The sequence below is a fragment of the Falco biarmicus genome, chromosome 6 (assembly GCF_023638135.1).
Source record: "Falco biarmicus isolate bFalBia1 chromosome 6, bFalBia1.pri, whole genome shotgun sequence".
Taxonomy (NCBI): domain Eukaryota; kingdom Metazoa; phylum Chordata; class Aves; order Falconiformes; family Falconidae; genus Falco; species Falco biarmicus.
In genome coordinates this window covers 60,652,501-60,796,679 of record NC_079293.1, presented here as the reverse complement: position 1 = coordinate 60,796,679, position 144,179 = coordinate 60,652,501, and the positions used below count along the sequence as shown (strand labels likewise).

The following is a 144,179-nucleotide window of genomic DNA, read 5'->3' as shown; positions in this document are numbered from 1 at the left end:
TCCCATGGGTTTGGAACTGGATGGTCTTTAAAGTCCCTTTCAACCCAAACCATTCTGTGATTCTGTGGTTCTACCACTAAAAACTCCACTGTGGACATTATTCAAAGGCATAAAACTGTAACGAATGGACAAGCAAATACACTTGCATTATTTTTTTTTAAGTGCAGAACAGAGATGTTTACAAACATAAATGTAATCCTGCAGTTGATTATACTCAGGTTGGTTTCTGTCATCAAAAGGGATCTTGAGGTTAGGCTGTAGTGCTCTGTAAACTGGTAAAATGTGTCTTGGCTTCACTCAGTCTCAAGTACTGAGTCAGAGGGTCTGGTCTGTTTGGGCCTTGAAGAAGATGGATTTTTAGGACATAGTGCAATGCAGGACTGAAATAATGTTGACAAGTGAAGAAACACACCAAGAAGAGGAAAATTTATGCTTGACCCTTTTTTGAGTGGTTCTTAACAAGGTCCTGATCTGTGATTCTGTGATCCCACTAAATCTCCAGCTTCTTCCTTGTGCCCAGCTATGGCCAGTCAAGAACACTGCTCCCCTCTTTCTTTTACCTCACCCTGATTGTTTTCTTTGTTAGACTAGAATACATGAAAAGGCTACTGAGAAACTTCAGTCAATATGGAATGCAGTCAATTGCAGGTATCAGAAAGTATTCTACAGTACTCCGTGATCTAAACCATCTTCTAGCTAATTTAAATGAAATAAAAACTATTGATATAGACCTCTCGATTCTGTAAATGGTCTGAATATTGGTGTCTTAGAAATATCTGTCTCCTAAGGTGATATTACTAGTTTTTAATACAGACATTAATATTAGCGGATGCTTCTTCTCTTCTGTTGTTTGTTGTTCTACTTGCCTATAATTCAGGAGGTCAAGACACTAAATATTCCAGTAAATATATGTTAAAAATAATTTGATAATATAATTTGTTACTAATAAACATTGGGAAAAAAAGCCTACACAGCCAGATATTCTCTTTCCTTTTCTGGCTGCTTGTAAACAAAGCAATGGGAAAGCATACACTCTGGAGGAAGGCTACCCTTAGTCTAGTAAGGGCCATTTTTGTGGACTCCTCTGTAGCCAGAGGAGAAAGATAAGCCCCTTCAGATGTGATAAAGTTCAGCTGCTTTGGGCTTTTGTTCTGAATCTCTTCTGGAAGAGATGATAAAGTTCAGCAACAGAAAGAACTCCTGGAGCTTATAGAGTAATGCCTGTGATAATCACCCAGGAGCGGCGGAGAAGCACCAGTGGTTTCTTCCAGAGGTGTAGGAAAGATCTGGAGGTTTTGTTTTTGAATCAGACGGGGAAGCAGGCAAGTGAATGAGCTGGTGTATACTATTAAGAGTAAGATCAGTCTTGCCTGAGAGCAGTATGTGCTAGTAGTTCTGCATCCTTGTTCAAAAAGCATGAACAGTTAGTGAATACAGGCTTTTCTCTCTTACAATTCTCTCATAAGCACTGAGTAAAACTTTAGGACTTGTATGAGTTTCCAGCCACTGCATTAATGAAAAGTAACTAAATTGCACTCTGACAAGTTCCTGTCACAGAGCTGATTCAAAAGCTGTGTTGAGGTGCACTGAGCTGCAGTTCATTACCAGTATTCTTGGCTGCAGTGCTGACGGATGATCTTTTTCTTCCCCCAAGGATATATATCTAACCCTTATTGGGGATGAATCCTATACACCTGACCATCCTGTGCCTTGCACTGTTTCAAGCATTTTTTTTACCCTGTGAAGAGGTGATATAATATCCACAGTCTGGTCTGGCAGTGCCCACGCGCTCTGAAGTGTTCACGCTAGGTACTGAAATCCTGCGCAGTTAAGCTTTTTTAAAACTGATGTAAGAAAAGATGGAGTCAGACCCATGATATCTTGGATGTTTTCCTTTCCCCTTGAGCCCTGCTTGTTATATTACCCTCACAAAAAAATTTCTGTCTTATAAAAGCCATCTTCATGTAAAGCCTTTCCTGTGCAGTGACTCAGGCAAACAGGAGCGTTGTACATGGGGAAGCTCCTTCACAGAGTCGTAGAATCACAGAATCATTTAGGTTGGAAAAGACCCTTAAGTTCATCAAGCCCAACTGTTAACTCAGGATGGCCAAGGCCACCACTAAACCATGTCCTTAAGCACCACATCTACACATCTTTTAAATACCTCCAGGGATGGTGACTCCACTACTTCCCTGGGCAGCCTGTTCCAGTGTTTAACCACTATTTCCGTGAAGAAATCTTTCCTAATATCCAACCTAAATCTCCCCTGGTGCAACTTGAGGCCATTTCTTCTTGTCCTGTAGCTTGTGATCTGGGAGAAGAGACTGACCCCCACCTGCCTACAACCTTCTTTCACGTAGTTATAGAGAGCAATAAGATCCCCCCTGAGCCTTCTCTTCTCCAGGCTACACAACCCCAGTTCCCTCAGCCACTCCTCATAAGACTTGTTCTCTAGACCCTTCACCAGCTTCATTGCCCTTCTCTGGACATGCTCCAGCACCTCAATGTCTTTCATGAATCGAGGGGCCCAAAAGCAAACACAGTATTTGAGGTGCAGCCTCACTAGTGCCAAGTACAGGGGAACAATACTGCCCTAGTCCTGCTGGCCACACTGTTTCTGATACAAGCCAGGATGCTGTTGGTCTTCTTGGCTATCTGGACATGTTGCCTTATGGATCACTGTGAAGAACTGAGGTAATTTAATGCAATTAAAGAGGAAAAACTTCCCAGCTTACTCAAATATAACATTATTGTAGTTCTGCCATTAATGTGGGGGGAAATATTGATGTGTTGCAGCTGGCGTTAATGACAGTGTCTTTTCTTTCATAAATCAGTGGATTCATAAAGGACTCCCTCTGTCCCTGGGCTTCCTTTAAGGGTACCTTTAAACACACTCTTTTTGCTTGTTCAGGAAGCTGTCATTAAACAGCAATAACCTTTTATTACTGAATTTAGCTGGATTTGAATGGGTGACCTAGAGATTAAAATTTCAGACTCTGTTACTAATTAGCGGAGTCATTTGAATCCCTGATGGATTTATTATTTAGTACCTGGACTTCGATATTTTCTTCTTTCAAATCACAAAGGTGATTTTCACATGTCTTTTGTGATTTGAAAGCTACCATTTATTGCAGAGCAAATTTAGTATGCTTATTCATCACTGCCATAAGCACTAGGCTTCTTAGTCCTGATTCCTGCAAACCTTCAGTCACATTCTTTTTAGACACAGAGTTAAGTACATTCCTAAAGGATGCACTGAGGCAGGAATTTATCAGGCTAAGCTCTGCCTCCCAAGTTTTCCTTTGGGCAAATGCTGTATGCTGGTTTTCCATTGGGTGTGAAAAAGTAGAAAAGATAGTAGTAAAACATTACTTTGCTTATTTGTAATTGTAACCACTTTATAAAAAGCCTAATTTTCAGCTGAAGAAATTATTTTTCTAGCACAGGAGTTACTTAAACTACAGGAAACTGCTAGTTGTGAGAATATCTGACATTGTTTCTTTGGAAACCAGTGAACAACTAAAGAGGTTTGGACAGAAAAATGGATTTAAAAGGAAATAACCCCACCTATAGCATAATAAGTAAGCACAGGCTTCTGAATGTCAGTGGCCTAAATAATAATTAGAAAATACTATTTGGAAGTTAAAAGTAGCTTACTAGAATTATACAATTTCTTCTTCTATATATCAACAATGACTGAAAGAACCAAACAGCTAAATCTCTGAGGACTGAACTGTAATCCCATGTAAACATTTAATTGACAAAGTTCAGCACAATTGCACTCTTTAACAAAATATTTATTTTGTAGGGTAGTATTTATTTTTTAATATTATAATGAATGCAAAGTTTGCCAAGCAATGTGTTTAAAAACATCATTTAAAAACAAGACTTTTAAAACTCAGAAATCTTTAGGAATAAATGTGCCTTGTGTGACGTTTCTAGGTACCATATTAATGAAAAGTAACTTGATTTCATCCTGGCAGGTTCTAACCAGAAGACAGTCTTGCAGAGCTGATTCTGTAGCTGAGGTGATGCACCGGGTACAAAACCTAAGGGCAATTTCAATGTCAGTTTTTAAACTTGTAACTAGTTGGTCAATCTGTTTTTCTCTTGCATTACAGGTTTGTGGGAAGAAAACACTTTTTTAGAAAGGCCCTCAACGGGGGTTTGATTTTAAGACTCCAGCGGCTCAGTCTTCCATTTGTTTTAAATTATTGTTAGTCACAATATGATTCTGAATGAATTGTAAGGAAGCTTCTTGTTATCAAAGTATTCTAGTAAGACTTAGGTCACAGCTTTCAGTTAAGGGAAGCCATTTAAGGTAGATCTTTTACAGTTTACATATCTGCAATTACAGGGAACAGATTTTTCACTGTCAGGCTTAATGTAGCCCGAGCAGTAGCACAGTCTCACAGAGGTTAAAAAAAGCTTTACCTAATAAATTATTGTTCGTTTTTCGTTGCTATCCTAAATAACTGTGAAATACGTGGAAAAAGCAAGCCCATGTACCACCTGGGAGCTCTTCCCAGCTCACTGATAAATGTGTGAGCTGCAGCGACATGATACTTGTGCACACAATTCACCTCTCTTTTCTATGGTATAGTTTCCAAGGAAAACACAGCTCTAACATATCTGTGTTATTAGAGAAACAGGACTAGGGAGCACAGAATGAAGACCTCTGCCATGCTATATAGGTAGATCCAAGACAGATCATTGCATCATTAAGGTACATCATTTACATATCTAAATAAATGTCTGGGAGAAAATAAACTGACAGAAGCAGAAGCAGAAGATTTGAGCAACTTTTGTAACAGTGGGGCTTATATGGCCCAAGAGAATAGGGTTTGGGGTAGAAGTTAATGGTTGGACTTGATGGTATTGAGGGTCTTTTCCAACATAAATGATTCTGTTATTCTATGAAGTGCATGGGAAGGAGCAAGGTCTAAGTTTCAGGGATTTTATGTTCAGCTGTATTGTTTTCTTGTGTTTCTGCTTTCCAAGGAGTTCACAGAGGCAACTGTACCTTTGATGCAACACCAGCCAAGAAGTGGCACCACTACCAGAGCTATCACCTATATCTTTAACTCCATATGTATATAGAGATATATAGTTTAAATACAACCTGGCATTAAACAGAAGTCTTGCCTGAGCCAAGTAATTTTTTTTAGTATTTCAGAGTGGACTCCTGACACTTGTTCAGCTGTTCTGTGACAATGTAATTAAAAGCAGAGCATTGTTTAGGGCAAATGAGACTATCTTCATGAATAACTTAGATTCTACAAGAACTGACTTTGTATCAGCATATATAGAACAGCCAGAAAATAAAGTGATGCATACCTCATTTGCACAGTTTAAAATCAGTGGGCATTCATATTTTTTTTCTCACGTGTGTTCCTTAACCAGAAAAAAGGTGTTTGGGCAGATGGATAAAAAAGAGATATTTCAAAAGAAGCAGTGCACAAGGAAATAAGATGGCACCAGAAGTGAAATGAGAAGGCACTTGCTGATCCAGAAGCAGTGGAGTGGAATTGTTTTCTGCCTTTCACACAGGTAGAATCACACTGCATTGATATACGCCTAGAAAAGGAATGAGCAAAAGTGTTTCTCTGAAAGTCCCATGAGAGTTCATCTTTTTATTAGTTGACACCTTTTATCTGAGACTGCAATTCCAGTTCTAGCTACAGTTTTTTTCACTTAGATTTCATGGACTTTGTTCATTGTGTTGCCACTGTACAAACCCCTCCCAGTAGCAGCACAAATCCCCTCAAGTCAGAAAACAGTGATTTATGAAAACCCCCCATATTTTCTGTTTTCCTAACTTGTTTTAAGTGCATTTTTTTATTTTTATGAAAGTAAAATCTATTGCCAGATATATTTCTAAACCTTCCAATCTGCCATAAATATAAAGGTAAAAGTCCTAGAGATAATGGGAGAAGGCAGAATGACTTTGTATCTCTTTTGGAAGGAGTCAGAAATTGGAATATATAGCATTTATTAGCAAACTTGAGTAAGATTATATAACATTCTCTGGGTTTTTGATCAACATTTTAACCCAAACTTTGGAGCAATTGAAGAGAGATTTTAATCCAGAGCAGCTTTCCTTCATGTTAGGTTGACTGTGGTGCATGAAGGGACACGATCTGGAGGGCCTTGTAGGTGCTACGCTCATATCCAGTATGAACACATTCTGTACGGAGCACGGTCATGTTTCCTACTCCAGAGTCTCAAGGTTTTGATATAAGATAGTCTTTATAATTGAGACTACAAAGCAATTATGTTTTATTTTTTGTGGGTTGAAGGGGCACTATGCCTTTCTGCTGTAAAAAAGCACCACATGCTGTTAAGTTATATAGCATAACTCTACTTTCTACCAAATGCTTTATTGCCAGCAGCACCAGCAAGAAGAACAGAATGCCCGTTCCTAAACTGTTAAAGTGATATTTTTATTATAGCTACAGATCAGAAAATAAGGCAGAAGGCCACGTCTTAATTTCTGTCTGCCCACAGGTCAGCAAGAGCATGTTAGTGAATGGCTTTGTCAGCACGCTATGGCACAGCTACCCTATCGTGTCCCTTCCCCTCTGTCCCCACCTTATCACATATGTGATTGTGGGATAGAGAGTATGGGGCACCCCATGGTTCGCCTTGTGGAATCTCATGCCTGCAGGCAGGGCTGTGGGTCAGTCTGCATGCTCGAAGGCTGCAGGAGGAAATGGGAAGGTGTGACAGGAGCCGGTCCCCTTCACCCAAGTGAGCAGAGGCAGGCAAAGCGCATGTCTTCTGCTCCTGCAGCCGCCTCCTTGTCAAAAGGCTGGTGCAGAAGCTGGCTACAGATCACCTGATTTCTGTCACCAGGACAGCATTCCCCTTCTTCTCTCACCCTGACAGTGAAGCAGGAAAAGGGCTGTGAAGACAAGATCTTCTCTGTCTTTGTAAAGGGAATTTTCCTGCATCTTTAGCAGATAGCTGGGTTAGTGACAGAATAAAAATGACAATTTACAAGGATAGTAGAGGGAGACTAATGTTAAAAAGAAATTACAGAGATCACCTATAATTTTTACTGAGCAAAACACATAGTATTTTATCATTTTCCAGTAATGGATCAAACTAATCTCAGTTTCTTCTTGGGAGAGGGAGACTTAGATGAAATAGTATTTGAGTGGAGGTGCATTTAATAACATTTTATGGCATATTATTTTTTACAACAAGCATAAAGCTTGTTATTTTTGCCTCTCTACCATAAGAAAAATGACATCTGGTTTGAACACTGCAAGACTACAATTGTGGCATGGCATTTTTACCTTGGTTCGTCTGCATTTTCAAAGCAGGGGTGAGGTAAGGTAAGCAGAAAACTAGAGGTGAGCTGACAACATACCATTTGAGCACTTGGGAAGTCACAGCTGAAATTAGAGAGTAAAACCTCACCCAAATCTTTCATAATATACCTTGCCCTGCTGACAGGCTTAGCTCTCATTCTGTTCCCCCGTACAGATCACCTTCACCCAGCTGTACTCTGAGTCAGTCAGTCCAAGGAGAAGAGGTGGTGATTCAGGGCTACGGGTCCCTCTGAGATGTCATTCCTCTCTGGACTGAAAAGAGGATGGAGCACAGCTGCTCACCTCTGGGATCCACATGTGTGTTCCTGACCCTGCTGATGAGCATGTGGATGCGTGCCTGGGGCATTGCTCAGAAGCTGGGTCAGTGTGGATGTCAGGGCTGCTTTGGGTCCCCATTTTTTGCCATTGGCCTCCCATGCCCTCAATGTGCATGCCTGGTGTTTTCTGGTCTGTCCAGTCCTGTGATCAGGCAGCAGTCAGTGAGGTACGTTGCTGCACTCCGAGGATGTAACTGGTGCTTTCTGCAGACCTCTTCCCAGAGAGGTAGAGAGAACCGAGCCTGAGCCCTGGGCGAGGTGGCCCAGGACAGGCTGCTGGGAGCTACAGCATGGCTTTGAGCACAACACTGGGGTGAAGCCAGGAATCCTCCAAGCAAAGTGGGATGGAGAAGGCTGAGTAGGGATGTGTGCAGGCAGATTAGCTGCAGCTGGCAGTGAAAGCAGTAGCGGAAGCGTGATGACAGGGAGGCAGGAGTGCGGAAGCAACTAGGGTGAGGGCCAGCAGTGCTTACAAGCATTCCCTTGTTGTAACAGGCCTTGCACTATGGTGACCTTGATTGTGCAGTGCTCAGTGTAAGTTGGTTCAAGTCTGCCCTATACTGCTCCATGTTATGGCTGGATCACCGTTTGATGAGGACCTGGATGCATGAAAGCAGGGTGCGATGTGGGAAAACCTGCAGCTGGAAGGAGATGAGTGTATAGAGAGGAGAAAGCCAAAATCTCTGTGTTCCAATTGATCTCTGAAGTTGTCCCCAGACAACTTTAGGTTAAAGAACTGACAATTACCTGGCAGATAACCCTTGGAGGCCCCTAACTTGACAGAATTAGGAATTGTGTGTTCCAAGGATGATGTGTCCTTGAACAGGTTTTGGGAAGCATTACATACACAAGTGCCATCTCTAAGCATCATTCATGCATACCTGCTTGTTCAACTGTCAGAGCACTAAGACAAATATGTTGTGGTCAATGCAAGAGAACATGGGCACTCAATTTCCAGCTGAGTTCTTCCACATCTTTTTTAAAGCAGAGCATACCGTCGATTGAATGTAGTGGCATTGCATAGATGTGTGGGGTTTTTTTCGAATTCTCCCTTGAGACTCCAGTAACAGAAGCAACAAGTAGTTTACTGAACTCCTCACTAATGTTTCCAGATTTTCAACACTGAAAACTTTTTACAGATAGCATTAACTTTGTTTAAATAAAGCTGGCATTCTGTGATTTGATTAACCCAGTTCCCATATCTCTGTCACTCTTTATTCTTTTTAGGAAAAAGTTTATGCTGACCCTAGTGACTTATTAGCCACTTGTCAGAAATGTAATTTTTAAGTTACTTAAGGGGATGATTATTTAGACAGGTTGTATAAACATGCTTGAATTAGAGGCTTTCCCACACAAGAAAATACATACAGAACAATTTAGGCTGCACCTTTACAAATGTAATAGATATTACATTTTTAGCTAGATGCCCTGTGTGAACATTCAATGGTATTTGTAGGAAAGGGCAATAGAAAGTTGGAGCAAGCCATCAGGTTTCTGCTGCATGATATCTTAATTCACTAGATTTATAGAAAATTCTTAGCAACATGTGGCAAGGTTGTAGGCAGAAGTTTTTGTGGATCTCCATAGTATGCAGGTGAGAAAGAAGAAGTCAGTGGCCCTTCACCTGTGCTGGAAATCTCAGGGAAAATCACTACACCAGGTCTAGTCCTCTGGAACTCCCAGCAAGGAGTTTGTCTTTTAATAAGTGTTTCCTTCCTAGACCATTTCATAATAGTTCATGAATGTGTGGGACTTTCTTAAGGAGGTATTAACAGAAGCATTACAGGGTGTCAACTTTTTTGTGTATATGTATCAGTGGTTGCATTATTCTGGTCAGTCTGGAAGATTTTGGGGTCCTGATTCACAAAGCACCTACACTGATGTCCATCACCAGGAGAGTGCCTGGTAGTGGCTCCTTCATCTTCAAGTATGTTTCAGCACAAGTACTCTGCACACAGTGTTAGAGCCATCAGATGGGCCAGTAGATCCTTACAAGTAACAGATGTTGAGCCAAGACTTCCAGACACAATGATTTTATATCTCTATCATCAGCAAGCACAAGTTTCAACCCACCTGCTGTACAAAAATCATTGACAAGGGCATTAACGTGAACTTGTTTATGCTTCTTGCTCTCCCTTGAGTGCAACATCCTTTAGCAGACATTAAGATTTATCAGTTTCCATCTCTAATGCCAGTGGATGTGAATTACAGAACTGTAATTTAAAATAACAAACACATAGAATGAAGTCTAAAATAATGAAAAACCTAGAACAACTGTACGGGCAGGTGGTTTTATAGCCCAGCATTCAAAAGAGGCTATAATGCTATTCAGTCTTGAATTAAAAAAGGCAGGCATTCTTTGAACTCATCCAGCTATTGGGCAGTCCTCATTACAAACAATGTTTCCTTGTATCTTTGCCAAAATATTAATATCTTTCTTTAGAACAGTTGAAATTAAATGAACACAGAGATCTTACGAGTTTTAAAGAGAATAGTTTCCACAAAATCATACAACAAAAAATGATGTTAAGAGCGTGACTAGCTCTCTTATGTGTGGCAACTGAAAATAGATGTGACTGCATCATTTAGAGGTGTTAGACTAATTTTGCTTTAGACACACCTTTGTTCAACAGAATAATTGTAGAATGTTGTGTAGCATCTAATGAATTCCAAGAGAATTACCTTTTTCATTATCATTTCAAAAGTGTGACCAGCCAGCAGTGTTTCTCCTGTTCTTAACAGGATACCAGGAACTGGGAAGTAACAAGCAGTCAGGAATCATGCCCTGAATTTCCAATGAACCTTAGCCTTTCAGTTATGCAGAAAAAATTATTGCATTTTTTTACCCTTAATGAAGTGCGGGTAAGTCATAACACTAAAGAACATGTATCTTTTTCTGTATTGTTCTGCAAGATCTGAGCTCTTGATTCATAATACCATAGCCATCAGGCCTTTGGCTGAAGACTGAGGGAAACTGGTGATTAAAACGTACCTTCCCCAGGACAGATTGCCTTGCTTACATAATTGATTATTTGTCAGAATTAATTCCTGTTCTGTTTTTATGATAACACTGGGGTAGTGACAAAAGCGTAGTCTAGGTGTTACAGTGCTGAATCCTGTCTGGGGAGCTGTGGGGTTTTTTTTCTCAGATCTGCTCCAAATTCTCATATTGCCTTGTGCAAGTTATTTAATCAGTCTGTGCTTTGTGTCTTTGTTTAAGAAACCTGGGTGGTAAGCAGCCCTCGACCCCTAGTTCTTGTCCAGAAAAATGCCTTACAAATTTGGGTGTTCTAAAAGCTGTGGCCAAACAAAATGGTACAGCTGAAGGGACCCACTAAGCTCCTTTAATTCTACTATACTGGAAAACAGGAAAAGGCAAGTGATGAAAGACGTAATCAGATATATTTCTTTAAATGACAAGCAGAAATATTTTTGCACTCCTAGTATATTTCATTTCCTTTTCTGTGGGTGCTTTTCTCAACTTTTCTCAAATGACTCCGTATTGCTTTTTAATCAACCTTTACAAATTGTTCAGCATTTTTAGGCATTGTTCTAATGAAGCCTTTGAGAAGAAATCTGCAAGTAGAAGAAAAGATCTGACCTCTTCCTATTTACAGTACTATGTGTTCATTCCTGCTAGTGTATTTCTCAGGCAGAGCGTGTTTTCTTTTTCTTTTACCTTGAAAACTAAATTTAAAAGTCTTCGCAGACAGAAAATATGGATTTGTTGCCCATATGCACAGCAATCAAGGAACATAGCTTCTCTCCCCAGTAACAGTTTGCTCTCTTGCACAAATGTTGCACATTGCTACTGTTGGGCTCTTGCTGAGGTAGGTCATTGCATCATCGCGAGGGGCACTGCAGTGCCAAATGGTTGAATTCCTTCCATAGCTCTTAATCACGTTAAGGAATGTGGAAACACTTTTTCCTAAATACATTTTCCTCTCAGGATTTCTGTTCCACCGGATGTATTCTTACTGCCTTACGGCCTGAGCTGTAGTCCACGGGGAGCTAGATTTGGTGGGAGTTTTTCCATTGATTTAATTATTTACTGAGTTTCATTTCACATTAATGACTCATATTCACTTCAGCTCAGATCCTTAGGCTAAACGCTTCTAAAATATGGAAGTCCTTCTGTCAGGAGCACCTCATTTTCAGTGAGAGAGAACATTTCTGAGACAAGAAATATTGATGTGAACCTGAATCAAGGGACAACAAAGGTCTATACATTACTGCTTAGTCTGCATATTTTAGACCTTCCAGAAAAGACAAATGAACACAGATTTACATTTGCATTTAGCCACCTTTTTATTAATCTCTCCATCCTTCAGTAAATTAAGCACCAAAGCTTGCTTCTTATTTTTTTGCTATTTGAACCTTTCCTCCCCTATTTCTCCTCAGTCTCTGCAGGAAGCAAAAAATTTGCATCTGTGGCTCCAGGAAATATTTTGTGGGTTTCCTCGTACCTGCAGGTGGCTGCACTTGGCTGCATCTCCCAGCCCTACTGCTTCCAAGTTTCTCTGATAGAAAGATATAGTAGTAGCGTGGTTTGGAGAAAAATACCTGTTTAGGAGCTCACACTTCCCAGATATAACTCCCTGGATATTTTACCTCCCACGAAAATTTTTGAGAATTCTTTTTTTTCCTGGTTTATACTGAGAGGAATACAAGACCTTTTTGTGATAATTTTGTTTATTTATTTATTTGAAGTGAAGGCACTAGCAGTGAGTAGCAGCTGAGTATTTGGGGCATTCACACTGGATACTGAAAGCCCTAATGATCTACGTTAGCCCAGGGACAGGACCTTTTCTTACCCACATCTGATACAAATACAGAACTGCTCAGCCATTCTGGGGCAGAGCTTTCCTCTGTCTCTGAATTTGACAACAAAAAATCCAACTCCTCCCCTGCCCCATGGCAGGCATGGGGAGATCTTTCCCAATATGTTTCTACAATTATGCAGTTTTGATTAATCAAGACATTATGCTTTATTTTCCCTACATTCAGATCTCTGAATTTGGTTTCTGCCTCTAATAGTGGTTCATCCTGTGCCTATGGACTGTTGCTTGATACATTTCCGTCTCTGCTGCCCAACTGCCTATAAAACAGGAGTAAGACATCCTCAGTTTCCCTTGGATGCTTTATAATGATTTAATAGCTGCATTTTGATGTAAATGTAAATAGATGGAAGAATGCTAATTATTACTTAAAAGAAGAGTACAGCTATAAGTATGCAAACAGGTTTGGGCTAAATTTAATTCCATTTTAAATAAGCATGTATTTATTGCTTTTCGTGACTTTATTTTCTAATAGTGGAGTAAAGGTATTGAAACTACATTGTATGTCATACAGGTAGATAGATACATTCACATATGTGTATAGATTAATGTATGTGGTTTTGTGCATGTTAAACTTTTGATGGTTCCTTTCAGGGTTAAGGAGTTGGTTTGTTTGGATGTCCTTTTTTCATCAAAACCAACCAACCAATTCATTATTTTAGACTGGGAAAAATAAAAACTCACAATCATTTGTGTTTATTTCCTGGACAGCATACTATGAATCTGTTACCACAAAAGGTCTTAATATACCTGCAGTTTATAACTCTAGGTAATAAGTTTTTCTAGGTAATAAGTTGACTTTTCTCACTGTGTTTGTAATGCAGCTTAAAGATATTCATGTCATTTACTCATAATTACAAATCTACACGTGACTTTAAGGTGTGATTTTTAAGACAGGGTTGTACAAAAAGTAAGCCTAACAAAGTCTGTGTGAATTACAATGCATCTATATATGAGGTATTTCTCTATGGGGGGTTGTTGCATTTGGAGGCTTTGTGTTGTACTTTGCACTAAAAACAGAGAAAGTTAAGGCAGTTTCTGACTGTTGTGTGATCAAACATGTTGTGAAGCTTTTACCAGACGAATCATTAATATTTTGTTTTTACAGTTCTGTTTCCTGAGATAGAAAATGTTTTTGTTTCAGGAGTGTGTGCATCATCTGTGGTATTACACCTAACAAGGATGGTCAGATCCCCAGATGATATTGAGGAGAACCTTCCCTCTGATATTGCACCGTTGGAGTCAGCAAGAATTTTGCCTTTGAAGAAATGTAGGCATGGAGGTAGCAGTAAGCACAGACTGCACTCCACCGGTCCTCTGACTCTGCCTTCTGGGCAAAGCAAGAGCCTCTTAAACACATGGGATGTAGATTTACAACAGGTGAAGGGAACTGAGACGCCAGGATATTATCATGTTTTCCCCAGCTTTACTTACTGCATCAAGGGTGTCAGTCAAGCTGCTGCAGAGGTCTCAGGACAACTCACATATTGGGTATCCCATGTGTGCGTATATGTTTGTGTTGGCGATTCAAGCTGGCAGGCAGCTGAAGACACTCAAAGATCTGGTGCACAGAAACATACCACAGAGCATGTTGCCTTTATGCTGTGATTTTTCCTAAGACAGTGAGCTCAGAAGGAGATGCTAAAGCCACCATAGCTGTAGCTACTCATTGTGCAGTTTGGTGGCTCATCTCCTTCCCACAGTGCTTCTGAGCTGCCCATGAGCTGCATATTGATGAAAAAAAAATTAATCTGTGTTCCCACCCAGAAGCATAGTGCAAAGACAGTTCTGGTAATGCAATGAAATGCTTCCTCCTGTAGAGCCGGGTGGGTATCGGCAGACAGGGTTGACCGTACTGTTAGCCAGTTTGGACATACTGCTATGCGCTGTGTTTCTAACAAGTTGCTGCAGTGTGACTGGTCCCAGAGGTATCAAGAATTACAGCATTCAGTTCTGCTTGGCAAAATAAAGGTGGACAATGGTTTGGATTAAAAATTTCATTAAAATGATGTAATTAAACATGTTAAACTTTTTATCTCCTTTTGATAATCCGATAATTCGACGCCCTTTTCACACTGTTTTTTGCTGATACATCTCCCTTCACCATCCCCTTTTGGCCTCTCAAATGCTTAGACCAGGAGAAAGTGAGCAATAAATACAGCAAGACTCTCTAGTATTGTAAATATGTGAAACTCTTTCCATATTCTCATGGCAGCATCATACCCCATCATTCATAAAAAATTCCTGTGGTTAGTTCAGGTACTTAGGAGTTTACCTCATTCCCATTAAAAGTCAAAAGCACGTCTTTAACACCTCCAGTGATTTTAATGGAGGCAGCTTCAAAACTTAATAAAATACTGTATAATTTCAAAATTTGAGAGCATCTGGTTCTGATTATGAAAGGTTAATAACATTTTAAATTGGAACTACAAAATATTAATTGTGCTTCCTTCTTAAGTCAAATGCACTTTATGTCTGTTTCTATGGCAATGATAATTAATACACAGGGAATGGTAACAGGCCTAAACAGACTGGATCCTGCAGTGAGCTGAGCAACTCCTGGAAGGAATGCATTTTGCAGGGTCAGGTGTTGCAACTTTTGCCAATTAGGTGTAAAATCTGTTGTGCAGTACTCCATAATCTTATTAAAAGCAGCCAGATGTGACTCGACAGCAAGTGGCAGCACCAAATGTAAAACATCAATCCTGTGAGGTACAACAGTCTCAGTTCCTACTGGAGTTTGCACGGTTTGTGATTGTCAGCTTAGATACTCACCTGTATGACACCCAAATTGCTACTCAGGGCACCGCTAAGTGATCCATACAAAAGCCTTCCAATGCTGGTGGCAAAGAAGTGAAAATTTACAGGATAAGCAATGCAGTTAAAGTGCCATTCAGGAAGCCAGGGAGAAGTTGATTTTACTTCTGTTTTCAAACAACTGGTAAGTGAAGTGAAGATACTTCAGGGATTCATTCTTTACCACATTCCCTCCCTTCTCTTCCTCCTAGCCATGGCTAGAATTTCTATTCAATCAAGTATGAACTCATCTTTCAATAAAAAAAATATCAAAAAACCAAATAGGAAATATTATTTCATATTTGAGTGGACCCAGGAAGTCTGGGAGGACATACATAGAAACTCATGCCAAATATTTTTATACGCATTATATACACACCTGCTAGGAGCTTTTAGCCAGTGTTCAGAGGCCTGCACCTTAGAACTATTTTTACTTTAGTTCTCTGTTAAATTAAACTGGTTTCATTTTATGAAATGAAGTTTTCCAATATGTCAACAATAACTGTGTATATGCTATTGAAATTTAATTTATATATGCCATATTTTTGACAGATCAGTTATACATGTCTTTCAGACATAAGTGGACAAAGGGTTCAATTTAATCAAAACCAAAATTTGATTTATTTAAGAAAATACTGCATAGAAAATAATTCATCTGAGATTTTAATTCTTCTGTGGCTGAAGGGTTCCTCCCACTCACTGTGAGAGAAGACTTGCACTCCAGCCCTACCCTCCAAGCTAGTGTGAACATGACTTAGCTTTTTTAGCTCAATGAGACTCTTTATACAAGCCAGTAGATGGGACGGTGTAGAATATGTAGCGGGAAGTGCAATTTTATAAAACTATAATACTCTCCTGTGCTCCTGCTATGGAGTAGTAGTAGTAGGATGTGGCTTTGTTACTCACTAGGGCAGGCTAAGTTCATTCACCAAAAGAACTTAATAGAATCACTGGAAATATTAAGAAAGCACATTACCTATGAAAATAAAAAAAAGACTCATCTTGTATTTGTTATTTCAAATTTTGGTATAAAAATACAGATGTAAAGAACTGTGTAGGTTGGGAAGGATCTTTTTTTTCTTAAACAGACATTTGCCATCTTGGTGAAAAGCAGGACAGACATTTAAAAGCATTTAAGCAGGCTGTTTATCACAGGCAGTGAAACAAAAGCCTGCTGAATTCTAAATTACAAACCTGGTCAGGAATTTACTGTCATCATCATCATCATCATCATCATCATCATCAAATGGTTTGGGTTGGAAGGGACCTTAAAGACCCATCTAGTTCCACCCCCCCTGCCATGGGCAAGGACACCTACCTTTAGACCAGGTTGCTCACAGCCCCATCCAGCCTGGCCTTGGACACTCGTGGGGATGGGGCATCCACAGCTTCTCTGGGTAACCTGTCAGACTGTGCCTTTTTAACAATCCTGCAAGGGATAAAATATGCCCTTGTCACTGTCAGCGTTTCATAAAAAGACACAACATAGGCAGCTCTGTAAGGCTCTTGCACAGGAAAAAGAAAACACCCACCAGAGTTAAAATTGTTTTAGTTGGGAACCTGCAACACCTCTATTACCCAGTTGTACAGAATCACTCAGCACTGGTTTTGCAATTGCCTTGAACCTACAGTTTCCTGATGGAAAGATCCAGAACAGAAGCCTGTGCCTCCACGTGTTGTGGCAAGCCAGAGCTCAGGCACTGGTGGTGCTGGCAGTAATTGAGCAATGGCATTATTCTTCTCAGTGACAGGTAAAGGACATGGCCCAAATCAATATGCTTGTTTTTTCACAAGCCTCTAAACTCTATATGTAATTAAAGAGACTTTTCATACTTAACAGCATTTTTCTTGTGTGTTAGATAACACTTGTTAAAAAGTCATCAGCTTTTGATTACCAAGTTCATTAATAACTATTGGTGATACCAGGGCTCTTCCCTTGTTTGTCACAGCTGCAAATTGACTTTCTAATGACTGATTCAGTTGTAAATTTGCCTTTTCAAGAACAAACCCAGAAGTATCATACTTGTTGCTTCCCTCAAATTCTTTGATTTACATTTACTTTTTGATGTAAAGCAATGTTAAGCTAGTAAATTTAGTGGAAAGCTCTTTTCTGGAAGGTCATACTTTCAAATAGGTAGCATGCTGCCCGATGGAGCAGCTATTTTGTGCATCCAAATTTTGCTGATTTTCCCATCTGTTCCCCCTGCTGTGATAGGACACCTGGCAAAAGGACCAGATCCTGTTTTTTCCTGCATTTGCACACTTTGGCGTGCTAACCTTTGCATTACTACCGCTGTGTGTGATGGAAAGTACAAAATTGTACTGGGCTGACAGGCAGGAAATCTGTCTGCTCTGTGCTCTCACTTTTACTTGCAGACTAAGCCAGTGAGTTGCTAGGAGGCATCAGACTGTTGGACTCTGCTGCTCTTTCAGGACACAAGTGCAGGTTGAATTTGCTTATCTTTCGGATCTTCACACACAAAAAGCCCTTAATATGAATTTGACCTTGTACGAGGCTTTAGATGGACAGGTAATCTGAGATTTTAAGGCCAAAAGTAAACCAGTAGGTCACTGAATTTCACCTCTTATGAAAGTCAACGTGTGAATTTCTTCCAGTTCTTTAGCCAGGCTCAGATCTTTGATAAATGCACAACTTCCAGAAGACATCAAGGAATGGGGAGCACGATGTTTTCCTTTTGGGTTTTTTTGCCATTACTCATCACCTTAATGCTATTTATTTTTTTCTGGTGTAAAAATTGCTCCACAGTTTATGTACAGGAAAGACCACCTCTGCACTGAGAGACTGATTCAGTCACTATTCTTATGTGTGCCGAGTAAGTGCAATGTTCCCATGACCTGCCAGTGTAGACAGATATGGCTCAAAGAACTACTTTGATTTTCAGGTCTACTCCATCAGAGTTCTTATATTGCTTATGTTCTCTTAGATTGCAAATTACTTGTGATAGGCCTGTGTAGGCTTTGTTTAAGAAAAAACCAAAACAATAACAAACCAGGAATCCGGAACCCCTGTTCTGATACAAGCTGTTAAGGGTGTGTTTGCAGTGAGCGCCCAGGTTGGAAGGATGGGTTGGAGGGATTGCCATCTGAGGCATGACATGAAGAATAAAGTGTGATGAGGAACCACTGGTTGGTCTACATAAGCCAATGTATTGTAGATGCAAAGAGTGTATCCTCAAATTTGGCTATACTAGATGACAGTTTAATGACAGTACCGAGCTAGCTTCAATTGTTGTGCTGTCAGCAGGCATAAGGTTATATACTGGCAGAAGCCTATTTTGTGGGGGAGGGCCAAATCAGAAAAAAACCCAGAACATCCTCAAAGCAGCACTGTAGCCCGGAGGTGAGGGACAATAATACAGCTTGTATGTTCAGCCCATCTCCTGGGCATGAGTGTGGCTGGAGCTGAAACTTCCTGGAGGCATCCTTGCTCAGGATGAAAGCCAAGCCAGAAAGATCAGCCAGGCTTGCAGCTGAATCCAGCACAGTACTAAGCACTGTAGTCCTGACCCAATGAAACTGTCAGGACCAGCCTTAAATTTATGGACCTTGGTAGTCCATAAATTGAATGCCTGGGCATGGAGGGAGGTGGAACGGGGCTGTGAGCTTTGACTACCTCAGTGTTTTCTGTGGTTCTGTCAGTGTTCCCATCACTTCCACCTTGCACAGGGAGGGGGTGAGGGAACCTTTCCCTTAGGACATCAAGAGCAAGCCATTTTGGTGGAAAGCCCTGGGGAATAAGGTCTGTCTGTTAGTTTGCTCACCAAGAGAGCTGGGAGTTTGGTTTATGCAAGTGTAATTGGTAGTTCAGAAGAAACTTCTTTCTCTTTTTGTTGTCAAGACATAGTCTGACTTATTCACAAAGACCCTCTCCATTCAAAGGGCTGCATTCAAAGCCAGACAAACAACATTTGGACATTAATTGCATTGAATGATCAGGTAAGCTGTGATCTCAGTGTTGCTAAAGTATTTCTTTGGGGTTTGTGTTTAAATCAATTCTGTGGAGAACTCTTGCATACTTTATGTATCCCTGATTCATATATTTGATGATGAAGTCAGATATTAAGGGAGTTCCATGAAGATCTCTGCATGTAGGTAAGGTTTTGCTGTGTATAGGGAGGTGGAACTATATGAATCCCCTGAGGATATAAAGCTTGAGAGTAAGCTCTCAGTGCAACCCAGAGTGATTTGACAGGCATGAGGACTAAGCATTCAGTGCCGGGAAACAGAGGCACATTGGTGAATTTTCAATCAAGGGGCACCTTTGCGTAGGAAGCTTACCTGCTTTGTTGAGTCACATTAAAAGAATCACAGGAGTTCCTAATCACTGAGGTAATTGGCCCACAGAAAATGATAAATCAATATGAAAACCATGGCCTTTGCAGTGGGAGGAGCAAATGTTCCCTTTTACAGGCAGCAATTACTCTGTATGAAGAGAGTGCTGTGTTTCCACCTAACAATACAAAATAGGATGTGGAAAAGTTACATGACCCTGCTAATTTTCTCTTGCAAAACCACAAATGATTTCCCTAGTATCAAATGGTGAACATGTAAATAGTTCGTAATCAGAGAAGTGCTTTAATAATAACAGTCATTATAGACAGAATGAAATAAAATACCTCTGGCAGTGATAAATTAACCTGTTACAACCTTGCTTCCAGTGATGCCAGTGGCTTTTTGCAAGAGAGGTGGCAACAGACATCCATGAAAAGGATAAAACAGCACAGGCAGAATGTGGCAACTGAAGAGGAAAAGGTACAATGCCATTGAAAAGATTATCTACTACTATCACTTGCCCTCATGGGTGGAAATAAGAAAAACACTTGTACAAATGCATTTAGTTTTATCATTACAGGGAAAAATGTTACGCTCTAGGGTGCATATGTACTTGTACACAATCAATATGTGGACTGTTGTATGCACTTGTGTACAATTGCCTTCTAGAAAAAAATAAGAATTACTGGAATTGCCATACATATTGTTGAAATATTAACAGACTCCCATATAATCTCACTACTGAGGGTTTAGAGTGTGATTCATCTCCAAAGATACTTAACTGGATGACAACATGTGAATTTGGTGGATAAAATACCTGCACTTAGGTGTCTTAACTGGGAGACAAGTTATAGAACCACAGAACCATTTAGGCTGGAAAAGACCTTTGAGATCATCAAGTCCAACTGTGAACAAGCACTGCCAAGTCCATGACTAAACCATGTCCCTAAGCACCACATCTACACCTCCTTTAAATACCTCCAGGGATAGTGATTCCACCACATCCTTGGGCAGCCTGTTCCAGTGCTTGACAGCCCTTTTTGGTGAAGAAGTTTTTCCTAATATCCAATCTAAATATCCAATCTAAACCTCTCCTGGTGCAACCTGAGGCCATCTCCTCCTGTCCCATCACTTGTTACTTGGGAGAAGAGACTGACACCCACCTCTCTACAGTCTGCTTTCAGGTACTTGTAGAGAGCGACAAGGTCTTCCCTGAGTCTCCTCTTCTACAGACTAAACAGTCCCAGTTCCCTCAGACGCTCCTCATAAGACTTGTTCTCTAGACCCTTCATCAACTTCATTGCCCTTCTCTAGGCATGCTCCAGCACCTCAGTGTCTTTGTTGAAGTGAGTGGCACAAAACTGAGCAGAGTATTTGAGGTGAGACCTCACCAGTGCCCAGTACAGGGGGACAATCACCTCCCTAGTCCTGCTGGCCACACTGTTTTCGATACAAGCCAGGATGCTGTTGGTCTTCATGGCCACCTGGGCACACTGTGGGCTCACATTCAGCCGGCTGAATCAACCAGCACCCCAGGTCCTTTTCTTCTGGACAGCTTTCCAGCCACCCTTCCCCAAGGCTGTAGCGCTGCGTGGGGTTGTTGTGACCCAGGTGTAGACCCAGCACTCAGCCTTGTTGAACCTCATACAACTGGCCTTGGCCCATTGGTCCAGCCTGTCCAGATCCCTCTGCAGAGCCTTCCTGCCCTCAAGCAGATCCACACTCTGCCCACAAACTGATATTGTCTGCAACTTACTGAGGGTGCACTCGATTCCTTGGTCCAGATCATTGATAAAGGACTGGCCCCAATACTGAACCCCGGACAAGACACTTGTGACCAGCTGCCATCTGGAGGTAACGTCATTCATCACCACTCTTTGGGCTCAGCCATCCAGCCAGTTTTTACCTAGCGAAGCGTACACTCATCCAAGTCATAAGCAGCCATTTTCTCCAGGACAATGCTGTGTAAGATGGTGTCCAAGGCTTTCCTAAAAGTAGACAACATGAACAGCCTTTCTTTCATCCCCTAAGTGGGTCACCTTGTCATAGAAGATCAGGTTAGTCCTGCCTCTTCAGCTCTGAGAGAAAGCAATCAAAACTTGATCCTCGGTGTTACTAAGAAGCTTCAAGTAACAACAGTAATATTTTGGAAAGCAGCTGTAGTTGCATGGGTTTTTTTTAATAAACTGATGGAAATTGAGAGGGAGGATGATGGGGCAGCTTAAAAACATGGCAGCTAATAAAAAAAATTAACAATAATGAAATGGGGCTTTTGTTGCTAACTCCTCATTTCTTAAAGAGCATGAAAAAAAGTTATGTTGATGATGGGGAGAATTCGCTCTGTATTATAGCCTTAACTAATAAAATGCTACAATAATGCTGGGGAATGGAAGATTTTAGCTCCCATTTTATGAGTCATCTGAGCTTTCAAAGTAATGAGTGTATATTAACATCTACATTGCTTAAGACTGGATGGAAGTTTAGATAAGTGACCTTCATATCTTATGGTTTAATGCTGATGATTCTCAACTGTACACTCATAGTACCATCTGTAAGAAGATGTAAAGGTCTTTTTGTCTATATCCCTGCCTTGTTTTGGTGTTGAAGAAAATAATTTTCCCCTTTGACTTGTTATCTTTGTGTTCTTCTTGAGCAGTGTACATCTCTAGTTTCTTTCTGTGATTCAGAATTCTTGTTTGCATCACGTTATCCCAGATGCCAAAGTCTCCTCTTATAAATCTGCTATGACTGCCTCATTCCCCTCTGCCTTCCACGCTGCATACCAATTTACCTTTGTGTGACCAGAGTAAGAAAAATAGCAGGAAAAAAAGAGAAGAGATGCAAGGGCATTTCTGCTGGGATAGCTCATACACCTTACACTGGAGGGAAAGCAAAACACACTATCTCTTGCTGAAGTATGAAAAAAAAATCCTTTGGTTCCTGTAGGATGGCCTCACTTTGCCATTTGGAAGAAAGAAAACTCCCCTTCGACTGCCTCCAAGAATTTTCTGGGGGTAGTATATCCTCCGTGCATTCCTTTCTTTGAGGGGTGAAGCCTCGGGGCTTGTGACAGAACTCCCAGTGAATCCTGCTGCCTGGCCCAGCCTCTGCAAGTGCAGGGTCCCCAGCCTTGGCCACGCTCAGAGCTCAGGAGCGTGCCCTTGCCCTTCCCTGAAACAAGGTATCACCTGTGCAAGTGGCAGGGTCTTGCTCCTGATGAGTTTTTGAGTTAGGGTTTTTTATTTTTACTTATAACCCAGCTCTTGCTCAACAGGTCCCTTTCTTCTTTCCTGCTGCGAGCAAAGAGCAATGCACTATTTAATTTCTTCTACAAATTGCTAAAGGACATTACAGTCTCCCCTTTTCTGTGATTTTCTATATTGCAGCATACCTAGAATGGTATATCCCTTTGCACATATGCACATACGGTCATAATCTCTTCTGCCTGAACAGATGATTTTGCTCACCTTCTAAATGTCAAATTTACTCTTCTTGCTTCGAAACCTCCCAGTTTCACAGATCTAAGTCTCTCTTACCCTTGTGCTATTTTCCTCTTTCTCTCTACCTTTTTTTTTTCTCCTGTTCATAAGGGACTGTCAACATGTACAAGCTGAACAACATGAGCGTATAGTAAACCAAGCTATTCTGGAATAACTTCCTGCATGAACAGCCTTCCAGAGAGTATTACAGAAAAATTGTCCTTTTTCCAAAGCTACACAGTATGTCCTCTAATCTTGAAGAAAATTCTTGGGTTAGGTTCTCATTGATTTGTCTCCAATTTAATGACAGGGAAACCCAGAAATGTCTGTTGGATGACATGCTTATCCTGATGTAAAGCTTGTGCAGCACTGTAGAAAATGAGTTCCCTGTTTCTCTCTGTCAAAAGGATCATCCCAATTATTTCAGCTTTTTTCTACTCCTGGTCTGAATGTGTCGATTCCTATCTCTTCTCACTATCATTTAATTTTGTCATTGAAAACATAATAGCCTTCATAAATTTGGAGGTGTTTAATCCCTCATAAAAATAGCTGCATTGTAAATGTTACAACTGAGTGAAAACAATAACATTTTGTTATACTATCACAACTGCATCCTTAAATGTTCATAAATTGACTTGGAATTAGCATAATAATTCTATAAAAGAAATAAGAATTTATAAAATGAATGTGAAAAAGGTTTAAGTTTAGCATAAAGCAGGAAATAGATCCTAGGGCAGAACTGGAAATGCTTGGTGGCGTGTTAAACAGTAGGAGATAAAGTAATGACTAGAAAATCCAGGATGTGTTAATACAATGAATGACTGTTGGCTGAAATCTTAACAGTATGTGAAGGATTAATGGAACCCATCCTAGCATACTAAGGACATATTAAATGCACTACTTTTCCGTTAGGATGATTTGGATCCATTCAATACAAGCATTTGATTAAGGAGTATTTTCTTGTAAGCAGCAAAAGGCAGGCAGACTGAGGCACGCAGCATTCCTTCAGAAACCATTGTACTTTTCCTCCTCAGTGCTCATTCCGTGTGATCCGTGCTGTCCTGCTGGTCTCTCTCTGTGAAGTTCCTTTGGTACCATCCCTGAAGGGATGCATGTGAAAACACTGCAAAAGAGAACACCTACCTCTAGTAACTGGGAATGTGTGCTGGTTTCAGGGCCCATCGCTGCATTTCCGTCAGCTTTTATCTCACACAAATCAAGTGTTTTGCTCTAACATCTGCAAATATGAGAAGCTGGGGCTCCTCGGGGGCTGCTGCCCACCCTCCCAGTGAAACTGCCTGCATGTGGGCTGGCTGTGAGCATAGTTCCCAGGCAGCCCATCACGTCCCAACAAGCCAGGTGTCTGCTGCCAGTGCGTGCAGGGGAGTCCCCGGGGGAGCCCTTCTGCCAAAGCAGGACACTCCTGTGCTGGGAGTCAGTCCCTTGGGAACTGTGGGGGCAGGTTTGGGGGAACAATGGGACAGCCCAGGTGGGGAAACTGACTCCATCCTCAACCTGGAGAGGAAGACAGGCTTTTCCACTGTAAGGAACATTAGGTTTCTGAGACATGGAAAGTGGGAAAGAAGAAAAGAATCAAGAAGACAGAAGAGTGAGGATGAAGTGTGAAATAACAGGGCAGAGGAAGGAAGGGGAGAGGACTGGTAAGACAGAAATGAGGAAGGGAGGGAGGATAAGCATAAAGCAAAGGAGCATGGGAATGGAGGGTGTTCACTGCTCCCCATTTTCTAGCCAAAGGGATGGGGGTGGTCCCCTCTGTGAAGGGATCCCTCATCTCCCACCAGCTCCCTACCACGTGGCTTTTCTTCCCTCCCTGCCTATTTCCTAAACATAGTCTACTTTTTCACTGATAAAATCCACCATTTGCCTCATGTCTATTACCATTATCAGCAATACCTCTTTCGACTAAAGGTGACACTTAGCAGCCATCCACAGATAGAGGTCTCCTGCCATAAAAGTTGTCCTCTGACATCTGCCTGAGGCAGAAAGGCGGCCGAGGAAGGAAGGAGAAGAGCAATCAGAAGAGGGTGAGAAAAGCAGGAAGAGAATTAATGTAGTACAAGGAGATGAAAACACCAGGTGTTTTATTTTTTTGCCAAGCTAACTCAAGTCTTCAAGTGCAACGCTTTTGGAGAATTATCCTGCGAGTGTCTGGGTGCTTGACCAGCCATCCAGAAACTACCACCATGTGGAGGTAGGCCACCTGAGTCTGGTTCCTGCAGGTGCCCCCGCCAGCCCTGCTCCGAGCAACTGCCCTGCAAGGCAAAACGCGCCCCTCCTGGGGGGGGGACAGGTCTCCTTACACAGCTGTTTCCTCACTGATTTGCCTATAGAGCTGCTAGCAATGACATCCATTGTGAGGAAAAGATTTGGGTTTCCTTTTTATTACAAATGATAAAAAATAAATGAAGACACTGTTTTCAGACCAATTGCTGATGTTCATCTGCATTGCACTGCTCTGAAACAAAGAGCAGGTACACACAATGGGAAACGGGGGGGGGGGGGGGGGGGGGGGGGGGGGGGGGGAGTGTGTGTGCTTTGCCCAGGGAATCCCGTAAAGGAAACTCAGATTAAAGGTTTTTAAACATTTACCTTCTTTTTGTATTACTTTGTTGGTGTGTTAAGCCAAATGATTTTGCAGCTTAGATTTGGGTGCACACAGTGTTCAAGTTGGTTGCCACTGACGCCAGATTTAATCTAAGCATGAGCTGGAATTTTCTGAAAAAGCCAACTTTATGATACACTTAAATATGCTTTTTTTTTAGGCGTTGTGAATGTTGCCAAATAAGGGAATATTTTCCAAATGAGTTTGAGTAGAATAGGAGATATATTTATTGCAATGTTCTTTTTGTAATAAAATATAAATAGAAAGGATGCTTTTGAAATGGTTGTAGGACTCTGCTCTTATCTTGACAGCAAAGATTTGAATACATGTTTTTTCTTCACGGTGATGAAACATATATGAATCAATCACAGCCCATTAAGAGCAAAAGATATGCTTTATTTGCGATCAGAAAACTAAATTTGTTAGTTGGCTGCAGTTTGTATTATATTAGAGAATATTATTGAAAACTTGGAAAATTACAATTTCACAATTTTCAAAATTTTAGCAAAATTTTAGCAATATATCCCATCTTAAATTTTGTGGAAAAAGCCCCAGATCCAGCAGAGGTGGTTTAATGTTCCTGACACTTGACTTGCTACCTTCAGAAGTTTTGCAGATTTACAATAGGGGGAAGCTCTAGCTGTTGCTGGCTCCGACTGCTCAGCCTACTGCTTTTTAGAGCTTCTCACCCCTCCTGTTGGCTGGCTCAGCTGTTTGCTTGGCTCCCATAGCTTGTAGCCTGGCAATGTGAAATGGGTACCAGCTTACCTGAGTACGTGGTACACAGCCTGCACATGAGAGTCTTTGTCACCCTTGCAGTGGAGGCAGAGAGGGGGAGCAGAGAGCTGGCAGTGGGAACCATGGCTGTCCAAAGGCAGATGCCCCCATTTGTCAGTCAGAGCCCTGAATCCCAGTTAGCTGGCACAGCGATGGAACTGCCTCAGACAGCTCTAATCCAGATGAAAAATGGTATCAGGAGGGCTTTGTCCTTGAAATTTAGTCAGCACTAGATGATGGGAGCATATTGATTACTATCGTGAGGACAGAACAGCTACATGAAACGTAGGAAATGAAAGCGCGACAGGGTCTGGGGAGAAGGAATCTCCACAGCAGAAAGCAGGGTATGCTTGTCCTGATGAGTGCCTCTTAGTAGCATCCAGTAAGTCATTTCAGTACAGAGCAGGGTGGAAGGGGATGCCTGCTGCAGCCAAAGGGGTACTTGCTCTTCAAACCTGCCTCTGGGCTCCCCCGAGAGCTTCCCCGCAGTGGGAGCTCGGCTCCCCCCTCCCTCTGCGGGTTTGCACTTACTAGGCATGATTTAGTGTGGGCACAGAACTGAGTCAGATTTAATTTGCGAATTTACTGCCAAACCTGAACCAATTTTTAAGCCAGCTATACAGTACTGATTTAACAAGAAATGGAAACCATTCAAAACTCTGTGAATTTGGCAGAAATTAACAATTTTGGCTGAGTGTTACAGTGGGGGTTGAACTAATTCAAACCTAAAGCTCACAGTGAAATTCAGGAGGCTTGAATCTGTGCCAAGGCAAAGGTTTGCATAGATCTCTGCAAATTGGAAGTGTCAAGGTTTCAACAGCTCTCCTTGATAAGTGAGTAAGGAAAGATTTCCCTCTGAAGACTGCATCTCTCCTGGCATCCAGAATGAATGTGTCATGGCAACATACCACACCTGATAACATATCTTCGTTAAGCAGCTTTATTTGAATGGGTTGTTAATGACAGAAACAGTAGCAATTCCAAGTATTGATATTATATTGACAGGCTGTGAAATGGTTTGGTGATTCATTCTCCTAAATTAGCTGTTTTCTGCTGTGCACTGTGAACATTGTTCTGGCTGATAGCAAAACAAAACAAAAAAACTTAAGAAAAAAAAATAGAACTATCTTGGGGAAACTATATTTGGGGCAGATATTTGTGTAAGGACTGGAGCTGGTATTGTATTCCACGTGAATACGTTATGGCTAAAACTGGTTTTCTATGTGTGGTTTGTGCATTCATTTCTGTGCAAGTATTTGTTAGTTATGATTAGGTGCCAAATTAGTTGAATAAGTTGTTAGGTACAATGGTTATTTGCAATTTCTCACAGTGAATATTTATGATGTGAAAAAAATGTATCATATGGCATTGGACCTGGCCTTTATTCGGGTAACTGAAAATAAATAGAGGAGAAAAAAACCAACAAGAAACAAACAACAAAATTACAAGAAATGCAAAACAAATACTGTTCACACACTGATAGTCATGTCTACAGATAGCTGTAGGTATTTGTGTGTAAAGCAGCCACTTCCCAAACATTCAAGCCTACTGAGAATTATTTTCAGAGTTTGGTTGTTTGGTTTTTTTTTTTTGTGGAAATGCTACCATAGGTAGCACAAGTAATTTATAAAAACGGTTCAAATTATAAAGAGATGAACACAAATGCAAAATCTGAGTTGTCCAGGTGCTGCTTGCACTGAAGATTTAGAGTTCTGGGTTTTCACACCAATACTGAAAGGTCAACTTTTTTAAAAAATGAGATTTCAGAACCTAACTGTAGACTCCCATTTTTTTAAATTAATATTTCCACTTCATCTGCAAAGAACTCTATTCTGTAGCTACTAATGTGTACCACTGGAAAAATACTAGTGCATGGAAGAGAGGATATGAAAAGGAGAAGAATTTATCTTCAGTGAGATTAATGGAGTACAACTCAGTAGCATTTTTATTGTTCTGTAACCCCAGATTTTAACACCTGATCTATGCAGCAGTCACAAATGGCTAGTTGTCTTACCTTAAATCACAGTAATTTGGGATACGGTTTTAATATTTATTGCAGTCACGTAGTGTTTATTACAGTCCTATCTCTGCCTTTCTTACTATTTCTGGTGTGCTTGCCTCCAATATCCCAGCACAGCTGGTGAGCACTGCCAGCCACGGGGCACCATGGCAGGACAACGGGCAGTGCCATGTCCTCTAATTCTGACCCGGGCCTCACACCTGCACATTAGTCGCAGGTCTCACTTCACAGGTGTTAAAAAATCACAATTTAAATTATCTTAAAACTGAGTAATGGGCTCACCTTAGCACCTTTGTAAGAAAGTTTGTTAATCATTAGAGAGATAGTCAAAAAAGTGAAAAATCAGCATGCCAGAAGCTGTGCAATAAACCCTGTAAGACTAGATATTTAGAAAGATTAAGCTGTTCTTTCACTATAGCGATATATATATCTATAATGAGATGCAGATGCTTCTTACAAATGTGCCACAGATTAATTAGTTTTAGAATACTGCAGCTTGGCCACAGCACCTTAAAGGCTCTGAAGAATGTTACCCATGATAGGGAAGCAAGGGGTCCCTTCCTGCATGAGAGTCCCTCCTGTGCACAGGACCCTGAGAAAAGCAAATAAACTTGGCTCTTTGCATTGTTGTATTCTGGGGACACAATTTCTTTTTAACAACTTTTCACTCAAAAATTCTGATAGAATGTTACAGATGTGACCTTCACCTGTAACTTTTGAATCCAAATAAGTTAAGGAGAATCAAGTTGGCAGAATATGTATTTCTCAAAAAAGTGCAGCGTTTAAAGACCCTGGAGTAAATATTGTTTTCATTTCTCCCTCTCCTGCTTTATGTATAACTTTTTAAGTGGTTCCAATGTTTTAAACCAGATGTGCTGGGCCAGAATTATTCAACTGTTGCATAACTCAAAGAGAACATGTGCTGTGTGTGCCCGCATAAGTAAGTGCTATGCTGTGCCAACATTTTCTCTTTCCTGTTTGCATATTTTCTTCAATCCATCTCCCTCAGGAAAACAGAAGTACATGGGACTGTGCATGAAACACACAACAAAAAATACCCAAACCATGCATGATGCATTATGTATCTGGAAAACATGGTCGTGTAATATAAAGAATTTATCAGCATGAGTATAAGATGCCTGCATTACTGAAGAGAAACAAAAGCCAAAGCTAATTATATAGGTCATCTCAAAAAGTACCAAACAAACCTCACACAGAGACTGCCCTTTGTTATGTGATACACAAAAAAATATTGGGTTTTTTTTTTTTTTGATTAATTATTGAGCCTTTTTGTTTCTACTTTTACATAAAGGTTGATATTTAATTTATAATAATGTTATCTCTAGATGCAACCTGAAATTATTTTTAGATCCACATAGGCAATGACGTAGATCCAAACAAAACGTATGCCATAATGTGGGAGAAACAGAACATTGGAATTCAAAGCCAAAGGAGCCAAAAGAATTCACTGGAAGTGAGGTGGAAAGGCAATGCCTAGCAGATCCACTAGATTTTTGAATCATTAACTATTTGTACATCTCAGAAATATGTAACTGATCCAGAACTGAATGATTCTGCCCCAGCAGACATGTATTCTTCAAGGAAGAAGGAAATATTTAATTGTCAGATAATTTTAAAATTATGTTTTAGTGTAGCTATTTTAACATTCTTAGTGCTTTTGGTCTGAAACGAACAAAAAGAGTGCAGGTGGTATCACAGGCACAAAATGAAATTATCTTCTGTCTGTCAGTTCTATGAGTGCTTACATTATTGTTTGAACTCTTAATTTTTGCAGACAATTCTGAGTAACTACAAGCTCATTTTCTTTTTCCTTCAACTGTGATATTTATTGACCTACAAATCACTCCTATAAATTGTTTCTTTAGTTGTGCTATTGTGACAACACCTTTTGGTTACAATAATCTCACTAACAGCTGACAGTAACGTGTTCTGTCTACACATGAATCCGAGGCAAAAGTATGAATTGCATCAGAAGTGATGACATATCAAATCCTGGTAAAATCAATGGTGATAATTACATATACTTTTCTTCATAAATCTTTCTTAATACTTCTCTGGGGTGGATGAAGATGTGGACTACTTGCTCCACCCTTGACAAAAAGAATTACAATAAAAGAGATTCCAATGGCTGTGGGGGTCCAGTGGCTGCTCCAGAAATTTATGTAGAGGGACACCTCCTCAACTGTATTCGTGCAAAGGCACATAGCCAAGGAACCAAGCCAGAGGATCTTGAGCACCGTGTTCTGTCACAAACCTACAGTGTTGTTGGAATAGCTGAGATGTGGTGGGACAATTTGCACAATGGGAGGGCGGTCGTTAATGGATTGTATTTTGCCTCGAGGCTGGTACCAAATGAGGTACTACAGGGGTCTGTCCTGCGACTTGTCCCATGTAACACCTTTATCAGTGATCTGGAGACATGGTCTGCACTCTCATCAAGTCTGCAGGTGACAGCAGATGGGAAGATCCATGGATCTCAAAGGCAGGGCTGTCATTCACAGGGAGCAAGGCAGGCTGGAGGAACAGGCAACAGGAGCTTTGTGAAATTCAGTGGGGACCAATGCATGGTGAATAACCTCTGGAAATGGGTTGCCCTGTGAGGAGAGGCCGGCCTCAGGGAGAGACAGCTCTGGGGGGATTAACAGCAGCAGCCCTTCGGTACCTATGGGAGGTGACTGCGAAGAAGGAGCTGGGCAGACAAGGGGCATTGGCTGAAACAAGCTAGAGAGGTTCAGGTGGGATACGAGGAAAAGACTTTTCTCCATTCAGCCAGTGGGGAAACACCCCCATCCATCCTGAATTATCCCATGTTAATGGAATGAGTGCTGGCACAAGTTGCCCAGAGAGGTTGTGGAGCCTCTGTCCTTGGAGATATTAAAAAGCCATCTGGACATGGATCTGGGTAGCCTGCTCTAGGTAACCCTGCTTTAGCAGGGGGTTGGACTGGGTGGCCTCCAGAAGTTCCTTCCAGTCTCAACTGTTCTGTGATTCTCTGATCCTATGAACCTATCCAGGGATGTAATTTTAGGAAAAAAATGTAATATTAGGGAGGCTTTTATTTTGTGCATTCTAGATCTTCTAACATAGCCACGTCCTTGAGACTGTAAATTTGTCCACTTCCAAAAATTTCAAAATTTGATCCCAAGTAATTACATTGCAAGACTAGAGCTGGCATTTTCCACCTCTTATTATGTACATGATGCAACCACAGTCCTATCAGCTCTTGCTTTGTAATCACAAATAATATGTTGCTGACTGCACTCCTGGTGGATGACCTAAATAAGATTTCAGTGCTGTCCTGCCAGTTACTGTATGTACTTTCAGGACTAGACTCAGTAAATTCTCTGAACGTTGGAGCCAGGCAAGGCATGTTTGTATCTTAGGAGTTTTGGAGCTTTCAACACAGTGTTGCTGAAGGACCCACTCCTGAATTTCCACTAGCTGGACAGTCATTTGGTTAACCAAGAAACCTAGTCCAGGACACATATCACTGCACATACATACCAATATGCATGCATATGCACCATTTCTGATTAATTAGTGGTAATGTTATTTTACACTTTGTAAGCACTTCAGCAATCACTTATGTCTGATGTTTGAATACACTAGATCCTAGCAGCAGATCTTCCAACTGATTTCAGCTACCAGATCTGAAATCATGGCTAAAACTCTGTTTGGGTTTGAAACCATTCAGCTGTTTGCTCTTAAGTGTTCTTCCCTATTGATATTTCTGTGTTTCAGTGAATGCTTTTTTCACAAATTGAGAGCTCAATAAAATATAACACCCCATAAGAATACAGATTATATGAAGGCAAAATTTATTCCATGAGCCCAAAGGGATAATTTGCTCTTTGTCTCTTCCTTCTCTCTCAAAATATAGAGCTACCAATAAATGGTATGTAAAGGAGACTAGAGCAAACTGAAGAGTTAAATGTTTGCAATTTATGAACTCGAGCATGAAAGTACTGAAAATAGGCAGGGACTCAAGTTAGTTGGGAAAGAAGTCTCAACCTATTGCATTAAAACATGCCTCGCACTAGTCTAATGAGTTTTCTACCAAATGAGGCATGAAACATACTGGCAGAATATAAAGCCAGTAAAATACTCAAATTACTCTTTAATGTCATTATATGCTTTATCTTACTGGGGTCCTGGTATGGAACACATTAAATTTACACAATCTGCAAAACCAGAAAAAAATGCTTTTTTATGAAAGTGCCATTCAAATAAGTTGCTAATAAAAAGTGATTAAAATGTACTGAAATCCATAAGAATAATATACATCTACAGCATTCACAAGAACGCACAGAAAGAATTGTTCAGTAAAGATGTCAGTTCAGTGTTATATTCACAGCCCTTTTTTATTCAGACCTATAGAAAAAAACAACACAAAGTAGGAAGTACAGCATCACACAGAAAATATAATTTTATTAATTGTTCCAAATAATTAAGAACTGCAATATCATTAATTTAATGTTAACACATAAAAAAAAATATATGAAGAGATTTGATTCAAAAGTGAAATCTGATTATTTTAGAATGCCATGTTTTGCAAATATTGGGAAAGGGAGGGCTGCTTTCCTTAGTAAGGAACTGTGCTAAGTTGCAGGTGGTATTTTTGCATGACTAAAGGAGTTGGTGATTAAAATGAAAAAAAAAAAAAGGAAAAATGATCTTGAGTTGTTTGTTCAGAGTCCTATTTCTGTTTCTGTCCCTAAGGGACCTCTTTGCAACTGTAAGACAATTGGATGCTTTTGAAATTAATGGAATTTCTATTACATCTCATGAGGCTGGAATTTGCTTGCTCCAATCTCCTCAGACACAAGAGTAGATTGTCTGCTCAAGTATTCTCACTTTGACTACTCCTGAATTCCATTTTTCAGTGGTTTCATTACAACTACACCCAGAAGCTTTGTAGAATTGACTACAAGTCAGTATATTGCATCAATTACTGCAATGTGATGAATTAAATCTTCATTTATCCTAAATGCCAATAAGCAGCTCTGAATCTTTCCTGCATGGCCAAACATTGCTTTAAGCACAGGCAGAGCTCTGCCTGTGTTGTCTAGACTGGTTCACCCTTGCATCCTTTTGCTGTTGTCTTTAATTTCAAATTAAAATAAAATGTTATGTTTAACTGTTGTTAAAACAGTTGTGTTTCCTCTCAACGCACAGTTTAACAGATGAATGTCCATCAACCTCCTCAACATCCCTTTATCTGCCCAATGACATACATTGCCAAACATTGCCAAACTCCGCATTCGTTTTTAACATGTCCCAGTGTGTTTTCCTTTTAGATACCTTTGGAAAGAGTGCTGTTGAACTCTGTGGACAACTATAACATTCATTAAAAATTAATTTCCTACTTGCCTAGTATTTTCTAGATTTATGGCTTCTGAAGGCATTTTGATCCCTTCTTGTGCACGGGTAGATTTCCAGGTTTCACATCAGTATGTTAAATTGGAAGTAGAATTGAAGGCCTGTAGTCTGGCCTTACCAATTAGTAATGTTTTTCCATTCTGGGAGGAAAAAAATCCTGTCACTTTCCAAGTATGTAATCTGCTTTCTTCTGTTATATGGATTTGTCTTAATGGAGCACTTTATCTTGGGAGAGGATGCCAGAAGAGAAGAGCTGGGCAAGGACTAGGGTTTCTCTTCCATGTGAGGGGACCTCAAAGAGCGAGGGAGCTGCCCTCTTCAGTGCTGTGAGGACGGAGGAGGCTTATTCAGGTTAAACTATTAGGTACTTGGCAAAATGTCCACTCAGGGAAAGAGGAGAGGGGAAAATAAAATTTGTTCTTGTGAATCCTTCTGGACATTTTAAATTAAATTTTGTCATAGCTTTAACTCAACCTTTGTTTTTGGCCACAGCTTGCAAATCAGCTCCTCCATTACTGGGAAAAGCCATGTCATTATTTGAAATCTAATTCTTCTAAAGTGCAGTCAAGATAGGCTGTGTCAGTGTTGTGTCTGCCTACCTTGTGCACATGCTTGTTCTAACAGTGCAGCTAGTGTCAGTGCTAAACAGGAATGCACCCTCATTTGACACCTTTTAAAAAAATTATCAAGTCTGCATTTTCTTTGACTACACAAACTGCACCTTAACACAAAACCCTGATGATGGTAATTGTTTTTATTGGCATGCTACTTCACTTTAAAATGGTCCAGAGTCAGCCACAGTACAGGCTGCCAAATATTTTGAAAAATCTTTTTGACATTTGTGGCATGTGGTTTTTGCTATTGGACATTCTCTCCCATATTTAGAGCAAAAATGTGATTGACACATCATCTTCTGGGGCTAAATCCAGCCTGCTGTCTTCTTTTAGGTTTGCCCCAATTACTTTGTTCTATTCATGAACTAATTGCAGAAGGCTTTGTCACTGGAAAGAGAGTAATACCTTCCTAGACACAGGCATCTCTTAATGCATGATTCTTTGGTTTTCTTTTCCTGTCTCCCCTCACATAAATTGCAGTTTCCTCTAATGTCAGAGTTTTGTTTTTCTCTGACTTCTGGAGATGATACAGATGCCCATCCAATACACATAAGATCAATGTGGCCCTGAGGGAAACCACACTGGAAAATGTAAGCAACTTCCCAGATACCTTAGTGCAAGATAAGTGTCTGTAGGTATGAGCCAGCACAATGATTCCGTGCCCCCTTGGTTTTGATCACAGATTTCCCATAAAAGACCCTTACACCTGAGCATATTTTGAAGAATATTGTCATTGCTACGGTTCACTGGACTTCCAGTTCTGATGATGCCATCATAGCTGACCCTTGATATTTAACACTGCAGATTCATAATTCTCCTTTATTTTGTTTGAGATGTAGCTAAAAGAAATAGGTTGTTTCCCAGGATGAATAAAATCTCTCTGCTTTGGAAGTCCTCAAGAAGCATCCTATCACAACAACACAGCTCCTTGGGTACATGCTATTTTTATTTGTTAATTGTTGTTGTTCACTGAACCTAAAGAGTTCTGAAATTTGATCAGTCTGGTTCTTCCATCACCTGTACTGCAGCCATTGTTTCTCAGACACCGAAAGCTCTTTTCGTAATTTATTTTATACCTTTGCAGGACTCCTTGACTCAGAGCCTCTCTAGAGCCTTTCCTCGCTTTTGTAATTCTTATTGAGACAAAGCTTATTGATTTTATGTGCGATATGCAAAGCTTTGCTCTTTCCCTGTTGCTGAGGTCTTATGATGCTCATCTCTCAACCCCGAATTCTGCCTGTGCAAACACAGAGTCTTTCAGACAGTCCTTTTCTCTGTGCTGGAGAAGAGGCCTGGCAACAAATACTGGGCTCAGTGGACCACGTGCATGTGAGGGAAGTGGCTCAAAAAGCTGGTCACTTCGGGTAATTGGGACTAAACCTCTTGTCCTACAACATCTTCCTTCTGTGCTCCCTGCAGGAGGATATGAATAGAGATAGCCTGCTGTTTACCAGAGGTCATTTTCCTCAGGTACAAGGATTCGGACTGGGGAAAGGAGCTATCCCCTCACTTAGCCAAGTGGTGGGAAATCTGGCTCAGTGGGTTTAAGAACATTATCCTGTGTGAAGCCTCCTTAGCTCTCCGTGTTGCAGCAGGACTTCCTTTTCCACCAGCCAAAATCTTAAAGGGACTACTCCAGACAGGCCCTTCCACAGCTTTTTCTTACCTCAGAAGTAGCTCAATAACAATCTAGGTGGGTGTTTTTCCATTTGTCTTTTGAATCCTGATAGCTATTAAAAAGTGGGATGCAAAATGAAAATTCTGTTAAGTGTCCTTTGTCCATCCACTAGAAATATATTTCCAAATGAAGGAAGATTATGTTTTGGAAATTAGGTCCTCCAGCAGAAGTCGCTTTATTTTTGTATACAGGTGTCTTAGATGGTAGATAAGGCTGGTGCACTTGCAAAAATATTCAATATTAGTTAAGCTGATCCTGGTGCAGGTTAATGGATTTCAAATACAAAGTAGCAAAGGTAAAGAGCCTTTAGGCTTTTCTGCACTATGGTTTAGAATCACACTTATTTTTCACAAAAGCTTAATTTAAAAAGAAAACTTTCTTTTTTTTTCTATTCAGCAAAATGTCAATTGCACTAGGTAATAACAATAATTGTCTGTGGAAAAAAATGCTTCTTCATTTGGCACTGTTTAGCACATTCTAATGAATTGTGGTAATAAAGGCATCTTTCTTGCGCTTTATAGTATATGAAACTAATGCCTTGAAGGGACAATACGAAGGGATACAAAGATGGTTGCAAGCAGTATCTTCTGTAAACATTTTTAAGGTAATTACATAGCAGACCATAATGAATACCAATCAAGACGACAGATACTATGTTTTTCCTCTTAGGTAAGATTAAGACATGTTTAGGTTCTAAGCAACTATAAGCATTTTAAAGGAAATATTTTTTTATCAGGGGAAGGTTGAACTTGAACAGCTAATGGTACTAAGCTCTCTTCCTCTAAAGGATTAAAATTAATCATAAGTCAATTTTTTTAGTTAACAGTTAATGGGAACACAGAGGAGACTACAAACAAATAGGCTGCAATATATATTGCTCCCCTGCTCTATATTGTAAGTGGGGAGCAGTACTCATGACCTAGAAGTTAACATTTGTCTCTTCGGGATGAAAGGGTGTTAAAGGTGTAATGGGAGAGGAAAAACAAATGGATGGGGGCAGGATCTCACTCTATTTCTATGTTATTATTTTACCAGCAGACACTATTTCATGGGGTACTGAAATACATCTGGACTAAAAAATCTGGGAATATGCAAGTTGTTTGCTTATAAAGTTCTATGCGTTGCACAATTAAAAAATTACTGCAAGCATTCTGAGTGTCTTGAAGTTATTTCCCACGATTTTAACAGTGTACAGATTTTTTAAAGGAACTTACAGTTTCTTGAATATGCTCAATGGATGTGTATGCTCATAATACGTCATTGGTAGGGTATTGCTCAGTGACCAAATAAAATAATGTTATTCTCTTCCAAATGAGAAAACAGAAATATGGAAATTGCTTTAGGGGATCAGACCATCAGTCCAGTATTTTGTCTAGGAGCTGCGAGTGGTAGCTGACTAAATGCTGAATCCTCTCTCTACCATCAACAAAGAAACAAAATCTCAAAGAAAAACTTGACTATGCATACATTTTTGTATAATTACCAATTCATTGAAATTGTCTTAAAATACATGTGACGTTGATGTTATATTCACGGCACTGTCAGGAAAACACACAAAGGAGTTAAGAGAGGATCTTTTGGAGGATGATGAGATTTAGTGGTGAAACAGAAGCAAGGTGGATGCTAGAGGTGCCCCCCCCCAGTTGTGGAGTGAGATGTGTGTCCTCTGGGCAGGAGCAAGGAGTGCAAGGTAAGCAGCCTGCGTTACTCTCAAATTACTCCAGTATTATGATTGATTTGTTTTGAAGAAGTGTACAGGGAAGCTGTTCTAAGGAATGCATGCATAGTGACCGCTGGTTCATTATCCCTCATTTAACAGTGGGCTTTAAACCAATGAAGACCTACAAAAATGGAAGCTATTTTGAATTAGGTTATGAAATCTTCACTACAGGGATATTACTCATCTTTACAGAAGTTCCTGGCAACTCTGAAGTATATTTCTATATATTAATAAACTAGTAAAGAAGTAGAACTAAATGAACATCACACTTTATTGGGTTTGAACATTTAATCTTTTTTCCTTTCTCAAGGTCATTTCCATTACTCGCATTTTAGTTTAATGTGAATTTGATTGTCCCCCACCAAAAATTCTATATTTTGTAATTAAATCACCAGCAGGCACATTGTGGTTGGATATATTTGGCAAGGAAAATTGATGCAGATTTCTTGCTGCAACAACATGCATGTGTATAAAGTTCAGCAACATGAGTTCTTTGTCTCTGAACATTGTACAATCAATATTCTATTACTGCAGTGTGAGCTTTGCTGCATTGTAGCTAAATTAGTGTGTAAGACTCAAGAATGCAACGAAGGAAAGAATTCTAACTTCTGTATATAAAATACATGTAAACTGTTTATTTTAGCTGTAACTTCTGTTCCAGTACCTGTAGCTTCAGATACTACTTATGTAATTTCATTAAATAGGAATTTGGGAAGTTTTAATTTATTTTCCTTGGGATTTTCTTCAGTAACAATTTCAAAGCAGCATCATATTCTCCTTGATGATCTTGTTCAAATTCTTGCTGTTTGTATGATGAGGATGTCTACAGCATGAGGAGGTTTGTTACACATGCTTTGCTACAGACTGGAACTCTTTTATGGCAAAAATCCAAAAAAACCCAAATCAAGAGGTCTGGGGACGAGAAGGATGATCTGCTCCCCAAGACAAAGAGAAGGGTGCAAAGCTGTTACAATGCAGAGTATTTAGGCAGCAGGCACTGCAGTATGTCAACCCCACAGACAAGCCAGGATGGGCTTTCTATAAATTCAGAGTAGGCAGCTGGCTGCAGGAGCAGAGTGCTGAAGGTAGCAACTTCTTTCCTCGCTTCTTCCCTTGCGTGAAAAGACCTTCGCTGCTGCTGTTGCTGTTGCTGCTGTGATGGTGCAAGGGAGAGAGGTCCCTGCAGGCCGCACAGATTGCCCTGGTGCCTCGCTCCCTTCCCTGCCTCCAACAGGGGCCATGCCAGCCCTGCCCAGCCCCCCAGAGAGGTGCAAGGGCGACCCATCCAAAAAGCTGGGGATGGAGGTAGAGGGACTGCACAGTGGGAATGGGAGGGAGGCTCCTGCGGGAGGATAGAGAGTCCTTTGGGTGCAACTGGGGTTTGGAAGCTGGCTGAAATGTAGGTGATGCCGGGGTTCAGTCCCTTTTGGGGAAGGAGGAGGGGGGTCTGCTGGGGTGGGGTGGGAGGCGGGTGCGGCAGGGGCAGAGACAAAGAAGCGCCTTCACCTGCAGCCCCCTGGAACTTCCCACAACCCTCATGACTGCTTTTGTCCAGTCTCTAAAATCTCTAATCTACCCAACTCATTCTGCCAATATTGTTGAATTGAATTTGTTTTGTCATTTTCTTTGCAGGGCAGGAGTGAAATTGTCCATACAACTCTCAAGTCCTGATTTTACTCTGCTTGCTTTAACTACCTCATCTGTGGAGGTATTTCATTGTGGACTTTGGACGGATGCCAGGCCGCTTGGTTTTGCTCCCTTCTCCCTTCCAATTCCTGGGACAAAATGCAATAAAAGTGGGGTTTTTTAAAGGAAATCAGGAGAGATATATATATATATGCCTGTGTCTCAGTTTCAAAGTGTCAAAGCAGTACACCATAGGTTCAGTATTTGAGTGGAGATCCTTTCCAAAACCAGAACTCACAGGCAGAAGAAAAGGAACATTTCACCATGTGTGTGTCTACAGAACAGCACTCAGCATTCACCACTGCCATCCTAACACCAGGGAAGTATGGGTGAATGCAGAGGAATGAAGGCAGTGGGTTGATTAGCATTGATGATGTGCAGCTGTAGCTCATTCTGCTAAGTAGTTAAATAGCACTGAGGCTTGAGGAGGAGCAGTATGGTGTGATCTCTGGGGGAAGGAGAAACAGTATGGACAGTAGAATCTGACTGGTGGTAAAAGCCTTGTTGCAGCCTACTAGTTTGTTTGCGCTGCGACAGTTGGTGTCCTGTGTGAGGCTGACTGAGTTGGACTCCACTTGCAAGAGGTGAAGGCAGTGCCGCCACTGCAATTTTAAGCTCTTCTGGAGAGTTTCACTGGTGGCAGACCTTGTAAGTGATAAGGCTGAGAGGACCTTGAAAGGCCATAGAGTCCAATCACCTACCCAAAGGCAGGATCAGCCACAGCTGTACAGTTCCCAACAGGTGCTTGTCTAACTTAGCCTAAAGTCTCCAATGGGAAGATACGATAAGGTGCTCTCCTATGCCATGCTTGTGCTTTACTGTACTACCATGGCTTAACAGAACTATTCATCCATGCTGATTGGTGATACCCATGATTATAGAACTTATTTGTCTTTAGTCTATACATGCTATTTGTCTTTTTTTTGTGACATTGTTGACTCAAGTTCAGATGGTAATTCATAACATCAAATCCTTTCCTCCATGATGACTGCTGAAGTGGTTGTTGTACACTGTATTTATGTAGTGGATAATTCCTACTTAAGCACAGACCTTTATTTATTTGTCCTCACTGCAGTGCATCTTTTTTCTTCCTGATGGTTTTTCATATTTGGTAAGAGGCTTTAGATTACAATTCTAATCCTGTCTTCTGGTGTGTTTGCGACCCCTCCTGTGGCCCAACTAGATGTATTCCTTCATCCAAACCATCGGTGCAAGCAATAAGCTGTGCAATCATAAGGCCCAGGGCAGACCTCATAGGGGATCCATTAGATGCACCTCTTTGGTGTGGTAGCGAACCTTCCAGTCTGTGCTTGCCTGTGAGAGTCATGCGAGGCAGTGTCAAAAGCCATGCTGAAATCAAAGTGTTTAGAGGTAGTGCTTCTCCCCAGTCTGTGAGAACCATTACTCTGTCACAGGAAGAGAGGATATTATCTTGACTTGTTTTTCTTGACTGCCATTTATCTCCTTGTTATTTTCTAGGGGCTTACACGCTGATTATTTCCTTCAGTTTTTTTCTAAGAAAGAAGAATGTCAGTGTTGCGTTTGCTTTATTTCCTGGAATATCTCTCCATCCTCCATGAGTTCTCAGTGACAACTGCTAATGCTTCTGAGGTTGTTCAGAAACTTCTGTTTCACACATGAGAGTGAAATTCATTAGGCTCAACTGATGTGAAAACAGCTAATTTATCAAAGTATTTTCTAGCCTGTTCTTCCCCTGCTGCATCTGAGTTCTTACTTGTTTCTCACCAATGCTAGTTATATTACCTGCCTGACGTGAAGGTGGCATTTTTTTTCTTTCTTGACGACACTGGACCATAAGCGCCTTCTTAGCATGGAACAGGAAAACTTTCCCTGGGCTTCCATTTATGTATGCTTGTTTTCTCTTGTTTGCAATGGCTTGTTTTGGACCTTGGTCTTTGTACTTTTTTCCTTTTGTCTGCATATGTTCTTCCAAATTCCCCTGTATCGGTTTTGCCTCATTTGCAGTTTCTATGGGATTTGATTTTAAGATCACTGAAGGACTGATCCTTTACCTCCCTACCATTGTTTCATTTTTTCTCTTTTCTGCACCGAGATAGCTTTCTTTAAAGAAGTTTAGATTTATTGGATCTTATCTAGTAGTTCTCAGAATTTCTTAATATTTGCCTTTTTCAAGGCTGGTGTCCTGAATTAGCAGGACAGTTCTGCTTATCTGTTATTTTGCATATGCTCTCACCCAACTTGCATTTCAAATTCAAGCTGGTACCTACTGCTCTTTTCCCCTGCACAGGTCTCCTGCAGAAGCTGTACCTAGAATCAGAGAATGGTTTGGGTTGGAAGCGACCTTTAAAGGTCATCTAGTCCAACCCCCTCTGCAATGAGCTGGGACATCTTCAACTAGATAAGGTTGCTCAGAGCCCTGTCCAACCTGACCTTTAATGTTTCCAGGGATGTGGCATCTACCACCTCTCTGGGCAACCTGTTCCAGTGTTTCACCATCCTCATTGTAAAAAAATGCTTCCATATATCTAGTCTGAATCTACCTTCTTTTAGTTTAAGACCATTACTTGTCCTGTCACTACAGGCCCTATTAAAACTTCTGTCCCCATCTTTCTTATAAGCCCCCTTTAAGTATTGAAAGGCCACAACAGGATCTCCCTGGACTCTTCTCTTCTCCAGGCTAAATAACCCCAGATCTCAGCCTTTTCTAATAGGAGAGGTGCTCCAGCCCTCTGATCATTTTTGTGGCCTCCTCTGGACCCATTCCAACAGGTCCGTGTCTCTCCTGTGCTGAGGGCCCCAGAGCTGAATGCAGCACTCCAGGTGGTATCTCACCAGAGTGGAGTGGAGGGGCAGAATCACCTCCCTTGACCTGCTGGTGACATTTCTTTTGATGCAGCCTGGGATACATTCGGCGTTCTGAGCTGCAAGCGCACATTGCTGGCTTATGTGCAGCTTTTCAACCATCAGTGACCCCCAAGCCCTTCTGCGCAGGGCTGCTCCTGATCATTTGTCCTTGCTTATGTTCTAGCCAAGTGAACTAGTTCACTAGGTCTTCTGCAGCAATAAAATGAGAAGTGTAATTGCTTTAAGACTTCCTTCTCCAACTTATTCACTACATTTTGTGTATTACTGAATGATGTTGTCAAAACTCATTCCTTGTAGCTTCATTATGAATAAATCTATCCCCTAAATCATGAGCTCTTCCCCTGATTATGAAGTACTTATTCATAAGTGTTGTTGCAGCTGTGAAATCCTTTCTTTTCGTTTCCTTTTCTTTGGAAAGGAGCATGGCACAGTTTTTTCTATGCTCTTCACAAAAGTGGCTTCTAGAGCCTTTTTCCTAATGCGAGGTGAGATTTCCATGAAATGACATGACCAAGGTTCTAAGAAACCTGCTGCCCTGGTGAGAACTGCATTGAACTCGTGGATTTCAGTGGCTCTCTGAGGCTGTAATGAGAGTTCCTAGGTTTACAAGTGTAAAAAAAACTAAAACAAAGATTGCTGAAGGATCCTAAAAATCCTGAACAGGTTTTTAAAAATCTGAGACTCTGCTGTCTAGCAGGACACAATTACTAATAGTTAAAGATGCAAAAGAGGTATTAAAAGTTATGTTAGCACTTGTTTGATGTCATCTACCTAAATAAATTCATTTCACCCCTCCTGTGCTCATGCTGTAGATAATGCCTTTCTACTGTACCATCATTTATTTATTTTTATTGATTCACTCACTTCACAGAATTACTGGATGAGAGAAAAACACCTATTTGCAATCTAATAAAGCAAACAAATATAATTATAGCTTTCTGGTGTTTACTTGCAGTTGTCTTTGCCTTGATTATTTTCTTGTTTGCTAATCATAAATTCAGGAAAGTGAACTTTATTTGGAACCCCCTTTCCCCAACAGATACTAAACTAAATGCTTAAAACAAATAAATTATAACAACAGGAAGATGAAGACAAATACCCTCATAATTTTTAGCTGGAGATCATCCTTATGCTATATGTCTGCACTGTTGGCCACAGGGCACGGGTACTGGCTGATCTGCAAGGGCCACTACAGTGAAGTTATTTGTTTTATGTAGGTTTCAAACAATTACCACTGACCAGGCTGGTAGTTTTTCAAAATACTTTCCAGGGATGTTGTGGTCACTTCTAATGTATTTAATGAAACAGGCCAAGAACTGTTCTCTGTCACTCACAGTGTGGCTCTTCTTGCCATATCTAACATTACTTCTGCCCCAAGAGGACTTTGAGTTCAATGTATCTACGTGGACAAGTCCCAAGCACGTACCATGCTCCAAATCATGCATGTTTATTACCTGGGAGAGTACTGACTGGCATGAGACAAAGACATACCAAGGGCACCCAAATAGTTAACCAAAACAGACATATGGGCTAGGGAACTATACTCACTGCTTTTTTGCATATACAAATCTAAAAGAACATATCTCATGAAGATGCTGTTAGTTATTCATTGACATCCTTGCTGAATTGGAAAACAGCTTTCATTGTTACAAATGAAAACTTAATTTTAAATCAGTTTTAAAGCTCCAGTTTTCTGAAAGTTTTGCCTAACACATAATTGGAAGACAATGATTTTCCTAGAAGAGTGAAATTTTTAATGACAAGTTGCTATTTTTTAATAAAATTCAACAGTAACAACTGTGCATTTCATCGCAGTGGACAAATAAGTGCTCAAAGCACAATTTATGTTTAGAACAACAGCTGAATATCAAGAGAAAAATGGAGAGAGCTGTCAGCTTCTTCCCATTTTTAAATGAGGGATAGCCAGGTTTTAAATGGGAATAGACAAAACACTAAAAAATATGCCGTTCTGTTTATACAGGGCAGTGAGAAAAAATTACATATTAGATTGTGCATTTCTATCTCTTTAACCTGAGTGATTCAACTCTCAGACTTGAGATAAAAAAAATCTGTGTAGAATTAAATGAACAGACATGATATTTTTCTGGATTTATTTTTTTATTTTAATTTCATATTTTCAGCATTTTTTATTTTTAGCTTGAAAAAATATATGTTTTTGCCAAGATAACACTGAGAAGGGTAGATTTTTATTGTAGGAGGGCCTGGGAGGTATAGAGCAGAGCTACATATTACCAGGTGCAGCATTCTGTTCTCAACAGTTGTTTTGATTATGTGGGACTTTGTTTAAAGTTTAACAATGCTGGTGAAAATAAGTGCAAGTCTGAAGTGAAGCACCAGCTATCAGAACACCTTTTTCCCCTGCTTTGGCTTTTTTTTTCTGCTGGTATATCCAGTCAACCTATTTCTGTAGATCAAAATATTTCTCTCCTGTTTGGTCCTGCTCAAACTTTTTCTCTTATCAACATGACATGGGACCCTTCACTGTTCTGTGAGTGATGTTAGCCCTGATTGTCTGCTCTCCTGCCTTCATCCCTGAATGGGAATACCTGTGTACATTGTGCTGCATTGTCCATGTGCTTAAAGAAGAAAACTCACATTGTTGTTCATTTTTCCAGTGTCATATTCTTTGTCCGTGACTGAGAATCTCATTTTTGTCACCTGTTTGTGCCTGGGGATGTTATGAATTATCATTGCTGGTTGCTAAGGGTAAAGCTACATGGTGGGACTTGAGCCAGTCTGGAGGTGCAGTGATGACTCCAGGGCAGTTCGACCCCCTCACTCTGTCCCATTTTTCTCCTTTTTACCTACTGATCTTTGCCTTGCAATCCTGACCTCTCTGTTGGGCTGGCTCTGTGCTTCCTCTGATCTTGCTCCAAGCAAATGCAAAATTGCTCAACTAGTAGAAAATCAATCCAATGAAAAAAAGCATATTCTTTTTTATTTTATGCTAGCGAGTTGGTTACTGCTTGTTCAAATGTGCATTAGAGGTAGCATGGTGGAGGCAGGAAAGATGATGCAGGCAGGAATGAATGTTTGTATGGGGGCTTAGACTTCCTTTCTGATCACAGCAAATATTAAAAGGGCTCATCTGCATCATGTAACCCCAAACTCAGAACTGACTCAGACACACGGACAATTTACTTAAGGGTAAAACATTACAGTGCTTCAGCTGAATGGCAGTAAGGTGCAATATACTCAGCCATGGATGAGACCTTTGTGCTAGCTCCAGTTATTTGAATAATAGCTCTCTGATAAACGCAACACTTGAACTTCGGTCAAATTCCCTTGTTCGGTAGGTTATTTGGAACTGTAGCCTTCGGTAAGCAGAACAATCAAAGGATGAATTCCAGTCCATGTAATTCAGCTAACAACCTTGTGCTTTAAGTTAGAAGCCCCTCATGCTTAGGCAGATAAAATTTGCCACTGGAGCCATTAGCTTCTTCCATTGATTAGAGAAAGAACTTTAACCTTTACATCCAGAGCACTGAAGGAAGTGCAGACTGGGTGCCTGAGGCTGTGTGATTGGAGCCTACTCATTGAGCATTCAAATAAAGATAGTTCACAGAAAAAGGGAAAGGCTGAGGTTGGAAGGCACTGCTGGAGATTGCTCAGTCCAAAATTGCTGCTCAGGTCAGTCTCGTGCAGAGCAGGTCAGGGCTGTGTCCAGTCAGGTTTTCAGTATCTCCAAGGACAGTGTCTGTACGCTCTCTCTGGGTAATTTGTTCCAGTGTTCAATCACTCTTACAAGAAGTTTTTTCTTATTTTTAAATAGGCTTTCTTGTATTTCAGTGTGTGCCCATTGACTCATGTCCTGTTACCGAGCACCACCAAGTAGGGTCTGGCTCTGTTTTCTTTACTCCTCCCCATCAGGTATTTATACAACTCATTCATAAGATCCTCCTGAGCCTTCTTTTCTCCAGGCTAAGCAATCACAGTTCTTTTGGCCTCTCCTTGTATGACAGATGCACCAGTTGTTTAGCCACTGTTGCTGCCCTTCACTGGATTCACTCCAGTATGTCTATGTCTCTCTTGTACTGGGTAGCCTAGAATGAGACCCAGCACTCCAGATGTCTCGCCAGTGCTGAGTAGAGGGGAATGATCACCTGCCTCAACCAGATGGTGATGCTCTTCCTCATGTACCCTAGGCCAACATTGGCCCTCTTTGTTGTAATGGCACTTTTCTAGCTAGTGTCCAGCTTGTTGTCCACCAGGACCCCAAGGTCCTTCTCTGCAAAGCTGCTTTCCAGCCAGTTGGTCCCCAGCATGTACTGGTGCACATGGTCCAGCAAAGTCCCTCTTCTGTGTCAGGAAGTTATCATCAATGCACTGCAGAAACCTCCTGGATTGCTTGCTGCCTGCTGTACTGTCCCTCTGACGGATGGGGTGGTTCAGGTCCCCCATGAGGACAAGGGCCTGTGAGTGTAAGACTTTTTCCAGTGGCTTGAAGAAGGCCTCATCTACTACTTCTTTATGATCAGGCAGTCTGTACCACAATGTCAATAACTTAGTTTAGATAATAAATTAAAACCAGGCAATTTAATTGTGGTAATTAAACACTTTAGGTGTTTCCATAAAGAATCATTCTCTTGCTAATCCTCACAAAAAATTATAAAAATAAAAATGAAGAATGAAACATGAGTAGCACAACTGGGTAAAAAGCTCCTAAGAAACCACTCAAGTGCAATTTTTTTGCTCTATGTCTTTATGATATATCTTTAGTATATCCTAACTACATTGTTGATTAATAATTTAAAAGAAAACTTTCCACGACAGGGAAAAGGTCTTCTTTTGTGTTTTGTATGGGAATTGTACCGATGCTGTCAACTACTAACAACTGTTCAGTTAGCTCAGCAAAAATGACTGAATCTGTAGAGTAACTTTGTGTAAACTCTACATGTCTGTCCTTGAATTTTTGCTCATTTAAATATTTTTTGTATGCAAGATAGTCTACAGAGGACAATGCAAACACACACACAATGCATAAACAGTGTGACGTAATAGAAATGAAAGGCAGGGAACTCGGATAAAAACCACCAAATCTGATAAAAGGTGGTAAGCAATGTAACACAGAACAATAGGATTAAGATGATGAAATATTGTACTAGGAAGGTAAACTGATTTGATAGGTGGGATATGGTTAATGAGGCAAGCCTTTATAATTGCAAAACTAAAATATTAGGACAGGTCAGTGGATAGAAGGAAGTAGGACAGCAGTGACTGAGAAATCCTAGCAGTAAGGATTTTAATTCTGCACTGTGACACTAATAATCCTTGATAGATGTTGCTCTGAGATTCACACAGTTATGAAACCTTTCTCTCTAATTGCTTGGTTTATGTGGCTTTCTTTTATTTTGCTCTCCAGAACAGTGATATTCTGTCAAACAGGGAACTCAGTGCCATGACAGATTGGCTGGGGCAGACCTAACTGCAGTGGTCCTCCACTCCTTTGCGAGCTGCTCTTGGCCCATCTGAGGCATGGGAGCACCAAACACAGGGAACAGCAGTCGCTCTGTGTTTGACTAGAGGTCTGTCTGCACAACCTGCCCTCAGCAGTGGCCGAGTGCTGGATGGATATGTGATGGCACCTGGCTGTTGCTGTTCCCATCCCAGGAGGGACAAGTTTGGACTGGCGTGTCAGGCTTAGCTGCAGCCAGGAGAGAAGGTGTTGGGCTCCTTCATGCCACACTATGGGCAGGGACATGCCAAGGAGGGGCAGGGAGCAGCGTGGAAGATGTTCTTTTGTTTAAAACACATGAGCTTTAGTTTACAACTAATGAAAGATTCAAAACAAGTCTCCCTGAGGAGAGCAGATCATGAAAAGAGATATTATTGCAAATGAAATAGTATGAGTGACAGCCTGTCACTGCGAAAGTCAGTGATAAATGGCCATCTCCTTACCTATAAAATCTGTACAGACCACATGTTAGTGTGTAGCTAACAAGCTGGTTCTGGAAACACACAAGGAGAAGCTTTCAAATACTTTATTTCTTCCATCTAATTTAAAGAGACTGATTTTCTTAGGGGTGTAAAAGTTTGTGGGATTGAAGCCAAACAGTTTATTGTATGGGATGTGTGTTAAACTGATAGAACTGGGCATTTAATTTTACACTTACGTTAATCTCTGTTATGGGAGTATAGGAGGACTATGGGTCTCTAAATGCAAAAGCAGTGTGAATACCACAATGGTAAGTAAAGATGAAAAAAGGGTCATATGAGTTGATTAGGGTTCCAGTTAAGCATGAAGTTACCGATTTTGTTAAAGCTTATATGTCAAAAACGTTGAAAGTTCAGTTTGGAAAAACACCTAGAGAATATGAATATGTTTTCCAACCACCTAAGCTGACTGCAAACCCAAATTCTTGGGGCTTCCTGTTTTCAAAAGTGCTGAGCATACATTAGGACCAGCTCTTACTTTATTTTGGCTCTGATCTTGTGTATTTTTCCAACACTACAACATACTGGAAATAAAATGGAAATTAAAAGCTGAAGGTGGGAGCTTTTTAAAAAATAGAACCCAAATCCAAAGCTCTTTTTTAGTTTTTGATGAAGACTTAAGCTTGGTATTTTGCACACTCTAAGTTTTTAGCTCCCTTTCCTGTGCTGTCACACTGCATTGCTCTTGTTATGAAATTAGGGAATATTTACAAGGAAGTATTTGTGGGTTTAGGGGTTGGAGGACATTTTCTTGCATGGTGAAAAAAATGGAGAACTGAGGAGGTGGACAGAAACAGAAGTACTGTTTCAGGTACAATCAGAATTACCAGAAGAGCTACCAGAGCAATTAGAGCAGTTAGAAAGAGATGTTAGTGGATACAGGGAAATTCTCCAGGAAAGAAATTTCAAAAACCAATGTATGGTAATGATTTGCACAGTCATTATGTGCTTATTTGGAAATAACCTGGTAGTGATTATGCAAGTTCTTTATTTCTGCTTTGATAGAACTCCTCAGTGAGAGTGTAGGGAATGACATAACTTAGGGAAACGAGTGCTTCCTGCCTGGTTCAGGAAATGTTAGTCACTGGAGGACTTGGTGAACATGAAGCACAAGGACATTCCTGTCTACAATTTCGTGATATAGTCAGTGTTTCACCACAGTTGCTGCTTGTACCTACAGCATCATACCTAGAGCAGATGGACACCAACATGGCCAGCTCAGTTGTCTTGGCATTGCCTGACTGGTTAATAAGTTTTGGCCTTGCTTTTGTGTACTGCAAACTAGGGAAACCTATAAAATTACCAGATTCTTCTCCAGTATAAGCTGGTGGCACAGCATGTAAAACCCTGAGCTGTGCAGCTTGGGCCTTGGTGTCTGCCTGATTACAGGACTATCCTTGCATTAAAGAATATGGCTACAGGGAAAAAAGGCAGGGGCTGTGTGTCAACGTATGTAAATAATGACTGTAGATACAACTCATGTACATGGCGTAAGGGCTGAACATTTCTTAGAAGCAGGGATCAGTATTTTCTCTGCCCTTTCTTTGACAAATAAATAAGAATTTCTCTGTCCTCTGATTTCCTAAGTAGGTCTTACCCAGCACTGGGAAAGGTTTGGTGTTTTAACTATACTGACAAAATGTTCTAATGTAGGTGCAGATTTATCAGCAGAGGGAGATTTCTTATACTGCTTATACCAATTCCCTGGAGAAAGTAACACTGGCAACCTATCCTATATACATGTTTTTGTTACTATAATTAAGCCTGTGCTTGGATTTTTTGGCATAGGAATGAGCAAAAAATAACACTGCTTTAACTAATAATCTATACTGACATTTAAGTTTTGCCTTAGAGGAAAGTACCTCCTTGCCCTACCACTTTGCCATCTTCATCTGAATTTCTTACAAAAGGAGAGAGAGCTTCCACTCTTTTCTTGACACTTTAGTTTTGGTGATGGGTGTTGACTTTTCTCATTTTAACCTTCAGTAAATAGGAAGAGAAAAGAAGTTAGGTCTATAGGAACAGGGACTGGAAAGAGGCATATTGTTGACCTATTCTTCTGTACTACCAGTCCTAACATTTTCTTTCCTCTGCTTATATCAGCTGTTCTGAGGAGCAGGAACAAGTTTATTTCAATGTTTGTGAAGCAGAAGCAGAGGGGGCATATTTAGAGGCAGAAGTATTTAAGAACAAAGAGAAAGAAGCTTAAAAATACTCAATTTAACCTGCCAGTAACTTTTGAGCAAACAACTTTTCAGCATTCTGTTACCAAGTTTACATTTAGCCCAGGATACAGCTATTGCCTTGAAACAGACTATTCATTTATGTTTGAAATGATGTTTATTATATCACTTACAGGATTTTGCAATAAGGAGACTGTCAGAGAAAGCAGAAGGACTCTACCTAGCAAAACCAGGACAGCATGTTCTCCTGCTCTTAAAGATCAAACATAGATTATTCTCCTGCATTTGCTTCACCCCTCTATGTAAATATGTAAAACCACAGAGTGGATTATTAAGTTTACCTTGTTCAGTCACTCTGGTGACACTGATGCATGTGTCAGCCTCCTAGAGCTCCGTAAAAGATAAGATTAGTAAGGAAATAAAGTTCAAGGGTCACAGCTTTGGTAAACAACCAAACTGAAGGAAGTTCATTTGAGGTGAAATTGCTTAAAACAGGCGTGTCAAGTAGCCATTTAAATTTCAGACCTTGGATTTATAGTGCAAATAGGCAGAGAGGAAAAAACAAACCGGGCAATGTGTCCCTAATTCTGATATCCCAGTGAATGAGAAGAACGTTTATGAGACTTCCCAGCTGCTTTGCTCTTGAGACATTGGTCTGTCCTTCAGCCAGCATTCTGCCTCTGGGCTTTTTATCACTCGGACAATACTTTCACCTTGCATAGGACTGGCTTGCACAGGGTGCTTGCTCCTATCCTTATTGATAGTCATCTCTAGAAGACTATACTAGTGCTGTTGCATTAAGGAGAAGTGAGATTGTGTTCTTCCTGAGCAAGAAACAGATGGCCTTGCAGCCTGTTGCTCAATCATAACCTTTTGCAGAAGTAGGAGGAGTTGCAGGGGTGGTGCCCATGCCTGCAACATCTGTGGGAACAATATGAGCTGTAGCTGCATCTCTGGAATTGAGGGGAGTGATGGGGCTTTAGAAAGACAAAAATAATCTGGCACCCTGACTGGAATTATATTTAGCAGCTGCCGTACTCCAGCTTTTACTTCGCTCCTGGTTACTTACCAGTGTGAGTTGCTTTTCTATTGAGTAGCAAAATGCTTTGTCCATTAAAGTAGGCTTGACTTTAAGAACATTGTGAATATACAGATTCCTGAGGACTGTGTAAATTTTGAACTTTGAGAGCAGCTTCTTTTTGAAGCTCAGGAGCACAGACAGAACCAGCTCTTGTTGCTGACAAGAGTCTTCTGGAATTCCTACCGGTTTAAAAGGAATTGGGGATCACAGGAGGCAAAGAGGAAAGAAATCTGATCTTCCTGTCAGAGCTATACATCTCTAATTCCCTTTGATCTTTTGCTTAGCATTTGATTAAATGTTTGGATGTAGACTGGACTACTTGATCAGAGATGGTTTGCAATACCTCTGTGCTGGTGCTATGTGCTCCAGCCTGCCTCTGTAATCTTGCAGACCAGGATACAAGGACTTGGTGGTGTTATCACTCATAAGCAAGAAGCTATTTAAGGTCAGTTTCATGCTCCTTTTAAGATTTTCAGAGGCAGTTCTTCAGGTACAATAAATTCTGTATCAGTTCATTGTACCGAAGCAACGCTGTAAAAATAGTCTCTCAGCATTAATATTTGCAGTTGTGGTTACAGGGGGAAAGTACCTTATACTCATTACTGAAGACTGATGTCAGCAGGGCGTTTCAGTTAGAGATGTACTCTAACCATAATCTCAGACCCAGATAACCTAAATCTGAACATCTCTCAAATGTCAGGATGTTTAATCCTACTGTGACTTTCACAGTGAGTCTCCCTTTCATGAGTCAGACACTTAGTTTAAGATACTTCCATACATAAAAGTCTCAGATCTAACTGCCTGCTTTTCTGTTACTTCTACAGATTTAAATCTAGCTCTAATAATTGAGGCTTAGGCTGCACCTATGCTGCTGAATTAAACATCACAATGTTCCCAGGCACTTTCTGGAATAATTCCTGGCATTCTTTTTACCCAGAATAACTAGCATTTTCTCAGTTTCCAGGCACTGTGTGGGGCTTAACACATGCCAGAGACCGTATTTGCTATGGCAGTTTGGATGATCCTGTTTTGGAGGCTAAGAGAACTTAGTAGAAGACAGAGGGCTGCATTGTGCCAGCTGATCTCAGAGCCAGAAAATAGGCCCTGGCATGTTTCCTTTACTAGTATAGATATAGATATAGCCTCAGGGTTTTCATCTTTGGCTCTGTGATTTGTTAGGAAATGTTTTCTTTTGGATAAGACAGCAAGATGAGTCAATTTATCTGTTTGTTTATGACTTGCAACTGGGTAGAAGCTAAAGATTGCACTATATTTTTCAATAGAAAAGCAGGAAGAACCCAAACATCCCAGGTTATTTTCTGTCTCAATTGCTAGTATTTGAAAACTGAACTACTTTTCTTTAATCAAAGTGCTGTTCCTGTTTGGTTCTCTACAGTTCAGGGTGATATGCCATATTAGAAGTATGGCAGGCCAATGAAAAATTCTGTTTGATTCTCTTTTCTTCAATTCTGTGCCCACTGTTTGTGGATTTCAAAGGATATTTAATTCCAAAATGAATATAGTAATTTTTCAGAATGATCTAGTGAAAGATGTGTTCTTAATGCCCAATACCCACTGATGTTAAACAAGAGATGAAGATAGTTTCTCTCTCATAAAGACATACTGTTGAAACATTGGAAGAGATCTATCTATACTTCTGAGGGACCATAGGGAGGGCCAAGCAGAAAGTTTTACTGTTTACGGCAATGAAGTGGGGTAAGCAAATTAAAATTCACCTTGGGTATTCCACTGCAAATTTAGATTGTTTTATGTAATAATGTGAATATTTGGAAAGCCATGTCAATCCCAGCAACCTTGGGGGAGCTCCGGACCATCTACCTGGAAGCACTGGAAGGGTTTGTCCCTTCCAGTTGTTGCTGGAAGCTGATGAGGGATGTGCCAGCATGGTGACACTTTGCTCTAGTTCATTCCACAGTGGAGGGAGAGCTGTGGAAAAGTGATGTGAGCTCAGGGTATGATTCCTGTCTAGGAGAATCTCAGCTGATCATATTACAGGGCCCCTTCTCAGTTACAACAGTGTCAATTTGAAATTTCAGGACACTTATACTAGGCAGCATAGGAAAAAAACTAGCCCATAGCAAACAGAAAATATTTGGGTCGTGTGGCCCATTGCTCAGTCTCAAGCAGGTTGACTGGCTCAAATAAAAGGGCTTCTACCCCTCCACTTTTGGGGATTTTCCACTGTTAGAAGTAACTTTCATTTGATCTTTTTAAAAATATTAGCTTGATTTTCTTATTTGCCCTTGTATTATCCTCCTTAGCTCCTTTTGCACCATGCCCTCCCAAAGGGCAACAATGGATCCCAAACCAGTCACATCTCAAATCTTGACTGGGTGCAAGACTGGGGTTTCACAGGTTAATTTGAAGTGCTGGGTTACAGCTGTGTCCTAACTGTGTCATCTCTTGGCTCAGCAACACCTAGTTAACTCTTTCTCATCTTCCTAATATTTTACAGTTCCTTATGTACAATGAGAAGATAGAAAACACAGGATGTTAGACCTGTTCAAGCAAGTTTAGTGGTTTTTTAATTTGACTCTTTTTATAGTGGAGGAAAACACATCGGTTTAAATCATTAGATTAATGGGAATATTTGCAGAAGTTTTCGAATTCGGATTCCACACATGCTCCCTTTTGTTCTGACAGTAGTCTTTCCTCTTTTAAGTGCGTATTTCTGAATGGCAAGATAATAACAGACAAATATCAGTTGGCAAGGTAAGCAGGATGTTATCAGAGAAATGATCATCTTAAACTAATGTGCAAAGATAGTGGAAAGGCAGAAGTTTGCAGTGTGGATTAGCAAGTCATCCACCTTGAACATCAAGGAAGCCTTGCAATGAGCACCGCCAATCCCATTGCAGAGCCCAGAGCTTCAGTTTTCACCCACAGCCTGATGACAGAAGGTGGGGCTTGAACAATCAAAGCACACAACACTTCTTTTTTTGAGAAGTAGTCTGTCTCTCTAAGTGTTGTGCTTAATTTGCTTAGTCTATTTTACAGTGTTTGCAGACTCCCAGTGGCAAGCCAGGGGAGTTCCATGTTTAGCCATGTATTGATAAAAGCATGGTAAGGAGCTGTGGCTATCTGGTTGGCTCTTTTTTATAACCAACAGGTCTTGAAAAGTGATCTTGTATTAATAGTTAAATGTCCTGTAAAAAAAAAATAAAATTGTCAGTGGGCATGAAGTCTCTGGGTGCTGACATACATGATGTTTTCACCTCCTGTCATCATATGCTTGGGCACCTGGAGATGACTGATTTACTACCATGCTCATCTCTGTGGAAGGAGCTGTTAGAGGTGTTTATGGTTTCAGTGTTGTATCCCTGTTGCCTTTGTGTAGGCTTGTCTGCACAGCTGAAAAGGTGCTTATTGTTTCTAACTTGCACTCAAGTTATGTTAAGGTAAAACGTCCAATCCAAACCAGGACCTTTGCTTTCATCTCCAGGACAAGCACATAAGGTTACAGCTGTACCTCAGTGAGTTCCTCACATTCTGTATTTCCAGCTAGGTCTCAGGCACCTGCAATTCCTCGCTTCTGAAGTACTGTGATATTTGACCACCGTCCTTCTTCATGCAGAGCCATTGTCAATTAGCAATAGAGGAAAGCAATAGAGAAATGTTTTTGAAACAGCCATGTGAATATTTTCTCTAACCTAATCTCACGCTTCACTGCAAGCAAAGCTAGATAAGCTTCCCTCAAAGCGGCAGAGCAGAACCCGTTGCCAGCCACAGAGAAAGTGTGTCTGTATGGGTGCAAGAGCCTGACTGACTCCCAGGCCTCTTCGAAAGACTCTGCCCCCTTCCATCCTTTGCCCTCCAGATATGTTTCTAAATATTGTCTTGCTCAATTTACCTATGTGCTGGCTCCCCTTGTTGAATTCACTTTGGTGCCGCTAGGGCCATAATTAACTGTATGAAAGAGGCTCCTGCTTTTCACACTAGGCTCTGCTGAGTAAGACCTATGCACAGCCCATATGTAGCTCTGAAAGCCATATGGCTGATGATTAATGGACATCTTCCTCCAACATTAGATCTTCATCTCTGATTGAGTTGTCTCCCACTGCTGAAGCTTTCAGGTTGTCACAGAGGGAGGTCAGACATTCAGGAAAGCGTCCAAGGTGAGGCACGAAACACTGGTTTCAGTGTTGCACAAGATACACATACAGTTTTCAGGAATGCCTTCCAAAGCATTTGATGAGCCATACATTGCTGGTACAAGTGGCTCTGGATTCCACTAACCTTATTCTGTGAAGTCAGATACTGAGGGTGTTTGTTAGATCATGCCACTGAGAGAAAAGAGAGCAATCTTTTCATCCATTTTATTTTGTTTGTTTGCTTTTCCTCCCCTTCAGTGACATAAATTGATGGTCTCTGGCAGAAAGTTAGTAGCAGTATCATCTGATGCTCCCAAATCCTTTGATTATCTGGCAGTACTTTAAAGTGCAGCTCTATGCTGAAAAATTATTCTAAAAGTGGCACTGCGGGGTTCTATGTCTATTATCTCTAAATGATTTTCATATCAAATGTCTTCTGTGAGTGATGAAAAAGACAATTTAGTTCCTGCCTGTCAGCCCCCTGGACTTGAAGTTCTCACTGGATTCTTTCCCTCTCCCATGTCATTGCCAGTAACAGAGCATTCGATGGGCCAAATTAAGTCTTCAGTTGTATCACAGCAAGCCTACTGTCTTTAAACCGGACCTCACTGCCACCTGTAAAGCCCCATGTTTTCTGCAGTTTTGCTCAAGTAACTGGAATCTATTAAACAGCTCTGTTGATGCATGAAAACAGGAAACACAAATGGGGTCCCTGTGTCTTTGCTGCTTTTTGTATGTGAAAAGCGGCAGAAAGAAGAAATTTTTATTTTTTCCTCTCTAAAGCAGAATGCACAAGGTGCAAGTCTGTGGGGGAAAATGTCATAATTTTTTGTGTAGTATCTTTCAGATCAAAATTGTAGTCTGCAGAAGAAGAATACTTCCCATATGATGCAGTCTTAACTAATTTGCTTTTCTATTTTTCAGATTTTTCATGTCATTCTTGCTTAGTATGAACCATTCAGTTTTGTTTTTCCTGTTATTCTTGTTCTTTTGTACTCTTTCTCTACTTTTTTTGTAGTCTCCTCTAATTTTGTAACCAAAACATACAGCCCATTTGATGAATACATGCTCCCATATCTCTATAGGTTGAAGAACATTTGCTGTTCAACTGTTCTGCACTTTATTTCCTTACTTGAAGTACTAAACAATGTTCTATACATGTATGCATGCAGCAATGCATATAATATAGATGTAACAAAAGTGTGCATGCTGCAGCATCTTTTTCTAAGAGTTGTTTTCACAAACCAAATCCCTAATATCCAGAAATGGTAAAACTGGTAGCAGATCCCAGTAGTAGTACTTCAGCAGTCAAAGAGAGCGACATGACAGGAAGTGCATATAACACAAAATAGTTGTTACTGGCAGATAGTTTGACCAGATTGTGGAGTAGAAAGAATACAAAGTCTTAAAAATCAGGTAAACCGCAGTTTTGAAAAAAGGCTCTGGTAAATCTTGCTTGGCTGCTGACTTTCCCCATTCAGGATGGACAGCTAGACTAATAAGCGCTGCCTAGTTCTTTGCTAAATTCCCTGTACCTAAGGATGCATGGGAGAAACATCAAAATGTATCCCGAATTCTAGTCCCCAGAGAAGGCTACCGCTATTTCATACAAGAGAAAAATACAACATAAAAGTGTAAAAGAATAAATTAATTTCAGAAAATCATGCTTGCTTTGAATTCTGGAGGCTTGGCTTTGTTGCTTCAAATAATCAGCCTCCATGGTGGCCTCCAGACTGGCTAACTTCCCAAGCACTTCTTTGAAGGTGGCTCCAGGCTCCCTTTTAACACGTGAGATGAATTCTTGGGTATATTTAGCAGCATTTCCTTTCAAGTATGTCTCTGAGGAAGTGGCTGTTGGATAACATTGCCCAGTGTAAGGTGGGGAAGGGGACAGAGATTGCCTTCTGTTAAGGTCACTGTAGCTATGGGGCCCAAGTTTGTACAGGGGCAATTTTATCATAGGGATTGTGCTGTGTATTGGCTGGATAACTTGATATACAGAAAACCCACAAAGCATAGAGCTTGTCAATAGCAATGCAGATGAATAGTTTAGGCTTCATTCTGTAATGTATTCACACAGGTGCAGAGGCTATGGGAGAACATATGTTAAGTCTGCCAGGACACCGGTCACTGCTGTCTTCCTTACTCCTCCCGAGCACATGCCCATCACATCTGTGGTGATGGCAATGGCATCAGTAAGTCACATTTCAACTGTTACAAACTGAATTGACAGAACTTCATTATATAAATGGCTGCTGAAGGGTATTTCCATTGGTGATGGAAATGAGTTCCACCATACCTCATGTAACATTTTTTCTAATTACTGCTCTCCAGAGACGAAAAAAAAAGAAAAAGAAAAAGAAAAAAAGGGGTCAAACTGAAAGGATCCATCCCCAAATTAGTACATGAGATGTTGTAGAGTACTATAAAAATGTTTATGTTTTATGACACTCCTCCAGCAAAGACTTGCATAACTCACTGGTGGCTCCATCACTCATGAGCAAAGCACTCATCCCAAATGTATGGCCATAAAATCTTTATAGTGCCTTGCAAAGTGTGATGTGCCATAAAGCTTTTATAACCATGCATTTGGGCTGACCACATTACATCATCACATATTTTCCCCATAAAGATTTTGGCTTACTGCTGCTTTAAGCCAACTAACCTTTACAGATGGTTCCCAGAATAGCTAAAAGATCCCTGCTTTGTTTTTTTGTTGTCAGCATGAATTTAATGTACTCCTTTTGTTTCATTAAGTCCCAGAGCTAAGCTGCAGGGGAAGTGGAATAGTGCAGTCAATACACGACTGGATTTGCTTCCTAGTTATATCAATCACATTGTCTCACTCCATTATTAAACATTTATGCTGTGGTAATGTTTGCATAGTACAGCTGACATACAAGACCAGGCAGAGCAGCAGCATACATGGGTATGTATCATGGGATCTGGTTTGTATGTTGTCACCCCTTGGGGAACCTTTATCTCTTAAGAGTGTAAAGCACTAATATATACTAAAAAGATACTTCCTATCTCAATTTGATACTTCCTATCTCAATTTTTGCTTACTCTCAGTTCTTTTCTTGACTGCTTTTCAGCCAGACGAGTTAGCGATTTTGCCCTTCTGTGACCCTCTGAGCCCAGGAATACACAACCTGGAGTGAAAAAACAAAGGACCCCTTCACTCATGGGTGGCTCAAATTTACTTTGGCTTACCCAGTTATGAAACTGCACCCTTGGACCATGTTTCACTGTAAGATACAAAACCTTGAAATATTATCACTTCTAAAACTATCCCTGTGTTTAAAATCAAAATTACATTAAAAGAAAATTAGGATTACTATTTTTTTTTAACAATTAGCACAATTCCAGAGTAAGAATAACTACAATGATGAAACTAAGAGAGGAAGGCACTACAAATGTAGAACAAAACTCATGAAAAAACAGTTTTCAGATTCAAGGCAGGTTATATCAGGGGAAAAAACAATCTCTGTATGAAAAATACTTGAACCAGCCCCCAAGTCCAAATAATGAGCATTGCTCAACTTTTACCCACAGTTTAATGCATTATAATACTTTAAATATTAGTGTTGACTGAGGAGATGGGGCCCTAAATCAGTGCCAAAGTGCATTAACTAAACAGGGTAGAACACAGTTCCAATCCAGAGTTCTATTATTTTCCTAGATTTTTTGAAAATTATTATTTAAAACTTTTTTTCTTGTTTATTTATGCCTAATTTTGGTCTCCTGTTATTAGGTCACTGGGTCCACAAAATTTGTTACTCCTTGTCTCTTTAGCACTTACTTGAAACAGGTTTTGGCAGACTTTCAGAAGTCTCAGATTAACTAAAACTTGTGATTTTATGCTTAATGATCATCAGTATGCAAGAAAAGGAAAATAATGCCATCCATTGTCACCCATTCATTCATTGTCATCTGTTTCTGACAGCAGGCAGAATCTGATTGAGTTACTGCTATACGTTTTCAGCTGCTGAACAAATGGGAAAACTTTGACATTCCACAGTGCTAACTTACATATGCAAATGTTGTTGGTGTAGTCCGCTGGGCGGAATGCAGAGCAATATGTTTGTGCATGATATATTAAATGGTCATCAGTTTCTCATGAGGAATAGGTCCAGTCATTAAGTAGGTAACATTTGGTTGTAATTGAATGGGTTATAGAAGGGAGAATTTGAGACTTAACTGATTTTAGGCAATTGGCTTGCAAACTTTCACAGAATTAATAAAATGGAAGAGAAACTCATCCTCTGCTGTATGTTTAGTGCTGTCTGATGCTGAGGACTGTCTGTAATTGACGCTTGAGTCTTAATGAGTAGCCCCTCTGTATATTTATTTATGCTTTCAAGCTACTGTTTATGTGTCTGGTAATAGTGAAAAATGTCTTCCAGGTGCAGCATAATGTAAATGTGGAAGACAAAGCTCTGAGGGACAGAACTGAGTTTTGCAGCTGACAGCTGCACATGTGGTGTCCTGCTGGAGTAGTTTAATACAGTCCATAATCAATTAATTATGTTTATAGTTTGCAGAGAGCACTGCGAAAACTGTCAGGTGCAGTCAAAAAAGTAGTTGTGGAAAGACATAGGTGGAAATGCATATATTCCACTCTTAAAATAGCTGTTAACTATATCATTAGTATCTTAAATTATAAGAATGAAAGAAAATTGTATGACCTCATGTACTCTTTTGCATCTTCCTTCTTTTGACATTTATGTTGGCCCAAAAAGTGAAAATAATTTGAGTGCAGTTCTCTGAACAATGTCTGTATGAAAAGAGCATTTTAGAGTTCACTGCTTGTGTCGCTGAATTCCAGATCAAATCTGATCCAATTTACACAGAAAATTTAAAGAGCACTTAATCTGATGTAGGTTTATATTATTTATTTCTAGATGGGCATGACATTACACATCACTGTAAAATGAAGGACCTGGATTCTGAGCCTGGAAAAAAAATTCATATATAGAGTTCTTTCTTTTCCCACCATATTGTTTTTTACTTACCCATCAACATCCTTTAATAAGGAACTTTGCAGACAAAATGCCCTGATCATTTTACTTTGACTTATCTAGCTGTGCTTGCTGCATTGTCATTCTCCCTCAGAGTGCTAGTTCTAATGTGACAAAAGAAATTTAAATCAGTGCAAACAGCACCCAATTTGCAGACTTTGCAAGCAATCAGCTGAGCAACTAAATCTCTGAACATGTGTAGATTTATGTCTTCTTTTTAAACAGTTTCCAGCTATGCAGCTTGATCTAACAAAAGATATTATCTCTCAAATCATTCGAATGTCCACCTATATATATACAGAATCATGGGTTTGAGGTTCACTTCAGGACTTCACAATACACGGAAAACAACACCCAGTGTGCTACATTTCCAGAACTGGCTCGTTTGTGTGCCTGGAGTGCCAGGATGCGGCACGGGGAACCACTGCACCACATAGGGACCTGGAATTTCTCTATTTGAGCCCCAGCGAGGCAGAGAGCAGGGTGTGCCAGAGGCTGGCTCAAGCAGTTGATTTGGGTATTGGCTGCTTTGTCAACAGTTGTTTTGGCCAAACTGTCTCCAGTAGAGATCTGTCCTTGAACAGCTATTATGGAACCACTTCTTTCAATTAGCTCTCCAAAGAGATGTTTCACCCTGCACTGGGAGCCCATTTGTGTGGTTTTAGAGCAGTCGAAACTGTCACACCCACAATGCTCAGTGTAGGAAAAGCCCAGAAATAGCCTAGAGAAGATGTGCCTATAATTCAAACTGAAACTTTTTTCACTCTAACCTCCAGTCTTTACAGTCTTCCAGCTTAATCAGATGGAAGATGAGACAAAGAAAATCCGCTGTTAAAGTGTTTATGCTGTTCTTATGGATTTAGAAGGCTCTATATGAAATACAGTTTGAATCAATATCAAAACAATGAATAAACAAATCTCCAAACTTGCAAACCCATTTGAATCTCTGTTTTGCACTAACTTGTCATCTGTATCCAGGTTTGCTGTGGGCTACAGTGTTTAAGCCCTCTTGGTTTAAGCAAATTGAGCATTTTCCTGATTTTTATTTTATGCTTTCTCTGTTCATGCTCCTTCCTGTGCCGTGTCTTTTGCTTTCATTTCTTTAAGGTATTAGCCTTAGCCTTGGTACTCAGTTATAGTCAGGGATATACCAACACTTTTCATCCACTCAGATCTGTGATGAACTGGACTGAAAAAATGCCCAATACCAGCTAGCTGCAGACTCCCATTTACCATGCGGTGCAATACCGCATTCCTGCCACTTCGTAGCATTCTGAGAGACTCCAAACTAATTAATGTGATTTAGGGTGATGTGTGTTTATCAAGCAGCAGTCACAGTTTGTTCTCTCAGCTGTCTCAAAGAGTCTTCCTTCCAGATAAGAGCATTTCTGTTGCACGGAAGGCTCTTCTCGGTGCTTTTTGTAGCTGGGTTTGGTGAGAGGAAGGCAGTTTATTGTTCTTAGAGTGTCTGATGTAAACCTGCCTTAAGAATCTGGGAGGCCCTGGGTGTAAAAGCAGTGTGTAAACAAAGACCCTCTCTTAGTGGTTGCTGGTTGCTAGGGCTCCACAAAAGCTAGTTTCTTGGGGTTAATAGCCTAATAAATTAGATAGGCCAGTTCAGTTGCTTGAGAGCTATTGAACTGAGATGCCTCCGGGCACACTTTCTATTTGCACCTGTTTAGCTGTGGGGTTTTTTCAGGTATTTTTGGAAGAACCAGGAGCTAAAAGTTCCCTTTCAGTTTTCTCTCATCTCCCCAGATGAAAGCTGTGTTTCCATTAGCAATTATGTTTCCTTGAGCCAACCCTGTTGATATCAATTCCTCCTTCTAATTCTTCCCTGGAGCTCTTTGTTAACTTTCCTGGGGTGCCTTGGATATTCTTAACCTTTTAACACTCTCCACATTTTGGTTATCTGTTCCTCCATGGGAGTTCACTCTATTTATTTCTGCAGTTTGGGATATACAACAAATGTGTCCTAGGAAGTCACAAGGCGTTTCCAAGCACAAGGTTATTCTGCTTCATGTGGATTGTCTTATTTGTCTGCATTTTGTTTTGAAGGAATTAGCCCATCTGCAAAGTACTGTGCTCACCAATGCTCCCCCAATAAACAGTAGTAACCAGATTAATCCATTTGGTTTCTTGAGGTTCTTGCATTAGATAGAAGTTTGCTATATTTGGGATTTTGAGCAGCTTGCAAATAAATATTTCCATTGGAAACCACTCTGATGTTACTACACAGGTGACAAACCAAGAAACTGCTTCCTGTAACCCTTTAAAAATGAAAATGGATGCAAGAACTGCCTTACTTTGAGCAGCAAGGTGCAGGGAAGTGTGTCAGAGAAGAGCAAGCACAAAGTGATAGCTTCCGAGATTATGCTCTAACATATTCCAGCTCACAGTCTTCCTGAACTTCTTTGGCATTTTCTTCTTTGTCCAATCTCTCTCTAAACTCATGTGAACTTAACAACTTTGTGCATTCTGCTGCAAGGAATTCCCCAGCTCTCCTCCTCTTTCACAGGGAGTGTTTCTGCCACACTTTTAACCTGCCACCGGTTCACCAGTTTGAGCTGGTGAACTCTGAACATTTGTTCCTTGTTCAGTTCTTCACCGTTTCACAGATGTCTGTTGCAATGCACCCTCAGCTGGACTCTGGATGTAAGACTAGTAATTTCTGCCATTCCTATAATGGGAACCATTCTGAAATTGGCTTCAGGCAACTTCTGTAACTGGTTTCACCGTTTGCTTCTCTCCTTTTCTCAGCTCCTTTTTAATATGGGGAAGGGGAGAAGAATAGCACACAGAATTCATGAAGAGATATATGTGGTGAAGTACCAGGGTTAGCCCTGGTGGGCAGCTCAGCCCCACACAGGCACTCACTCCCCCCCAGTGGGATGGAGAAGAGAATCAGAAGGGTAAAAGTGAGAAAACTCATGGGCTGAGATAAAGACAGTTTAATAGGTAAAGCAAAAGCCACGCACACAAGCAAAGCAAAACAAGGAACTCATTCACTCCTCATCGGCAGGCAGGTGGTCAGCCATCTCCAGGAAAGCAGGGCTCCAGTATGTGCAATGGTTACTTAGGAAGACAAACACCATCACACCGAATGTCCCTCCCTTCCTTCTCCTTCCCCCAGCTTTATATGCTGAGCACAATGTCATACAGTATGGAATATCCCTTTGGCAGTTGGGATCAGCTGTCCCGCTTGTGTCTCCTCACAGCCTCTTGTGCACCCCCAGCCTCCTCGCTGGTGGCGTGGGGTGAGGAGCACAAAAGGCCTTGGCTCAGTGCAAGCACCGCTCAGCAATAGCTAAAACATCCCTGTGTTACCAGCACTGTTTCTAGCACTAATCCAAAACACAACCCCATACCAGCTACTATAAAGAAAAAAAACTCTACTCCAGCCAAAACCAGTACAGTTCTCTATGACTTTCCTTATAATTCTGAACATGTGATTTGTTTATTTGGCTTCTGTTCAGTATCATGCTGGTGTTTTCTTTAAATGATTTATTATAAGCTGAAGATCTCAGTCTGGTTGGGAGTCAGCTCTGAGCCCTCTCCTGCAGATGTAAATCTCAGATTTCTCCCCCCTCCCTCCCCCCCCCTTGCATCCTTCTACATTTATCTACATTGAATTTTGTTGTCAGTGTTTACTAGAAGTTGTATTAAAACAATGTGAACAGCTGTTAACTATTAAACCTCCATGTGTGCGTGCCTCTCCATATCAGAACTTACCTTTTGTGGTGAAGCCTGCTTAATATCAGATTGAATAAAGAGACGTGAAAACTGGAGAGTGCTTAGATTAATTGTTCCGAGTTGCATAATAATAATAGTGGCCTCCCTGAGGGATTAAGGTGGGAGAAACTGTGGAAAAGAATATAGGTCCAAGAGCCATTATAGGCTCTTGTTATGATGCTGGGAATATGGGTTTGCTGTAGGAGTATGGTGTACATGGCCATGCAGTTTTCTGGAGATTTGGATGCTTGCTACCTTGTTAGAAGAAAATGCAGCACTGTTCTTGTGTTGTGGGTTTTTTTTTTGCTCTTATTAAATCCTGTCTGTTCATACTCCTTTCTGTGACTCAATGCAGATGTGAGGGTGTCTCATCACCAGTAGACGAAGGGTATTACCATGAGGTGTTGAGGTTCTGTGACTAGCACACTTGCATGCATTAAGGCATGTTTTCAGACTGCTAGTTAAGCCAAGTAAATTCTCCAGAAACATTCACACTGGGGGGATTAGGGGCCTCCCACTTCACTGGGATATAGCTCCTATAAACATTAAGATGTTAAAAACTGCATCTATGTGGCTCAGCTTTCCCATATGCCTGAAAATACCTCTGATCATAGCAGAGTCACATTTGGCCTTGGAAACATGCACAATCAAACGGAGTCTATATTACTGACATGGTAACAGCTTGACACTGTACAGATTGATATGATTAGCTGGCAAGTTCTCAGAAGGAGATGCTGCAGATATTGTGCTCAGACCTACTTATTAACCTGTGTCTCTTATTGATGTGATACACAGTAAGCAGTTACAGCATCTCATCTTGGTGCCTCCAATGCCGTGCAGTCTTTCCACCTCAGTTGACAGTCCTGTGATTTCAGGGTGCATGCGAATGAAATGAAATCCTCAGTGTTGAAGTGGACCTTCACACACAAGAACATGCAGTAGACTAGTGAGTCTGAACACGAGGGAAATACGGTGTTGGAGCACAGGTCTGTCTTGTGCATAGTGCTGCTGATGTGCCTGCTTTCACATGACTATTGGGATAAAAATGATAAATAATTTTATTTTAAAATATTAGCTTGTCTTAAACTGACGAAAGGGAAACAATCACAGCTGACCAGATAGTGTCTAATACTCTCATGTCTAGTCACTACTGCACAAGAAAAATCATAAAAGTACGTAATGAAGAGAATAAAAACTGGCCACCTGTGGGTGCCATCTGGTGGTGAATACTCTGATCCTGATCCAGCAGTGCTTTTGAATCTGTGCTTGTTCCTAAAGCATGAACGACCCCTCTCCTAACCCTGTGGGTGTGTTACTAAGTCCCACACAATAGGGTAGGCACGTTGGAAGAGTGAGTCCTACTGTAGGTCCTCCAATGGAGATTCTCTGAATGTTTGCCCTTCAAATAAACTAGGGCTTGTAACAGCCCTGAGGAGGATGGAGCACTTCTTGCTTACAGGAAGACTAAAGAACAAGGCAAGGAGCCCTGTTGTAAAGTCCCAGCACATACCATGTGCCAGGAAGGCATGGGAGTGCTGGCAATGTCAGCACTCAGCTATTTTGATTCTGGTACCTTTTCCACAAATACCAATTTATGTTCTTGTGAAAATGTAGAACATAATTTGAAAGCATTTGGGTTGTAATTACACAGATGTGTGCACACAGGGCCATGCTCAGAGCTCCATTAGCACAGCATGGGACCTGGGCTCCTATATCCTTCTGTAGCCCATGAGCTTAGGCACGTATTACACAAGGAGAGTGTAGATTTGTTTTAGGGCAGGAAGGCTCTGCAGAGGGATCTGGGCAGGCTGGACTGATGGGCCGAGGCCAGTTGTATGAGGTTCAACAGGGCTGAGTGCTGGGCCCTGCACCTGGGTCGCAACAACCCCACACAGCGCTACAGGCTTGGGGAAGGGTGGCTGGAAAGCTGCCCAGAAGGAAAGGACCTGGGGCTGCTGGTTGATTCAGCCGGCTGAATGTGAGCCCACAGTGTGCCCAGGTGGCCATGAAGACCAACAGCATCCTGGCTTGTATTGAAAACAGTGTGGCCAGCAGGACTAGGGAGGTGATTGTCCCCCTGTACTGGGCACTGGTGAGGTCTCACCTCAAATACTCTGCTCAGTTTTGTGCCACTCACTTCAACAAAGACACTGAGGTGCTGGAGCATGCCTAGAGAAGGGCAATGAAGTTGATGAAGGGTCTAGAGAACAAGTCTTATGAGGAGCGTCTGAGGGAACTGGGACTGTTTAGTCTGTAGAAGAGGAGACTCAGGGAAGACCTTGTCGCTCTCTACAAGTACCTGAAAGCAGACTGTAGAGAGGTGGGTGTCAGTCTCTTCTCCCAAGTAACAAGTGATGGGACAGGAGGAGATGGCCTCAGGTTGCACCAGGAGAGGTTTAGATTGGATATTTAGATTGGATATTAGGAAAAACTTCTTCACCAAAAAGGGCTGTCAAGCACTGGAACAGGCTGCCCAAGGATGTGGTGGAATCATCATCCCTGGAGGTATTTAAAAGATGTGTAGATGTGGTGCTTAGGGACACGGTTTAGTCATGGACTTGGCAGTTAATGGTTGGACTGGGTGGTCTTAAAGGTGTTTTCCAACCTAAATGTCGTTCTGTGATTGTACTAGCTGGAACTCCTGGTTTCAATCACAGGTAGCAGAGCTCGGGGCTGTCCCCACCTGTCTGTGGAGACCTGGAAGTCTAACAAAATAACTAAATGCCTACAGCTAGCCCTCTCCCATCTGTGCTCAGCCGGTAAGGAATGGAGCTGATGGGAGATGCTGCTGCCTCTTGTTTCTCATCAGCATCCAGTCAAGGCAGGTCTCTGCTTTCCTAAGGCTGCTCACAGAAGAGGTGAGACACTATCTGCAGCTGTGTAAGATAACTCACTGACTTTATCTGAAGCTACTGTACCATCTGTTCTGCTGGAAAACATTAGGGTCAATAACCTCCAGTGGAGGGACAGCAGCCCACAGGTCAGGGAGGAGGGAAGGGCAGGGTGAGGGGCTGTGCCCACAGCTGGCACAGCAATCAGGGAAGGGGCCATCTATCCGGAGTGGTCTGCAGGCTGCTTCCTACTTCCCCCATCCACTGGCTGCAAGCTCAAAGGGTGCTGTGAAGTGCTACCATAGGGGCTCTGACGGGGGTTTTGCAGCAAGGCATGAGTTTTCTTGCCTCATATAAACCAAGCAGAAAATGGTGCAATAAGTTTAAAGATGAGGAAAAGACTCAGAATTTCCTTTCTTTTTCTACCAATAAACCAAAGTTTTATCTTAATTTCAGTCCTACATGCATGAGTTTACTATTCAGCCAAACATTCCTTCTGAACTATATTATCTTGGTGCTGTTCAAAATCCCATAAACCAGAAAGTACTAGACAACTTTCCCCCCACAGAAAGCACAGTGGGGAATAAGCAAATAAAGTTGAAACAGATAAAGATCCTAGTATTGATCTCTGCTTGTGTTGCCTAATAGAGTGTAACTCCAAAGGAATATTGTAGTCACTGGTGGACGAGAAATCGAAATAATCTGGCTATCACTTTACATGTCTCTGTATTACAAGGGTCACGTAGGCTAAAGAGCGCTAGGGATTTACCCAAAGTAACCACAGATTTTCATGAGCTGTATAGATTTACAGCAGCCTCCCGGAACGTGCTACAAGAAGCACTAGAGTTCCCTCAGTAGTGGTGCTCGCACAGCTGTGATTTTGTTGTGAACCCACAGCAGCTCCCCCATGCTTCTCTGCCTACCTGAAATGTGTGTTATCTCACAGCTGCCAGGTATGGGTGTCCCCCCAAATGATCACACTGAAGTTAATACCAGGATTTTTCTGCTTATTTTTAGTGTGAAACTAGTACCAGAGGTCACATGTGAAAGGCATTATTTTTCTAACATGACCATTTCCCTGTTTTTTCAATAGCTTATTTGAAATTGTTTGGGAAGACAGCCTTCATTATGCAATTAACTCATGTTACTTCCTGCAGTTGCAACTGTATCTGAGAAATAAGAACAGAAATTACATTTTCTGACTCAGCAGTGATGGTTATCACTCTCATGGATAAAGGAGTTTTATTACAGCTTTACTTCTGCTCAAATCACAGAACCTGTAGTTATAGGAAGGCAAAATGGATTCCATCTGGCTCATACATTATCAACAATTGTTAATAGAGCTTCAGTTACAAGGACAAATTGCCAAGGCAGAAATTAAGACCTTGAGGACAAATGCAGTTTCATACCTGTAATTTAAAGTGCAGTTTGGCTCACAAAATCTTTGCAATGTGCAATAAATGGGAGCCTTGCCTGACTTTCAGATCAACTTTCAGCTGAAGTTTTCAGAGCCAGCAGCTAGGAAAAAAATAATTCTGTGCTTGTAAACTGAAAAAATTCTTATCTGAAAGCCCTCTGGACACTTTGAATACATGGTAGCATGATGCAGCTACTTTTCACTGTGCACAAACATCACCCTCATGGTTTACATTATTCACGCAAACAAGATGCTGTAAATGCTGTCTCCTCCAGAGCCTCTTAGAGAGGAGGCTTCAGCTGTGTCTTGGAAACCCTGCAGGCTCTCCTCTTGTGTTTGATTTGCAAGGAGATACTAAGAGACTGCCTTGGTGTTTCATTGGGTGAAGACACATTCCTACAGCCTCTTGCAGGAGCCCTGTTGAAAGCATAGACAATCTGTGTGGGCACAGGATACTACCTACATGTATTGGAGTAGCCTTTCAGGGCCTAAAACTATGTTCAACCTTACAGGCACAGAGGCTGTCTGCAGAACAGTGATGAATGCCTTCTCAGCTCAAGAAGCTTATGAGAAAAACTCCTGTTTTATGAACTGAAACATGTAACAAGTGCAGCATGTTGAAGGCATATATGGTCAGTGTGCTACAAGCCCATCAGACTGAAGTCCTATACATTTATTAAACTGCAATTCACTTAGAACACTGGAGTGACATCTCTATTCTGAAATTTGCACTTTCTAAGTTGATTGTGTGGTGGGAGGGCGGGTAGGGAAGGAAATGGAGCAAACTAGCAAATATTAAGGATGCTTAAGTTGGAAGGCAGGAATAAATTCCAATATCAGATCTCAGACAAAGTCCTTTATCAGGAAAGTCCTTCTTCCTGTCCTCACTTCTTATTCATTCATTTTTTGGTGCCAATAGCAACTCTACAATTCCTATCATGTGCTGTAGACCTTAGCAGCCCTCAGTCACTGGAACAGCTTCACATCATGGACTGTGGTTGTGGTACCTCCCTCTAAGAATATTCCTGAGTGGGACAAAGCAATAGGCCTTAAAGATGAAGAGATTGCTGGAAAAACATTAGCACTACTGACTGACCAGGGACCTGAGGAAACACTTTACCAAAAACCTAACTGTAAATTTCTGCTTGAACCCCATGGCTTTAATATACTTTAAACAAGCAGTGTGCTGAGTGTTTACTTCTGGCCCTGTGAAACAGCTGTTGCTCCAGTTGACATGCACTGTGAGAAAGTGAAGTCTGTTTTTTTCCTAAACTGATATTGAAACATAGGTTATGGAATAACCAACTTTTAAATTGTATTTCATACACCATTGACTAGAAATTCTCATGGCTTCATTGCAATCCAGATCTCTTTTATTAAAAGGCATTCTTTCAGTCCCAGTGTGAGATCCTTCCCTATTGTGAGTTATTATACACTAAATATGTGTGCTAATCCAAATGAAACTAACTTCCCTTGAGTATTTTTATAGCCTACAGTCAGCTGAATCTGGGCAGAAGATACAGAACCTGGGTTAATGTACCGATCTGTTTTGACTGACATAAATAGTTTACTTATTCTGCTTCAAATCCAGAATATTTATCCTTAAAGACCAGCTAGAAAGGATTGCTTTCAATGAAGCTGCTAGTTTTTTTCTAGTTGCCATTTAAAAAAATAATGATGGAATTTTTGTGAACATTCACTTGTATTCTGTGAAGTAATGGTACACTTTTTTTCCTTACACAGTGCAGTGAGATTTCTTACCTAATCGAAGCTGCTAAAATGTGATGGGCATTGAATTTGTGTTAATGAGGTGTTCATGAATGCATGTTAGAACAATAGCCTGTCATTTCTTCATGAACTGATCTGACATTTTTGCTGTGCTTGGGGTATGAAACAAAAAAGCTGTAGAGATGTTGTCATTAGTAAGATTTACAGCAGCAAAGGCTACAGTGACATAGGCCTGTTAGGATTACAATTAGATGTAAAAGATCATCTAGAAAAGTACAATTGCAGGCAATCTATCCAATCAAACATGTGCAAGTGACACCACCGGAAGAAATCCTGTTCTCCTGTGATGTTTTTACGTATGGTGCTGGTAGCCTTGGTGCTACTTCCATAGATCTGAAACAAACATACTTTGTTTCTCCGTAACATACTATTTCTGCCCTGTGGCTTTTTTTTCACTTTTAGCCTATAAATAAAATGACAGCATATATGTTAAGTGTGTGAGAACTAGTTTATGCTGTCACTTACATTTCAAGGTGTTTTAGTGTCATGCTTGCCTAGAGCCCTTGACGAAATAAGAGAGCTCTTATTCAACAAAATATTTTGTAAGAGTAGTTCTGCAGAGTGTTTCTTATTTTGCTTTTGTTCATAAGGGAACATAATGACCAAAATTATGGATTCTAGCATGCTGAGTGACAGTCTACTTCCCTGAGAGCTTTGCAGAAAGGAAATACATTTTACACCCTAGATGTGGCCCAATCTATGCATCTAAATATCCCTGAATATTGAATATTGAAACAGTTATTGTAGTCCAAGATTAATTGCTTCTGTGAGTAAACAACTAAAATAACCAAGCTTGTGTTAGAAAATATCATGGAGACTATCTTCTTTGTGCTCTAGGGCACAGACTAATCAGTTGGGGGAAAAATATCATTCAGCGACATATTGATTCATAATTGGTCCCACTTTAGGTAATTTATTTTTTCCCTTGGAAAGGCTCGGTAGTGACCGATACTGGAAACAATAGCCTATTTAAACTACAGATTTATTCTGATGCATTTATATATTTTTTACAGGAGCTGTATTTAAGATGATGACTTTTCACCATGATGATGTTGCACAAAGACTGGTTTTGTGTCATCTTGTGGAAGAAATGCAGATTCTTCACTGCATGTATATCTGAAAGCTATGTATTTATAGATATTGTTTTTGAAGTAGCTTTCCTAATAGATAGTTCTATGGATTTATGTTCTTTTTAGACGAAAATAGAAGAAAAAAAAATATGTAAGCATCTTCTACCAAAATCCAAAGACTGTGTAGTAAGTGACTGGAAGGCATACCAGTGGATCATGATGTAACTCAGCTTTAATTGTAGTGAGTAGAAGTTTTTCTCTGTCTCATTTCCATTACCTTCTGTGGTAAAGGAAGAGTAAGCAGGTACTGAAGATATGTCTTAAGTACTGCATCCTGTGTTAAATGGGACACCAGACTCCTTTTTACATTTTTAAGCTATAAAAGTGTGAAAAATTAATTCTCATTCCACTCAAAACAGGGAAAATGAAGATGTGCAGGTCTGTTTTCTCACCCAGCAATAAAATTCTGGGAACACCATCTATATCCTTTAATCAAAGTGCTGTATAAGACTGTGCGTAAAATTGCATCCCTCGAGGGTATAGATTACCCATAATGAAGAAGCCTCTTGGGGCACCTATTAGGAATTTTAGTCTTTGAAAGCTTAAAGTTATCTTAGAAAATGAGTGCAAATGTGATAAACTGCCATTCACCTCCTTTGAGTTGCTCTATAATTCCTCCCACCCTTTCTTCAGACCTATTTTTTTCCAGAGTTATGCCAATATCTTTTGATTCCTTGTGTGGATGCTTATGGTTTTCTATAAGAGTGTAGTCTTTTTAGGTTTTATTTAAACCTCTTTCCAAGTTGCATAAGCTGTGAATAAAATCAGTTGGTTTTATTTTTGAAAAACTGCCTATAAAGTGTCATATTGTTATATATGTTTGGCCTACATTCACCTCTTGGTTTACGAGAAAACTTGCCAAAATAAGAAAAATATTGGAAACTTTGGCTGCTAGAAAATCTTATAATAACAGAGCATCATAGTTCAGAATTAAAGTCATACCTGTAACTCTGTTGACCCCAGAGACAATGAGGGTATTTTTTTTCTCATCTGCCATTAGTCATTTAAATGTTTGGAGGCAAATGATTCCTTTTTAAGATTAACTGTGCAGAGCTTGTCTTGAGGGGTATTTTTGCAGGCAGTGGAAGAAGACTGGGCACTTCTAAAAGGATGCTTATCCCACTTATTTTCTGATGAAATGAATCACCCTTGGGAACAAAGCTTTTCTAAATTTCTAATTCTTAAACATTTCCCTTTCTAAATTATAAAGGGACATTAGTGTCAAACATATGCCTACGTTTCAGATTACAAAAACAAGATGAGAGGAATCTCACACAGAGTTTATGTACTTCCTAAGGCACTCAGTGGGCATACTGACTAGATCTTACATATCTTGGAGTTAATGCTGCTTCAAGTCTAATTTTAAACCAGAGTTTTGGATTGCCTAAAAGTAAAGTCAATGCAGTTAGAATTGTTCTCTTAAGGTATGACCTGCCCTCAGTGGAAATGTATGGGAATCATAGGCAGTAAACTAATACAGATCCTAGTACTTAATCTCAAAATCTTACTTGGACATCTTGCTTTTATGCCCTGTGTAGTAACATCCTTTTGAAAAATTATTTTCTATTATGTGCAAGTACCTCTTCTGACAGTGATGATAAAGAGTGATCAGCAATATCTTTCTTCTGTCTACATTATTTTATGCTTCATGTTGTTACATGTACTGTTTAACAGTGCTACAGAGAAGTGATGAGAGAAGGGCTCTTCCCTATTTTCTGACACCCCTTCCTTTTCTTTTGTTCTTTAGTTCATGCTTCCATTACCTGTCTCATGCCTGTTATCATGGTCAGTTATACCCTAAATCTCTACTGAGCACCCTGCAGTCCTAGGGGTTTCTCTGTGTAAAGGTCTAATTGCAGAATAGGAAGTCTGGTGCTCAGACTGCTGGGTTCTGTTTGATTTAGAAGGCAATGTCTGAACCCACTGTTATTAAATGTGACAGGATCTGACAGAGCCTTAATCAGTTTCCCCTCTTGTCTTTTTCCACAGTGTTCAGTGAAAGAGAAAAACATTAATTGAAAACTGTGGCCATAAAACTCATAGAAAGTGGCAAGATGAAACACAGACTATGAGCACTACATTAGATTTGTTTTAATTCCTGGTTTTATGTGTAGGAATGATCAAACTTCAGGTCAACAATGACACTTTAGCATTATTTCCACTGCATGAGTAAAAAATAGCATCAAAGTGATGGCTTTTAAATGTTCTGTATTATGAAATATAACCCTTCTGATATAAAGATAATTCACTAAGTAATATATCCACACTAAAATGTTGTGCTTTGTAATACAGCTCTTCATCTGTCCAAGTTATTTGCCTTATAAAGTGTTTGAATTTCATAATAAATACTTTCTGAAAGAAAGTTATCGATAACTTCCAGCCTGACTACACTGATTAAGCAGATGTAAGAATTATGACTAGTGGGTAGGTTTTAACAACACAAACATATATGTAAGGGACATAGACTGTATATTTGCAAAGTGCGCAGCAATGAGACCAAGTGATGAAACATCATCCCATGTATAAGTTGTATGAGAGTCAGCAGAGGCTGATTTTTCTCATATTTGGCCACTGTGCAGGTCAGAATTCCTTCCTGATGGACTAACTCATGAACTTGTATGCTTTTCTTCTAGGTGGACACCTGGTAATCCCTGGCTGTCTGTTGGAGGAGGAAGCTTACACCTTTCAGAAAAGGTTTCTGGCTTTCTCCGATAGCCTTTTCTGCACAAATCTGTTCCAGACATGGGCACAGGTTGTTCTTTTTCTGTCTGAAGTACTCTAACTTATGATCTGGCATTTGTTGTTGGTTACAATTCCTGCTTGGAGTACCTGAGTTGTAAACACTGAATGGTCCGAGGAGATGATCTGACTGTCTCAATGGCATTCAGTTGTGTGTACAGTGTATGAATGAGGTAGTGATATTTATGTGCTCAATCTCAATTCTCATTCTGCATTTGACTTGTGACTCTCTGCCCACAAATGCTTCCCTGCTAGACTTACTGGCATGCTTCCCGAGCAGCTTCCAGCACCTGTGGTAAAAGAAGACCATTAAGAATGCTGTGGTTGGGATGCTTGGCCATGAGCTGGAAATCCTGAAACTCTGAATGAACTGAACTGCAAGAAAACTGCTTAAAATAGACAGTAACACTTATCACAGGAAGGGGGAATTTAAAGCATGATATAAACTCACTTTTGTCTAGCGCTTCAAACTTATCTGGGCCAGAAGATCATTAGGTAGGTAGAGATTCCCAGCCGGAGTTACTTTCAGAACTGAATGGTGCTTGGTGTGAGTTAGTTTCTGTTTTAGGAGTTAAAAGTTTCTTCTGAGTCTCTGTTAGACCTGTGGCATTAAGGAGATGCAGAAATACAGGTGGAGAGATGCAAAAGGTAGCATGACAGTCTAATTGACACCTAGGGTGACCTGTAAAATTCTCTTGATGTTTTGTCACTGATGAGTAACGTAAGCTACTTTGAAACCAAGCCTCCCAATTCTTTATATGCATTGTGGATCTTTATTTTTTATGCTTAGCTTTTGCCATTTCACTGAGCAATTAACCTCTTCTTCTCCTGAAGGGGTTTTGGTGCTGCTTGTTCAACAGTCGTGTGTAAGATAACTGAAAATAAGCATTTGTAATACAAACTTTTAAAGATCTTGGTCTTTGTTGTCTTTACTCATTCTAAGTTAACAAGTTTTTATCAAAAACACAATATCAAATTCATTTTTTTCTGAAGTGAAGCGTGTCAGCAAGTATAGTCCATTTCCATTGTTGGCATATTTTAGTATCTCCTCAAGGTGTAACTCAGGTATTTAGTAACCTTTGAATGTTTCTGTCAGATTGTCTTAGCAGCAGCATCACATCTCATCTCAAATTGGAAAGGATCCTCCATGGAAATGTGAAAAGGCTGGAAGGCTGATGTTTAAAATGAAGAAGACAGAACAATCTTTTTGTAATGATTGCAGTACCCATCAGTTTTGGGTGGCATTGCTGACAGCAGCACTGAAGATTTGCTGTAAGGACAGAGTTCACGGCAGGCAGCTGAGCATCTCCGCAGATGGATAATACAAAGTTAGGTACACCTGTTGGCTGCCTGACCCCCACCTCTGTTTTTCATCATACAGATAATCTTTTCCATAGCTTTTCCGAGAATTATTCAGCTAAACTTGTGCTTTGCCTGAGGCAGAAAGAAACTCCAGTAAAACTTGTGTAATGCAATAGTGAAACCACGTAACTTCTCTTTTATCCCATAATAAAAGTCAGGCAACTGGGCAGGAAACAGGCAAAGAAAATTTACTAGCATTTATGGCTATATTTCTCAGCCTCGGTTTTGGGGAGGGGGTCAGCTGATGTTTATGGCTCAGTAGTGAAAACATTCCTGTCTGTACTGATAATAGCTGCTAACTGTAACAAAAGCATCAGGAAGATGCCCCTCTGGCTGCAGCACTTCAGCAAACTTGCTTATCCGTAGGTGGGCTATATTATAAATTATTAGTATTATTAGTATCATCTCTCAAAGAAGAGGTGTCTCTCATTTCCTTTGAGATGTCTTTTTTTTTTTTTTTTTTTTTCTCATTATTTGGTGAATTTGATCACAAAGTTGTATATCAGTGACCTGGCTTTTGTGTAAAGCCTAGCTGTGCAAAACAAAGCTTAAGTCAGGTGCAGCCTCAGTGACGGAAGATGATAATGATTCCCTAATTAAGCTTTATAAATACTGATCTTAAAAGACTTACTACTACTACTACTACTACTACTAATGTCCCTAGCTAATGCTGAAGAAAAAAACCCATGTCTATGAACTTTCAAATGAAATAGCGTAAAACTACTAAGCCGTATCAGCAGTTACTTAAAGAAAAGTGAAGTTGAAATATTCAGCCAGTTTTTAAGTAGTAACATACTTTCTCATTATTTTTTTTTTTTGCATTATCTATCCTCTGTAAGGACACAGTAATCAGTGGCAGAAGGAGAGTGAGTGTCAGCTAGAAACTGGAAAGTGGTGAAGGACATGCACATGATTAAAACAGTCTCTGCTGTAACAAACTCATGTCTAAGCATTTCAGGATTCATGAGCAGAGTGAATGTGTGGTGTGTACTGTTCAGATGGCCTCAGCAGGGTTGCTTGAATATTGTTCTTATCTAACCAGGGTGCCCATGGACTAGTCACTGACAGGAGCGAGTTAAGGATGAAGTGCCGGAGCTGTGGATATTTCATTTAAAAATGCAGCAGCTAAGAAGAAAGAGTAGTGGTGCTCTTCTACATAAACCCTTTTATCCCTGTAAGTGCGAGATGTGGATCAATTTCTTCAGCAGACTGGAAGTGTTCAAAGACATCTGCCAGGAGCATGCCAAGAGCAGTGGGGGTGGGTTGGTCATGGGAGAATTCCTTAAAAGTTGAGTTGCTCTTAGAGGTTTCTATCTTTTCTGTTTGGGTGCAAAATGAAGCCCGACATGGTTGGCATTTGTGTCTGGATTTGTTCAACCATGTTTGCAAGATCCACGATACAAGAGAGAGCATGTCTCAGCTCAGTGCCAAGGGTGCTGAGGGAGGTGAGAGCATTAAGTGCAGATCCTGCTTCCACCGTTGCTTCACACTTTACCAGTGACTACTGCATGGGCTGACCCTAGGATATACATATGACCCTAGGATATGACATACAGGTGCACAGAACAGCCTCCTTACCACTGTTACTGCTTTTTCTCCTTCCAACAATGTGAACAGTGAGGCAGCGATCACATGTGACAGGAGCAGCCCAGAGAAGGAATCTGGCCCTGAGCAGAGGTGCCCTGAGCTCCTGGGTGCCTGTCCCTCCAGCGCCAGGACGTGACCAGCATGGCAGGGATGCAAGCATGGCAAATGGCCACTGCAGCTCGTGGGGTGCTAGTGGTGAGACGCATCCTGAGCCTCAGCCCTCCAGATGATTTCTGGTACTGCAAGAGCTTTGAACCTCCCTGTAGCAGCAGCTATATTTTATAAGAAAACTGTCGGACTATGTGTCCTCTTTCCAGTTGTGTAGCTTATGCCTCTCTCTTTGGATTAACATAGCTTTTTTTGTGGTGGTTATAACAATTGCTTACAAGGAAAGCAAACACTAGGAATACAAGAGTGATAATATGAGTGATCTCTGCTCAGATTTGTACTACAGATATGGTCCAGTATTTGGGATTTTAGTTCTTTGATTTAATGAGCATAGCTGTTAAGAACACAGACAATACTATGATGTATGCAAGCAAGGGAGCACAATTTCAGCTGATCAGATTTGTCATGTTACACAATGAATTTTCCTGTTCTAAAGACCTTATTATCTGCATCAGCAGATTGTGTAACACTGTTACATCATGTGTAACATTATTACTTAATGCTTGTAATGTTTGTTGCCCAGGGGCCCCAGTCAAGACTGCGACCCCCACGGCGTTAAGTACTGTGTAAACATGCACAATTCAAGGAAATATGTGACCTGAAAAGAGAGACAAAGCAGACAATAAATTAAATTTGTTTTGAGATGATACACATTTGTACTGTTTAACTGTTGTCATAAGTTGGTAGGTGGCCTTATTTGTGCCTCAGGCCATCACTAATTTTCTGACTCTTTGTTTTGTAGGCAAAACAGCAAAGAGAGATTTTGAGCAGTGATTTGGATTAAAAAAATATATATGTGTTTATCTTGATTAGGGAATTGAAATAGTTTCTGGGCAGGAAGCTCAGAGACTTCTGGAGCATCTGGGAGCATGATCTGCTAGTGGAACAAGAGAGCAAAGGAAAAGCATGGTAAAAAAACAAAGTCAGGCATCCAGTAGAAATACTGATTTGATTTAACTGGGACAGTGGGACTCAGTGGAAGGTGTAAGCGATAGATTCCAGTGTGTTGTAATGAAAATCCTGGAATCATATGATGCTTTGGCTTGGAAGGGACATTAAAAAGTCATCTAGTCCAGCACCCCTGCAATAGGGAGGGACATTATCAACTAGGTCAGGTTGCTCAGAGCCCCATCCAACCTGTCCTTGAATGTTTCCACAGATGGGGCATCTTTAACCTGAATTTGGAAGATGGGTTAGAAAAATTACTTTGAAAGATTATGTTTTCCCTTGGTTGGAGAGATATTGCACCACACATACAGATCTCTCCCAGAGGAGTAGATGAGATAGAAGGGCTCACAATGCTGTCACTGTGTTATTCAGTGCATGTCTGGTAGGAGCGAAGACCCAGCGATGCAGCCTGCAGCAGCAGCAGCAAGATTGACAGGAAGTGTTGTGTTGAATTTTTAGCAGTGTCAGATAATGCAGGGAGCACTGAGATTTCTGCTTTCCTGCTTGTAGTTAATGCCATCAAACATCCAAAGGAAGGTGGGCAGCAGGTAGGTAGGTGCAAAACAGCAAGGAATGGTGATGGTCAGAAACACAGCCATTGCAATACTTCAGAGTTGGTATTGTATTGAAAGATAAAATTAAAATTACTGACAGCTCAACTTCAGAAAAAAATCACCAAATTATCGATAACATTTAAGATTAATTTTTTCTTCTAATACTCCAAGTGAAAGCAAGCTAATTAAGTTTGGGAGGTTATTTTGTTACTTGGTTTCAAAATCTTTAAATGCTTTATTTAGTTAGATTCTGGGTATGAAAGTACTTGCAGACCCATATTGATTGAAAGCAAGGATTAAAAACTTGAGTGCAGAATTCAGAAAGTTTTTGCAAGAGTGCTTGTCATTACAATAACTGTATTATCACAAAAAGATGGTGGTTGTTTTGTCACTGTGACTTGATTTTCAGTGTTAACACACCCTGCAATTTAATTTCACTGTTTTCTGCCAGCAACAGAGACTAGTTAATTTTTTATTTTGTTCCATCTTTCCTTCTGGCTACAAATGCATCTCAGAGGGGCTGCCAAAGTTTAAATGATCATGGTGCTGATCAGTGATTTCTTATTTACGGATATATTTTTTTAAATTACTTTCCATTGGTATATTCATTTCATTTCATGAATTTGTTTTTGTGACTCATTTGTTCATTTGTCTCAGAGACAGGACCATAAACAAGGGGGAAAAAAAGCTCAGCTCTTTGAAACAGAAATCTGTGGTGTCTTGGAAATGTCAGAGAGAAGCTGAGATACAAGGACACCAAATCTCATCAGGTTTTGTTAGTTATTCCAACTAAAGAAATAAGGCTGACATACAGAACTTTTTACAGAAGGCACTCTTACTCATTTTAGCTTTAATGACGGTGCATCATCTGAGATAGGAAAAAGATTTTTGCTGAAAAATCTACAATATTGCTGAAAACCAAGACAAGAAGTAGACATGCAGAAAGCCACTGGTAATGCAAGAGTTCTGTTATGAGTAAACTACTAATCCTTCCTCTGTCTGATCTGTGCTACCTGGCACAGAGTAGATTATTGGTGTTCTGTATAGAAATAATAACTTTTTCTGGAAAAAATTAGGAATGTTGTCCTCTGTTATTTTAGATGAAAGAGCAAAGAACATTTCTCTGACAATGATGATGTGTGAGGAGTCAACAGTATGTCAGAAATATTAATAATGAAAAATAGAGTACTGTATCAGTATCAGTTCATACTGATACCACCCAGTTACCTTTAGGAGTATAATGGATGGCAATGAAGTTGAAAAGACAATGATTTTTTGGTATATTAAAATTTTTATTTGAAGTGTTATCTGAAATTTTCTTATGAAAATTAATTTCATATTTAACTGCATTAATTTTTTAAATGCCGATGAGATTTAACTCCTCTTGAGCCCTGGAGGTTAATATAAATTATTTATTTGGACTTTCAAAGGCCTTTGACATAGTGTCTCATAAAGTTGTTAAAAAGCTACTCACCTGAAATGCCATCATGGATTACAAATTAAAGACAAATGAAGATTAAAAGGTTGCTTTTCAACATGACAAAATATTATCACTTGTTTGTCCTGGATGTCTCTGGGGACAAATCAGAAGGGGCCAAAATAAAATATAAAACATAGTTTTGTGAAAAGAGTAGTACAGAAAATGCAAGTGATAACAATTCATTATCTTTCATTGCTGGTTGTACTGTGTTTGGCTTTGGCAGCCTCATTTTTATAAAGAAATAGGAATGTGAGAAGGTAAGGAGGTGATAAAAGGTAGGTGATAAGATTTGTGAGAGAAGACTATTCTTGTAGTTTAGACACTAAACACGTAAGAGATGTTCTTCTTTTAGTTTAGAAAGGAAACAAACAGCGCGGTAGAAATAGTATGGTAGAAGCATACCCAGTATTTGATACTACAGAGAAGATAAATTTGTAGCTCAAAATGAAAATCCAGGAGGGATTCACTGCTGTAAGTCATCATTGACCGAAATTAACAAAACTCTCATCTTCCCTCATATGCCTGTGAATAGCAGTGTTGTGAAGCTTTCTCTTGTATTCCCTCCACAAAGAGGAAGCTCTTAAAGCTGATATTGCTGAAATATATTTCAAGGCAAGGTGAACTTTTGGACCTTGTTTTCAGAAGAGTCATTTAGTCTGCTTTTACCTGTATGTTTTGTCCATCTGATCACAGCAAATTCTGGTGTATTTATCCGTACAAGCTGTTTTGTTTCTCTGAAGCATCTGGTATTTGCCACAGCTGGAGGTGAGATCAATGTTTCTCAGACTCAGCTGTGATGCTTTTGAGCTCAAACGGTTGGTGGATTGGGGAGCTTGTGGTGCCTTATGAGTCAATAGTCAGCAAGACATCAGTTGCCCCTGGCTTGGAAGTGTCTTGGTTCCTCCAGGATAAAGGACCAACTGTGGTGACTGGCTGCCTGCGTGCAGAGTAACCAGCAATTGCAAATTGTACACCAGGCACTGGCGGACATGGACAGTGGGGCTGACCTCGTTTTACAGTAGGATCAAAATATGGGGTGTTGGATGAGGAACTGAAGAAGAGAATTCATGGTGAGGAGGGAAGGTCAGAGAAAAAGGAGTAGACAGAGTAAAATCCAGAGGGATAAGTTTTAGAGAAAAGGAGAGAGCCACAGAACGGAGGGAATAAGCAGTCCTAAGGAAAGCAGCACAGGAAGGCCAGAGGACAGATAAGCAAAGCATCAGGCATTTCATAGTAAGCAATTCACTTTCAGTGAATCCCTTGTTTCCTCAAACACTCTTCAATTTCCTAGGTCTTGCTGGCTGAGTGCTTTGAACACATGCTTGTGTAAAGTGAGGAGATGAAACATGACCTAAGCTTCTGTTCAGATATACTTTAAAATGTTTAAAGCACTCAGTCAGTTGGGTCTTAATTGATTTGTCAATAACTTGTGGCTCATGTTTAGTTCAGTAACAATCAGTAGTTCAAGGTCTAAATGTCAGGCGGACTGTTGCTGAGATTAGTTCATGAACTGTTGTGTTGTATTTTGTCTGTTACTCAAGATGCCTCAAGCTCCTCCAAGGATAGAGTCCTCAATGTCCTAAACCTGTTTTTGAAATGACGTAGAAATGTCTTAGCTGCCTACCTGTATGATGGGGCTTCAGAAACTTGTTCAGCTTGTAGGTGTGGGTGAACCAAGTGAATCACTGAACTGGTTGTTATATGCCGTCTCTGAGGAGTTTGTCTCACACTATTATTCATTTTGCAGTGATGGCAACTTCTGATGCTCTAAAGCTGCAGATTGCTGCATTGTACACACTTTTTCAGTTAGCAATGAAAATAACAGCTGCAGTATTTGATACATATGGATGTCATGGAGGACAATTAGACTGTAATACTCATTCGGTTTCTCATATTGGTAACTCAGTCGTAACTTTGAAGGAGTGCTCCCTACCTAACTTGGTGCCTACAAGCCCTTAAGATGTAGTTGTTGCCGTATTTTTGGTGTTGTTTCGCAGATATATCTGCATAGGAAGATCTCTAGCAAAGAGGGAGGAAGAGGGACAGGCTTTCTGAATTGATATAAGGACAGGTGAATAGCTGCTCAATACTTTCTTTCCATTTCTTCAGCATGATGCTGAATCTTTCTGTAAAAGACTGTAGAAAAGAACCTGCTAGGCCATGACTGCAAATTAAAAGTTTACCCTTGCAAGAATACAGAACACTATTAAAATTGATAGAGACTGCGGCAATCTTTTCCCATTTGCATTAAACTCTGTATAATCCCCAATTTCATGATCTTCTTCTCTTTATTTTGGCTTTGTTACAGGAAAAAAAGATAGAGGGAAAGAAATTCCACTGGTATAAAACCTGTAAAAATGCAGGCAGATGCATGGACTCCTGCAGTTAGAATGGAGTGATAGCACAAACTGGTATCCCCATGAGTGGAGGAACAAGGAGGGAAATAACCTGGCTGCCTCATTAGGTACAGCATGTCCCTTGCAGTGCCTACAGCTCATGAGCAGTTCACCGCCATATCAGTGCTAACTCATTTTTAAAGCCAGCATGGATTATACATGCTGCATAATCATAGCGCTGATTGTAGGGTAAATCCTCTAGTTTATAACAACTTCTAAGTCATGTAATTGCTCTTGGAAATTATTCTTTTTTGCATTGATGATGTCCTTCCAAATGATCAACCTCGTTTCAGAGTATTTTTTGTGATTTAATAGACTGCATCCATTTCATTCAAATTTTTTCCTCATAAACTCTATGCTGTATGTTGCTACTTATCTTTTGATGTATTAAAATGTGCTCTTTTCATTGTTCTCCTTGCAGCTATAAAGAATAGCTTTGTATTGTTTTCTATTTTTATAATGGGTGTTGGAAGCTTAGAGTCTTCTGTGTTTTTGCAGCATTAGTAAAAAGAAGGTCTTGAGAACATTTCATCAGCAGACTCTGATAAAGTGCAGTCTGCTGCTAGCTGTGTGTCCCCATTAGCACTGGGTGTTTGGGTCACCAGTGGTTTATTCGTGAGAAGTTTCATGTGTTTTCATTTGAGTGAGTTTTCATTTACAAGTTTGTACCTGAGGAATGTTTTCTGTTCTTTGCTAGCATTCCCTGTGTTGTTGTTTCTCCTGGAGCATAAAAGGTGCATAATAAGACCACAAATTAAAACTTTTAATGAATAATAGGCAATAGCAAACAGTTTTCTGACTGACTGGTGGGTTGAAATCTGTATCTGAATTCGTCAAAGAACACACCGATATATCTACAGTACTCATGACCAAATTGCAAATGGTTTGTGAACAAAAACTGGGCTTCCTTCATCAGGTATCTTATTCATGATGAATAAGTCGATCAGCTCTAGTATTGTGAGGCAAATTATACTGATTATTATAGTGTGTAAGAAGTTCTTGCTGGTTTGAATGACTTTTTGCCTGCTCAAATCTGTGTGAAAGAATACTGTCTACATAGCTGTAGTTATATTCATGCTTTACAAGAACAACTTAAAAGAGTAAAGGGAGAAACTTAAATAGGAATAATAGGCTAAAACTGCAGAAGAAAACAAAGGATAAATATCTGCAAGTCATTTCCAAGAGTAATTTCTGAAGGTTACAGATAAGAGAGGTAATTTGCATAGCTTGAAGTAGATTGGACAAGTAATTAATAAGCAAAACATTATTAGCAGAAGAATAGGCAAGATTGTCCCAAGTAAAGATAAGAATGATCTATCTTAAGCATATATTGCTGGTCTAAACATTATATGCATTTTCTGGTTTGGAATTACCTTTACTGTCTAGGCTTTGGTTTCTTCTCTAGGTCACTTAACTAAAGGTAAAGGTTAGAAATATTATGTATTGCAAGAAAGCAAAGCCAAGCACCTAGATTCTAGAACTGTTCAAAGGAGCTATCTGTTATCATGTTATCATATAGGAATAGTTTGTGAAGTTTTGATTTGTTAAAAGTAGATGGTAACTTGCACATTTTATTACTAATTGTTTGCTGTCATAGCATTTAGGTGAAATGGTATTCTTTGAAATAATGAGTTACTATAGAAGGGGTAAGATCATTTTAGAGGACATAATATGCTGCAATAAGAACAACCTCTGGAATATTTTTATGGGTCACTACAAGAATTATCCTTGCAAAAGGCAATGTGACTTCTTTTCAAAAGACAGTGTTTCTTCAAAGGTTAAAATTGTATTGCCAGCTTCTATGATTCAGTAAGATACTTTTTTTCAAGATAAGGCCTACATAATTTCAGATACTGCAAGATTTCCTCTGGATAAATGAATGCCAGAAAATGGAAAAAGCTCATTTTCTAAGCCTGAGTGGCAATTTTCTTATTATGCTGTCATATGGATAAAGTACTTGCCATTCTGAATTGTGCTGGCTCTTAGGAAGCAAAATTTAGGCCAAGATTAATGAAATCAAATAAAATAATGTTTGTTTCCTTGGACGCTCTATTGACGTTCCTAAATGGCCTGTCAGATCTCTTTTCTAAGATCATTAGCTTGCTGATAGAGTTTGATCTGTCATTTGAAAAGTCCAGTCTTCAAAGCTTCCCTCCTGTTTGCTGTATCTTGCAGCATCTTCTGAAGGACTAGAGCCTCATCATCAGGGCCCACTCTCTCAGTAGCTCTCCTTTCAGACAATGAACAGCCCTGGACACATTAAAAATTTTTTCAGAAGTCAGCAAACTGTATTCATAACTTCAGAAGTTGTAGTAGATGTCGTTGCTCCGGCTGGGGCTCCAACCAGGGATAAGCTGAAGATGTGTGAGAGGCTAGTCTGTCTTGGCAGCTGGATACTGAGTGTAGACATGACCCCACTGTGCTGTCCAGATGTACAGAAAAATAGGAACTGTACTCAGAAATGATCAGTGCCTACCAGGTGACTTACAGTAAAGCCAAGAGGAATTAATGGTTTAATTTTAAAAGTGAATTGCCCTAATGTCTGTTGGCTCTACAGGGACCCAAGACAGGCCAGGGCCTGCCTTGCGCCAGCAGAGAGGAGTAGCCGAGATTAAATCAGCCTAGAGTGTTTGCCTGGATTTCATTGTATTTCTTCACTCTGAAATAACATGGATGCAAACCACATGCATCTCTGCCCTGAGTCTAGCTTGAGCACATGAGGACTATGTCTGGGAACATAATATCCATCAGGGATGGAGGACAAGGGTCTTTGGGATGTAGGGCAGGAGGAGGCAGTATGACAGCAGTGTCAAAGTGGTTGTTGCTGGTGCTGGTAAAAACATCAGGGTGGTCATAAGGATAAAAATATCAGGGCATCAACTTGTTACTGGTAGAAGCGTATTAGAATATTGATGTCAAAGAAGACGACATACAGTTGTGTGTGTGCACCTATGCACATACAAATGCTGTGGTCGAGGCTACGCATACATGCGTATTATTTTTTTCAGGAATATCTAGTGTTCATGTGCATATATGAGGCAAAAATATTTATCTACAGAGGCTTGCATGATGCAAACAGGACAAGCCCGTGAGGCACAGGGACAGAAAAGCCAGTTTGCCTGTGGATTTTTGCTCATATTGTCAAGAAAGCTTTTGGGGTCAAGACAGGGCTGGACATGGAAGAAAACTGTACACTGAAACCAGAAAGCATGCATGACAGTATAATTTGAAATAAGAGTTCTGAAGTTGAAATTTGCCCTTCGACTATTTTTATTTAACACACTTATAGCAGATATTTTCAAAGTTATCTCATACTTGTCTTAGTGCATGCAAGTATGTAAGTAGCTCCCCTGTAGAGCTCTGGCATTACATGATAAGAGCCTGTACTGAGGCAGACCATGATCCATTATAGTTGGATATCTTCAGGTGGAAAACCTGATGTTCTGGTGTAACAGTATGGTTGACAGACACTGAGGCATGGCATAAAATAATGAATCCAGTAATTTGTAGGTTTTGATTCAACCCTAACATAATGCTGAAGCTGGTGCTCAGCTGCACAGAAAGAACCCTGTGTTTTGACAGTTTTTTTCCTCATATTCCTTATGAGAGACATAGGAAATCATGCATCTCTCTGAGTCTACGCTGGCCTAAAGGCTTCAGTGACAGTCTAATAAAGGCTAAGGACACATTTCTTATTAGAAAAGCTCTCCCTTTACTTTTTTTAAAAATTATTTTTGCACTGAGGAAGTATTTTTTTCTAATCTTCCGTGGAAGTTTACAAGCATCTTTCCCCTGTACTTTAATAATTTTTTGCATTTTTTTGGATCCTCTGAACTTTTTGATATCTACTGCAATTTCTCCAAAACATGGCTAGCCTTCCAGCAGCAGATGTGAGTCCAGAAGCTGCTTTATTAACAAAACTGAACATGTAATTCTGCAAAAAAGTGCGTAATAGAGGTGATCTGTTTTCTTTTACAGTAACTCAGAGGGACACAAAAGATGAAACACCTTTCAGGTGCTACTGAAAAGGAGTCTACTGGAAGGAGAGGGAAGGGAGGGGACTCCTGCTTGCTTTATTTGTTTTCTCCTCCTAAGTTGTATTTGTAGGTGAAGCCTGGGTACTTGCATTCAAAGGCTGTTATTTTTAGAAGGAGGAAAAAGCTCATTCTTTTCCATCTTTCTGTCACATTACTAAGTTTCTGCCAGCCAGAAGTATGTAGTCATACATACATGTAGGACACATGCTTGACACAGTTTTATATGGGGAGTAAGAGTGTTCAGGGCAGATATAAATGCCTGGTTTATGACAGACAAGTGAGCTGAAAGTTCAGGATGGCCAGGTCACATAGCATTTATTTACAGAAGGCAGCAGAATGGCAGGCAAACCCAACTTTCAGCTTGTTTGAAATGGCAAGGCGGTGCGTACACAAGGCTCCCTGCTAGAGCGGTAACCATCTGTAACGTCATGCGGGGCCTGGCTTCTTCTATTTGAACTTAGTAAACAGAGGGCTGCAGCCTCAGTACTATGCCAGGCTCCCTGGAGCGTGCAAAGGCACCACATGACTGGTCTTACTGCTGCTGTGATTGGCACCCTCTTGCACTTTACAATGCTTTTTATAAAGGTTTTTTGTTCTACCAGTAGCTGGAACATACATCAACAACCTGGCTGTAGTGCAAATAATACAACAATCAAAACCAGACTTGGTCATTAAGACCCAAGGCTTAGTTAATCGCTAACTACAGCCCATGTGAATCTGGGTGCTGCCAGTCCTTATCAGGTGTTTGCTGTGGTTTAGGAAGATAAAAGCAGTTGTACTAGGTCAGAGCAGAGATCCACCTAGTGTGGTGTCCCAACTCCAGCACTGGCCAGAAGATCTGTGGGGAAGTGCGTAGGAACGGAGAAAAATTATTTTCCCCCATACTTTCCCCAGTTTCTTGTGCTCTGTAGTTTACGATTTTCCTGACCCAGGCATTACAGCTTTGAGTATATCGGCCTTCAGTACATCTTCTATGACTTTTTCATTATGGTTTATTAATAAAATGTATAATTATCCAATTTTTTCCTGAATTTTTGAAGCTCATTTCATTTCCTTCAGAGCAAATTTTAAACTTTAGAGCACTGAAGAAAAGAAAAAGAAAACTCCAGAATCTGTAAGTTTTGGCTGAAACCTAACTCTGTTTAACCTAAATAAGATAGGCAAATAATTTGGCTAGACTGCTCTGATTTTTTTTATTGAGACCAGAAATATCTTCTAGAAAGCTATTTCCTATGTGCTCTGAGAATAAGACAAAGCACCAGATTTATCCGGGTTCCCGAGCTGCCCCTGCAGCATTCTGCAGCATTACCCAGCACTGTTGCTTCACTGTGACTAGAGGCAGTAGCTGTCTTTGGAAAGGGAACACAATGCAGAAAGAATCGTGTGGTTTGAAAAAGGTGAAAGAAAGAAACCAGGCAATGATCTGAAGGGAAAACCTCTTCTTCTCGTGAAGTGCATAGGATTGGTCTTTTTCCTGATCTAATTTCCCTGAAGAGCAAGAGTCTGCCAATACAGTCTAAAAAAAAGTGGTTTGGTGGAGCAAATGTGTTCAAAAACAAGCTGTTGGCCAAGAAAAACAGTGAGGAAATGTGAAAAAATGGAAATGATGGAAAATCTGCTGAGTAGCTCCTTTCTTTGTTGCCATATAATATTTTCCTTGTAAGAAATGTTCATCTTCTCCCTTTCCCCATTCTTTTGTGGGAGGAATGGGGAGGATTGAGGACAGACTCGGGCATGGCTGCTGCTGTTCCTGGGGGAAGTTCTTGCACTGCCACCTGCACGGCCTTCACCCTTTCCTCCTGCTTTCCCTTTCTCCCTAGATGGGTGACCCTTTCCCCTTCGGGCAGCAATCCCCTGCCCTCCCCACAGGCTTGAGCATCTCACCTGAATTTGTGCCCCAGACCTGAGCCAGGGTTGTAAAGATGGCTTGGAGGGTGGCAAGAGGTGCTGCTTCCCAAAGCACCAGGCAAGGTGACAGGAGGGGAGCTTCTGGCTCCATCCTAATCTCTTTGCAAGTTCCATGCTCTCCTCCTTCCTGCCCCATCCCTCCCTAGGCATCACTTCTATCACTGTGTACTGTCATCAGTAACTGAAACTGCTGTTTTATTTGATGCAATCTTTGACTAATGAAGAGTTATGGAAGAAAACTGAAATGCATTACATTTTTTTGAAGTGTTCAGGTGTTAATATGGTGAATGTCAATGAAAAGCTTCAGCTGAGGATTTGCTGTTCAATTAAAAAAAAAAACCCGGACAGTCTGTATTACTCAACATTGGCACATTTCTGAGGTTCCTTGTCTGGCTGCAAGCCCCAGGCATGTCTTAACTTCATATTAAGATGTGTTTGTCTGCAAGTTTCCTCTCTATATTCCTCTTTCCTTATCTTCTTTCCTTTCTTGCCTCCTCTCACTTGTTTGTTGTTTTTTTTTTCCCCCCAGAAAGAAAATTCAGTGCATGCCCTGGATGGGAGCTCTTGCTCTGTCTAGGTAGTTGTCAGTTGGAATGACCAGGGAAATGGAGCTTCTAGATGCACTGGACATCAAAGAAGTGTCTGGATGCATTAAAAAGCAACTTCCTAAAAAGCCTGCCAAGGTTAATGTGTTCTCCTCTGGCAACTGCAAATTCATTTTGCTCTCCTCATCCCCTTCCTCCCAACTTGTGTCATTTTAATCAAATTTCTTTAAAATACTGTTCTGAATTGTTATATGCTGTGAGACTGATTATTGGTTACATGTAGAACGCGAGAAAGGAGAAGGGAAGCTGATTTTTTCAATTGCCACAGGAGAATATATCCACTTTGTCTTAATCCTTGATAAATAAGTTCACTAAACAGAGTGTTATCATTTGATAAGCAAAGTATGTACGATATTACATTTGAAATGGCTAAATTTTTGGAAGCTAAAGCACAGCCATCTCATAACCAGACTGGCCTCAGAGATGCTGCGTTGAAGGGGAGGGGGCAAGCCCTGTTTTGTACTGGTCTGGGCATAAATTTTTTATTACTTGAAATGGATAATTTTTGAATGGCAAATTGCATTACTGGATACATTTATTAAAGCTGTGTTGCTACCTCAGTCAGCCTCTAAATATCCTCAAACATCCTAGCAATCATTCTTATAAAATGCCTCTGTTTGCTGATGTGCTTATAGAAGACTTCAGCTGTCATTTTGGTATTTTAATGGTAGTCACTATACAGCTCACAAATATTTAGAGAAAATCCTTAATGTCAAACCTTCCTCTCACATAACATAAATAATTTTTCTCATTATATATTTGTTGTTCACTGCTTTAGCTCTCTATAAATCCTTATCCTGATTTTAAAATCATCTTATCATGCATTTATAACAAATTTCTATTGATCTCACTTTGGAGTAATTTCTTTCACAACGACAAGGGTAATAATCCTATTTATTTTGGCACATACATTCAGTATTTACCCTCCCTGCTGTGTAAACACACAGAGAGCTGGTATTAGGAAGATCGTGTTTTTCCTGTGTATGTGCCTGAAGAATATCAGGTCATAACCAGTTGATACACCATTAAGAGTGTATACTGAAGGAATTGACAGGGACAGAAATTCTCCCTTCTGGGTGTAAGTGTATGGGTCTGATACAAAATACACACACCCTCAAATGGCAGAACGCCTCAGCCATTTGCCTCCTAAGTTTTCTTGCCTCAGTCCAGAGGAAGGTCATGAAAAGCCATGACCCATGGTCTGGCAGTACACACAGACCCTCCGGACTCCCTAATGAGCAGGTTGCCTGACCAAAGGTTCCTCTGCCCAGGGACCCCGAGCAGCAGCCGCTTTGGTCCTCTTGAATCTTAATTACGAGGGTTCAGGCCACAAGTGAAAGGTTGAGGAGATTAACTTGCTGATGCAGTAAAACCTGGGAGTTTTCAGTTTGTGCAGTTTTGCAGGTAAAAGTATGTGTTGATGGCCAGACAGCCCAGGTTTTTAAGGACCGGGCAAGGAGCCAAAGAAGTCCTGCCTTTAAATTCAGTCTCTGGCATTTTCACTGTAGATATGGGCAGCCTGTTCAGCCTTTTCTATGTTACTTACCCTACATGCAGCACAGGGATTGTATCTGGTTGGTATCATTACAGGGTGTGTTGGTTAGCATGAGTGGAGATGAGAAAAGCCAAGCAATAGTAGCTTAATTTTACTAAGCTGTCCTGCTTCCTTCTCTATCCACCTGAGATTTGGTTCATGGGCACCTACCTAGATGCTTTTTTAATGCATAAAAATAATTTAGACAACACAATTTTACAGTGTATTAAAGAACAAATAGAAACACCTTGGTGTAAATTTTCCATGCTGTTGTAGCAGCATATTTGTTTCACAGATATAAATCAGATAAAAAAGCTTTGGTTTTTGTATAGTGTTTTACAGTGTTCTAAGAAACAACTGAAGCCAAACACCTATAATTTAATTAAAATATTATGTTGCCAATTCATAATATAATTTTTATTTTTCTATCAGAGTGGAATAATTTATTCATAATTTTTTATCTTGTATTATTACTATTTATCAGTGTGCATGCCTGACTCACCTTGGTTCCTAGTCACTACCATCTGACGTCTCTGTAGCATCACTGCTGCCCTGGTGAATGGCATACCGGTGCTTCCCCCGCATCCCCAGTACTGTCACCTCCCTTATGGCTTTTAATAAACAGCTTTTCCTGCTAAGCCTTCCAACACCCTTCCAAACTGCTGCTTTGCTGGTTTTGTTTCTACAACACGTCTAGTTCTGAACCACCTTATTTTCTGCCCCGCTGCAATCAGGACAAATCCTGCCGAAAAGGCCCGTGCAGCAATAAGAATGGAGATGCTCATTATAAGCACTAAGGCAATAAAGCTGCCTTAAAACAGTAGCTAATAATGAATTTCAGCCCTCTGTGAAATGCCAACTAGATTAAATTTTCTTTTGTTAAGACTTTAGTTTACTTTGATTAATTCTTTCTAAAAGTTTGAGCCATAGCTCATTGGAATAAATCTTTCCAGCATACTTTGGAAACTGGCCCTAAGTAAGGTACAGAGTTTGACTTAGCCAGGGAAAGTGATTGTATTTTTGAGTTTTAGTGGAAAGAGGGGAAACTCCATAGTGGATTTTCTGATGTAGTATTAGCAACAGGTGGCTAAAGAAAAAAGTTTTCAGATTTGCTGGGCGTCAACTCATCCTTTTGCGAGGCTAATACACAGGTCAGCAAGACTTAAGTCCTAGTTTCACCGGGTAGTTGTGGGTTGAAAATAGGTTTCAAAGCAGAGGCTGCAAAACCAAGTACCTGGCATTTTCTGGAAGAAGAATTATTTTTGGGCTTCCACAATTCCAATTCCTTGCATGTAATTCCTTGACTTTCAATGGCTGATTTCTGTACAGATGAGGGCACGTTATTACTGGTAAATCCATTCAAGCTATTTTAAATCTATTTTTGTTTGTAATAATCTCAGATAAGTTTCACTATGTGTTTTCTTGTTTGTATATGTTAGATTGCAAATTATAGATGAAAGCTGACATAGCTTATTGGAAAATGTTTTTATCCCAGCCAGAAATTCTCTGTGACTGCCCATAGTCATCGGAAGACTTTGCCTTATAAGAAAAATCCAAGATTGGTGAATGACTGAGGACAGATAAAAGCACACCTATTTGTTTTTGTTTTTAACGTAAGACCATATGAGTGACATGTTATGTTAGGCACAAATAGTTCTGAAAAATATTGTTTAGAGTTCTTTATCATTTAGTAGTGTAATAACATAATATGTAGAGGTGATATTGCTGCAATAAAAAGGTGAAGGAACAAATTCTGCAAGCTAGTCTGATGAAAAAGGAGCTACATATTTCATCCTAGTATTCATCCTGGTATCCAGTCAAATGGGGGTAAAATATATAATTTGAGTCTTTGATTAGAAGTGAAGACAAAATAAACCAAAATATTTAGGAGTGAGTGAAATACATAAAGGAGAAGTCTGAGTATATGGATTTGAAAGACCGGACCTCAAGAAAAACCTCACTCTTTTCCTTAGGATTTATATGTTGGATGAAGCTAGAAAAGCCAATGTTTTCTGATATTTCAAGAGCAAAAGTATAACGTTCCATTATAAGATCTGCATACATATCAACCTCTTAACTGAATTTTTACAGGTTTTCCTTGTAAACAGTTGGATTTCTTCAGAGGATATATGAAGAAGGGAAAAAAGGTACCAGCATGCTTAACAGCCCGAATGGCAGAGAGCAAAATGCAGGGATTTTTGGTATTCAACATGAGATACTCTGAAACAGTGGTGAATCCATGTTATGTGTCCAGTCAGTTGTGTAGTGCTTGTCCTTCTTGTTAACTTCTGCAGGCAACCACTTTGTATCTTGAAACCCAAGATTCAGTTAACTGTCTTGTTTGTTACTGCTAAAGTTAAAATGTTAGGATGTGCTCATAAGGTTATTGAGCCACAGTACCAGACTCTTTGTCCTCTGATTAATACTATATTGAAAAACTAAATACTGTTGTGTATACAGCACACATGACCATGTTTTTTGAAGGTGTATAATGCAAGAGGCACAAAGGATTAGAGATGAAAGCTGCTTTGACAACTACTGATAACCATGTTCTAGTGTTTCTACGCTTCTTAGTAGCTGACCTCCGTGAGATGAGAACTGATGCTTCATTTCTTGTTTTCCTTGTTATGGGGTGTGTATGTATGTACGGTGGTGATGTGGGTATGCCACTTCTAACTGAACTTGGAGCCTGCTTTTCCAATGGGCCGAATTCCTTGGAAGAGGCACTCAGCATCCCCACTACCGCCTGTAGCTCAAGATCTTCAGCTCTTCAAAGGAAATGGTGTTGAATTTTCTCTTTTGTTGAAGCAGTCTCTCGGATAATGTAGAAGTGTGGTCCTCAGAGGAGAATCAGAAGGTTAATAGCCCATTTGCCCAAAATGAGGCAGAATCAGCTACCTGTATGCCAAGAATTTTTGCAAATTTTTTTCTGATGTTTAATTTGAAATCTTCTTGCTGCAATTTGCATATCCTTATTCCTTGCTCTATCTACCATAAACACAGAGAACCGATTTTTCTCTTCCTCTTGACAGAAACTTTTTTACATATTTGATGCTCCTCAGTAATTTTTTCTTTAGCTTAGGTAACCCTAGTTCTTTCGCACTTTTCAGCCTTCTGGTTGTGGCTATTCTTTAGATCCAGTTACCCAACATCTTTCCCCTGGGTGTGACCCTTGAAACTGGATATGGTGTTCCAATGGGAGCTGTTGCAGCATTAAACAGAGGAACCCAAATACTTCACATATCTTCCTGGCTACATTTTTATGACCTCATCCCATGATGGTATTGGTTTCTTTCACAGCAGCATGATGTTGTTGGCACATTTCAATGTGCAATCCAAAGGCACCAAGACTAGAAGAACTTAGAGAAGACAGCGGTGGTGCCATTAATAGAGAGGGCAGAAACTATCTGGAGAACTACACTTGAAGCATAACTTTCTGAACAAAGCTAGCTGTGTGGGCAAGCTGAGTCCAGGTAGACAAGGAAAAGCATATGCATTCCTGAATGGAGATTCACGAGTGCCATTCCTGAAAGGAAATGGCTCCTTTCTGCAGCTGAAATAGACACCCATGTGACAATGATACCTGATGATGTATCAGAAGACCAAATCCAAATGTTAATAAAATTTTACCGAGACTGAGCTGCTGAGTAAAAAATCTTTCTACTGTTTTCCCACAGCTGCAAACTTAGCCATGAAATGGGATGCTGCGGTGACACCTGTATGTTGTTCAAAGGAAAGGTGTGGCCTATGCTTAGGGTGCAATGAACCCAGGTCAAATAATCAGTCAGGGCACTGCTCTTCAGGTCTAGGTCTCCCAAATCCTAACCCTATTCATTAGCATAGCTCAGAGCTCCAAGAAATGAAGAATTACACATTTGATTATACCAGTAACATTCCTTACTGTGTGTGACTGTTTTGGAGCTGTTTTGCTTTGCGTTACTTCATGCTCAGTGGGTTTAAGGAGCTTCTGTTTCATAAGCCTCTCTTAGCTCCCTCTTTAACTCACCAGTTTCAGCACTTCTGAGATAGACCAGTCCAGCTGCAAGACAGGCACTGATTCGGTGTTTCCCTCTGAAAAAGCACAAGGAAGCTCAGAGCACTGCCTAACCACATTGATACTGATGAAGTTGTGAAGCCAAAGTTAAGATTTTGACAGCTGCTATTTCAGATTATTCCTTCAGGTGAAATTGGGACAGTTGTCCTTCAGACAAGACTTGAGTTAACATTAACAATATCATTATGGCGATATAAAACAGTGGGGGCTGCTAAATCTGTTCAAGTGTATGCTAAGTTTCCCAGACAGGTTTTATAACCTGCATTGAGAAACAAAGTGCTGTATCTCTGCTGCTGACAGTTATGTGAGCAACTGATATAGGATATTCTGATTATACTGGATGGTAGCTGCAGTATAGATATATCCTCAGGTCCCATAGGAAAATGATGTTTCCTACTTTAGATCCCTCAATAGGGGGAGAATTATTTCTTTTCTCTTTGCATGTCTTGGGTAGGAATCTATGTTTGAAAATACTCAATAGGTTTTCCTGTTTCTCTGTGGAGGAGTGACTGGAAAGGAACTGGGTTTTAAGCTCTGTTCAATTCATTGCTGCTGGTGCCTGGAGAAGATAAAGTCTCAGTTCATTTCTCAGCAGAGTGAGCTCACCCAGGCAGGCCTAATATCTGCCAGCTTGCTTGAGCTTGTCGGTGCTGTTCCATAGCCTCCCTTACCTTTTATGAGAACACTGACCAATGGTGTAAGAGAGACTTTGGTTGTCCTCAAGGAACTTCTTCATAATCGATATCATCGTTGCTGATTGCATTAGAGCAGAGAGCTGCAGACCATGGCATGCTCAATGGTGAGATCCCACCTCTCAGGGACAGTGATTTGCAGTTAGTGTCTGAGCATGCCAGGTTTAGGTGGCTGGCCCTTGAGGGCTGTTTCTCCTCGACAGCAAAAAGTTATTCAGCAAATCAGTGCAATACATTGAATTTTTTTTTTCCCCAGTGAGGTGTTACATATAAAATAAATGTTTTTCATTTCACCTATGTAGGATAGTCATTACAGCTCTAGATAAAAACAATACTAACAAGATGAGACAGTTATTACCAGCCCAGCTGCCAAAAGCAAGAAAGGGTCAATATGGTCCTTTTTATATCACCACGGGCTGCTTTCTCAAGGGTGTCAGTACAAATAAAAATGTAAATCTAAATAAAATTTCAAATTGCTTTTCCTTTTGTTCTCATATATGATGTCATGCGTTATCAATGAAAGGCTGCTGCATATCTGTGGACATCTAACTGTATAGTCTTTTAACCATGATTCTCTAGGGTATTGTCTCCTACATTGTGTAGGTAAAACCTGGCGGTGTGTTAGTTTTCTCTCTTGTCTTTATTGGTGGGTCTGTATCAGCTGCTCAAGTAATATACATATTTTATTTCTTGCATTTGTGCTGTTAAGGGTGTTAAATAACACTGTGTGGGGATTCTTATAGCAGCATGAGGAGTTGGACAAACAAGTATCAATGTGATCTGAAGACAAAAGTAATATTATTAAAATTGTCACTGTCAACTTTCATGACAAAACGACCAAAGAAAAGTGAAGTACAGCTTCTAAACTGCTGAGGTGGCCACTCCTCATGTGTAAAAAACCCAAGGGGCACAGCTATAATATGTGCCGATAGTGGCTTCTTCCTGTTTATATCCAGCTTTTCCAGTTTTGTCAAGCATTTAGCATTATAAGTAATTCTGTTAAGAGGAATGAATGTGCTAGAAAGTGAGTAATGAAAAACAGAGAATTTAACTTTAGGTTATTGGACTGTTTCATCTGGATAGTCATGATACGTTATCATCTGATGAGTATTTGTCTGCCTCTTTGAAAACAGATGGGAGATATAGCTCTGTTCCTCGGAGAGAAGTGTTCCCACTTCAGAAACTTCATTTGGCACTTTGTATGGAAATAAAGGAATTACTCTAGATGTCATCAGAAAAATATGCTACAGCACTGGCCTGGTGAGACTGGAGGGTCTAAGCCAGAGGAAAATTATGAGGAAAACCTTGCAGGATAAAAGTCAGAGAGATTTGTTTCCATTTGTTACCATTAGCCAAAATCTATGCCCAATGCATCGTGCTTGTGAAAGGAGTGGAAATATCCCCAGGTGTTGGCACCTCATCCCATCCACCCTTCACCAGGATTGTTTTTATGAGAAAATTTGTCTTCTATTCTGGGTTCACAGCTGCAGTGCACATTTTCATGTGGATTGCCCTTTGCCAATAGGACAGCTGAGAGCCTTGGGTGTTTAACCAGTAAAACTTAAAGTTTTCACAGTAACTTTGAGACCACATTTTATTCCAATTATTCTTATTTTGCTGCAGATCTCCCAGAATCCTTGAGGAGACTAGAGACTTTTACGCATTACCTGACAGTTCTTGCTCTCTTAGAAAGCCCTATCATGTCAGAGCTCAAGCCATTTACCATATAATCAATAAGCCATGCTTCTAAATGCTTTTATACAATAGCACTACTACTTTGATATCCTTTCCTTCCGGACATTACACTGCAAGGATTATTTGTTTACTGAGAGTGACTGTGCTCAGTCCAACATAGCAAATAACTTTGTCTTCAGTTGTTGTCTGCGTGTGCTTAGAGAGATGTAGTTATAAGCTGTATATACAACACTTTATGAGTTTTTACTCCATAGCTTCTGAAATTATTCTTGTAAATGGTGACTCTCATGGGAAACTTAGAAAGAGTGGTGATTCCTGTGTTATACAGACCAGTCTATTGCACTGTGAAATGCCAGCTCTTCTAATCTCTTTCATATGCGTGGCAAAATCCGTGTTAAAGTTGGTAGGTTTTCTCCCTCTGTGTTCCTATGGGAAAACTGTTCTTGAACATCAGCTCTTTAAGGAATGAGAAACCTCCACCTAACTTCCAGTCTAACCCAACTCCTGGCTAACTCACTTTTCTTAGCAGTTGACCTTCATCTTAGGTGGTTCTTTTGCACTTATCCCCTTATGATAGATATATTTTTGTAGAAGAAAGAAATGACCTGTGGTACCCAGGAGTAAAGACAGACATTGCTACCAAAAATCATAACCAGGAAAACTCTCCAAACCAAATGATAGTTTAGAAAGCCAACACTGGTTTATTGCAGTGGTGGGTGCATGGGGGATCTTTCCTCCTAACATGCGCAGCAAGCTACTCAAGGGTACACATTATATACAGTAGAGTACTTGCATATTCATAGTACATTACATATTCATTTTCATTCACACACAGGACTAGTTACAAGTTTCTCACTTCAATGCAAATTAGTATGCACTACTGAAGTTTCTTACTGCCTACACATGCTCCCGAAGCAGGGGGTTGCCCTCTTTTGGTATGTGTGTGTGTGTGTGTGTGCGCTCTATCTGAGTTGGAGGTCCAGATCTCCCATTACCACAATTACCTTTGTCCTACTTTCAACTGATTTTCTGAGGAATGCAACACCTTGTCAGCTTGTCTCCTCTTGCAGTCAGAACTTTCCCACTTGGAGGCTTCTTTCTGCATAATTTAGATAATGGTGCTCTTATCATTATCTGTTCTTTGTTTCCCAAGATTGACTCCCTTGATTAGAAATCCTTTCATTCATCAGTTTTCATGACTTGAGACAGTAAGTCATTTAAAGATCTGAGAGGGTTAGGTCAACTGGACCTAACTTTGTGCACATTCTTGTTTAACCAAATCAGAATTCAGCAATTCAGGAGTTTAAGCAACAATTCAGCCCTTTGTGACTTATTTGTATATATTCATATATCAAATAAGTCTCATTCCCTCTGAACTCTTAATTGAAGCAATACAACCCTTCACGATACAGTGTAATATAACATACAAGCATACAAATATAACAATCATGAGTACAATAATTACAATTAACTTTTTAATCCATAGGTGTGAAACAGGAAACCAGGACATTAGCCAGTTCCAAACTGCTTGAAATCCCTAAGAATATAATTTTTCTGGATCTCATGCAAGATTTTAGTATGTTTCCAAATCTCTTGTAAGTGGGTAGAAATTCTTCCAATTTGATGCACATACACACAACAACCAGTACATTAACAGTAGTACAAACTCTGCCTTGAGATGCCAGCATCAAGTCTAATACCATTCAGTTATGCACAGCTATATGAGCTATTTCTGAAACTTCTTCCTGCAAAGCCTTTATGGCATCTTCAGTGTTGCTGGCTGTCCCTTCCATTACTGCATATATATGTATCATTGCCTTTTCCAGTTCAGCAACTGCTAAGTAAGGAATAAACCACCTAGCAAAAGAATGAAATCCAGTGGGTCTTTAAATAATGGGATTTTGACCCTCCCTATATCTCTCCCGATAAGTTCTTAACCACAGATTATCATCCAGTTTCTCAGCTATAATCATATTGGGAAAAATCACTCCCAATGTACAAGTGCCTGACCATCTTGGTGGTAAAGATTTTCGTGCTACACTGCCACGTACCTAATGGAACATTCCAGTACTTACTCGTAGTTAATTCTGAGGAATTCATCGGCTGCTTTGACCAATCACAATGTGGATAGTGCCCCAGAGATACCTCATCTCTATTTGTGTGTGTCTTGGTTTTATTTGTAGTAGCACACTTCACAATGGACAAGCGTGGATTCAATATTGTCCAGGTTTGGAGGTCAGTCACATTCCAATTAGTGTATTTTGGTCTCACCCACAAGTTATTCCAATTAGTCCTGAACAGAATAGTGATATCAGCTAGAGGAATTCCTTTATGAGTTTATTCAGGGAAATGGGTACATACCCAACACTCAGTCTTATTAACAACCTTTGTTGATATTTCCACAATTTTCAAATGAGTATTCTGTGTCTAAGAGTCCTCTTGATCCCACCAAATTTGAGAATTTATCATACCACATAACAGGCAAAATTCTATATATCAGTAAAGCATGTTTAAACAAGTATCTAGGAAGAAATCATGTTAACAAACTCAACCCCCCCTGTGTACAATCCAATTCTATATAGGGTCTTATTTTAGTCATTAACTTTCATGCTGCTTGGCAGTATTGCAAGAGACTGAACCTAGAACTTTATGAATCTTGAGTTAGTTTCAAGCATAAAGGTCCTTCCTGCTTAACCGTCCATTCTGGTGAATTGGCTGGCTTAACTCTGCTGTGATGTATCCATGGAATGATTCCTTCAAGCTTGACAGCAGTGTAGGTGGTGAGTAAAATCTGGAAAGGTCCTTTTCACTTCTCTTTCAACTGTTTGTCTGACCACATTCTCTGATACACTTGATCTCTGGGTTGGAAAGAATGTACCAGCACATCCAATGGTACAGGTGCTCTCTGTTGAATATACCTCTGTACAATGAGGAAAGAGTCTTTCCCAAAGACAATATATATTCAGTGAACACCCAATCGCCAGAAATACAAGTTTGGTCTTCCGTTCCTATTAAATTTACAGCATAAGGTCTTCCATATAATACCTCAAACAGGCTTACCTTTTCCTAACTTTTGAGGTGATTCTAATTCTCATTAAAGTGGTAGGTAAAACATCTATCCATTTTAAATTAGTTTCTTGACACAATTTAGCTAACTTTTTTTAAAGATCCTTTCTCCTTTCCCACTAGACTGGGATTTCCAAGGTGTATGTAAATCCCATTTTATTCCTTAAAGGGCAGAAATTGTCTGTATTACTTCTGCTATAAAGTGTGGGCTTCTGTTCGGTTAGATCCCACTTGGAATTACAAATCTTTGCATAATCTCATTAAATAATTTATTTGTTACCTTGAGCTCAATTGGTTTAACATGGGAAAGCTTCAGGCCATTACGAAAAGATATCTACCAGTACCAAAATAAATTTATAATTATTGCATTTTGGTAATTCAGAAAAATCAATCTGTCAGTATTCTCCTGGAATATTCCCTTTTTGTACCTCTCCAAGTGGGGAGATCTTAATTCCACTTTAGAATAATTTACAACATATTACATGTCGGTTTACTATTTGATCAGCATAGCTTTGCATCTTTGGCCCTATATCTCCTAACGCTTGTGATTATAGCATCTGCTCCCATGTAAACTCCTTCGTGTGTCTGCTGTAGCAACTTCTACATTATGAGAGCTGTTAATAAACATTGTCCAGTAGATATTACCCATCATCTGTCTGAAGTCCTTATACATTTTAACATCTTAGTGAATTCATTCTCCTTTTTATTATATTTGGGCTCTTCAGTTCTCATTACATTTTGAGGAATCACGGCTCCCATTGTTTTATTGGCCGTTCTCTTCGCTATTTCATCTGCCTTACAATCCCCTTGAATGATTTCAGTATGCCCAGGCCGGTGAGCCTTACAATGAATTACAGCCAACTCCTTAGGTTTCTGAACCACTTCTAATAATTTCAATATTTCTGATCCGTGCTTAACAGGTGACCCTTGTGAGTTCTCTTTCTTTCCACATTGCCCCATGTGCATGTGTCACTCTAAAAGCATATTTAGAGCCAGTATACATATTGACTTGTTTATCCTGTGACAATGTCAAAGCTCTAGAAAGGGCAATTAATTCAGCGTTTTGTGCTGAATTATTTGATGGCTAGGGTTCTGATTCAATACTCCAAAGTCACCAATGCATATCCAGACTGTCGTTCTCCAGCATGAAGAGCCCACTCTAGATTTTCCAATGGAATATCCTTCAGATGTGGCCTACTGGAAAAGACCTATTCAATAGTTAGTACACACTCGTGCTCTGCATTTATATCATCAGATACCAGTAATAAAGTACCAGGATTCAAAGAGGTTGTTACTTTTAAACTTACATTGTTCAGTTTCAATAATGCTGCTTGACACTGGATCATTCTACTAGGTGATAACCAGTGATGTCCTTGTTGTTCCAGCACTGAGATCACAGCATGTAGTACAAATCCAGGTCTCTAAACCAATTTTTGCTCCCATTTTCACAGGTTACAGTTTTGCTTCTTTCTTTCTTTCTTTCCTTCTTTCTTTCCTTCTTTCTTTCTTTCTTTCTTTCTTTCTTTCTTTCTTTCTTTCTTTCTTTCTTTCTTTCTTTCTTTCTTTCCTTTCTTTCTTCCTTTCTTCCTTTCTTCCTTTCTTCCTTTCTTCCTTTCTTTCTTTCTTTCCTTCTTTCCTTCTTTCCTTCTTTCCTTCTTTCCTTCTTTCTTTCTTTCTGTTTTTTTTTTTTGTTTTGTTTTTTGTTTACTAATTTGGAGTTTTGTTTTAATTCTACCTTTATCAGTGTGGTGTTAGCTTCTCCCAATACTTCAGTAGCCCATATCAACAGAAATACAGCATCCGGGATTTCTTAGATTTCTGGTTCACTTCATTGTTCCCCTTGCAGCACATATATTTGTGCCTTCCGAGTGTTTTCTGGTGGGATATGCAACTGAATGGAATTTTAAACCCCCCCCACATTATTCACATTATTTGGGCCTGTAGTTTACAAAGTAAATCCCAGCCTAAGAGAGGTATAGGGCATTCTGGCATATACAAGGACTCATCTCCAATCTGATATTCCATTAGTTTCAAAAATAGCTTGAATTGTCTCTTTCCATTAATCCCAACAACTGGCATATTAAATTTACTGAGAAGCCCCTTACAACTAGTTACTATAGAATAGTTGCTCCTGTATCTATCAAGAAACCTATAGTTTAATTCTCCAGCTTTACTGGCACCAGGGGATCTGCTGGAGATGCCTCTAAGCTCACCCCCACTCCCCGTCAGCCTGAATCTTCCGTACCAATCTTAAGCAGGTCTGCCTCTGGAATGAATGCAGACACGGGTATCCTTATTAATTGACTGTTTCTTTGGACATTCATTTTTCCAGTGTCATTTTTCCTTGCAAATCATGCACTGATACTTCCCCAGAGGAATTTTATTCTTTCTATTTCCTCCTGTTCTTTGTCCTCTTCCCCACTCTCATCCTCTTGGGAAACCTCTTCCCCAAGATGAGGTTTGGGCTTGGATAAATGCAGCTGCCAAAATTGCAGCATTTTGTTTCTTTTTCTTTCTGTTTATCTTCCCCCCCCCCTCCAATTCCTCTCTGTTATGATAAACCTTATAAGCAATTTCTATCAACTCAGATATCGACGTTTCAGACATGCCATCTACTTTTTACAACTTTCTTCTTATATCTGGTGTTGACTGCCCCCCAAACAAAGCAGTAAAAGTCATTTATCCTCTCATTCTCTTCCCTAGCTTTCTCCAACACCATTCTTTTTCCTTAGGCAAAAATCTCTCCCTATCATCAACAACACTATCCTGAAACCATCAATTGCACATCCTCTTCTTCGTTCTTCATTTTCAAACACCTTTTCCCAATACTACAAGCAGAACAAAACTGAGGCAATTTCTTATCATACTCCATCATCATCGATACATCAGAGTCAAATATAATCAATTTATATTTCTTTCTCATTTCATGATAATTTCTCAAGGCAAAAAAAAAAAACAGATCCAAATATGGGTATTCATTTTCCTTTGCATATACAAAACAACATTATTTACAATATTGTATTATAATTCTTACTTCTGTTCTTAGGCCATCTCTCCTGATCATCTAAGGTATACAAGAGCTATGAGTGATTACAATATTCTACCAATTTTTTTCTGAGTGAAAGGGTCACCCCCAAACCTGCTCCAATATCTTAATATACAGCCCAATGGAGAACTCTTAAGAACTGCCTGCACCCCATACCACTCACACCCCCTGCCCCGCTCCCCAGTAGAATATCCAGTTCCCATGTTAGAAAGTTTTTAAAATCACAAATACCCAATACTTAAAAAAGTCCAACAGAAAAAATCCAGCAAACAAAATCCAATAGAGACAAAATCTGGTAAACAATAACCAACAAAGTTTCAATTTACCAATACCCAAAATCCGGACCCTAGGAGACCCTGTAATAGCAAACAGACTTACACAGCTGTGTACTTCAAATGTCCCAGTGGGACTGCAGCCCACTGGTAGGACTCCTACCCACAACACTGATAGCTTAACAATGCATATATAACTCAGACATACCAGGGGAACTATAACCCACTCTCCAATACAACCTGTTTGTAAGCAACCTAAGTATTTATGACCAATGTTGTTAATATCCCAGAGAACTGTCCCAGAAACTTACTTGGCCAGGAAATCAGAGGGCCTCCCCACAAATACTCCGGTGCACGCTTGGAGTCCTCACAATTCTTCTGGTCCATTGAGATTCCAGAGAGCGTGTCCCATCTGGGTCACCAAATTCTGTTACTGAAAATCATAACCAGGAAAACTTTCCAAACCAAATGATGGTTTAGAAAGCTGACATTGGTTTATTGCAGTGCCGGGCAGGCTTTCTGAACTATCGTTTCGTTTGGGGAGTTTTCCTTGTTATGATTTTTGGTAACAACACACAGTTTTTCAGAGACAGAATCAAAACCATGGAAAGTATTCTGTGTCATGTCTTGTTTGATACCCCTCCCTCCCTGAAAAGTTTAATTTGGAGCAGAATTAAATGCTGGTTTTGTTGTTGTTTTAATCAAAAATATTTTAGCAAAATTTTCAGGTTTTTAAAGGAAGAAGTAAAAACTTTGGTGTTTTTGAAAATATCAAATGAAAGTATTCCAATATTTCAGAAACATTTGATTATAAAAGTGGCATAATATTCCATTTTTTACAGAGAGTTCAAATCTATTTTTAGTTAACTTAGTACAAGTTACAACATGCCCACCTGTGTTTAGAAATCTACCATAGCCAGAAGCTCCCTCTTCAGTGTGTGGTGCCAGTGAGCCTGAAAGTTAACTGACTGGTGTTTCACAAGATGTTTGTAGATACTCCACCATTACTTGCAAGTGCTGCATCAGCAGCTGAGACATTCCATCTGCACCAGCCAGCTCCATAGGTTATTTGAGCTACATTTTGGTAGATTTTACTGGGCAGAGAACTACAGGAAGTGTAGTCTTGAAAATTTTTTTGAGTAAGCAGCTCTTGGTATTTTTCTGATACATATGTGGATTTTCAGACTGAAGGGGTGATAGGAGGTAAAGAAGCTAAATGTACCTGTAGCCTGCTCCAGGTTCTGAGGAAGAGCAGGAGTGCCGTGTGCTAGGGGAGATAGCACTGTGCAAGCCTCTGCCAAAGTACTGTACACTTCAGGGAATTTCATATATGCATATGAATGAAGGGATGACTTTTGAGCTTTGCTTCAGAAAATGGCTTTGTAGTGCCTGCTGATATTTGTCAGTGTTCCATTTTTTCCTAACATCTCTGAACTCCGATTTATTCTGGCAGGGTACTAATGTGAAGAGTTTTGCATGTTTGTAAGCGGGGTATGGAATAGATTTGCTCTGGGCGAGTCTTAGTTGGAGTTTAATGGTGTCCCCTGTCACGGCAGCATTCGTGCCATCTCCTTTTGGGCTACGCGTTATCAGAGGTGACACAAATGATATGAGAATTTCCGTTGTGTGGAGAAGAATGGTGATTAGAAAAAAAAAAAGAAATTTGATATCTTGAAAACAGCACAGCTTATGTGGAGAATAAGGACTTCTGGAACGTCATGTTCTCTTTTGGAAATGCTTGTCACTGCAAAGCCTATGTGTATAGAGACTAATACGTCAATTAACCTTGCTTGGCCAAGTGCAATCTGCAGGAGTGATGTGATCACTCCTGAGTACTTGCTGGTAATATGTTTCATTGGAATGTTCTGTATTGTGGGGGCACCGGGGGAACGTCGCTGTGATTGTAAGACTGTCCAGCCTCGTGTAGGCAAGACCTTGGCCCTTGGTGCAGTGCCACGTAACTTGCTTCTGCTCCCTGAACTGAAGAAAACAGGACTGAGTACAAGAAATTAGTATGCATCTGGCACGGATCCACTTCTCCCCCGCTAGAAGCTTGGCTTTTACAATGTATAATTCTTGTGACAGCAGGAAGATCAAACTTACAGAAGAGATATTTGTTAGGACTGGTGAGAAGCAGGCACTTAGCACTGACTGAAAGGCAGTACAGATAAAGATACTGAATTTGAAAACCTCTGATAAAAACTGCACTGAACAGTAGGAAGCATTTAACAATCACTGTGCTTAACTGCCCTGTCATCATTTACATAGAGAGTCGTTCAAAAGAGAGGAGAGAATTACAATGGGGGAACCTGGCAAAATCTTGAAAGCTGCTCTTCTTTTAGCTTCCAAGCAGAAATGCATCTGGAATGTATATTCCCACATTGTTCTCTATAAGGCTTTAATTCTGCATTCACATATGGTACTTAATTTGCATTTTTCATACAGTCATTAATGCTTGGTGAACTTGAAAGGTCTAGAAAAGTATTCAAAGGCTTGGATGCTTCCCAGAAATGTGTTCATGCTGTACTGGCTTGGAAATCTGGCATGAAATCTGCAGGTCAGATGCTGACCTGGGATTTCAGTTCTTTCTTTGTGAGGTATTTTAATAACAGAAGGCTTCTTCTCAGGCTTGTTTTATGTTTTAGGCTACTGTGAATCATTTTGCTATTGGTATCATTTCGATCACATTTCTAGCAGGGGCCAGATACAAGGGAGTGTCAAGAACAGGGAGCTGCCTGGAACCAGAGGTCAATGTACCTTCAAGGGAAGGCAGCAGATTTAGGGCTTGAAACTACCCTGGAAACAATCTGCTCTCTTGATTCTTAATCTAAGCCAGAAGAAGCAGGTCCTGGTCATGATAAGGTTGGCAGCAGGCTCCCACCCACATGCAGGAACTGCAGTGGTGGCCACAAGACTTGCAAGAGAGAAGGTACAAGAGCTAAAATGCTCAAATGAAAGATGCTGGATTATTTTTAGAGGAATGCATGAGGTCACTGGGATTTATTCTCTTATTGTGGGATTTATTCTCAACTGGACAGTCTTCTGGTACTACATACATTGCAGCAACCTTGACCAGCAGCAGGAAACTACTAGATAAGGTGGAACGCTGCCGCTGCTGGGGGAAGACAATCAGCAGCTAGGAAGATGTGACTGGCTGAAAGCAAGTCTTATGGTGTGTATTCTTAGAGATAGGGTGTAATCTTATTTTCAGAAACAAAAACGAATCACAAAATTTTTCTCCTCCTCTTTTATGAAGCAATAAATAATTTCAGATGAGAGGAGCAGTGTGATAGCTGATGGGAGATGGAGTAAGGCTTCCTCCCCTCCCCCCATCAGACCCCCCCACCCAGTGGCATTGAAGTGCAGAGAGTCTATTGTTCTGCTGCTTCTCTTTCCTTTTTATCTGTGGAGCTGTGTTCTCCATCAGATACCATTGGGCTGCCAGAGCTACTCTTCAGAGTCTGGGTAGGTGATTTGTTAACTGCTTGTCTTGGAGTAAACTACTTAGTCATGCAAGTTAGTTAGTCTGACAAAAGAACAAAAGAAAGAAAGTAATTGGTAATTATCCCCTCTACACCTTCCCTCCTCTCAATTTTAAAAAAGGGATATTTTTGCAGCAGTATCGTGTACCTATTTAATCAGTTACACCAGCTGATGAAATAAAAGCTTTTGTCCCTTGGCCCCTTGGAAATTATTCTTGTTAATTATTTTTTAATTATCCTTCCATCATTGCTCCTGGTGCCACTTTCATAATTTCTACATCAGTGGGTGCAGACATGACAAATCTAAAACCTCATCACAGAGAATTACTGCTGCTGCTGTTGTGGCTCCAGAGGAACACAAGTTGAAGTGTGACCCAGGGGGACTCCCTCCTGGTTCACCTGACGGTCGGTGCCTCCTCTGCTGTGCCGTATGTGACAATCCCTTGTTGGCACACGCATGAGAATCCCTTGTTGGCACACACACTTGCACGCACATATCGACTCACGCCTATGGACACACTTGCACGAGTGTGTAAATGCACTCATTAGTTAGTTCAAGCTGCACATTAGCGAGTTAATATCTGAGTGTTTTCAAGGTGGCTGACAGCATATTAATCAGAACCACATTTAAACAGATGGGTACATTGTATCTCTCCCTAATCCAGATAGCGAAGAAAAGATCCCCAGTGTGGAAGATGAGACTGCAGATTGCAACACTCTGTGGATGGTTTCTAAGGGATAAAAAGGATTAATTCATTTTTTCTGTTGGAAGGGTGCAGTGAAGATGTCAACAATCTGCTGTGCTATATACCTGCAAGTTTACAGAACCTGTGTTAACAGAATATAGGTCCTGGCACAATTTCCCTGTCCCCCAGGCTTTCCCATTTTAAAAAATAGTAACAACTTGCTGGAAGATACAGATGAAGCAGAAGCAGAACCCTAAATGTGGATGTACAGTTGAGCAAAAGGGAAGGAAATGAAACATAATATGTCTTTCCCCAGGGGCTAGAAATATTAAAAACAAAGTATTTTGAGCATGTGTGACAAAAGCAAGTCATGAGGCAAAGGAATAACTAGGCATAGCATTTGCATCTGAGTACTTATTTATTCCCTGAACTGCATTCCCCGCCCCCCCCCCCCCCCCCCCGCCCCGGGCAAATTACTTACAAACAGATGTTGCATTTTACCGGTGTTCCTCAGAGTTAGTTGGAAGGTGGCTTGTGTTAGGAAGGTGGCTTGTGTTAGGAAGTTTAACCTCTGGTCTGCCTGCAGTGATTCACCACCACTGTTTACCTGAGAACTGGGCTTGCTGTATGTGAGCCATACTTTATGCAGAGTTTGATGGGTTTACGTTTTTGATAAGCACTTCCACAATTTAGTTCATGATGACCATAAAGGGTTATTCCCATTCTATTTGCATGGACATTGCCTAAACTAGAAAATTTTACATCATTATGTTTCCTGAGTTGCCTTTTAGGAAATAATTTTGCAGCAGATGCTTTGCCTTTCTGCATTTTTCCCAGCTGCAGACTTTAGAGGACACTTTGCATGACACTTTTTATAACCACAACACTTAGTTTCCTTGGCACCTTATAAACACAAACTGGCATAAACCAAAACAGTCTTACTGCTGACATTTTTGTGTTGGGTTTTCACATCCATACAGTGCCTTTGGAGGCCGTGAAAGCTTTGTATCATCTGGTTTTAGCTAGATTAGTAAAGTCACAGGAGCAACAGTTTAAAGTGAGCAGAGGTGCCTGCTGACTGCTCACCATTACTTGGTGATGTCAGTGAAGGACTGACCAGCTTACGGTGACAAAAAGAACATTTTCATAGCGTGATATGATGTGGATTGGGTGCTGCAGCACTGCAATCCAGCGTAACACTGATTTTTGCTGTGCCCGTGGTCATCTCAGATTATTTTCCTGGTTAAGTTCTTCCATTGCTAGAGTTTTTCCCTATTTACATAGCTGATGCCCACAGAAAATGTGATGTATGCCCTAAAATTTATCCATACTATCTCCAAGTGCCTGTACCTAGGAGATGGGTACCTAGATCTGCCTATTAAATGGATACAATATTCCTTAAATATTTGCAACCAGTCAGACTTTATAACTGCCTGAATTTTCTTGCTGCTATGAAGGATAAAGAGTTCCCTTTGTCCTTTCAAATTTGTCCTCTCACAGCTCACATTTGTAAAAAAAATATAGACATGGAGTCATTTCGCTCAGAAAAATCCCAGGGGCGAGCCCTAGCATTAAATAATACAATGAAGAAGAATTGGCAGTGTTTATTTAGACTTTCAGGTGGAAACCGGTTTGAAGATTCAAAGCTGGGCAGAGTCATGGCTCATTTCCAGAAAGGAAAAGAGAACAGTGATTATGAAGAACAGACAGGACACAATAAAAGGTTGAGGAGCTGAACACAACACATGAGTTAGAGGAAAACATATTATTTAATTCTGAAATGGTGTAATAAACCAACTTCTCATGGACTGGAGATAACAAAGGGAGGTGGCAAGACCCCCCCACAGTACAGAAGAAACAGAAGAGTGAAATGTGTGATAAGGTAAGTATAGAAAGACTGTAATTATAAGTGACTTCACATTCCTATGATTTTTGTTGCCTTTGTAACAACATTTAATGAAGGAAATGCAGATAAGGGATTTAGCTAACAAACGTTTCTTGCATAGCTACTATGCCAGCAATTCAACCTACCTGTGATTCAAAACCATGTCTGATCTAGATTAATGATCAGAATATTTTAAATAAAATTAACTCATAGATCCTGATGTAATTATTGTTGATATCTCCTGATACTAAAAGATGTGTACAAGACCAGGATGCATGGCTTGATATAGACCTTAACTCTCTAAAGGAGAAACAAGAGGTATGGAAACAACTGAGTAATTTTAGAATTCATTATTTACTGTGAATGTACACAGCCAATTTTTCTCTTGGGATAAAGCCACTGCTGTCAGTTTAATTACATTGGGAGTAAATGTGACAAACCCCCCCTCACCCCCCAACCTTCTGTAAGTGAACAGTTTCTAATAAAGTTGTAACAGATCAATCATGAAAAGGTCTCGGCAGAAAAATCGGTAGGTAGGTAATAAAAAAGATAAAGGACACCAAAATGAATAGAGTGACATGCTGCAGGATATTAGCTTTATGAAGACAGCTTTGTCCAATAAGAAAAGTTAGGTAGTGGCCTGAGACAGGAGCAAGTGGAGGACTCCCAGCACTGCTAAAAAAGCTTGGTGCCATTTCTGAGGACAAAATGTTGTGATGGGAGTGGCAAATGCTTTCAGTGGGAGGTGCTTTTTTAGCATTACAGTTGCTTAAACTAAAGTAAATGGACACGTCGATTATGCAAAAATAAAGGCTTATCCATTCATCAAAAAGGTGATAGCTGGACTTGCATTTAAAGTGAATTTAAGTGCATTTAAAGTAAACATAAAGAGCTGGGGCTCACATAATGTGCTTCTTGTTCAGAGCTGCAGCATAAGCCAGTCAGTGCTCTGTGCTCTTCACAGCAGACCCTACTTGCCTTGCGCCTGCCATTGCAAAGTGAGCAGTGTTGCACTGTGATTTGAATATGCTGAGCACTATGGAAATGCTAAATAAAGTCAAGATCAGCTTAAATGTATGAACTGCTAAGTCTGCTTTGAAAGCACTTATTCTGCAGAAATTTCTGTGCAGTCTTTGATGGCTGTGGAAGAGCGTGTTGTCCTTGTGATGCTACACACGCCATTTTGTCCTAGCGGGGATGTATGTGTGGGTGGAAGGCAATACTTGCCATTTTCCTGGAGGGGAGCTGAGCAAATTTTTCTTACAGCTGTACTCACTTGGTTTATTTGCAGCTGTGCTTGTCTACAACTCACCATATTCTGTCCCCTGCATTTCCCTGCTCCTTTCCCCTCTAGCTCCTTTTTCTTCCTGCGGCTTCCCTTTCCCTCTCATCACTGCCACCATTGCAGTGCTCTTGCATTTCCTCCCTTTGCCTTGTGCTCAGCTGGTTTCCTTCTCTTGCATTCTCCAGAAGTTCCTTCACCCTTATTCAAAACAAAGAGGTCAGCCCCCTCCATCATCTCCTGTCTGCTGCTTTGTGGGTCTGAGATCTGAACTCTGTTGGTTGGAAGGTTACCTAATTGCTTTTACAACTTTTTTCTTAGTTTCCCCACAGTATTAGACCATGGCAGGGGATGTGGGCTTACTCCATCCCACTCCTCACTCTGAAGTACTGCTTCCTCCATTTCCTACTCCTTTGCTTCCTCTGAGCAGCACTGCTTATGATTTTTCCTCATTACTCCCTTCTACCTGCTACTACCAACATTTCACCCAGCTCCTCCTAATCAGTTTTCCATCCTAAATTTGATTTTGGCCTCTCCCTCTCTACACTGCACTGACTATTGTCATATATGATGAATATATGAATTCATATATGACTTCTGATGAAACTCATGTCTCACTGCAGTTGCCTTCCAAGTTTGGTTCAAAGCTGTCTTTAAGTTGTCAGAAAGGATGACTTAAAGGATACACTTGAAGACCTATTTCATTCTTTTTCTACAGAATAACTCCAGGATGAAGCTTTAAAAAAATCACTAGAGAACAGTATTCTAAAAACACTGCATATGGAAAGCGGAAAATCTGCTCAGTGATATTTATATTGTTTTGGACATAATCCTAAGTGTTGTGGTTATTTTCTTTTTTTTTTTTTTTTAGATTTTATACTTTTGGATCTGCCTCACCAAGATATCCATACTGTTATTATTGTCATAATATGAAATTCAGCCAGGTTACAGTGATGGTGGTACTTTTTCCTTCAAACAATCATTCTGGCACAGTACACTGCCCGCTGTGGTGCTGCTGTTTGATAATTTGAAAATGGTCTTTCTGCAGTTATGATGAGGGAATGTGGGAAATGATGGGAAGACCATAGCTTTGCTCTCAAGGGAATTAACTTGCTTTTAGGAAAGACAGGTGTGCTGCCTAATAGTAGAAGTCATCTCCAGGAACCACACAAATAAAAGTTTCTTTCTTCTTTTTGAACACCCAAGACTCAAATTTTAAAAAATTATTTTCCTCACCAAAACCTTTGCTTCTCTCTAAATTCCTCATTCAGTAAAATGGATGAAATATCAAATTGTGCAACAGGGGCCATTAGTAATACCTAGCAAAAACAAATGGATACATAAAAGCGAAATTCTGATCTTCCTTACATTCATGTAAATTGATAATAACCCTATTGATTCAAACTAAGTGATTCTGTATTGCGTTAGAATAAATGAGTTATATTTGAATCCTGATTTACTGAAGTGAAAAGGGAGATACCCAGGATATCCAGTTGTCCAAATGTTTTTGTTGTGTTTTTTTTTTTTAATAGGAATTTTCTTTGTAGCTCTTTTTTACTTTCGCTGTTGCTCTTTAAGTGTGGTCTTAATGATGACTTTGTAACATTTATGTTCATTTGCATGGCAGGGATCTCAACTGACACAAGAAAGCATTATATTTTTGGTGGAGGATTAACAGGAAAAGAAGCTGGGTCATAAGCAATGAAATCACTTGTTCAAACTGTCTGAAATATCAGAAAATGAGATTAAAAAAACTGTGGTGAACACATCACTCTTTGTACAAATGTTCTCTTCCTGCAGTTCAGTTTTTTTCCTGCTTTCAGTCTCTTTCATTTCAGAATAACACAATTAAGTCTTTGCAGATTTATATATGGACTTAACCCTTCAGAAGTGAATTGCTAACACACAAATAGAACTTGATTGTAAAGAAAAAAGCCTATTTAGGTCCTGATTCAGCAAGGAATATAAATATTGGCCTACTGCATTGTTTGAGACATTAAAAAACCAAATAGCTGACAGAAAAATAGTGAGGTTAAGATATATTTCCAAGCCCATTTTCACCCATTATATGATGACTGAGTAAAAAATATAAGTATAGGTCTAATTTTAAATGCATGTTTGCATTCAGTTAAACTCAACATGACCTTATTAACCTGAATGAATTGAAGCTAAATACAGAGCTCCTGTTTTCCTTAAAATCATGTGTTTGACTTCTGAGACAAATGGAGAGCTTTGCTCCAATATCAGCTTTGCAGCCAGTTTTTTTCATGTTTGTTTTCTATATATATATGATAGGTTCTTTTAACGTAACTCCTTTGGCTGTATTTGGACTCTTGAAGGTTTTGGTTTTTGTAAGGGGGAGGGAAGGTCAGGTGATTTCTTGATAGAATAGTAATTTACAAAACTCTGGTCCTCCTAGTACAGTAGAACTGGGTAAGAGAAAGTAGTTTCCTTGCTTAATAATCTGAGCTTTCCTTCTCCCCGCCCCTTTCTGCCTCTTTTACAGCCTGCTTTCTGTTAGAAAAGCTCTTAATTTTGTTTCTGGACTCCATAAATGCGTCCCTGCCAGTGAGACCTCCTGCCACCCTCTGTGTTTATGGATCTGGCATTCTGACATTTTAGGCTTTGGTTGTGTAATAGCTTCTGCAAGCAGCGATCAGATCGCTCAGTCTGCAGTATGTCCACAGTGAATATGCCTGTTTGTTCCTCCACATAGCTCAATTTCTGACCAGTGTTATGTGTGTAGCTGGCTTTGTGGGCAGTAGCAACCACTGCTTTCACTCACTTTAAGAGAAGATTTATTTGACTCATGTTTCTCGCAAATAACAGCTAATCCTTCCAAGAACAGGGAGTATATGATCCATCCCTATGTATAACAGTTGCTTATCTCCAATGACTCTATTACATTAAAAATGTGAAAGCTGTGTCCCCAAACTGTAAAATGATATAATCATGATAAATATGACTAGAAGGGTCCTTCAGAGGTCCTGTAGTCTGTCCTTTTATTGAGACAGATTCAGTTATACTGAGAGCCTTTCTCATAGATGTTTGCATACTCTGTTCTTAAAAGAATCCCAGTCAAGTGGGTCAGTCACCTTCCTAAGTGCTCCTCTATTCTATTGCCTAGTTATCCTTCTAATTACAGATATTTTCCCCTCCTTGTGTTTACCTTACATCTTCTTTTCTTAATTTAAACCCATTATTTACTTTCCTTTAACCTGTGTATAGAAAGAACGTTTATCTTCTAAATATCTGAAAATTGTTACCGTGTCTTTTTTAATCCCTGACTCAGTAAACTGAACTTCAGCTTTTCCTTTTTTTCTTCAGGGATCTATTTTCTCCACTTTTTATTTTTACTTTTTTTGTTCTTGTTGGGTTTTTTTGTTTGTTTGCTTTATTTTGTTTTGTTGTTGTCTTTGGACACTTTCTGATTAATTTCTTTCTTGAGTTTGGTAGGCAAAAGGACACAATGATGTGTTGGCTGAGCCATAGCCTTTCTGAGGTGTGTGGGAGGCTTGAATAAAAGAAGCTCCTTTTTACAAATAAGCGGTCTGACAGGGTAGTGAAATGATAATGTTGACTCTGGGCAGTTCCTAAACCTTCTAATGCTGTAGGCCCATTTTGACAGTGTTTCTGTTTAGATGGCAATTCTCTATTTCATAATTATGCACATGATTGTTCCTATGTTAGGGTAATGGTTTGCATTTGCCTTTATTGATTTGCATGTTTTATATGTTTTTACTCAAATAACTTTTAATAACATTCAAAGGTATTTACAGTTTCCCATTCCTCCATTATTTTTCTACTCAAGTATGTGAACCCAAAAGCACGGGATGAACTGAACAAGAGGCTTGAAAGATTCTAAGTTTTATATGAGATGAATCTATTAAATTGCCAATGTAGAGTTGTAATTTCCTTGGGATGACTTATACTTGTTATTGGAAAAAAACTTGTCTTGGGCAAGTATTCAAGTAGATGCAGACCAGAGTCTTATTCAGCACACTAAGGCACCTGGTTATTAGTCAGGAATAGAATAAATCATGATTTACTTTATAAAATGAGTTTCTTAATCTCACAGAAAGCAATTTCAGGTCTGTCTCTTGCCTAAATTCATCAGTCTTCACCTCTAAGGAAGCAGAGCTCCCTTTCTATGTCCCTGGCTCCTTTCCTTTTAAATGACAGTGAAGTTACACCTTCTAGCAAGGTGGAACTGTAAGTACAGCTTTCCTGGTAGGTGGTTCACTTGGGACCTTGGGTGTTGTTGGCCATTTTGGTAAAACCTACTCTTCAGTACCTGGCGGAAGTTGCTGTGCTCTTCAGAAACCTGCTACTGTGCATGCCTGCATCATCTGCCTGGGATCAGCATCTGGTCTTTTATTTCTGTTCACTGGAAAGCTGCAGTGTCATTTTGTTTTCTAGGACCAGTTTGTATCAGTTCTTTGTTCAACCCTACTGTTACGAAGTGGAAAATTCCATCTTGGGCCTGTCAGTGGTATAGAAAAATTAATAGAAGGCTTAGTTTCCATGTGACTGGTGGGAAAGTATTTTATTATTTTGGCTATGGATTTTATGTGTGACTAGGAAACAGCTTTTATCCCATTTCCTTTGTACTGGTGGATTTTCCGTGAGTGTTTCAACTCCTGTTCTGGACACAAAGCTTCTAGTAGTTCCTATATGGGTGCCTATAATTTTGGGAGATAATTTTCAGTGATGACTGAAATGACAGGTATATTTAAAAATCTGTGGAGTCTTGGAATCTCAGCTGCTGTGTATTTTGTTTCTATGTTTGATTTTTTTATTAGCAAAACCAACAGACCTGTTAGAGATCAAAGTTCTCCAGACAATTTCCTGGAATACGTTTAGAAACAAATGCAGTAAATCTTGAGTTTTCTATTTTGCTATGTAAGTTGATCATGTGTTTCTGCATAAAAATTGTCTTTGTTCTGGAAGGTTGAAGGAGCTAGTTATAAAACAAAACCCCAAAGAGCTTACTGTAACAACAAAAAAGCTTACAGTAACAACAAAAGAGCTTAGTGCAACAACATAAAGCAAACCAAACCAGGAAAATCTTGCTCCCTTTCAGGGGTTCAGTGTAGATGCTGACACCTCAGTTCCCAAAGAGGAATCGTAATGAATTGAACTTATCTATTGCAAATCAGATACTGCTCATCAGATTGTCTTTTCAATGCCTGCATGGCACTACTCTGTACGTGTATCATGAATGCGTGATTTATATCTTAGAATAGTACCTGTCTGATTGACACGACTTTGTGTATTTATACTACATTATATTTTAAGATCAACAGAGTGATCTTATTTTCCAGAGTGAAAAATATTTCCCCTGGAGTAACATCACTACTTCCTCTGCTCAGAACAAGTAACATGAAGCACCTGGAGACAACTGTACATCTCTTCTAATAAATAAGAAGTTTGAATCTAAAGTCAGGTAACATTTTGCCTTAAAGTCTTTTCATAGGTGGATTTTTTTCTTCCTGCTTAAAAGACAAGTCAGTAAAGATTTATTATAACTTCTCTTGAGAGATCTCCTACTTCTCTAACTCACCTTCTTAAAGAGATAGCCACAGAAATAATAGCTATATTCTGCACAAGAGGTTTGGAACATGACTGCCAATTTCTGAATTATTATCATGCGTTGGATTTGAATGTATCTTTATATACTAACCCTTTTAGTGCCACATTACATTTTATGTCAGAGGTCACCTCTAATGCTTTTAGTAAGCTAATGATTTTGCCTTAAGTAAAATCTTTGGGGGGTTTTATAGTCACTTTCTAAATTCAGTTGCTCATAGTAGTGCATTTATTTAAAGCAGAGCTTTAGTAGGAGATAATACAAGGCATACGGAAGGAGAAGTCTGTGAGAATTTTGTAGATATGAGATTGAATGGGGACTTTCTGGAGTCAGCAGAACCACATGCCTGGTACGTGCAGTCCAGGATGTCCTGTCAGGCTGAGCCTGGTAAAAAAGACAGCAAGAACTGGTTGCTGCCTGCAGTGGGGCAGTGAGCAGATGCTACCTCATTCAACCTTTATATTTGAGCAAGATGCTTGAATATACTGACAGGTTTTATCTTTTCCTTCCTCAGTTTTCTGCAAAGGACATGCAAGTGGTTATCTGCAAGGAGAAGAACTGCATCCTCATTCCTCTGTGCTATAGAAAAAACATGAAGACACTCCTCATGAATTGTATAAAGGCTTGCACTCCACTCCCATGTCTTGGGACCACTGGCTTTTTTCAGCACGGTGTGCGGTATATAAGAGATTACACAACACAGTCTCAGTGCAGGGGGCAGAGCAGGGGCTGTCTTGGGGTTAGAGTCCAAGTGAAAGAGATCATCCTATATTCCTCCTCCTTTTTGGACGCCTTCTGCATTCAAACCTATTTCTCATGGATATTTCATCTTGGATCTTTGCTGTTCTTACTTCACCCTGTGTCCTCCTAGTCTTTACTGGCCTCTATCTGCATGACTGCATCTTTAGACTGAAGAATTCAATCTTGCTTTTATTTTGTAGGTGGGGATAATAGTGGGTTTATTGCCATCAATTACAATGACATAACTGAACAGTGACTCGTTGGTGCACCAGAAACCTGCTTTAAATTTAATTAATATTCTCCTCCCTTCTGTTTTCTATTGCTTAGTCTTTATTCTTAGACTTCTGACTTCCTCCAGAATTATTCATGCTGCTTTGTTGTGAGTTCCCCTCTCTTGCCCTTTGTCATATCCAGGGTTCACATAAAACCTCTGAGGAGTTGCAGGCCATCCACAGGGACTGTAACTGGGATCTGCACAGACAAAAGGCTGCTGGTGTTTTGCTTTTCCTCCTGTCTTCTCCCCAGCTAAGTATGGGAAGGCAAATGTCATGCTCTGCTGGGCAGCCGGGAGTCAGGTGCAGGAGCCAGGGAGGCACTGGTGGGGGACTTGGAGCTGGGGCTGACAGGAATCCCAGCACTTTATTTTAAAACAGCATTCAACAGGGAAATATGTCAGGATGGCTAGGACACCAGTGTCTCCCTTGTAAACTGGAAAATGAGAGAGGCTAGTGGCCATAGTAATCAAGGTGATAGAGTTGGAGCTTAAGTGGTTGCCAGATTTTCTTAGCTATTAATGAAATGCATTAAGGTACTGTTGTTCAAATGATAGTTCATGTTTCTGTAAATGATTTTTGTCCTAAAGCTTGTTAGCTGTTGTGCTCTCCTTTCTTTCGGTAGTTTGTCTCTGCGTGTAATGTATATTTACAGACTGTGTTTATAGTTAACAGGCTTTTCTAGAGGAAATAAGCATGACATATTCACAAGAATTTGCAACTATTCAAAGCCAGCTCTAAATGTGCAAAACACCAGCTCTGGTGAATAATTATGGTCACCTCCAACCCCGTTGCTTCAAAGATACGAAGTGAGGAAAGAGCATTTTGAGCAAGCCATACACTGTGTCACGGCAACATGACTCAGAGCTGAGATGCTGGGAAGGAGAAAAGGTTTTCTTAAGCAGAAGATGTGTTTCAGCCTTATGAGTATTCACTTATGTCTCCTTCTGACTTACCTCTTACCCTGTGTTGCCAGCCATGGAGTTTGGCTTGCAGGGCAGTGTTTGCAGCATCTCTTGCCTGGAGATTGTACTGGTGTCTGGTCTGAACAGATTGACTCTAAGATACTTGCTTCCATAGAGAGGTCATCTGGGAACAAGGGGTCTGTCTTGCTCTAAATTGCTCCTAAGGAGAGTGTAAGGCTCCCCAAGGCGAAAGACACTGGTCAGTGTATGGGTTGCAAGGAAGAACCTCATCTAGATGGACAGCCATCCTCTAGACACACACCTATGAAAGGCATCCATGTGTGTTTGATTTCCTAATACCTAAGTGATGGCATTATCTTTACTGCCTTTGTCCTTCAGAAAGCCTGTTGGGACATTAGTGTCTTGCAGTCCCAAGGGTTGATCAACTACAGCTCAGATATGATTTATCAAATGCTGCACAAGGTATGTCTGTGCAGCAGAGTGCAGTGCTCTACAGAAAGAAACACATCCAGCTCTGGTACATCTTTGGCTTTCATCCCCACAGTAGAGCTATTGAACTGGAAAATGACTTTTAATGGTGTCCTCTCTGTGTATGAGTGTCTCTTTCCAACAGTGCCAGTAGATGTTCCCAGTGTTCATGGGTCTGCAGATCTTCCTAGCATGGATGTCCACAACCTCCTGCATCCTTCAAACTGTAAGTATTTAAATTACCATTGATGTGCACTGCCTGTTTTTGCATTTTCCAAATGAGTTACTGCTAACTAGTGTGATTACTGTTTTGTGCTGTCTTTCGTGTACCGGTCTGCACTGTTTTCCCACCTCCCACTTGTGCAGTGGAAAAGATTAGACTTCAAGACCTTTTGCTACATTTATCTATTCATTTAGTTAAAATAAATATTTTACTATTGTAGCCGTTGATGTTTGACTGTAGCACATCCAACACTGGCAGAAATACTATCCAGTTGAGCAAATCATGTTTTACCCTTTACAGCTGGCTGGAGTTTCCAAGGCTTTTTGGGCCTCATGAAGAAATTGTTTTCTAGTTAGCTGTACTTGAGGTTTGCTTCTGACATTTCCTAACCAAATAGGAATGAAATGGTGCAGCAATTGCCCAGCAATGGATATGCTTACAAAGTGAATAATGAAATATTACTAGGAGAGAAGGATATTGTCCATTAGGGAAGTTCACTGAGAAATGTGTTGAGTGATAAGGCTGAGTGACAAACGTGTTGGAATTATCACATGTGGGCAAATGTTATGGCAGTGGCTTAAATCAGGGGAGATATGGCATGGTGCAGCATAACCTAAGTCTTGGAATCCAGCATTATGGATTGGCTCCAAAAAAGCTGACTCGTTCTTTGCACCTCTGGCAGATTCATGCTGCTTGACTGTGTGTACCTGTTGCTCATGAGGCAGGATTTGGTCTGTGGGCTGGTGAGTAAAATTTACAGCATTCCCAGAAAGCTGAAATTGAGGAGTGAATCATTAAACAGGCATATGTTGCACATCTTACCAACAGCAACCATTTGCTAAGGCTACAAAACCAGTGCATTGCAGATGTTTCTCAGTCTCACCTGATAAACCTGGCAAACTGCAGAAATATTTGTGCTTGTGTGCCAAAAGAACAGAGTTGGTATCGCAAGCTTAGAGGCTATTCTGGAGTGTAAAATAAAGCCGGATCACTGCACAGTAATACCACTTTAATTACAAAAGTCATGTTACTTCAGAGTCTATAAGATCATTGCTACATTTTATAATCTCTACTTTCATTTGACCCTAGGCAGTTGAAATTAAGTGAGGGTTAGAATAAAGGTTAAGGCTACTGGATTTCCCTCATCACTTTAGCTTTAAAACAACACTCAGCTAAGTTGGTATAGTGTTCTCCTGGGACATAAGTAAGGTAGTATTCAACTACTAGCAAGATAGCTTATAAAAGAAAAGAAAACAAAACAATTATTGAAGGGTTCATCCTTAGGTCAAAAGAGGCATGTATAAAAACCTATTTGAGCTAATAGATTTCCAGGCAGACATTCCTGATTTCTTACACTGAATAGTGTGTAAGCATGGTCAGATTTCTTCATATTGAATATCCCCAACTTTTCTCAAAGTCAGTAGATGTGCTTTACATGCATGGTACATATTAAAAATATGCATACATTAATTCAAGAAGAATTGGGCTCCCTCTCCCTCTTCCAGAGGTGCTAAATACCCATATCTTTTGTCTGGAATGGAAAATGAGGTTGCTCGTATTTAGTTAAATGGAGTTAATAAGCAATGAAAGGAGCTATTTTTAGCTCCGTGAGCTTTGCTCATTAAATGCAGAAATGGGTGCCATGAATTGAGGTATAAAATGTTAACCTTGCAGGAAGTGAATTGTCTTGGACTTTATACACAGTATTTAATACAAGGTATTTTAAAGTGAGAATATGCATCCCTCTGTCTCTATATACATATATAGATTCAGAGAAAAAAAATATATTCCTGTACTTACAATGAGAAATAATTCTCATTTAAATTGTTTTGTTTCATGAGCAACTTATATAGCTATCATATTTTTTCCTTTTTATTGCCTATCATTTTTACTGTAGACTCCATTAATAGGTAGCTTTCTTGCACTGGCAGGTCCTCAGATGTATAGTAAGGGACCATTTCTGTCTTCCAGAAGCTTATTGTGTGTGTATCTTGCTGAATTCATCAGGATTTACTGTAGGAAGGTGAGTTGTATTTGTTTTTAGAGGAGCTAGTTCGATAAAAATCTAAGTCTCTGTTGAGGCAGTAACTGTTTTATGATATAATCAAGCACGAAATTCAGAGCAACAGAAACTAATGTTTCTTGTAAGACTTGTTAATTCTGTGCTGACTAATTATGATTAATATTCCTATTCTTGTCAAAAGTAACCCAGATATACTGTACTGAAGTATACAGCATGTACTAGATGAGCAAATTGTCATTATATGGACTGGAATATGTAGCATTATCTTCCTGGCCTGCAACTAATGATGCATATAAGTAAATTTACATTCCTGAGTAGCTCTATTAACTTTACACATGAATGTGTATTTCCAGCAAATTCTATGGCATACTCTTGCATATAGAATTATTCATACATACAAATTTCTACAAGACTCCTAACGTTTGTAGCACTGGGGATACGGATCACAGCCCTTCTAAAGAACAAGTATATAAATTCTTAGTACAATTTTTAGATCACATCTAGTCTAAATCATAAATAATAATTCTTAATTTCATCTTTTGCTGACTCATACTTAGATCAATGAACTTATTGCTACATGGAGAGTAGGGCTTTTTTTCATTTTTTCAGGGGAAATAAATTGATTTTAGGGCTAAAAGGACCTAAGAAAAAAATAGTGGAGCTTAGAAAAGCAGTAATGACATATGTAATACAAGCCAATATAAATTTAAGTGGCACAGAACACCAGTCAGAACTGTTTTCTCCAGCCCATACTGATGATGTAAATTGAGTATCAACAGATACAAAAAAGGAAGTTAGGAAGCAATTTTTCTAGCTGAGAATAATAAAAATATGAAATACCCTACCAGGCACTAGGCTCAAGCCAAAAACCTTGGGATCATCCAAAGGAGCAATAGATACCTTCTTGTGTGACAAAGCAGCACTAAAAGAATGGTCCCCGGCAGATTGTGGACACCTTATGTATTACCTTGAAATTATCTATTTTCCAGACATTCCGATATATATCAGCATATGATGATTGCTTTAAGCAATTATATCTTTTTCTTTTCAGAGGACAAATAATGAAGGTTTGTAATGGTCCAGCCCCTATAAAAATGACAGTTTTCACAGGCAGTTAAAACACCATCCAAAGCCAGCCTGAGCGTAAACAATGAAGTATCTAATATGGGATCACTGAGCATATGTTTTTATGAGCAATTAAGTATTAGCCTGAGATGAAAAGTTTTCTGAAAACACCTTCATTTCTTCAAAGCAGACTCTTCACAATTATCTTGTCTCAGCTTTAGAAAACAACTGTTTCAAAGCATGCTATTTCTCACAACTACTGCAGCTGAATATTTTGCAGTTGCTTTAATTTGCCCTGTATGTGTGATCAGCTGAGACAAAGTCATGACAATGAGCATCTTAACCCTGTTAGTAAGAGGCCCTTGCAGTTTAAGAGTTAAGCAGGCCATTTAGATGGGGTGGACTTTAAGACAGTGCTATTAGATGCTTTTAGTAGCCAGGGTTTTTTTATTAATTGAAGGCAACTTGGGGTCAGCAGTGGGAACGGCTCTAAAGTGCATCTTGCTCCTGGAAGAACTCTGGACACAGGTGATTTGAATGTTCAGTGGGAGGAGCTTTAGCCCATGTGCAGGCACACTTAATCACAAAGGGTTTCTCTCCTAGTGTGGGTTTTGTATGCTGGTTTTTTGTACTTCTCTGATTTTTCTTCTTACCTGCTCTTTCTGTGTCTAGATACGGTGGGTGAGAGGCAGCCAGTCAGAAGAAGCTTGAAAGCTGCCTAATAGCCTATGTACATTTTGCTAAAGATTATTTCCTAATTGTTTATTATTCTTGATGCCTAGTGTAATAACATTAAAACAGTATTTGGGCATTTCTGAATGTGGGCCATTTGAACCTGGACCTGGAAAGCAGACATCATTTCCTTACAGGACCATTTCTAAGGAGTCGTGTTCTCAGAAATGTTTTTTCCCGGGAGCGCACATAATTTGTGAGTTATTCAGCTATCAAGGTAGTTTTTCTAAGACTGTAACTATTTGCGTCAAGCAATGGTAATTTGTTCTTCTCTAGCTGATTGGATCTGTTGTCTTCCAGTGCTTGTGCTCACCCCCATTCATTCATACTGTGTTATAGGCCTGTTTCTGGAGGACGCTGAGTACCTGCGGTTTGATTGAAAGTTATTGCATCTCTCAGGAGTAAATTTAATTTGAACGATACCCTCTATAACCCAGTGTGATATGATGCATTAGAAAATAAAGCAATAACAGAGTATCTACAAGCCATTTTTCCAATCTGATTTGAGGAAAAGAAATTGTAGCAGAGAAAACCTCAGAAATAAACTGTTTTTTGTTCTTTAGCTAATATAGAAGTTCCTTGAATCCTGAAAACTAAAAAGAAAGAGAGAAAAAAAAAGAAAATTAGGCATTGGTCATAAACAGCCCTCTGTCAGCTGTTAGCAACTGGGATTGGTGTTTTGTTACCAACGTTATTTCAGGTAAATGAGAAGGCAGAATTGTAAACAAAGGAAAATGTTCAATCCCTGAAGTGAAACGTGGGCTGACATCTAGCATTTATAGCTTGGTACATTCTCATTAATCTATTCTGTTAAATATTTCTTTTCTTTAACACTGACTAAAAAAGAATACTAATTTAACATTTCTCTGCTGTTTCTAAGTGTTATGTTATATTTGAGAGTTTACTTGCTAATATATTTTTCTTTCCAAAGAGCTCATGCAGTCTTCACTTGGATCATGCCGTGGAAAAGAATCACTGCATTTCTTAAACTATTAACAAATACTTTAAGTGACGAAAACCCACCGAAGCCAGTAGGAAACACAATCCAGCAATTACACAGCAGCAGCAACCTGGCTTTTTTTCTGATTTCGAGTCAGTGGAAGAGTAGTAGTCATTGTAATTATGTCTTTAAAAAATACTTAATAATGTTTGCTTGTTTCTGACATACCTGAAGACTTGTCCGCAGAGTCTGATGCTAAAAAACCCCTGTATACTCCAATAAAATGTATTGTCAACCTCAGATTCATATAAAACATTTTTAATGATGTACTGGTATTGTTTTGGCCACAGTGTTTATATCAAAAAGGACATGGGGATGAAGAGAGTACTACTTAGAACTTAGTGTAAAGATGCAGTAGAAAGACTTACAGTTGTATCCATAATTTTTGAGATTTGTTACTCAGCTCAGTCCTGTTGAAGCACTGACAGAAATTCCTTTGTTCTCAACATGATCCAGCCTGTGTGTCCCTTTTCAGTTTATGTCTGGACTGGTAGAAAATCATGATTATGAAATTTTTATAGTAAAGCTGTTGTATACATGGTATTTACTGCAAAATCCAAGTCTTGTAAGACAATAGGATTCAAAAGGTTCAAAGCTAGGTTTTCAACTGTTATTTCAGGGTCAGATTTTCAAAAGATTTTAAAAGTCAATGTTGCAGAAGTGGTGGGGAAATATGGCCTTAGCCTGGCACACTAAGATCTTTTATACCCTGGTCTAGCTGGACTGAGGACCAACAGTACTAAGATCTGTTAAGTGGGCTGTGTCACTAACAATGATGTATTCTGCTATCTACTGAAAGAACTGATTTTCATACTTCATTTACAGTTAGCACTTATGTAATGGCTGTAAATTTTTGGATGAGATATTGCTGAAAATAACTTTTATTTTCTAACCATTTATCTTTTGAGAAATTTTAATAAACTAGTTTGCCCACCTAACTTAACTGATGCATTTAGGCACTTGAACTGGCTCAGAGCTTTTTGTTCAGGTGATCTCAGAGTTGGCCTGTGTTTGGTTCAGGAGCTGCAAGATTTTGCTTCCTTCTCAGAGCCCTTTTCCACTGTAAGACTGCGTTTATTATTACTGCTCTCCCTTACTGGCCATCACCACTCATGAGGGGAGGCACACAGCTGCTGAGGGTAGCCAACAGCAGCATTAGGGGGTGGATCTGTCTGCAGGGTGGACATGTCCAGCACTGCAGTTCACCAGGGTATGTTTGACATTGAACTAGGCCTTAATGAAACACTGCAGGAAGCTACTTGTTCATTTCAGAGTGAGGTTTTCTTCACAGTTTTGGGAAGAGGGACAACTTTAAAAAGTTTTGTCTTTATATGAAAACTTCATTTTTAGTCAAAATATAGTTTTGCTTGAAAACTTTCACCTACCCTTAGCAGAGACCTCACTGGCCCCTTCTGGAATGCTGTTGGCTGTACCTGTGGGATAAGTTAAAATCCCTTGAATAAACAAAACCAAAACCTGAGGACATCTTATGTCCCTAGGGAAATGCCTGGCTTCCTTAAGTGTTCTGCAAATACCACAAATCCACATCAATTAAACCCATATTCTGTAACACTATTTTTAACCTTTTTTCATAAGACACAATATTTTACTATAATATTTGTATTCTATTCTTTGAAGACCATCAAGAGGACTTGTCAGTGATTTACTTCACCAGTAGTGGATAGTTAAAGCAAGAATTTTTCTTGATACTTAAATGGGCTTAATATCTCCTGAGCAAGGAGGTACACATGCAAATCTGTGATTATCAGGACTATGCGATGTTGCATCTGGTGTTGCATTACTTAAAGTCATCATGTAATTGCTGATGGTTAGTAAAAACACTTATCTCTGCTTCACATTATTATTATTATTAATATTATCATCATTACTATTAATTTTGGGAAGGTTGAGACAGTAGTTGAAAAAGAACAATCCTTCCAAATCTGAGAAAGTTTCAGAAAAATTAGAAGATTGCTTTTGTGCTTTGGCATGGCTATGTCAAAAATACATGATAAAGTCCAGGAGTCTGAAAGATGACCTCTGTTTTAGATTTCTCAGTCACAATGCATAGTTAGATAGCTCTAACCATTCATGTAAGGGTTTTTTATGCTTTTTTTTTTTTCTTTTTCCAATTGTTAACAACTCGTAAAGGTTGAAATAAGACTGTGTAAAGAACTTTCTAATTTGGATTTACTCATATTAGCCTGGAAAAACCTCCTATTTCTGTAATCTATACAAAGAAAACAAATGAACCCTGAAGTCTAATCCAGATAGACAAAGGTGAGAAGGCCAAAGCTGATTTCAGGGAAGGGTCTGCTTCTGCTCTTCCCCAGTTCAGGAGCTGGTCTGGAGTAATGGATAAAATAAAATTGTGTGGCAGCACCTATTACTTCTGCATCTGGTGAGGAGTTTTACTGATATCTGTAGGTTCATGGAGCCATATATATTACACTGAAATACTGAAAATATTCCTCCTTAGGTTAGGACACATCAAAGTGGAAGGCAAGGATGCTAAAATTCTGGCTGTAGTCCTTGTAGACCAATAGAGGAGCAAAGTCTTTCTAAAATGTAGTCAGATATTTTCTCAGCAAATATTCATGGTCTACTTGTTATCATCGCTCATAATCCACTTTCTGAGAATGTCATACAAGGTGCCTTCTGTTCACAAGTGGGAAAATGCAAACAGAAAGCTGAGGACAGCTCCTGAGAAGGTCAACACAATCTGAGGAGCTGGCATGAACAGGTCAGTTTCTGTCTGCCTACAGAAAACTGTGCTGGAATGTTGATTGCTTGAGTTACCTGAGTTATTTAAAATGACTAGTAGCAAAAATCTAGAAATGGCTGTCAGTTGTGTCTGTGAGCTATAAAGTGTTGTGCATCTCATTAGTTACCTTCTGGTATGGTGAAAGGACTTGAATAAAAGTACTAAGGAACAGCAGAACAAAGAATGATTACATAGAAATGCTCAGCATGATCAGGCTATCTGTGCCATCAGGAAAACTTAAAATATATAGAGCCTTAAGATATATATTTTGAAAGAAGATAATTTGGAAGATCAACAAGCAAGAAAAGTGGCAAACATTAAAAGCCGTGCCGTCTGTAGAAGCTGCATTCTTGGTGTCATCTGGATTATTGCTACCAGGCATGGCAAAATTTTGAATTAATCTTTTTCTCCTGGAAACTTTAGCGTCTTCAAGTTCTGCCCAAATTCTCCTTGAGATTAATAGATGAGTTAGAGAGAAACCCAAAGAGACCTAATACATGGAAATGTGACTTTATTATAGGGATAAGAAAAGAGGGTGGAAAGCAATTAGAATTTATGCTAAGAAATTTACCATTACTTTACTTTTTGTTACTTTTTTTTTTTCCTTTTTCCACATTTTTCCTTATTTTAGTAAGCAGCTTTAGCTATCTGGCTATTTAACAGTTCAGTATGTGGTATTTTCTTTTGCTTTGAATACAGACATCACTGAGAATTCCCTTTCATGCTCTAATTGTCTATTTAGCACCTGCATATGGCCTTTTAATAGGGAGGTTCTGATCGCAGCTCTGAGAGTTCGGTTTGTTTCTAGATCTTCCTTTACCAGTATGTTTGTAATTGTGTGATTGTTTGAGTTAAATATTCTGTAGCAAATTCTGTTTGTCTATATTCTATTCTTCATATTTCTGTAAGCTGTGTTTCTCTGTAACAGCTGCAAAATTTCCTCCCCCCCTACAGTTGCAATCACACTGTCTTTCACACGCTCAAGATATTCTATGTAATTGGCAGCAGACAGCATGTCCGAGTAAAAAAAGAGACAGTGACCAGCCTGTCATGTGCCTCTTGGAGCAGACAGAGCGATCACCTCATCATTGCATTGGATGAGTTTTGTGCTGTGAACTAGAAGGAGTCTAAGGCGGGTAGGAGGGCTGACACTGCTGGAGGGAGCCCCGGTGGAGGCAGAGGGCTGGAGCACCCCCACTGGCACTGCTTTCTCATTCTGTTAATTTAGCCCTAGCTGCTCAGCTCTTTTGCTGGGCTGCTGGCTCAGGCTGGCCCATCCCCTTTCAATACTGTAAGACCTCAACAAAAGAAGGAGCACAAGCCAGGAGCCAGAATTGCCGACTGGAGCTGTCAATGTTCTGCAGGTGCCCCTTGAGCACGTGGCAGGTTATTGGGATTTAGCAAGGGACAGGCAGCTCAGGTTTTCAGTACTTTCCTTTTCTAGGGTCTTATGCCCCTTCCAAGTGGGAGGTCAGTGTGTGAAGAAGCATGGAGGTATCTGTAGCTCTGTAGCTGGCAAATTTCTCAGGGATTTTGTGATCTATGAGCAGAAGAGGAGTCTGTATTTCGGTGCTGATTGAGGCATGATGCATGGGTGGTGGTGGTGGTGAACAGGGCTATGAGTTTAAGGTAACTGGGTGGTGTTCCTCAGTGTGCCAGAAAAGGGGGGGGGAATAAAGAAGAGAGGGGTGAGAAGATTGCACAGGTCATACTGTGAAGTACTTTAGGTAAGATTGGACAGAAAATTGTTGCTGCAGTCAAGGCAGAAAAGGTTATATTTTTGGCAGCGTAAAATTAGAAGCATTTTTTGAAATAGAAGAAACAGATATGTTACACAGAAAACTGGTGTTGACACATATTTGGGATCTGGAGAGACACATTCCTTGTTGAAGGTGAAGACCCAGCAGGATACCTGGACAGAAAGTGGTCTTGAAGTGCAAGCTTTTACGATGGGCAGGATGCATTGTACTCCGCACAGGAAAAGGGTATAGCAGGGGTAGCTTTGGGAAAGATTATTTTGTCCATATTGAGTTTAATTTAGGCTGAATGTCTGTGTTCCGTTCAAATGGTTTAAAGCTGAGCACCATTACTGCTAATTTCTCCCAGAACCTACACTTTCCTGCCAAAGCACAAATCCACACGTGCTGACACAGCAAGTTTCCATGCTTTGGGCTGGAGCCACCCAATATGATGCATTCGGTGCCTGCAAGGAGAGGCAATTTTTTACTGGCAGGTAACAGTTTTCAAATTTCCACAGGGTTTCACAGAAGGCCATCTAGCAGGGGCAGCTTGGAAATGGCTCTGTCTTGGTTTCCCTTGCTTCAGGGCTTTTGTGCACCAGCCTGACAGCCCTGCGAAGGAAACAAATTGAAGATGGCTTGTTCCAGCCGACTTTCTATTGCTACAGCTGAGTACCTGGTGTGAGCAGAGGGTGATTGCTGCTTATCAGAGACTAGCTTTGAGGGCAGAGCACTCTTGATCACCAGTAGATTTCACACATTGACTTTGCACAGGCTTAAACTGCTCACTGGGGAGAAATGTGTGTGGTTCCCTTTGGTGCTCTGCTGTGTTGTGTGCCGTTCTAGCTCATTTTCCTGCCTGCTGAGCAGCGGGGCGAGGTGGAAAGCTGAGTGCTGAACTACGGGCAGTAACATGGGAGGTAGATCAGGCTGGCTCAGGAAGCGCTACAAACACTGCCTGGCACCTCAGAAACGTATTAAAATCAGAATTATACTAGAGCCACATAAATTGTTGTCAGATTTCAAAGTATATCGGTCCCTCTGCCTACCTGAGGGAGCCCTACCACTGGGAGGGAAGGCTGATGGTCATAGCGGCTCTGTGCTTTTGGCAGGGTTGCGATCCATTTTTTTTCAGCATGGTGCCATTTGGCATGAAATGCAGTAACAGCCTGATGGTGGTTTAGAAAGGGGAAGCCACTCAGCTGTGGTAGAGTCTGGTTCTGCCAGAATTGCCCCTAAACTCCACGAGGGTTAGGTTGAAGCTGGCACTGCATGCAATGTTGATGCAGGAGGGTGGGATGTCGCTGTGCCTGCCAGTAACCCTGCCTGTGGTTAACACGGGCAGCTGGAGAGATCTGCTGAGGAATGTATTCCACAGAGTCCAACTACCTTCCTCACGCTCGACTGTTTCCCCTCAAACACATGCTTTGAATGGCGTTTTAGCCTGACAGGTGCTGCCATGGCTGACAAGCCTGTGCACCCCACAAGGGGAGGGAAACGGACAGAGGCTGGCAGTCACCAAAATGAGCAAATACTCGCTTCTGTGCAGCCACTGAAAGTGAGAGCACATGGCTTCCAGTAAAAGCAGGGCAGAACAGGACAGAGGGGACCCTGGGCACTAATAATGTGCACTTCATAATGTGCTGCACGGAAAACAAAAACAAGTCAGCAGTGACAGCAAAGCTGTCCAACAACTGTCTTCCGCAGAAGAGCTGCTTCTCACTTGGCTTCTGAAGATTATTTCATTTTGGTAGAGTTAGTAACTGAGAGCCTCTGACAACTATATGAAAGAACAGCCTTGTTTCTGGGACATAAGCAGCATAAAAGACAATCTTATACCAAGTTTTTCTTTCTTCTTCTTTTCTCCTGTTTCATTTGCCATGAATATGAAATGATAATGTTTAAGTATTTCTTTAGGCAAAAAGCTAGGTCCTACTGTTTCCATTGTCCATGCTGTTTACATGCCACAACCCACAAACGTCTCCTGCTCTTTTTTAGGAGAACTGAATTGCCTGGTAGGATAATTCTGGATATCAGATTGTGATGGGAAGTAGGAGCTGCTGGAGCACAATGGGGCTCCAACACCTCTCAGAATCTTTGTATCTGAGATACCAATGGCATCTTTAGCCCAGCACTGCCTTACAGCACCTGTCCAGCATCAGCTCTCAGGCATTACTTAAGACACACCACACACAACAGTTAAAAACGGGAGCAGGGGAATGCTTGTAAACATTATCTGCTCAATAGCTGCAGTGTGCTACATCCCCCTGACATCAGTGGTATACCTGTTAATGGTTTCTGTAGAGGAATGACTAGGATATATGTGGTTGGTTGTTCGCTGTCAGCTGAGAACGAAATTCAGTAATTTAAAGGCTATAGCTCCATCAGCTCCAGTGCAGCCCTGGCACAGCTCTGCTTGCTCAGCCCCCTGACCCTCCCAGAGATCCATAGTGAAATTCTGAGCTGGCTGTAGTTTGGGGGTGCTGCAGTGCCAGGTGCTGGGTTTTTATCCTCATGCTTCTCACTAGATTACTCTTCCTTTGCTTCCTGTGCTTGAATTCTAGTTAATTTCACACTGTCTTCCATTTAACTGAAAAATAAACCTCTTTTTTTTCATATGCTTCTTTTTGTATGCTATTTATACCCAAAATCTAATTCCCAAATCAATACGCTTCACCAGACAGGGAAGCATTCTTTACCTAAAATGGCGCAATCATGGGGAAATAACACACAGGTAAACTTCCTAAAAAATATCAGTGTAGATATACTGTGGCTGCATGAATGTTGGCAGGCTAGTAAACAGGAAAGGCTGTGAACGGAGCTCTATGAATAAACGTGAAGGTGGTGTTCATCCTGCCCTGCTCTTAGGATGTGCATATGTATTCCTGTTCTGCCTTTTACAGTACTGATAGTTCATCTTTAATAAATCAAAGGCAGCTTATTCTTGCTTGCATGCTCTCTGAAGGAGGGGATATCCAGTCATACCCTAAAGAGTTTTGACACACAGATAATGTCTGGTGAAATGTGCTAATGGTAGTCTTTTATTTACAGATGTGTTGAGAAATATGCAAGGTAATGAGTTTATCTTCCCTCTTCCTCAGAGGAGGTGAATAAGATGAGAAGCACATTCTCCTTTCGTCCTCTAAATCCAAAGGAGGCTGGTTTTCCCTGTCATCCCTCGAAGAAACTCCTTTACACTTGTCTAGCCAGGACAGTTTCTAACATGCCTCTTTTCTTATGCACTGGCACCCTGGTGACTCGGCTGACATTGATATGAGTGTTTCTCTTTCCAGTCCGCCCCTGCATGCCTGCTGTATGGGGCTGATGCCTGTCAGCTGCCTGGAGCGCTGCTGCTGGAGCACCTCTTGGATCAGTGGGCTCCTTGTCATGCGGCAAGGGCTCGTCAGGAGCTGCAGGCTGCTGGCATATTCCTGGTCCTGATCTGAAATTAATTGACATAACTCGAAACTTTGGAGATGATGCCAGAAGGAAGAACAGAAGACCTGTGAGATAGCAAAGAGCAAATATGATGTAAAATTGTCTGCTGGCATTCTTAAAATGGAGTGGTTTGATTTTTCTTTTACAGCTTGGTTTGCTTCACCTTGCAGCCATACAAGCTGCCATTTAGAGCTTTTGAGACTTGCCATTGTCTCAGCAGCTCTGTGCGTTTCTTTAGCCAGGAGAGGTTCAGTACTGTATGTGATAATAAAAGGCTCTTCATGCTACTGTGCAGCCTCATCTGTAAGACTGCCAAAACAGCCTTGTCACAACAGTGAAAACTACCAATATAGGTGCATGGTTTTGGAAAAGGAACAAAAGAGAAGGAGTTTTTTACTGAATTAGGTTCCTGGGTATAATTTCTTTGAAGGAGATTCCACAACTGGAGTATTACATAAATACTGTACCTTTTGTGAGGGCATATTTGCGTAAGATGCCCTCATCTACAAAACTGTAACTGGTTTGAGAGGTCAAAATAATTAATATCCATGTTTTTCCTCCTCCTTTTATATATGTAAAGGTCCCTTTTTTCTTGCTCTTAGTGCCACCTTCTGCAGGTCACACTAACTGAATTACTCTAAATTGTTCCAAAAATCTCTGAGTTTTTCTATTCTCTGCCCCACGGAAAGCTTTACAAATGAAGACAGCTAAAGACATAAATAGTGTCTGAAGAGTACATATTTGAGATTTGCATATGTTCAGAAATTTATCAGTCTTGTTTCCAAGAAAAATGGGGATGAATCACCCTCCAGAGGGGCTTTTTTCTCTCTGCTGACTGTACAGGAACTTTAGCTTGGTGTCAGGCAGCTGAAGTTACAGCTAGCATTCATCTGACCCAAGAAACAAAAATACTCTTCTAAAGGAGAGATCAAGCTGGTACTTAAACACGGAGTAATGGGAAAGTGAAACGTGCAGATACCAAGTGAAGGGCAGAGGTAGGGACTAAGAGCCTGCCATACCAAGTGGGATAGGGAGGTGTGGTTACACATTGCAAGGGTACAAAACCAGACAACTGGCAAGAGGATGATGTCTTTTTCATGACAGGTAACATTTGAAAGCAGAAGTGGTGGTTTGTATCTCTTAATCAAGATCATAATTGACGCTTTGTTCCATGTGGACCCTGTCTATGCAACCAGGTGCAGACAGCTACCTCCTAGCTTTGCCCATTTTCTGGGCACCCAGGACTCTGTGGCCAAACTGAGATGTGTGCCAGCTCCACTCCAGAAGCCATTTAAACACATTTACACAACTGTGACAATGTGACTGAATCCTCCTTGGTGCATGTAAGAATGTGGCATGCAGCTGTCTGCACTTAGACTCACAGAGCAGTTTAAGTTGGACAGGACCTTTGGGGGTTGCCTAGTCACACCCCCATGCAAAGCAGGGCCAGACAAATCAGGCTGCACAAGACTGTGTCCAGTCAAGTTCTGAATATCTCCAGGAATGAAGATTCCTTAACTTGTCTGAGCAGCAAGTTCCAGTGTTTGATCTCCTGCATTGGTGGTGAAGAACAGAAATATTCTGCTATCTAGTTGGAATTTCCTTGTTCCAGCTTCTCTCTCATCCTATTGCTGTGCACCTTTCAGAAGACCCTGAGTTTGTCTTGTCTACATATTCCCATTAGGTAACTGTCAACAGCCATAAGACCCCTCCCTGAAGCCTTCTCCTCTCAGTGCTGAACAAGCCCAACTCCCTCAACCTCTCCTTGGCTGTCCTGTGTTCCTTCTCCTCGACCAGCTTGGTGGCCTTTGCTGAACTTGCTTTGATGTGCTGATGTCTGTCTTGTATTGGTGAAAAGTGAACACAACAGTCCAGAAGTGGTCTCACATGTACTGAATAGAGGGAAGGGATCAGATCCGTGGACCTGCTGGCTAATGCAACCCAGTATGCGGCAAGCTTTTGCTGCAAGGATACTCTGCTGACATATTTAAATTGCAAATGTTCAGTCTGCAGCTATGCACTCTATTCACCTAGTTAAAATAGAAGAAACGTAAGGACAAGACATACTGTATACATACTGAGCTGGAATTAAATATTCAACCCTAATGGACAAACCTCTGGATCCCAGTTACACTATATGAAAAAGTCTGAGCAGGTTTGCCATCACACAGCTTGTAGTTCTTGGTGCTTATTTAGAAGTCCTTTTTCCACGGTCAGTTCTGAACAGGAATTTCTCATGTTCATTCCAAATTCACCACAAATAAAGATAAATGCTAGGTGAATGAACAGCATCTCTTACCTATGGGTGCTAGAAACATAGCAGGAAGCATTAGTGTCTTTAGCTTATGTTATTTCTGTTTGCAAACAGCAATTTAAATAACATTCATCACCCAAAAGAAGGTCCATTGGTTGTAGAGGAATGCAGGCAGTGGGTTGATGGGCATTGATGGTATGCAGCTGTGGCCTTGCCTCAGCGACAGTGGGTTGATTGACATGGATGATGTGCAGCTGTAGCTCGTTCCTGCCAAGTGGTTAAATAGCCCTGAGGATGGTGGGAGAGAGGTTGGATGGTGGAGGAGCAGTGTGGTCTGACCTCTGGAGGAAGGAGAAGCAGCATGGACAGTAGAATCTGACTGAGGGTAAAGCCTTATTGCAGCCTACTAGTTTGTTTGTGTCCTGTGTGAGGCTGACTGAGTTGGACTCTGACTGCAATTGGTAAGGAGAGAGATGATATTAAAAGGTGTAGGACAGCTTTTATACAGTTTGCTGTTAATAATTTTTATGTGTGTCTTCTATCTGCGGAAGACCTTGGCCCCCAAACAGGCATTTTGGAAACATCAGCATGTAGTGCAAAGGGAAAATGTATTAGTTTCATAGATATCTGCTTAGTAATGAAAGAACTCTAAACTTTGTTAAAAATTGCATATATATATGAAGTGATGAAAAGTAAAGATTCTTGGGACACTTTTAAATGATGCCCACAGAAAATGTTAAGAAACATTAATTTATGGTTTAAGTATTTAACAATTTCTTGAGTACCTTGAAGAAAATAAGGCTGTTCTTATCCCCAAGACTGAAGTCTTCTGATTGCAAACTTAGAAATACCTGCCCCTTTAGAGGAGGGTTGTATGTTAAGATTTTGGCTACCCTGTTTGCAAGCGAAGTTCAAAACATCACACAGCAGTTCCAGGTTGCAAGAGAGGCAATATCTTTCCACTATTAATAATAAAGTGCTAATGATAAATTTGCTGTAATAGTTATAAGCCTTGCCAAAGCTTTTGATTTAGTGAGGCATGATCACACTATATATGTTGATAAAAATATTGGATTAAAGACTATTTTAACAGAAAAATGTCAAGATTTGTATCAGAATTATTCTCATTTAGAACCCAAACAGGAATTGATAGTGACAATTATTCTTGTTTATAATAGCATTATATAGGGCTATCCATAAGTCCAGATTTAATATCACCTTCTATCTTATTTTTTGTTAATTGAGGAATGGAATAATCAACTTTATAATATTTGGTGGACAAATAATAGTTTTGTTTTTACAAATAAATCTGCTATTGGCAGGATTTAGTATCCTGATACGATTAAAAATTTAGAGCTGCAGAAATGGTTTTGTTCTTGTTGTAGGTTTAAAATAAACACAAAGAATATAATAAGCGTTACCTTAACTGAGTACTGAAAAACTAAGTGAAGTGAAACTGGTAATATAGGAGAAGGCTCACTTGAAATATATTTGGGAATCCAAATTGATTCTTGGAAGAGTATAATATATTTATCACCTTCAATTAAGCTTATTTGATGGTTCAATAAACAAAATGAAACAGCAATTAAAGCACCATGAACAGAAAGTTCTTAATGCTTATCCTCTTTCTGGATTATTTCAGTTTAACACACTTTGTGTCTGTTGGTATCTATGCTGTTATACAGATTTACTTGCGAGAAAAAAACCCAAAGCATCATTCACTTATCAGAACAGGCCTCTAACAAGATAATGTATTCCGGATTTAGAATAGGGATCCTTTGTCCTTTTTATGTATGCTGTGTAGCCACTCATAAATTGGTTAGAAAGAGAGAAGTGATGCTGTTTCCAAGGGTATATGTTTTAAACCTCTGCCATTTATATTGGTGAGAAATCACTGCAGCAAATCCTCTGAAATACTTTTGTTATCCTTCAAATTTAATCCAAAACCAAGTATGGAAGATAGTCCTGTCAGTGTCAAGGGGTAGGAATAGGTGAAAGTAAAATAGTGATAAAAAGTCATGGCTAACCTTCTCCCTGGTTCCATTCCACCCTCCACGCACACCCCCCCCACCCTGCCCAGTCTTTCCTTAGGCTACCAACATTTATTTCAGGTTTGCAACTTACTTTTTACTTAGACTTGCAGATGTAAATACTCTCCATGTCTGTGGTCAAAGCTACAAAACAGAAAATATCAAAATACAGGGGCACTCTAGGGTATGAGAAAAATTAAAAGTAAATGGTTGAAGATTATTCTGAAACTGTACAAGAACACCAGTAGATTCTGCAAAACAACTGAGGGACTCTAGAGGAGATGAGAAGGCAGTTATGTCATGGGAAGATGGGGTAATGGTGTTCAGAATACGGAAAAGAGCCATTGTTTGAAGGTGGAGTGCTTCAGTTAAAACTGGAACAGAAAAGAAGCATATCCTTCTGTAACTCTTCCTTTTCAGATCTTTGTTATTGAGTTGTGTAAAAAATGGACAGATGGCAGTTGTGCAGTTATGTTTTTTCTGATCTCACGATGGATCTTTTGTTTTAGAGGATATGAAGGAAGATTGGACTTTAAGTTGCAAGCAGCAGGTCTTATGCTTTCACAGAAAGCATAAGTAATTACAGAAGTAATCCAAAAGAATTAAAAAGAATGTGTAAGAAGGTATAGTTTATAGGGCTTTGTGAAGGGCTTTGCAGGTTAATCAGTATGTTTGATTTTGTCTGAGTTTGGATCCATCTTTTCTATAAGACTCACTGTAGACAGAGGAAGAACTCCAGTAGATTTGCTAGGCATGATTTCCTTTTACAAGAAACATGCCTCTTCTGGATTTTTATGGCAGCCTGTTAAAGCAGAAGATTGCAGTTGTTGATCTGGAGCATTGTCTGAATAGGGCAGTGCTCAGAGCTGTGGCCAAGGCGCTGACCAAACCCAGAAATGGCTGGGCTAATCCAACCATTTAGGCAGGGATTTTGGGTTATCTGTTAAGCACAGATTCCCCAAAGCTAGCCAGACCTAACTTGTGATCCTCCTATGGAAAAGGAAGCTGAACTAGTCTGTAGCATTTTGTACCCTGATCGTTGCAGATCATGGGTATGTATTATGGATGCTGTACCTCTAAGAGAAAGGAGTACCAGAATGACTTTGGAGGGATTTGCAGTCCCCATAGCTGCCACATCCTGATTTTCATTGATCAGGGCATGCCTTATGAGTCTGAAGGGCAAAGTAACTCAGACCTGGGACAGGTAAACACCAGTATTTGATGATGAGAATAAACTGATTTAAGGGATGGATATGTGAGAGCAGTCTTGGAGTAGAGGAAGGGCTTTAAGTAAATATTTCTTGTGCCAGAATGTAGGGCAGATTAGAAGCCTCACGAAATACAGAGCATTGAGGAAAGTAATTTTCTTTTAGGTCATATGATGTTATTTTGACTTCTACTGTGGAGATGTTAATTCTTTAATTTTTGAACGTATGTTATATTCGCTCATGAAAAATTGGACTTTTTAGGTATTCCTGGGGAGTATGTGGTCTACCGAAGACCTACCTAACGTAACATTTAAGTTCTTATGAGTAATTATTGCTTCTGTTTCCATTTTTTAAGTATTACATTTTTCTGTAAAAATGTCTTATATCTTTATGTGTGGATAACCTTTGGCTTTTGCATTTGCTTGCTTTATGGTATCTCATGGACACAACATTGTTTTACGTTGTTTCCTTCAATATGTGTTTGCACGTAATCTCTTGTCTGTGGGAATATATGTTGTGTTTTCTTAGCACAGGAGTCCTCAAACTTTTTAACCAGGGGGCCGGCGCGCGGATGCAGTGGCAGGCAGCCATCTGCGGCTGCTTAGTTTCCCCCACAGCCTGCGCCGGGGGGTTCTGTAAATACCGGGGGCCGGATTGGGGACCCTGGGGGGCCGTATCCAGCCCGTGGGCAGTAGTTTGAGGACCCCTGCTTTAGCACCTCTTTCTGGGAAGGAACCCAGTGTTACACAAGCAATAGGTTTTAGGATCTTTTTAGCGTATAAAGGATGCATCCTAGCCTGCTTCTTGAGACATTCTTACCTCTCTCATACAGGGCTTTTAGCTCTGCATACAGACTGTAGATGGTTGAAAATGCATTAAACTCTCAGTAAACATTTCAGATGCCTCAGTGTTACTGTTTTCTGCTGGAATTGGGCACACAAAAAATCAGTTAATCGGATTCTCTAAGATTCATGAGCATCTTGGCCAAAATAATCTACCACAACCAATTGCCAGAAAAGGTGGAGTCCCCACTGCTCAGTCTCTAGGCTTCTGACTCCTACTTATCCTCAGGTCCTCCAAAATACTCTCAGGTGTTCAGTTTAAGAAAACATGGACAGCTTTCCTTCCTAGTCCCTTGAGAACCTTGCACGTACTTGATATGACGAGCTGCATAAGGACGGGTCCAGGGTCTGATGAGCTGTGTCACTCCACAGTCTTCTTTTAACCACTGTCATTCTAGGGTTCCTTGGGCATATCGGCTACCTTGATGAGGAGGTGAGACTGCCTAAGCAAACCTACACTAAGTAAATCCCCCTATAACATTTAATAATAACTGGGTCTTCCTTTATGCCAATGAGAGCGATTATTTATCGTGGTTTAGTTCTCATTATTACTCATGCATTTCTCTGACTAAGGGCAACATTTTTGTACAAGTAGGCTGAATTCCTGATAAAACAAGCTAGACATAGTTCTTTATCATTCTTGCATGTCTTCGGTTGGTCCTATATCTTTTGGCTCAGAAAGGATGCTTAATTATTCTATTTGATCTTCACTTATCATGGAAGCACTATGTAAATTATTTCAAAAATGACCTGTTTTAATTTCATTATTTATCTTCAATATAACCTGGTTATTATGAAATATGAGAAGTGCATGCCTTTCTGGCACACTTAGATTTGAAAATTTTGCATGTGTTTTTGTTACAGGTCTTGTGACCTGTTGTTCGCTGTGTCTGTTAGCAATATACTTCTGTGCCTTCTAAATTAATTATCCTGGCTTCTAACTGGCAGCTTACTATCATTACTGTCTGAAAATGTACTCTTTAGCAAACCAAAACATGCATATTCCTTAGCAATTTAAAACATGCATTTAGAATTCAACCGGCAGAAATCATAAAGATCCTTTCTATCCTGTATGTAGTATGTATATACTTTTTTGTTTTTCCAAGTGTAGAGCAAAAATCTCTTCTTTGATGAAATCTGTGGGCCACATGTATTTGGTTTAGTCTTATTTGTGAGAAACTTCAGTGATGTGAACAGAATTTTGGCTCTCGGAAATGAACATACGGTGTAACACAGCATTCCAGGATACCTTGAAGGGGCATGCCTTTGCTGTTGAAAGCTCATGTCGAGCAGTCTCTGATGTTTTCCTAACTTTACATCTATGCATGAGCATTAGCTCTGCTCCCTAAAGGGCTGTTTCAAGTTGGTCACATTGTACCCCTTTATAATAATGCCTTCTGTCATTGTTGTATTAATAATGTATATTGCTTTTTGCAAACAGTTAATTTTCTTTTTTCTGCAATAAAGAATAACTTATCCATCAAATTTTTATTAATTTATCAAGTTGAAGGCACATGAATGAAATCAGAGAATTAAAAAAATATTTGCATTCCTTTGTTCTTCAGCTTTCAACTTGAAATATTACAAAATTATGTGTTCCAGTGAAGCTTTGCAGTACCTGAACAGTATGCCTAAGAATTTCTCCAAAATTTTTAGATTTCAAATTTTTCTTACTGTCATTTAAAAATATTTTTTTATTAAATTTGTTTACAGAATGTTTCTGGAAAAATAATGCTTGTCCTGATAGTATTCACCTTTTGTCTTTTGCACTCACTTTATTAACAAATCTTTCTTAGCAAAATAAATAGACTGCCTGTTGTTCGTTCCTTCTTAGAAGCAGAAAGTCTTCTGAATTCACAACGGATGGAAATTTAGAATGTTATTTTACTACTTCCTGCATTATCTAATGCTGTAGAAGTTATGAGAGTAATTCTCTATTTAGCACCTTTTCATCTGTTTTCTTACGAAAGTTTATGCATTTTAGATCACATATGCACTGGATAAAATCAAGAAATATCCTGGAAGAGAGCCAGGGGACCTGGTCTGTCCTCTTCAACTTGTAAATCCTAGAGCAGATTTATACCCTGTTTAATTTGTTCGTTATCTGGTCCTGTGCAACTTGTATTCTTGGCCACTCAACGATTGTGTTTCAAAACCACCTTCTTTAGTATCTTCTCATGTGGGAAGTGCTGCTGTGGGATTAGATCTCCCTTTTGTTTGGTAGGTGCTTTAACCATTAGGTTGCCACACAAAAGGTAACAAAACCCCCTTTTTTTTTTTTGCCAGTATGTCTGAATGAACTCCAAGCAGCATGTCTTACGGATGCTCTTTCTATATCAGGTCAATTCTGATCATAGGCTGAGGTCTACCTTTAGCTAATATAAGGACTTCAGGCTTACCAGGGATGCTCCGCAAGGTGGGAGGTACAAGAGACTGTTATTTGGACTTACTTCAGGGACACAGGCAATTTGAGGAAAATCAGAAATTTGTCCTGGATGACTAAACAGGTCCACGATCAAAGATCAAAAATATTCTCCTAGTTTCTTTAGAGAGTTGAGGCTAAGTAACTCTGAAGTGATGATCCTTCTGCTGCCCTCCAAACCCTTTTTGTAGAAGATAGAATCTCAGGTTTTCTTCTTAGCAGGGTTTTGCTTTACTGTAACTTTATACCTGTTTGGATCGTACGTAAGTAAGGTTTCCTGCCATGAGATAATTACACTGACACAGTACCCAGTAGTCAGAAATTTAGTTTGTCATCTCTGATGTGGCAATTGTCTGACCATTTGTGGAGGCAGACAGGAGTCTGAACATAGCATGATGTGCTTACGTTACAGGTTGTATCTCTTTGTGCTGTAGTGAACAGTGTTTGCTACATTGAACTGGAGAGGCTCAGCTTGTGCTCAGAAAAACAGGTCTGTCTGCTTCTTCTGTAGGTTGGAGTATGTCTGCACTATGGTCTGGGGAAACTCCTCTCTTATCTTTTAGAGTGATTTTATTTCTCTTTATCTTGCACATTTGAAAATAAAATAAAATATAAATATATAAGTTAGCTACATTTTCCTGCTCTGCTCTAGGAAAAAAAACCCAAATCATTTTGGATGGACTCATTACCCTGTAGGCTGTGTGGCCCAGCAGCCATTTGGCTACCTCTGAAACACTGTTCCAAGTCACTTTCTTTTTCTGCAGTCATATTTTGCAAACCACCTACATGGAAAATAACCACGTATCAGGAAAATCCCTCTACATGCAAAATGGACATGGATCAGGAAGCATCTTTAAAATAACTGATTGCAACTCCACAAAAGATTAGATATGAGGCAAAATTTCTTGACTTGCTTTGGGGGAAAAAAGTTGAACCAATAAAGAGAAGAATAAAGGAACAGAATGACAAACTGATAAAGGCACTGCAACCCATTTCTGACTAAAGTGATTTGGCCCAGTCATTTCTTAGCTCTGAAAAGGATAGTAAGAGAAAACGATGGCAAGCAACCACTATGATAATAGAAAAATAAATCTGGTAAATGCTTCTGTGACTTTGAAAAGTAAGAACTGCTGACTTTCTTCTTTCTCTCTTGTTAAACAGCTTGGCTAAGAAAATGGGAATTTCGTTATTCTCTCTTTACACTGTCTTCTAGTCTACATGCTAATTTTTAGGAAATTCTAGGTATTCTTCCATGTTTGTAACTGGAGCAGATAATAGGCACAGATGGCTGCAAATTCAGCTTTTCAGGAGGACTTTCCTGCTTGGATGAATGAATGAGCCTGTAGGTAATGTTTATGGTGGTCTTCTACCTTCCGTCCCCCAGAGGAGGACAAATATTGCTTAGACATCAGTGGAAGTGAGATCTTTGGGACTGGGAGGGGGGAGCATGCACGCACTTCAGTTGCCATGAAAATGATTCCCTGATGGCATCTGAGGGACAGGGTAGGATATTCATGACTGAGTGTTGTGTTTAAACATGTGATGTTTCCTACACATTTTCCACATCATGAGGCTGTGCAGTCGTGATATTACACTGAGTAGTAGCAGAGTAATTGGACAGTGGGATATGAACAAAGTCTGTTTCAGATGTTGGAATTCAAATGTATCTTTGGGGTAATGTGAGTGCATGTTGCAAAAAATGTGACCTTCAGTTGCTGTGATATAAACAGGGAGCAGGTGGAAGGAGAGGTATATTCCTTTTAACAGACAGTTGAGGTTTGTGACTTGTTACAGCATTGGATGTATCCAGTAAATCTTCAAGGACCAAAGACATGTGTCTGACCTGTGTATAAGACTTAAAAACCATCCCCTATTTTTTATTTAAAGGTGGCAGTCATCAGAGAAAAGATGAAACATCAATATAATTAAGAAAAAAACATGATTAGTAAGCAAACTTTTACTGTTTAATTTAAAGAAATGGAAGAATGAACAACCTAACAAAAGCAGGAAAAAGAGACAGTGGTCCACCTCAGCACCCCAGCAGGCTGCCAGCTAATTTAGGAGGGAAATTAAGGAACTGAATCAAGAGACAGCCTCATCATTTGCTAACCTTGTGAATTCAATCTCAGAAATAAGCAAAGCTTAATAAAAACAGATGAGGGGGCAGACTAACTGGAGCAGCAAATAGGAGAAAGAGAATGGAAAGGCATATTGATTCTTTTTTATTGAAGTGAGAGAGACAATTGTGCATAAAATGTTCTAACTCCTGAAGCTGATTAAGAATGAATAATATAAAGATTTATGAGTAATCAGAAGAAGAAAATTATTAAATGCTAGAATTCATATCTTTATTTTTAAATTAAGTGCTAGAAGTAAATGAGAATTTTGATTACATGATAGCACAAACCCAGAGGGCACTGATCTCAAGGAGACGGAGTCTTTCAGGTGTTGTGTGGGTGGCAATACTTGTGAATTTAGTTTAGTCTCAATTAAAATGTTGAATTTCCTAGATGTTTCCTTTTATTGTTATACTTCATTTTATACATTAAAAAAAACTAGTCATCTGTAAATGAAAAATTGAACATTTTTACCATATTGCAAGGCTGTCTATGGATATCAGCCAATGTGAAGGAAAGGGGAAGGAGACCTGGACAGATTGCTATTTGTGCTATAAATGAATAAATGTTGTTTGCCTGGGAATGTACATTGTTCATATGCCTACAAGAAGTGTTTTGGCACATTCTAAGATAGATGTAATAAAACTGAAATTTATGCTTATGATGTAGTTGGACACATGCAGCATACTTTCAAAACCTTTCTAGAAAAAAAACCCAAGAACAAACCAACAACCATTGATTCTTATACATATCCAGGGTCCTGCTGTCAGTCATTTAGCTGGCAATTAGGCAGTTGAATGGAGGTGAGGTTCTATTCTGAATATTCTTTTTTTCTAATGCATATAAGGTTGGTACCTGTAAGTGGTTTTTACAGCTCTAACCAGAAATATTGAACTTATTACCAACAGATGTAAAAAAACATATTGCAATTCCCTAATTCACTTTACAAAAAATATTATGACTTTGTGATTCAACTAGCTATTCTTGGCTAGCTGTTTTAGATAAATGTTATTTCTTCTAACTGATTTTTTTCTGGAGTTATGCATTTTCAAGATGCATCAAAACATTTGAAAGGTACTGCAAAGGTGATATGTCTTATACCTTGGGTTCTTTTGTGGTATTGTACTCATTTGCTGGTTTATTTTTTTTTAGATGGGAAGAGAGGCCATGCA

The 144,179-nt window shown here is 40.0% G+C and overlaps 1 long non-coding RNA gene across 5 annotated transcripts; it reads left to right on the top strand.

The window, feature by feature from the left end:
- The first annotated feature begins 51,413 nt into the window (after positions 1 to 51,413).
- On the top strand, positions 51,414 to 125,117 carry LOC130151877 (uncharacterized). Of its 5 annotated transcripts, XR_008822779.1 has the most exons (7): positions 51,414 to 51,636; positions 57,837 to 57,951; positions 74,309 to 74,427; positions 116,478 to 116,599; positions 117,258 to 119,376; positions 121,305 to 121,396; positions 124,125 to 125,117. It is a non-coding gene; the product is annotated as an uncharacterized LOC130151877 (long non-coding RNA). The 5 variants fall into 5 exon arrangements; XR_008822781.1 differs by lacking the exons at positions 51,414 to 51,636; positions 57,837 to 57,951; positions 74,309 to 74,427 and adding exons at positions 109,641 to 109,868; positions 120,056 to 120,116 and having other exon boundaries at positions 124,125 to 125,116; XR_008822780.1 differs by lacking the exons at positions 51,414 to 51,636; positions 57,837 to 57,951; positions 74,309 to 74,427 and adding an exon at positions 109,641 to 109,868 and having other exon boundaries at positions 117,258 to 118,647; positions 119,296 to 119,376; positions 124,125 to 125,115.
- Positions 125,118 to 144,179: the final 19,062 nt, after the last annotated feature.